The 138,087-nt window shown below is 39.1% G+C and overlaps 4 protein-coding genes, 1 long non-coding RNA gene and 1 other non-coding gene across 8 annotated transcripts; 4 read left to right on the plus strand and 2 right to left on the minus strand.

The window, feature by feature from the left end:
• The first annotated feature begins 238 nt into the window (after positions 1-238).
• LOC104595585 (UDP-Glycosyltransferase superfamily protein) lies at positions 239-54,640 on the plus strand. Of its 3 annotated transcripts, none has more exons than XM_010256365.3 (20): positions 239-710; positions 2,567-2,614; positions 2,695-2,728; positions 2,815-2,893; positions 3,025-3,153; positions 5,266-5,470; positions 10,315-10,449; positions 11,455-11,559; positions 11,728-11,826; positions 16,470-16,602; positions 18,130-18,180; positions 18,286-18,396; positions 27,939-28,048; positions 28,261-28,435; positions 46,077-46,163; positions 46,250-46,321; positions 53,172-53,285; positions 53,929-53,990; positions 54,139-54,235; positions 54,333-54,640. In XM_010256365.3, exons 1-20 carry the CDS (start codon positions 604-606, stop codon positions 54,450-54,452), a joined length of 2,073 nt encoding a protein of 690 aa, XP_010254667.1. In that variant the 5' UTR covers positions 239-603; the 3' UTR covers positions 54,453-54,640. The 3 variants fall into 3 exon arrangements, with proteins under 3 accessions (XP_010254667.1, XP_088743561.1, XP_088743560.1); XM_088887435.1 differs by having other exon boundaries at positions 291-1,226; XM_088887434.1 differs by lacking the exon at positions 239-710 and adding an exon at positions 1,397-1,513.
• A 10,292-nt stretch (positions 54,641-64,932) lies between these two features.
• Positions 64,933-65,015, minus strand: TRNAL-UAA (transfer RNA leucine (anticodon UAA)). Its single transcript has one exon. It is a non-coding gene; the product is annotated as a tRNA-Leu (tRNA).
• Positions 65,016-65,321: 306 nt separating this feature from the next.
• LOC104595586 (putative sphingolipid transporter spinster homolog 2) lies at positions 65,322-93,551 on the plus strand. Its single transcript, XM_010256369.3, has 16 exons — positions 65,322-65,601; positions 70,337-70,468; positions 70,618-70,719; positions 73,597-73,701; positions 73,801-73,876; positions 77,062-77,136; positions 77,286-77,388; positions 77,478-77,543; positions 78,855-78,936; positions 80,633-80,730; positions 81,568-81,644; positions 83,527-83,640; positions 84,788-84,907; positions 85,693-85,821; positions 88,624-88,702; positions 93,152-93,551. The coding sequence occupies exons 1-16, from the start codon at positions 65,468-65,470 to the stop codon at positions 93,283-93,285; spliced, it is 1,626 nt and encodes a 541-aa protein (XP_010254671.1). The 5' UTR covers positions 65,322-65,467; the 3' UTR covers positions 93,286-93,551.
• Positions 93,552-99,878: 6,327 nt separating this feature from the next.
• Positions 99,879-104,063, plus strand: LOC104595587 (thioredoxin H-type-like). The gene is made up of 3 exons (XM_010256370.3): positions 99,879-100,099; positions 103,532-103,654; positions 103,793-104,063. The coding sequence occupies exons 1-3, from the start codon at positions 100,013-100,015 to the stop codon at positions 103,925-103,927; spliced, it is 345 nt and encodes a 114-aa protein (XP_010254672.1). The 5' UTR covers positions 99,879-100,012; the 3' UTR covers positions 103,928-104,063.
• A 5,162-nt stretch (positions 104,064-109,225) lies between these two features.
• On the minus strand, positions 109,226-116,716 carry LOC104595588 (beta-galactosidase 3-like). The gene is made up of 19 exons (XM_010256371.3): positions 116,390-116,716; positions 116,144-116,239; positions 115,886-115,998; positions 115,611-115,677; positions 115,240-115,332; positions 114,862-115,005; positions 114,421-114,509; positions 114,226-114,331; positions 114,041-114,128; positions 113,816-113,934; positions 113,451-113,615; positions 113,050-113,228; positions 112,125-112,234; positions 111,886-111,995; positions 111,235-111,345; positions 111,038-111,151; positions 110,752-110,954; positions 110,266-110,602; positions 109,226-109,903 (listed from the first exon to the last, which is right to left on the minus strand). The coding sequence occupies exons 1-19, from the start codon at positions 116,555-116,557 to the stop codon at positions 109,754-109,756; spliced, it is 2,562 nt and encodes an 853-aa protein (XP_010254673.1). The 5' UTR covers positions 116,558-116,716; the 3' UTR covers positions 109,226-109,753.
• A 15,992-nt stretch (positions 116,717-132,708) lies between these two features.
• Positions 132,709-134,059, plus strand: LOC148791269 (uncharacterized). Its single transcript, XR_016076761.1, has 2 exons — positions 132,709-132,965; positions 133,713-134,059. It is a non-coding gene; the product is annotated as an uncharacterized LOC148791269 (long non-coding RNA).
• The last annotated feature ends 4,028 nt before the right edge of the window (positions 134,060-138,087 follow it).

Here is a 138,087-nt window from a genome sequence, read left to right on the forward strand (position 1 = left end):
AACGCATCCTTAAGTTTGAGTTAAAAGATAAAATGAATATTTCAACCGTTTAAGACTACTGAATTATCGAATAGCGTTTGTAAAGACAATTTTCAAATAGTAAGTAAGATACACTTAATTAATTCGCTTGATTATAAGGGTAGTTTAAGAAATTTACCTATCTTCTCTGGAGGTTGCACTCATTGCTCTGGTAAGTTGTACCTCGAGATTAGAAGAGCAATAGAATAGAGCATAACGTGTAACGTGTAACCAAAAGAGATTGAACTTTCTCGGTGTCGCACGGTGGCGACTGACGAGAGTGAGCAGCTGTCTCCTTCCGTGTTGTTTGATTGCTTCGTGTCCGAGTAAATCCATTGAAGCTCACGATTTACCTAAAGGGACGGTCACAAGTCCAGAAGAAGGGAAAAAGGGGAGGGAAGTACAATGAATGCCTTAAAGGTTCCGACTTCCGATCCCACTGTTTTAACCTAGGGACGACCATCAAGACTGTCTTCCTCAGGAAGTCTCAGTCACTCCTGCTTTAAAAATCATCGAGCTTGGCAGCATAGAAGCAGATTGAAGGGAAGCCGCCTTCTTCTTCTTCTTTAGCAAGTGTGTGTGTTAATGGGGACTCTTGTAAGTGCCGGTGTCTCAGTTTCATCTCTTCGTTCCCTTCAGTTCCGCACTGCAAAGATGCAGCCCATTAAATCGTGTGAAGTTCGTTGTTTGAGGTAAAGCTCCACGAACGGAATCTCCGTCCCCCCCGGGTCTTAGTTGTAAAAGCCGCTATCTGTATTTACATCCGTTGAACTGCGTTGCACGTGAATGAAAATTTTAACATTAGAGGTGTCAGGATCTGGTTGCTTTGCTACAATTTGGTATAGATATTGTGATTCGATCGTCCATTATTGAGTCGTACGAAGTGCACTAAGTATGGTAAGCTTGTAGTTTATGATATTAATCAAGGGGAGGAGGGAGTGAGTGAGGCGGTTGATCATTTTACTGTACTTGCAAGCTCTAACAGTGGAGTTAAATGCCCAGATTGTAAGCTTTCAGAACTTCACTATTATGTAAAAATTCGAATCATGTTTGCATTGGCAAAGGACTTGGTAAAATGGTGTAGTGGGTAAGAACTCCTCGCAATTAAAGAAAACCATCAGCTGCGTTATAGGGACCATGTTCCTGGTGTTGCCTAAACCTTGATGGACAAGGACTCAACCTTTCAGATACACAGGGACATGAAAATGGTAAGAACATCTGAAAGTAGTAATGCTTGTGTTTTGGACTCTCTTCAGATGCTTCTCCCGCAGAACCTTGGCACGGCACATATTCCACAGCTGATATACACAAAGCCTGAAGACGTCAATGGCATACAAATTCTTGTAATGCTGATTTTTTGACATTTGGAAGTAATTATTGCTAATTGTCTTTATTGAACAACTAGATAATGCTTTTCCCGCAGAACCTTGGCACGGCACATATTCCACAGCTGATATACACAAAGCCTGAAGACGTCAATGGCATACAAATTCTTGTAATGCTGATTTTTTGACATTTGGAAGTAATTATTACTAATTGTCTTTATTGAACAACTAGATATTCTCCTCCATAAAGAAAGTTGAGAAGGCAATTAGGTCATTTGATACATGACTGAGTTAAAGCTTTAGTGGCAGATGATTGTGTGGCAATAATTACTTAAGTGCTTAATGTTGAAATCCAAGAAATTCTTTACAATGGATGTCTAAAAGTAAATCTGCCTCTCAATTTGTTGTTCTCCACCACGGATTACCAAATGATGTTCATGGAGTTTTATGTAATGGAGATCTAAATCTGCATTATGTAAGTTACTCTGCCTAAAGAGTAAAGACAAAATTATCAATAGTGACAATCTTCCCAGGGTGAGCTGTGCACAGGAAGAATGAAACTCTGGAAGGTATGTGAGTAGACCATATCCAGCATGATGGAAGAGGATCAGTGCCCCTACTGGGAAAAGGCCACAAAACAAGACCTGACTGATAAGATATCTCTGGGATCCGGATTCCATATATTCCTATCTTTGCATACCAGTGATTTTATTGGGAGGCTCCCATATTCATCCTGAGAGCATGAATACTTGACACCTTGTGATTTTATTAGGAAGAAAACTTACAATACTTCTGGAAGACATGCTTTTGATGTTTTTTGTTTTATTTTTATGTTAACTACTATATTTTTTTTAAAAGAACTTGTTTCTTTTAATACAAAGAATGAACTTAAGAGTAAGTGCTTTTAATAAAAAATGCACCCACCAAAAATTGAACAAACCCATACAAAAGGATATGTCAAATATTTGTGTCATCTTATTATTTTTTCAGACAATTCAAGTTTGATTCTAACTAGCGAGTAGTGACTAATTCTTCTATCCGTTTACCATTTTGTGGAGTCTTATTTGTACAATTTCCTCATGTGCAAATTATGATTTTCATTTATTGATATTGCTGAAATCTTGATACTTCTCTTTCCGCTGCATCATATTGCCCAAAAAAAGAATATTCTTTATCCATTAAATTTTTGAGTACATCTTTAACAGCTTGGTCTTGTTTTCCAGGAAGAATGAAAATTCCAATGGCTTAATTTCAGGACCTTCACAGATGGAGTAGGTATTTTTTTATTGTTGTACAGTTTCCTCTTTGTCAGTGCTTAGTGACCAGATATATTTTTGTATGTGCATTCTAGGTTGGAGAACCATAATGACACAGAGATGTTTCAAGTATGTATGCTCTCTTGAATTTGATCTGTTTCTTACCTTCTATCCATATTTCTAATTTCACTTGGTAAATTTCAATTGGATTTCAGGAATCATTTCAGCCACCTGATAGAGAATTAGAAATGAAGAACAGTGATATTTGGAAACTTTTCAAAGATGCTCAGCGAAGTAAGTCCTTTTTGGTGGCCATTTGTGTATCTAGTTTACATCTAATACTTAACGTGCTTTAGTTACATCCATTTTCTGTGCACATGAATGTTCTTTATTCTATTCCTTAAATATTTATTGTCAATTTGCAGATATTCTGTACTTGAACAAGCAACGTCTTATGGCAATGGAGGAGCTTAACAAAACTCAAAGAGAGAAACAAATATTGATAGATAGGATAGAAAAGCTGGAGCTGGGAAAGCAGGCTAACATGCAACAAGGTGATAATACCCTGAGCATGATTGCACAATGTAATCTTCTGAAGCAACTAAGCTTTAGTTGTAAATTTGTAGTTTGGTTTTGTAGATCATTAGTAGTTAGGAATGCAAGTGGGGTTGCTTGACATGAAGAATTTCAAGTACATTTGATTCAGGCTTGGGTTCAGGGCCATAAGGCCATTGAAAATTTAACAAATCAGTGGACTTACCACTGTTGTGCTTGAGTCACCTTCTGCCTTGATATTAGAAATGTTTAAATATGCAGCTAACCTTAGTCCAAAATGTAGTTCAAAGAATCTCCGACTTGTAGTAGAGACCTGGGATCAAATCCTGCTGCCACCAGGATTTGATCAGTGGATGCAAGTGGGGTTGCTTGACATGAAGAATTTCAAGTACATTTGATTCAGGCTTGGGTTCAGGGCCATAAGGCCATTGAAAATTTAACAAATCAGTGGACTTACCACTGTTGTGCTTGAGTCACCTTCTGCCTTGATATTAGAAATGTTTAAATATGCAGCTAACCTTAGTCCAAAATGTAGTTCAAAGAATCTCCGACTCGTAGTAGAGACCTGGGATCAAATCCTGCTGCCACCAGGGTTGGGGATGGGCTACCCCCGTTGTGTAGCCCCATGAAACAAGAAAAAAAAAAAGAATCGCCTTTATCTATTGGGCCTGAATATAATGCCACTACCACCCATCTAGCTTCCCTTATCACCCTGCTAATGCCCACTTTCCTAGTACTTCCCATGCTGCTTCCATCAAAGTTCAATTTAAGTTGGTGATGACTAGGTGGATGCCACATATATGCTGTTAACTTGTCTTGTTGACATTGAGTCAGCTATATGGTGCCAACTCCTCACAATGTCTTCTAATGAAAAAAGGGGCAAAGTTTTAACCCAATGGACCACATGAACTATAATATTTTCCATTACTATCTCCTTTGACTGATTTCTCTGAGAAGATCCTTGCATTTCTTTCTTTCCAAACCATCCAAAGAGCTGCTGACCTTGCACATCTCCATGAAAATTTTCCTTTCCTTGCTGGTGCCTACAATGAGTCTTCAAACAACCTCCCCACATTGTCTGGAATTTGTTCGAAGTATTGATAGGATCGATAGTTTAGAAAGCTTTTATAGTTTGAAAAGTTAAAGTTGCAATTATGCCATTTTCCTTCACTCTCTTCAGGGCCAAACACACTTTTTTGATTTGCATGGCTTTTCTATCATTAATAGGTAGTTGTTATCTGTCATATAGGGCCAAGATCTTATAAATCCGAATTTGTATTGATCAAATTATAGTCTGTGATGGGGTTTGACATTTGGGTCTTTCTATCTTTTGGGGTTTCTTAGAATTATTTTGGTTTGTTTATTTGTAGTAGAATTGGTAATAAGTCATTAGGGTTGCTTTAGGAGTTAGCATCCTTATTACTTGAGTTCCCTTACAGGTTTTTTGTAGGTTTGCCTTAGTGTCAAAGCAAGTAGAAGTTATTTTGGGTCAGTTTCATTGTAAAATGGAGATTGGAGACTCGAGTCCTTGTATTGAGTTCATAAATAATCACTATAATTGAGTTTTGGAAGAGTTTATTCGACAAATAAAAGTTTGGTTTAGTGAACTCTAGTTGTAATACTTGTATAACTCTGTAAAACTGAAAAGAAAGTGTAGAACCAGTAAGCAGTAATATAGAGAGGATTAGAAGAGTAGTTACGGAGGAGAAAAGAACTTTATTGAGCAGTAGTTGACTGTCCTCTGTTATATGTGCTTTACGATAATGAATAAACATACTAGACTGTCCTCTATTAAGACATTCAAAAGACCCAAATACCCTCACCAATAAAAGGCACATATATCCACTAATAAAATATGGGAGAAGACACAAATACCCATTAGCGAAAAAAAACTACTTCAATCTCTGCAGTAGTCAGGTATTTTCCCCTTTTTTTGTTAGTTTTCTCTCTCTCTCATTCACTTTTTTCTTTTATATGACCTATTTCTTTTTACATCAAACTGATTGCATTTTGGAGGGAATGCCTTTGATTTCCCTATAGGGAATGAAGCATCTTTTGAATTTGTTGGCATCTATATTGATGATTTTCCTATTGTGGCTTTCCATCTACAGAGAAGCCTGCAATCTGCTCTGAGTTGCTGCTCCGAATAGATTCATTGGTCCTAACAGGCATGATTAGCAAAGGGGAAGCATCTAACTTCAGAAGGTTGGTCACAGAAAATAAAGTTGGTCTGCTTGATGCTTTTTCAGAGATCTGGCAGAAAAGAGATTCTGAGCTACTAGAAGAACTTCACCTTTTTTCTGATGAAAGCAAGCGGTATGCCACCTCATAGAGATCTTTTTAATATATGCATATAAACAATGAATAAGGATTTTATTAATGAGATGAGAAAGCAAACTCCTAATCTTCCAAAGACATTGGAAAGTGGGGGGACATGACAAACAGCCTCAAGGTCAGCATGTATTAAAGTGAAATAGAAGGAAGGATATATAAAATGTATAAAGGCAAACTGGCCCAAGAAGACAGAGCAAACAGTGGCAGCACAGAAAGAGGTTAAGTTGCCAACCCAAAACTCTATACATTATTAACATTTGTAGTCAAAAGCACTCAAACTCAAAGCTGGACTGACTACCAAATCCATCCAGCACCAATACACCTCCTTTCCTCTTCTTATACAAGGAAATAACTCCCTTCCCACCCCAACCCCACCCCAAGCATACCCACCTAGCAACAACTAAGAAGCCTTTAAAGTCTGCTGCCCATTTTTACCTTTACCTCTAATGCCTTTCAAAGTGCTTGTCTCCAACTTACTTTGACACCTATCTCTTGAGTAGCCCGGTTCCACATGGTTCAGTTGTTAAGATGCTGGATTTCCATAGCCATGTCTGTAAACTAAGTATTCTAGCATGCCAGAAGTTAGGACCATATCTAGTCTATCCCTCCCAAGATCCTAGATAACTGGGACCAACATTATGAACCATGATGACTTCTCTTCATCTTTCAATAATTCCATCTTTCTTCCAAATCCCTAATGTAGAAATGGTGAAATCTTGGGCTCCAAGGAAAAATAGCCCCAGCGATTTATCTACTTGGGTGCAGCTCTTTGCTATCACTTGTTTGGTGATTGCTTATTGATAATAGATGACTCATCCAGAAGTTCTGCCTGAACCCTTGCTTCCACTTCCATGGGATTCAGAAGCACTGCCTCTCTTTCATGAGAAGCAATAGGAAAAGTTTTTATTAGTTTTTTTTTTTTTTGTGTTGATAACTAGACCAAAGAGTTTCATTGATGTAACAAGAGAATTTGGTGAAAGTACAGAAGAGAGGAAAGCATAAAGTAAAGCATAACCTTTCTTGTGATCACTAGCTTTCCTTTTAGCTTATGCATTTAGCCCAGTTTAAGCCCACAGCTTAAACTGAGAATCTTCACTTATAATAGGAGAACAACCAGAGGCTCTTCTAATCCCTCTTAGCTTCAGTACCCAAAAAAATCCCTCTTAGCTCTTATTTTTCTTCCTCTCTTCAACAACCCTCTCTTTTTGACAAATAGACCAATAAAAGACAAAGGCCTCTCTATCTCATTGATGTGTCATCTGATTCAGAAGCTAAAGAGTCAATTATAACTTTCTGAAATTCTATGCATTTATGTATTTTTGTATAGTAGGGTATTTTTGTCATTTTGACCATTGTATGTGGATTTCAGCTTGTTAACTTGATTTGTCTAATTGTAGTTTAGCCATCTTTAAGTTTACAGAGTTATTAAGTAGTTCGAGAGTTATTTAGCTTTCTTTAAGCTGGGTTATGAGTGGCAGAGTTGCAACTTTTAATTTTCCTAGTCTAGGAAGGAGTTTGGCTGTTAAGTTGCAAAACATGGGCAATGAATTTTGGAGCTTATTTTCTTCTTGCATGACTTTGAGTTATTCCCAAGGCCCTAGAATGATTTCAGTAACTCTTAAAATGACTTTGAATTTTCTCTCTCTATTTCTCTCTAAATTGCAAAGTGCAAACATCCATTACAATTATAACAACTTTCAAATTCTTTACAAAAGGAGTTTGTTCAACATCATTAAAGGTCTAAAACTGATTCAGGTATGTTTTCTTTAAAGTTTCCATCAAAATCTCAAAACTTTGCCATTTTGGCAGTTCTCATCCTTTTTTTTTTGAAGAGTAAAGAAGAAATTTTATTAAAATAAAAAGAAAGATACAATCTGATTGGGTGTCAAGATAACACCCCACCATACAAACACTATGAAAACAGATTTACATTACATGTTGGGATCTCTAGAACACCCCAGAAGTTTTCCACTAGATCTACACTGTTAATATGCTCGTATTCTGGGAGAACCAAAAACCAGCTTGAAACAAGCTTTCCGACTGATGCCACCAAAGCTTCAATGGCACCACTCATCTCTAATCTCCATTAGCTTCCTGTAAGCAAACTGACGCCGAGAAAACCCCAACCAGCTCTCCTGTCTTCCTAAAAGCCCCAGGATCCCATAATACAACCATGTCCCCAGCCTGCCCTATTGCATCTTAAGTCAAAAACTTCTAATTTAGTTTCCTGTAATAAAACTACCTCAGATTGTGTTTTCTGTTCAAATTTCTAACCAGCCCTCTCCTCTCTTCCTTCAGGCCCTGGACATTCCAGGACAGCAACTTCATCCTCCCCCCCTCCTAACTCCCCAACCTCAGGCTCCTAACTCTCCTGTCTTCCTAAAAGCCCCAGGATCCCATAATACAACCATGTCCCCAGCCTGCCCTGTTGCATCTTAAGTCAAAAACTTCTAATTTAGTTTCCTGTAATAAAACTACCTCAGATTGTGTTTTCTGATCAAATTTCTAACCAGCCCTCTCCTCTCTTCCTTCAGGCCCTGGACATTCCAGGACAGCAACTTCATCCTCCCCCCCTCCTAACTCCCCAACCTCAGGCTCCTTACTCCTCCTCTATGAAGTGGTTCTCCTCACCCCTTCCTCATCCCAAAGTTTGTCCTGCCTGCTTTTCTCTCTCTTTCTGATTTTTTCTTCTCTTTTGTCCTTCTCAAACCGTTCGAAAGCAATTCTCAAAAGCCTTCCCTGCCCCAAAAATGAAGGCCTAGCGATTTCCAATCGCAACCTCCCTATCAACCAGTGTGTTCAGATCAATATCCACCATCTTGCCCAGATCAACTCTACTTTCAGAGAGCTTCCCTGGATCCTCTTTCCCTTCTTCCCCTTTCCCTCCCACTTTTCTTTCTCCCTCTGTTGTCTTGCCCTGTTCCACCCCTGTGACAACCCAGACACCCTTCTTCTATTATATACTTTGTTTTGAAAACAACCTGCTTCCTCCTCACACCCGTCACCTCTTCTTCCCCAGTCCCCTTCCTTCTAGACTCCTTTTTTCTAACTTCTCTTGTCTTGGGCAGAGAGGAAGGCGGAGAAAGAACAGGACTCACCTCTGTAGGGCTGCATTCCTCTATGACTTATCGCTGGGGACCTCTCCCCCCTCTCCACCCACCGATTCTAGTCTCGTCACCAAAAGACCAACCTGGTCAAGGTCTTGTTGGGCTTGGGATAGGCGTGCCGGGCTTGTTTCTTCTTGGCTTCTAAGATCAAAACCTGCCACTGGGGTCACTTCTTCCTCCGTAGGTTCTTTTCGTAGCAAGCTGGTGTCTTCTGATTCCTCTCGGATCACAGGTATATTAATATTTTCTTCCTGAATGTTGCAGGCACTGACGGCTTCTTTAGCTGTTCTTCTTCTTTTCTCTGTTACAAACTTATGACCCTTCTCAAACTTCATTGCCACCCACACCCATTCCTCCCCTTCATTTTTTTCCGCCTTTCTCAGCCTCTCTGCTTTTGAAGACTTTTTTCTAATCATCATTTTTTGCAAGGTATACTCTGAACCCCGCCCAAACTTGGTTGCCCCTTGCATCTATCTAGGAAAAATCTACACAAAATTTCATAAAATAAATCCAAACCTAAACCTATGTTCCCCAATTCAAAATTTTTCACAATTTTGGGACAAATATGTAATTCTTGCAATCAAGTCTTGAGACCTTTTTTAACCTAACCAATCCCTGTCTTTAGTCCTAATCAACCCTGAATCCATTCTTGTCCTCCTATACTCAATTACTCATTCCTTGGTTGTTCAAGTGGATTGCACCCTCTTTCCTAGTAACCTGTTATATGTCGGTCCCTTAGTTGCATTATTGTTGATAGACAAATATATCTGTCTTCTGCATTTTTTTTTTTTTTAAATTGATCAGAAGCTCCTCTCTATACTGTTGGCCTGCTGCATTAACATTTTATGCCTTTTGTTGCATAATGTTGATAGACTCTCTAGCAAGGCAAGGGGTTGTAAGGGAACAGGTTTTTTTGGGCTCAGCTGTTTTAAGGAAAAAATGTTAACCTGATACTGCGGGTAAGGGTTGGGCAGGAAATGATTGCATAGGACTTAATTGTTACACATGCTCTAAGGGGTACTCATTCCCTGGTTGTATCACTTTCTGTATATTATTGTCTATTTAGTGAAAATTTTCTGTTACCTATAAAAAAAAATCTAGCTTCCTTCATCAAGGTTTCATTTTTATGTTTTATATATTTTTTTATCAGTAACTCCCTTCTATACTGTTAGCATTTGCACAAGGAATGTGCAAATGTGAAGTATTGGTTGGCATGTGACATGATGCAATTTGAAGTTTTTTATCTTTCTAAAATATTGTTCCAATGGACAGATCTATCTCCCTTCTTAAAGTTATCCTTTAAATAAAAATAAAAGAGTAGAAGCAAGGTGTGGTTTTGGAATATTGCATTAGAACAAAGAGTGAACATTATTTATGTTTTTTTTTTCTAAAAAAATTTAAGGTAACCTTCTGGAGTAAATTTAGGGGTTAGGAAGTGGGATACTGTAGTGGAACAAGTCCATGTGATGAGAGTATAATCTGAATAGGTCATCTCAATTGTTTTCAAAATAATAGACGGATAATAAGGCTGTGGAAAAAATAAAGGGTATTGAGGATCAAAGAGGATTTCATGCATGAGTTGATTGTTTTTTCAAGGAAACTTATTCTTTCCCCTTCAAACCATGGGCTTTTCTACAAAGGTTATTTGTCACAATCATGTTAATTTGTATTTATTTCTGCAATTCTTGTAGTTATGCTCTTCTTTTGTCTTTATTGCAGAAAAGCTTTTCATGTCATCCACATTTGTACTGAAATGGCACCGGTGGTGTCAGTTGGGTCTTTGGGATCATATGTGACTGGCTTGTCTTGGGCACTGCAAAGAAAGGGCAATTTGGTGGAGATTATTTTACCCAAGTATGTTCAACCTTGTTCCCTGATTGAAACTCAATCACATAGTTGTGCTAATTTTAAGAATCAAATTGTATCAACCATCTTAAATGTGGAGGATTAGAAGGTATTTTATACTTTACCATTTTAGTATTATTTTAAACCATATCATTTGATTTAAATGGTCTTGTTTGGGGGGGTTTGATTATAAATTGATAGAACTTTGGAGAAACATTTGATGAATAATTGGTTAAAGCTATCCATTACATAAATGGATGTGGGTGCCTAAGTTATAATGAATCTGTCATAGTCCTCTCTCTAAAGAATTTTCTAAGATGTGATAAAGGGAGATGATGGGTGAATTGTAAAATGGGAGAATGATTTCTTATCTATTGAGAGGTTTAATGAACAAGTACGAAATTGGTCTTTATATTGCTCTGTCACTTTGTTTACTTTTTTTAGAATGATTTCTTATCTATAATAGTACTTGAGTTAATTATAAGAACTGTTGTGTTCTATTTTGTTTATGATTATTTAATTATTTTATAATTTCATATTTACAAAAATGTATTTTTTATTTTTAGAATTTAACTTCTATGCTTTTACATTTTAAAGTATGCAATGTATTTAAATATTAAACATAGTAGTTAATTATTTTATGTTCTTATCTACTAGCCCCTACATTTTAACTTGTATATCTTAAGCTTATTTCTTAATATATGGTTAATTTAAATTTTAATTGATATTACTAAATACACATGCTTTTTTATTACATGCCTTTTTACTCATCCAATAAGTTCACCTTTTGTTCTAGATTATAGGAGTGGATGGGGTTCTCTTGCCAATACTAACTGTTGACCTAAAACATGCCACATTCTTGACATACTGTTTTACCAAATTTCATTATGAACTTGTGAATGTATATCAGCTCCAAGAGTTGCAATTAAACTTCTTGTTTTTCCCTTGATATCTTGACACATGATTTAAGTTGAAAATGAAGTTTCTAGGTTACAATAGTTCTCTTTGAAACAGGTATACAAGCCTGGACCTAGATCAAGTTAAAGGACTACGCAAAGTTGAGGCAGAGTTCTATTCATATTTCAATGGTCAGTCGCATGGAAACAGAATCTGGACTGGGTGAGTACTAGTTCTCCTTTGTGCAATCTAAATGTGTGTGTGTGTGTGTATCTTCTCTTTCTAATTTTAGGGGAGAAAAAAAGATGGAAACTCTGTTCTTACTTGGATTATGCTTCATCACTATATTAATCATTGTGCTGATTTCACTTTTTCTTTTTTATTGCCCAGTGTTGTATATGGTATTGGGGTTACTTTAATTGAGCCAATATTCTATTTGGGGCTTTTTAACCGCGAGAAGATCTATGGTTACTCAGATGACTTTGAACGGTCAGTACATTTATCTCAATCTTTTAGTGACTAAATACCTATCATGTGGAGCATAATTTCATTTGTTTTATTTGAAAGGTAAGATAAAAGTTACCTTACCTTTTTCAAAAAAGAGAAAGGTAAGATAAAGCTTTATTAGAACCAACAAACAAATAGTACACAACAGCTCCCTAGCCACACTGAGATTGGCCAGGAAAGCTGAACAGATTACAGACTCCAAAAGGATTGGGATCTTAACAACTCGGTTACATTCAGATTTTTGAACTCAGCTTTCACATAGACCCAAGAAATCAGTTTGCTAACAACAGTGTATAAGGTCCTCTGAACTCTTCACTTTGTTACAGAAGATTCTATTGTTTCTTTCAGTCCAGATAGACCAAAGAACAACAGCAGGGACATACTTCCAAACAAGCTCTCCTTTTTTCTTCAGACCTTGAACATTCCAACAGCACAACAATTCCTTGACTGATTTCGGCATTACCCAACTTAACCCAGCAGCACTGAGAAAGTGATCCCACACCTTAGAAGTGACAACACAGTGAAGACTTAGGTGGTCTGTAGTTTCAGGTAATAGACCATAAGACTGATCCAGAATCTGCAGGCCCCTTCTCTCCAGATTTGATCTAGTGAGACACTTGTCTAAAGTCATTGCCCAAACCAGAAAGTTTTGAGGGGGGGGGGATTCCAGATCTGTTTCCAAGGGAAATCTGAAAGACCAGACCTGCTTAGCTTAGCTTTGAGACCAAGGATCAAACTGAGAAGCACTCATCGCCATTCCATTTCCAACACCACTCATCCTCCTTGCTTTAATCAATTTCCTGTCTCTGTAACAGGTTCAGCAACTCCAAAACTCCACCTAACTCCCAACCAAACAGATTTCTTCTGAAATGAGGAGCCCAAACAATTGAATATTCAGTAGAGATGTAGGAATCAGCCACTGAGGCATCTTGGTTGGCTGCACACTGGAAGAGGAGAGGGAAGACCTCAGCCAAGGAGCTGTCCAAACACCAAGGGTCTTTCCAAAACTTTAACCTGTCACCTTTCCCTATCTTAAAGCTAACCCCTTCATAAAAATAGGGAAAACATTTCATGATTCCATTCCAGATAGAGCAACCCCAGTTTGGAAGGGGATATTGAGAGCATCAATCACCCTGAACTTAGTTGCAATAAGGCTTCTCCACGAAGTGTCCCTTTCAGTGCCAAATATCCAAATCCACTTACTAAGGAGGGCTGTATTAAGCACCTTTAATTTTCTGATTCCCAGTCCCCCCCTTCTTCAATAGGAAGACAGACTTGCTCCCACTTAATGAGGTGGATTTTCTTTTCTTCTTCCCAACCTCTCCAAAGGAAATTTCTTTGTAAGAACTCTATCTTTTTGGCAATTTTAGCTGGGATCGGGAAGAGGGAAAGGAAATAAGTGGGAAGATTAGGTAAAGTGCTTTTTATGAGAGTCACTCTACCCCCACTAAAAGATATTTAACTTTCCAAGAAGAAAGCTTTCTCTCTAACCTTTCAATCACAGGGTCTCATAATGCAATCGATGTACACTTTGCCCCCAAAGGGAGACCCAAATACTTAACAGGGAGAGAATCCACTCTACAGGCCAGCACTCCAGCACACTCCTCCAAATTTGCAACTTGATCCATTGGGATGATCATATTCTTGCCCAGATTCACCTTTAGGCTTGAGACCACTTCAAACCAACAAAGAATTCCAAGTAACACCTCTAACTGCTCAGGATCAGCATCAAGGAAACAAAGAGTATCATCTGCAAACTGGGGAATATTAACTTTTTCCTTTCCCGGAGCAATTGCAAAACCTTCCCAAAGCCTGGCCTCAGCCATCCCTTCTAGCAAATTGGATAAGGACATCCATAAGGCAAATGAAAAGGAGAGGAGAGAGGGGGAAGAGATGCATACTTAAATCCAATTTCTCCACTTTTGATCAAAATTCATCTTTTCCAACACAAAGTCCAGAGTCCAGACACCTCTAATTCACATGTCATAAGCTTTTTCAATGTCCAACTTACAGATTAGGTCAGGGGAGTCTTCTCTTTTTTCTTGAGTCAATAAGTTCATTGGCAATGAGGACCAAATCAAGTATTTGCCTCCCCGGAACAAAGACACTCTTTTTTTTTTGAATTAAAAGTTGACGAACAAAAGCATTCTGATTTCTTGAAATCACACTACTCAAGACTCTATCTCTCAGCCAACACTTTTGCCAAGATTTTATAGAAACTATTCAAGAGGCTTATGGGCCTGAAATCTTTTATGTTTGTAGCCCCTTCTACCTTTGGAATAGAGTAGTAAAGGTAGCGTTTAGGCTCTTCTATTGTACTAAGGCAATAGAAGACCCAAATCTTTGCCCTTGGCCCTACCTCTTCAGCCCTGTCAATCTCTTCTATTGTACTAAGGCAAGCTCCTTTTTTTTTTCTTCAGTTTCCAAGGTCAGACTGTTTTCCACCTTCCAAATATTTGCCCTTTTCTTGACTGCTGCCAATTTCCTTGCAAGAACAAAGGAGCTGGTTCCATCCACATGCAAATCACACCAAACAAATTTCAGCATAGGGATGAAACCTTCATCTTGATACCATGCATTTTTCAAGTTTGAAGGGTGTCTTGACTTTCTCTCTACCATCATAGAGCAACTGGATGGGGATGTGGTCAGATAAAGTCTTGGGCAGTGCAATCTGTCTAAAATCCGGGAAAATTTCTTCCCAACTGGAGGACACAAGAAATCTATCCAGCCGTACTAAGGTAGGATTCTCTTGATTATTTGTCCAAGTGTATTTGGCTCTCACTAGGGGAAGATCCTTAAGGTCCAAAGTGCTTACAAATTCAGCAAACATGTTCATGGATCTTGTTCTTTTGGTCCTTGAATTTTTTTTTTTTTTTTTTGTTTTTTCATCTATAGAGAGTCACATTGAAGTCTCCCCCAATAACCCATGGATAAGTAAGGGAACCGCCCAAATCTGCTAACTCCTCCCAGAAAGAGGCCAATTCTACAACGTTGGGAAATATGAAATACATAATGGCCACTATCATGAGAAACACAATGGCTCCTAATGACTTTGAAAATTTTAATACAAACTAACTATAACTAGACAAAACAAACTACTAGGCCAGACCTACCAAATATGTAATTTACCAAATTAACCCTGCTATCTAAAAACACAAAAATACATAAAAATGTCAGAGAATTCCAATTTTGTTTTTTTTCCTCCTCCATTACCCAATTTCCAGGACCAATTTTGGACAATGGCCTTTCTTTACTAGAACCTAGTTGGTTCAAACATGGCAGAAATAACCTTCTTGGTGGCCTTTACTGGTGTTTATTATAAGAATCTAATTGGAGGCCACAAGGTAAGATTCAAGCCTTCAAGGTATCCTGTTTGAGAAAAAAGTACCTAGAGGTCACCTTGTATTGTTCCTCAATTGTGGTTATATCAACATGCCTTTTCGCAATTTGCTGGTTTTAGCTTCACTTTTTCCTTTTTCTTTATCCTTTTTTATTTGGAGGGGGATGTTGGAAGTGTGCAAAAGTTGTCATGATGTAATATGTAAAAGGCTAAAAGCAAAAGGGTATATGGAAATAGGATCTTTGTATAAGGGCTTTTTATGAATTACCCCATGAAGGGTAGTCATGTAATTCGCCTAAATGTAAGCTGGGTCGTCATGGGAAACTTTTCTGGAGAATGATTGTTCATGCTGGTATCTGGTGTATTTGGGGGGGGGGGGATGGAACAGGATAATTTTCAAAAGCCAACCTATCTCTTGGGAAGATCTCAAAAGGAAAGTTTTTCATCTTATTACTTCCTGGATGTTCACTTCCCCGCTTCTCCAAGGTGTTAATCTAAATCAGTTGAAATGCAATTTTTTTGAGATATTTTGTTCTCCAGATCCTGCCCACTGATTCCAGCTTCCCTCTGATCCAATGCCTTGTTCCGATGGACGTATGGGACCAGCTGGGATTGGGGGGAATATTTTCAGATGCTAGAGGAAACCTTGTGCGGGCCTTCAGTGGACCTGTTGTCTTTGCTGACTCCTCTGAAGCCAAGACTAGATCTCTCCTCATTGGTTTAAGGCTGGTCAAATCTCTTAATGCCAAACTTCTGCTGGTGGAAGGAGATTCAAGGAATGTGATTGGTTGGATCTCAAATTCTGACTGGGGCCCCTGGAGATTTAATCATTTTCTGAATGAAATCCGGGAACTCCCCCTTGAACTCTCTTGCACTTTTAGATCAAGACTGAGGGAACTGAACTCTCTAGCTTATGCTCTTTCTAAATCGGGGATAGATAGAAGTGAACTGTACTTTACCTTTGTAGTTGTTTTGTTGGGGTCTTTTTGTTTCTTATACATCTTTCTTTTTGAGTAGAAAGTTACCTTTTCTCAAAAAAGAGAAAAAAAGTGCTGAAGGATTCTCAACCCCAGTCTGAGTCTCCTCTCTTCTCTTTACACATTTTGCAAGGATTGGATTATATTTAGTTGTTTGATGTAACATTATGATTTACTTTAGAGTTGAGATTCTAATTTGTGCATTTCTGTGAAAGTATTATGTTGTTTTGTGGTTCTTTTTCATAAGTTGCAGGCATTAAATATTTCTTACTATATCTTCTAATTGGATATTTCTTAGATCCTTGCAGATTTACTTACTTCTCTCGTGCTTCCTTGGACTATCTTGTAAAATCAGGAAAGCAGCCCGATATTTTGCATATACACAATTGGGAAACTGCTATTATTGGGCCACTTTTTTGGGATATTTTTGTTAACAACCAGGTACAACTTGGTTCCCTCCTTTCTTTTGATCACCTATTGCCTCATTAAATATGACTGTGTAGCTATTGTGTGGAATTAAGACCTTCCTGCCTCAGCTATGCCTATAGATTGATATCTTGGTAAATTCATAGTGCTTCACCTAGTTAAGGTTCTACCTGTAGCCTTTTAAATCCATCCCCCGCCCCTTCTATTACTGTAAGTGTGTAACTTTATTACTTGAAGAATGTTTGGGCACGAAAGTTGGTGTTTGTGGTGAAACTGCGTTCTGTCAAAGTCATGGTCATGGATTTTGTTTTCTTTTCTTCAGTGCTAACAGAAAATAATAAAATAAACATAGGAGAAAAAAGGAAAGAAAGGCAGTACAACATGGTTAAAACACAAGGTCACAAGCTTGATCTGTAATGTAAACCATTTCTTACCCACTCAATTGATTTCAACTTAACTCAGCTTTAAACCCAACCATTTGAGGTCAGCTACATGAATCCTCTTTTACTGTTTTCCATCAAGAGCCATGTTTTCTGTCAAATTATAATTCCTTAAGGCTTCGTTTGGGAAGAGTGCAAATACAAATATGCACAGTTCATACACAATTACACATGGGCTCCTTTCGTATTTGCACTCTTGACTCTTCCCAAATGGAGCCTAAATCATTTTTTAGAACTTCAGACCACATCTTCTTCTGTTTTCCCTTGTGCTTTTAGAGCACTCTACTTGCACTAATTTACTTGTACTCACTGGTCAGTCACTGGCTGTTTGTGTACATGGTCAAACCATCTCAATTGATTCTTGTTCATCTTATCACTAATTGGAGCTACTCCTAAGTCTTCTCTAATGGGATCATTTCTGATTTTGTCCTTCACTAGTCTTGCAACTCTTCCACTCAACATCCTTATGTTAGCTAAACTCATTTTTTGGAATATTTCTTGATTGCCCAATGCCCAACACTCTGTCCCATATAGTAATGTTGGTCTTCTAAATGTATTGTAGAACCGTCTTTTTAGTTACATATATATGCCAATCATACAGCACATCAAGTCCGCCTCTCCACTTCAACCAATTGATTCTATGGCAACATCATCTGTAATTTTTCTCTCATTATGGATGATGATCCAAGGGACTGGAACTGGTTAGTTGTGAGCATCTCCTAATGTCAATCTTAATTGCACCACCTTGTTACTAATGTTTTTACTAAATCACAATCAATGTTTTAAAACGTGGAGGTGTGATGCGAGATGTTTCACTGCTTGGAGGCATGATGCATAGTTCAGAAATGTAAGAGGTGTAAACCTCCCAACCTCAAGGAGGCTTACACCTCCTTAAGAGGAGGGGGATAAGGAGGAAGGGGGAAGAGGAGGAGGAATGAGAAGAAGAAAGAGGATCTCTTTTTTTTGTTTTTTTACATGAAAGACGTATTGCATTAAGAAGAATATAACTATGGATAGAATTATGAATTTTACCATTTCATAAAATTTCTCACTTAGAAATGGGAGGGAAAAAATATGACTCAACATTTTTTCATCTCTACAGGGACTGGGAAGCACCAGAATATTGTTCACATGCCATGGCTTTGGTTCTCAGGCAAGCATTTTCTCTTTTTCTGGTTAATAGGCATCTCTCTGATCTTGTTATTAATCTTCTATCTACCTAATATATAGGTTGCTCATAGATTCCTTGATATTTTAGTGTCTAGAGAAACCAGATAAGCTAGCTCTGTGTGGTCTTGATCCTTCTAGACTCCATCGTGCTGACCGACTGCAAGATAACTCTAAGAGACATCTTGTCAATATTTTAAAGGTATGCATATCTACTTGCTTGTGAATTTTCCATTGTTATGAGAGAGGGAGGGGAAAAAGACTTCTGGTTAAAGTTCCTCTTTTTACTCATCCTTGTTTTTGCTTTTGTATTTGTTTCTCTATGCTGTTTGATACCTGGGCCTCTCTTTTTGTTGGGGTTGTCAGTGCTGTATTCTTCTTATCTTTGTTCTTCCATTTTCTCTTATTATTAGCTGGTAAAAAAAGTTGCCATTGGTGTTTTATTCTTTTAATTACCAATTGGTAAAAGAAATTGCCACAACTGTTTTGATCATAATATTGACATATGTCTGGTTCCTTCATTTTGTTTGTGATTGCTGGTGCTTGTATATTCTTCATACTCTTCCTAATATATCCTTCCTGTGTTATTGATCAATGAAAAGAAAGGTTTCTATACTGTCCTACTATTGGATGCTATACTATACTGATCTTCCTGGATGAAACCTTCATTTCCTCCATTCTTCTTATTCTTCAAAGAAAAAAGAAAAAGGAAAAGAAAAGCAGATATTTGTACCTCTCAAAAAGTTAAAACTTGAGATCATCTTAGTAGTAAGCAATGTGGTTAATGTACAAGTGATCTAATAAAAAAATGTGGTTAATGTACAGTATGGGATTAAGAGAGTTTTTTCTATTGATTGGTAACAAGCAGAATTTTATTGCTTTATGAGGAAAGAATTTTTGCAAGTATGGAACATGTGATCAGCACCGCTGGTTAGGCTTGTAATAACCACCTTGTCCATGAGGTTGGAATAATATTTGACATATGCTTGCAGTTTATTTAACTTTTTTCTTACCAAGTATATTATGTTATTTTGGCTCTTATTAATAAAAAATATTTTGATGATACATAAAGGTGAAGGTAATAACGAATCTTTAGGTAATTAACATCTATCCAAGAAAGCAGAACAAAACAAAAATTATAAAAGCATATTGCTTGCTCTTTATTTATTTTATACTCTTCTTGGTATTGTTTGTGCGTTGTCACCAGCCCAGTTCGTACAAGAGAAAACACAAGAGAACATAACAGAATTCTGGGGTGTCTAACTGAGTGGATCGACCCACACCCCAAAGAGTCCAAATATATATATACAATTACATAAAAACCCTTATAGGATTAAAGAAGAAAAACAAATAGTATACAACATACAAATGGGCTGTGATAATACAGTACAACATGAGGACTCTTGACACTCCCCCTCAAACTGATGCACATTCTTAAGCATCAGTTTGCTTACAAGAATTAAGGCCTTGTTTGGCATCAATTCTGAAAATTCTGATTCTCAGAATTCTCGTCTAGAGAATTTTGTAGATGCATTTGGCACATTCATCTAATTCTTGTTTCTTGGAAACAAGATCACACATTTTACTACACCTAGATCGGATCATCCTTAATTCAACCAAAAAGTGGAAACAACTCAAAAAGCAATCACTATTACAGAGTACAAATTTGAAACCCCCTTCCTTTTAGCAACTTCATTCATTAAACAAGATGAACCAAAACGTTTACAAGCAACTCTCTTTCACAAGTGCAAGTTAGAGTGTGTGGGGTAATTGGTTGTCTTACTAGTACCAGAACCCAATAAAGTTGTCCCACAAGAGAGCAACAATGGTGAACACAACTGGCAAAACAATTTGGCTTCTATAATTGGATAGAGAGATACATTCGTGCTCTTCTCTGGCAAAGATGTTGGCAATGGAAATGAACGGTGGCTTTCACGCTGCCATAGCAGAATCCCTTGCCATTGATGAAGTAGCATGTCTTGGTGAAATTGAGTGGAACGACATCCCTCATTGTGCTGGTGGTCCAATTGTGGATCGATCGTTTTCGTTGCAAGTTCATCTGGTTCTTGTTGTACACAAAACTGTGAACAGGGGAAGTGCAGGACTGGGTTAATTAATAATGAAATAGCTTGAATCAAAATCACTAATAAGCTGAAAGAAAAGGCCCAAAAAATATTGATTTTTCATGGATTTTTTTTTTTTTAAATTTGGAGAGCATAGATTTTCATGGGTGGGTAAATCGAGCTTGGACGGTTGAATTAAAAACCAAAGCTCTGTGGTGAGACAAAGAGAGCCTGAGTTGCAAGTTTCAACACGCTCTGATTCAAAACAGAATAGCATGAGACCTGACACCATGGAATTAAAACAAAATAGCAACATGTTGAATTAAAAAACCAGTGCTTGATGGTACTTGGTTTTGATTCAAAACAAAACAGCTCCAATACGTTGAATTAAAAAACCAGAGTTCGACAGTACTAGGTTTTGATTCAAAACGGAATAGCAAGACCTAGCGCCATGGAATTGCTTCCTTCTATCGCTTTAGCAATAATGCCATGGAATTGTTCTCGAAAAAATTAAATACTGAGTATCAAGCGAAGATATCCATTGAAAGCAAGAGGATGAAGGTGATTATTCGGTTTAGGGCTCTTTCACAAGAGCTTTTTTGTGTTTATGGTAAAATACTAAAATGCCCCTGATTTCACGTGCAAAAGCAGCACGTGATAGTTAATTTATAAAGGAAATGAGATTTTCTCATCCTTAGAAGTGAAAAAATATCACTTAAAAGAAACGTGCCTTCAAATGAAAAATTCCTTTGAAAAACATATCAATTCTCTGTTGTAGGTAAACGTAAACACATTCTACTTTGAAGAATCGCTAGAAACGGTTCTCCGGAGTGATGCCAAACAGGGTGTAAGTGTTCAGAGGCAGTTTGTTGTTTCTTGCATTTCTAGGAGATGATGGAATCACCCATGAAGACATAGACCGTCAATTGGAGAGGAGAGGACAAAGAGAACAGTCCTGTGATAAAGTACCACAAACATAGCAAATAATCCGGTGGACAACAATCAAATGAGGTTGACAAGAGGCAAAAGTAAATTGACTAACAACCTGAATTGCATGAGAAGTATCAAGACGAGTCATGGTGAGATATATAAGAGACCCTACAAGTTGTCGATAAATGGAAGCATTAGTGAGTAAGGGACCTTCTGACTTAGACAACTTAACATTTACATGGTTTAAAATGTCCCTTATTTCCCTAATATTTCCACGACATATTTCCATTTCCATGGGTAGCAATATGAAATTTACCGGAATCGACATTTTCCCAATGAAGACTGCCAACACTATGTGGAGTACTAGAGATAGTTTCCGATGACATATTTCCATTTCCATTTCCTGGGTAGCAACATGAAATTTTACTAGAGTTGACATATTCCCCAGTGAACACTACTAGTACTATGTGGAGTACAAGAGATAGAATTATAGCATAAGTTGGTGAGCACTACCGGTACTATGTGGAGTACAAGAGATAGTATTATAGATTATTTGGTTTTTGCTTGTGTAATAGATTATTTGGTTGATCTATTACAATCATTTACATTTTTTTATGAGTTTAAATTTTGTTTTAACTCATTCTACCATGAAGCTCTAAATCTTAAGCTTTACAAGGCAACTTCAAAACATATTTTTTGTCTACAACCTTAGTTTCTTAGCTTTGTTTAATGATTTGGAACAAGATAATAATTTAAAAAGCTGTGCCTATGCTTCTTTTATCATTTCATAAAATATTGTTCTATATTTTGCATATTTTACAATGTTTCCACCATATCTATAATTTTTACAATATTCCCGTACGATATTTCTGACATTCCCGACACGTTTCTCATATTTGGATGACCGACATTTCCACTAATATCGACATTTTAAACCTTGAACATTTAGCTCTAGGGGGTATCAACCTACTTATTATCAGTAAGGCCTGCTAGCTTGACAAGATCAGATGCATACTTGTGTTGGCAAACAAGGTATCTCCGATGACTCCTTTGGACTTCAAGTTCTAAGAAATAGGTAAGAGGACCCAAATCCGTCATGTGAAAGGAACTGTGAAGTAGTAATTTTAGTTCTTGAATTCCTCGAACATTTCCAGTCAATAATATGTCATCCACATATAAGAGAAGAATTGTGATACCTTGAGGCCTTTTTCGAACAGAGAGAGAATGATCAAAAGCACTCTGACTATATTTAGCATCAACAATGACATCTCAGAATTTTTCAAACTATGATTGAGGAGCTTGTTTCAGTCCATATAATGATTTCTTCAATTGGTAAACAAGAGAAAGATCATTACAGTACCCAGTTGGAGGTTTCATATACACTGTCTCCTTGAGATGCCCATGTAAAAATGCATTTTTCATGTCCAAATGATAGATAGACCAAGAGTGTGTAGCTGAGAGAGCTAAGAGAACTCGGATGGTAGTGATTTTAGCCACGAGAGCAAACGGCTCCTCATAATCAATACCATACTCCTATGTATGATTATAACCTTGAGCCACAAGACGAGCCTTATACTGATCTAGGGAGCCATCTGATTTCAACTTAATCGAGTAAACTCATCTACTCCCAATCATAGAAGCCATCTGAAGGAGCTGGTACTAAGTCCTAAGTGTCATTCTCATGCAGGGTCTGAATCTTTACGTCCATGGCATCTCCCCACTGAGGCCTACAACTGGCTTGCTGGTAAGAAAGAAGGATATCTGTGGAGGATAAGACAACACAAAAGGAGTTATGATTTGATGGGAAATCAATCGGTCAAGTGGTTGAGAAACACAGGTAGAACGACACAAAGGAGTAGAAGGAGCAATAGAGGAATAAAAAATGGGAGTATCACTTATAGGGGTAATGATAGTAGGGGTACTGAGACTGATTGAAGATCTAGACCGGGAGGAAGGGGGGTCGTAGGTGTAGGAGATGAACCACAGACTCGCTTTCGAGAGAAGACAAGATCTTTCACAACAGATGAAGATGGAGTATCCTGTGAATCAAAATCATACAAGATAGAAACAAATGGTGCAGATAGTTTGGCAACTCCAAAAAAGAAAGTAATATGCTCAAGGAAAACTAAATTCCAAGAAATACGAATACGACGAGTAGAAGGATTATAACAAAGAAACACTTTGTGATTAGGACTATATCCCACAAATGCACACATAACAGATTGGGGAGAAAATTTAGAACACTCACGAGAGGGGAGATGTACAGAGCATACACATTCAAAAACATGAAGATTAGACAAATTTGGAGGGAAACCAAATAATTTCTGATGAGGAGACATGTTAGAAAGAATAGAAGAAGGAACACAATTGATAAGAAACCCGACTGTATTGGCAGCCTCACAGCATTGAGAACATGTCCATTCTTACGTTCTGCCACATCATTTTGGTGAGGAGTGTTAGGATAGTTCCGTGGAAATTGTATTTCATGGTTCTTCATGTAGGACAAAAAATCTCCATCACAGTATGTGATTCTTGAGAGCATGCGATTCTTCTAGGAAAATGGTTGTGGAGATTGCCAATGGAGAGGGACAAGTTGTGGGCAAGGGTGATAGTTAGCATTCATGGTCTTGCGGTGGATGGCTGGGATTTTGGGATACAAGGGCTTCATCTTGGAAGTCCATCTATGATGTTCTACCCCTCTTTTTACCACACACCAGGTATTGTTCGGGAGATGGAAACCATGTTAAATTTTGGGATCATGTTTGGGTGGGCAGTGAATCACTAGGAACACAATCCCTTCTATTTATACCATTTCCAACCGTAGGTAGGAACCCATCTCTTGCTTTTTGGCCTTGCCTAATTCAATTGGGATTTGGGTTTAAGAAGAGGGTTACATGACAATGAAATGAACATTGTCAATGACCTCCTATAGAACTTGGAAGGGGTGTTTTTGGAAGGTAGTAAGAGGGATAGGAGAATCTGGACCCCCTCGCCCTTAGGTACTTTCTCTTGTGGTTCATTTTTTCAACCCTTATTCAATCAATTGAAAGCCAAAGGTCTTCCTTTCCATTCAAAGAAATTTGGTGTAATCCTATTCCTCCCAAGGTGGGTGGCTTGTGTTGGGAAATGTATTTGGAAAGAATTAATACTTGTGAGCTACTACAAAGAAAAGGACCCAATTGGTGCCTTTCCCCTCACTGGTGCTCCCTTTGCAAAATCAATGGTTAGAATTGCTATCACTTATTAATTTCCTGCCCTTTTCTTCTTCAATTTGGGAATGGTTCCTTTCTTTGTTTGGGTGCAGGTAGAATCAAGGTTTCAAATATCGTATCTTTAAAAGTCTGATATGAGATACATTGGAAAATCGGTGGTATCATCTTTTTTCCACCGTATCGGGGCATATCGATAGCGTAGCGACTAATACGCTACAAAAAAGATTCGGCCAAAAACTGAAAAAAAGGGGGGAAAGCAAGCTTCTTTACCTTGAAATAAGCCTTCTTTCACCCCCCAAATGACTCTAAAATTCCAAACCTCATTCTTAGAGTGCTAGATATGCAAAAATTTGCAAGAAACAAGCATGGATCATTAATCTTTTTCAAAGATTTTTCAAATTTTGAAAAAATATGGAAAAAATAAGTAAGTCTTTTCATTTTTTTATAATATCTTGTGATTTCTTTTTTTTCTTGAACGTTTAAATTTATGTTGATCTACATTTCTTGCATTCAAAATCACAATCCTTTTGTGTTATGAGCAAACCTATGGAAATTTCATGAAGATATTTTGGAAAAATATAAATTAACAAAAATTTTGAAAATGTAATTTTTTCTCTACCTATAAAGACTTAATATGTTTTAGATCTATGGATTAATTGAAAAATAAATAATAATTAATTATATTTTATCATTTGATCACAACGATTGAATATGTTATAATTCTATGGATGATCTCTCATATCCACAGAGCAGTTGAAAATCTTTAATAATTACTTTTTTTTATTTTTATATTTTTAGAATTTAAAATAAATAATAATTAATTAAATTTTATCATTTGATTATAATTCTATGGATGATCTATCATATTCACAAAGAAATTGAAATTTCTTCTTTAATAACTAATTTTTGAATATATTGTATAATGCTTCTTTATTTTTTATAATTTTTGAAAATAAAAAATAAATAATCATTATTTAAATAATAAATAATTATTAATTATATTTTCACTTAGAAGTTGTGCCAATGCATGCTTTATGGTTAGATAGGAGAGTTGGGTTTTTTCCCATCCCATAAAACTTAAGAATTTTAATTTATAAATTATGCTCCTAGACCATATGGTTTTACCATGGCTTTCTATGAAGAGTGTTAGCACATTATTAAAGAAGAATTGTTTGAGGTGTTTAGGGAGTTTGAAATCAACCATGTGATTAGTTGCGGAGTTAATGCCACTTTCTTAGCTCTCATCCCAAAGAGATCAGATGCCAAACACCCTAAATATTTCAGGCCGATTAGTTTGGTGACTAACATCTATAAGATTGTGGCAAAAGTGCTTTCTTTAAGGATTAAAAAGGTCCTTCCGTCTCTCATTACTCAAACCCAAGGTGTTTTTGTCCAAGATAGGCAAATTATAGATCTGATCCTTATAGCAAATGAATGTGTGGAGGAAATGAGGAGATCCAACAATCAAGGTTTTATTTGTAAGCTGGACATTGAGAAGGCCTATGACTCAGTGGATTGGGATTTTCTATTAGAAGTGCTAAGGAAATGTGGATTTGGGGATAAATGGTGTAAGGTGGGTGAGTGGATGCATAACATCTTGCCAATTTTCAGTTCTAGTTAATGGAGGGGTCAAGGATTTCTTCCCAACATGTAGAGGGCTTAGGCAAGGAGATTCTCTTTCCCTCTTTTTGTTCACACTTGTGGCAGATGTGCTCAGTAGAATGATTCTAAAGCAGATAGGGAAGGGTTAATAAGAGGTTGGAGGATAGGCGGGAATAATGGTCACGGTGACTCATCTTCAGTTTGTTGATGATATCATCATCTTTTGTGAAGGGTGAGACTTAGGGAGAGTGAGGAACCTAAAAGATCTTATTAAATTCTTTGAGTTTGCTTCAAACCTATCGATTAGCTTTGACAAAAGTTGTGTGGTGGGAATCAATTTGGAAGATTGGGAGGTAGAGGCTATAGCGGGTTCTCTAGAGTGTTCCATGTCTGATTGACCTTTAACCTACTTGGGCCTTCTGTTAGGAGCTAACCCAAAAGAAAGTCGGTTCTAGTATCCAATTGTGGAAAAGCTTGAAAAGAGGCTGGCTGCTTGGAAAAAAAAGTTGCATTTCGATAGAGGGTAGAGTGACCTTAGGGTGACACTTGCTAGTCTTTTGGTTTATTTTCTTTCTGTATTCAAGATACCCTCAAGGGAAGCCAAGAAGTTAGAAAAGGTGATGAGGGATTTCTTGTGGGAGCCAGGGGAAGAAAAGAAGGATCACTTGATTAGGTGGGAGATAGTCAGCAAGAGTAAGGAAGAAGGGGGATTAGGATTGGGAAATCTAGTTCTTAAGAATGAAGCTTTACTAGGGAAGTGGCTTTGGAGATGGCCATTAGAAAGAGAGAGGTTGTGGCACAAGGTTGTGAATAGTATTCATGGCTGTTTGCAGAACGGTTGGGATGCCGGGGTATCTCGACGTGCGACTCTTGCAACACCCTGGAAGGCCATTCATGGAATTCTACCCCATTTTCTCAATCTGGTCAGGTATGATGTTAATTCTGGACACAATGTTCTTTTGATATCTGATTTTTCTTGATATTTGGGAAGAAAAAATGTACTGAATTCCTTTTTAGGCATAAAAAACTACTTGAAAATTTCTGTAAAAATTCTTAAAAACCAGGTAATCCAAGAATGACATAGCTAATGGAGGTTGAATAAACACCTGCTAATTCTGAATTATAGTAAAATTCTAAAATGCCAAACAATATGCTAATGGAGGTTGAATAAGCAAGATGATAGAAATTCCAAAATGCCAAATAATAAACAAAAACTGAATGAAAGAGGAAATAGAATTATAGTGAAATCCGGATGGACCTAAAGTTGATTAACAAATCTGATTACTATCAACATCTTCATTGTTGTCCAAACCTTCTTCTTGTTTCTCTGGTGTCATGTTCTTGTGAATAATGAGAAAGGAGAAGATAGAAGAAAAAGAGGAGTATAGATCGTTGGTCTAACAAATACCACCTGGTAATTGTGTCTCTTTCTAATGAGATACCCTTTAAATTTATCCAAAATAACAAGAAAACCCCCCAATGAGGCTGATATTATTATTAAACCCCTGACTATATATTTTCCTGTTAAAATAACTCTTCCTCTTAACAAACTAAATATTCCAACAAGAATGGTTTACTCCATATGCTGGTAATGTTGGCTTACTTATGCATTAGTGCTAATTCTGATTAAACATAATGGGCTCAATGCATCATTTTTCTGTGGATTTGAGAGTACATTGTGTGGGATTGTTTTCTTGAAGTTTTTTGTTTAGGTTTTAGTGGCTTCCTTATTCTTGATATACTTACAGGTTTATCTCAATATACATATACACATATGTTCTAGAAGTGAAACTGGATGATCTTAAGTTCATGAATGTTGAATTGCAAAATTCTGAGAAAATGGAATTCCTATTGCTGTATCTGCTCTTAATACATGTATGTGCTAGAGTTAAGATGGTTGGCAATTTTGATATGAATTTCTGTTCATGAATTTGCAGGGTGGAATTGTGTACTCTAACAAAGTTGTGATGATGTCATCAATCCACTCCAAAAGCAGGATTATTCGAAGTCTGAGTCATGGGTTGGAGCCCACCTTATCCATCCACAAGTGAGCAACATGCTTATGATACTGTTCCTTTTCCAGTGTGAACTGGAAAGGAACATGGCTTCCTATATATGAAATACTTTAAGGCTCATGTGCTTGTGTTCTCATACTAATATATTATAGCTATTATAAAAAACAATCATTTTTATTATCAGTTATATGAGAAACAGTCATCAAATCCTTACTGGTTCCTTATCATTTACACGTTTTTTTAGGGAGAAATTGTTGCTTGCTCCTTATGGACTTGATGACACTGTATGGGATCCTTCTAAAGACAAACATCTTCCAGCAAAGTATTCAGCAGATGACACCAAGGGAAAAACTATTTGCAAAGTTGCATTGCTGCAGCAACTGGGCCTATCAAGACATGCTTCTAGTTCTACAACTGTTGTGAGTGTTTCACAGAAAATCGTCTTTACTGATAAATTCCACCCTTTGATCAACTAGTGAAAGTATAATACTTGGTTCAAGTCATGAAAAAGGAGTACGGAATAACAATAATAATTGTAGGAATGTTTTGACAATAAATCCTTTTGGAACCTACCTCTAGGATACCTGCTGTAATTTTATTTTTTCTACATGTTGCATTATTTTATGAACATTGACATCATTTTTTAACATAGGATCAGTGTTATCAAGGCACCATATTAGTCATTGATTAGTTAGTTCAGGGCCATACCTACTGCATCACTGAAAATAAAGTATACATGTATGATTCTTTTTTTAATTTTTTTAAAGGAAATGTACATTGTATTAACTGAAAATAAAGTATACATGTATGATTCTTTGTACAAAGAGTTTCTGTACATTTATCAACCATTAAGAACCCCCGAAAAAAATCTATATTAAAAAGGGGATGAGAAAGGAATGTGCTATCTGATGAAGGGAAATTTGGCCCGACCTCGCAATCGCCCGACACGTGGCAAAGGCAAGCAACTTGGGACAGTAGAGCGCCCGAAGCGAACATCGGAAGCAAGTCCGAGCTCCCTACTGGGAGCCCGAGCTCCCTATTAAGAGCGAGCTCCCTACTGAGTCCGAGCTCCCTATTAAGAGCGAGCTCCCTGTTAAGGGTCCGAGCTCCCTAAATAAGAACCCGAGCTCCCTACTGGGAGCCCGAGCTCCCTACTGGGAGCCCGAGCTCCCTATTAAGAGCGAGCTCCCTATTGAGTCCGAGCTCCCTATTAAGAGCGAGCTCCCTACTGGGAGTCCGAGCTCCCTATTAAGAGCGAGCTCCCTACTGAGAACCCGAGCTCCCTGCAAGGAGCACAAACTATACTGGGCCCCAAGCCTCACAAAGATGACCCGAGCTGGCCCACGGCAGCTCGGAACACTCCCCAAACCGAACTCAAGACACCTCGCTCGCCACTCTAACACTTCGCTTCCGAAACACCAGGCTGACCAAACGTACCCGACACCAAGGACGTCCGTATCCAAGGGTGACACACCTGACTGATTTGGGATCTGACGCCTGACAGCCGCACTTCAAACGGCCTCCTGCTACCGCCACCTGCAACCGTCGTCACTAGCCGCAGAGACGGCTCCGACAAAGGGAGCAGTGGCGGTTCTGTCCGGCCAGAGGAAATGACATCCGAACTGGCAGGGGTTCAGAAGTAATCATGCCTGATCTGACGGAAGCCTGGAAGTGAGTGCGCGAGGTGGTTATAAAAGGCTCCTACCTCCCAGGAACGAGGTATGCTAACTTTTGCGCTATCTGGTCTATCTTGCCTTTGAAAGACTCCAACTTGAGCTTCGGAGCCCTTACGTCGGGTTCTCCCTGGAGCTTCTCTTCTCCTTCCGTTTCAGGTCCCTGCCACTCAGTTCAGAGGCAAGATCGTTGACAGCTAAGATCGGTCGGATTGTGCATCATCAATTGGCGCCGTCTGTGGGAACGCTTCAAAAGGCCTCCCTCCAAAACTTTCATACCCCTTTCTTCTTCTTTGAAAAACTCAATACTCATGGCCTCCTCCAGCAACGCCGGACGCGGCACAGAGACAAACACCACCGGGGAACAGCCTCAAGTTCCCGTGGTGTGTGTTGGACAGTTCACCATCCCCCTCTCGGTGGACGGAATTCCCAATCTGAATACGCCACAAGCAGTGGCGCCTGCAAACCTACCTGCCACAAACATCCCCTTTCCTCTCCCCATCGAAACTACCCTCACTGAACCAACCGCCGTCCCCCTGGCAACTAGCCAAAATCGGTTGGACGACCTAATGCAGTGCATGCGGGCAATGCAAGCCCAGATGCAACAATTCTAGCAACACCAGCTTCACCAGCACCAAGTGTTGCACAACCTCTCCCAGTATCACTATCAACAGCAGTTCCCCCAACTGCCACCGAACCAACCATTGCTCCCACCTCGCCACCCTGCTCCGAAGCCGGTCAAGGCCTCTCCGCAGGATGGACGCCTCCACCAAGGAAAGGCCTCCAGGCCCCAGATTCCCCCAAACAGCCAGGCCTCGTCCCTAGGCCGGGGAGAGAGAAAAGTCATCCCCGCCTCGCAGCTCGCAGGCAGGTCGGGAACCTCGCCCGCGAGATCGGCACCTCGGGGCTCCAAACCAGAGTTCCCACTCGTGGAAAACCAATTCGGCGCACTGGCAGCAGCGGACTACCAGCACTCTGGGCCCATCGAGCTCGGCAACACGGAGGCCAGCAGCGCCAGTACAAGGCCCACTCAGCAGCGAAGGCGCCGCCGAGGTCGACGAACCACCACCCGCGTCTTGTCAGAGCTCAGAGGCAAAGGCGAGACGAGCTCGGACGAGGTAGGAGTTGCCCCGATTCTCTCAGTTCCTTCCCCCCTCGCGTCAGAACTCCTGGCAGTCCCCCTGCCCAGAGATTTCAAGCTCCCGCCTCTAGACAAGTATGACGGGTCCTTCGACCCCAACGACCACGTTGACGCTTTCCAGTCCCAAATGCACCTCGCCAGAGCCAGCGAATCATGCATGTGCGTGGCTTTCACCACCACCCTCAAGGGGGTAGCCCGCACTTGGTACAGGAACCTGGCCCCCGGCTCGATAAAGTGTTGGGCTCAGTTCGTGCGGTCTTCACTGCACACTTTGTCACCAGCAAACGGTGCCCTAGAGCAGAGGAAAGCATCTTCGGGGTAGTCCAAAGGGAAGGAGAACCCATACGGGGCTACATCAAACGATTCAATGAAGCATGCTTACAGATACCGCGGTTAGACCCCGCGGTGCAGCTCGCCGCAGCGAAAAGAGGGGTGACGCACAAGGAGTTCAAATGGCACATGGTAGCCAACCAGCCCGCGACCGTGGCCGAGTTCCTCAAGCTCGCGGACAAGTTCATGAGGACGGAGGAGGAAATCAACCAGCGAACCGAGGGCGGGAACGAGAAAAGAAAGAGGGATGGCGAGCCCTCTAACTCCGCCGACCGAAAAAACCCGGCCCGGGACCCAAAACCGAACCAGTCGTTCCGAGCTCCCCTGCCAGTTCGGACGGATTACACGCCACTGAACACGAGGCGGACCGAGATCTTAATGACGATTAAGGACGCCCCATACATGAAATGGCCACCTCGCCTAAAGGGAAATCCGAACGAAAGAAACAAGAATTTGTATTGTAGTTTCCATAGGGACCATGTCACAGTACCGAGCAGTGCAATAACCTCCGAGACGAAATAGAGGGGCTCATCCGTCGCGGATACTTAAGGAACTTTGTACAGCACAACAATAATAGCAATAAAGCGGATCGGCCAGGCGAGCACGAAAAGGACGCCCCCGAGACTAGCAGCAGGCCTGCCGAACCGATACAGCGACAGCCTCCGGCAGAGAGGCCAATTCGGGGAACCATCCACGTAATTGTGGGAGGTTCGGTGGTAGCGGGGTGCACATCGGTGGCAGCCCGGACTTCAGTTCGTGAAGCAATCCTCGAGGAGCGGAACCCTCCGAAAAGGCCAAAGACCGAAGAGCCAATCCTCTTCACAGAAGACGACGCGCGAGGAGTTCGCTACCCTCACGATGACGCGCTTGTCATTAAACTAAGGATCAGCGACTTCGAGGTTAGGCGCGTACTCGTAGATTCGGGCAGCTCGGCGGACATCCTCTTCAAATCGGCGTTTGATCGGCTACAGCTGCCAAGGAGCGAACTAAAGCCCGCAAGCACTCCCCTGGTGGGCTTCAGCGGAGAGGAAGTCAGGCCCCTTGGAAAAATAACGGTGCCCGTGGAAGTCGGCACGTGGCCTTGTGCGGTCAGACTCAACCACGACTTCCTGGTGGTCGCGACCCCCTCCCCATACAATGCCATAATAGGGCGGCCAATCACGCATATCCTGCGGGCGGTGGTGTCCACCTACTATTTGGCCATGAAGTTCCCTACGGACTTCGGTGTGGGGGTAGCGCAGGGCGACCAGCTCGAGTCCCGCAAGTGCTACGTTGCCGCCCTAAAGGGAAAGACCAAGGCGGCCGGCGACCTCGATCTGGAGCGGCCCGCGGAGCAAGGTGAAGAATGAGCCTCGCCCACAGAAGAAACAGTCGCGATCCCGACCTCGCCTACGGACCCAGCTCGCGCACTCCAGATTGGTGCTTCTGTCAAAGAACCCCTACGGACCGAACTGGTAAGTTTTTTACTCCAAAATTTAGATATTTTTGCATGGTCCGCGGCCGATATGCCCGGTATTGACCCTGGTCTTATAACTCACAAACTTAACACTGACCCTTTAGTCAGACCCGTTGGACAGAAGAAACGGAACTTAGCCCCAGAGCGCTGGAAAGCAGTCGACGAGGAAGTCGAGAAGCTCCTCGCAGCAGACTTCATAAGGGAAGTCCATTACCCGAGCTGGGTGGCCAACCCTGTGCTGGTGAAAAAGGCGAACGGCAAGTGGCGCATGTGCGTCGACTACACCGACCTGAACCGAGCTTGCCCGAAAGACTGCTTCCCCCTTCCTAGGATCGACCGCCTAGTGGACGCGACCTCGGGACATGAATTGCTAAGCTTCCTGGATGCCTACTCAGGCTACAACCAAATCCGGATGGACCAATCCGACGAGGAAAAAACCAGCTTCATAACCGAGTTCGGTCTATACTGTTACAAGGTCATGCCCTTCGGGTTAAAAAACGCCGGGGCGACCTTCCAAAGACTTGTAAATAGGCTGTTTCGGCCCCTGATCGGCACAAAGATAGAGTGCTATGTAGACGACATGGTCGTCAAAACACAGTTTTCACAAGAATTAATACAAGACTTAGATTTTGTCTTCCAAATCCTGCGTCAGTATAGCATGAAATTGAACCCCAACAAATGTGTCTTTGGCGTCACCTCGGGCAAATTCCTAGGCTACGTTGTCAATCAACGCGGTATCGAGGCCAACCTGGACAAGATAAAAGCCATCCTAGATATGAGACCACCTCGGAAAATAAAAGAAGTCCAGAGGCTAAACAGCCGCATAGCCGCTCTAAGCCGCTTCATGTCCAAGTCGGCAGATCGCTGCCTACCCTTCTTCAAAGCAATCAAAGGCAAAGGGTTCGAATGGACCCAAGACTGTCAGCTTGCGTTTGACGAGCTAAAAGGCTACCTCGCCAGTGTGCCAACCTTCACTCGGCCCGAGGAAGGCGAAGTCTTAGAACTGTACCTCTCGGCTAGCGACAAGGTGGTCAGTTCGGTACTAGTAAAGGAAGCAGACCGGGTCCAACGACCCATATATTATGTTAGTAAAATCTTGCAGGGAGCAGAGACAAGGTACCCGCAGATAGAAAAGCTAGCGTATGCACTGGTGGTAGCAGCACGGAAACTCCGCCCGTACTTCCAGGCTCACACCGTCATCGTCCTGACCGACAAACCTCTGAGACAAGTTTTACTCAAACCCGAGGTTTCCGGCCGACTGACGAAGTGGGCCAATGAACTCAGCGAGTACGATCTCCAGTACAAGCCAAGAACTGCCATTAAGGCCCAAGCCTTGGCAGATTTTATCGCAGAATGCACGTTTAGCCTCGAATTCCCTGAGCCGGTCAAGCCCGAGATCCCCAGTTCGGGCGAGCTCGGAGCTCCCAAGCCAAACGAGTCTGAACCCCGTGAAGTAGCAGCCAGTGTAGCATCCCTCCTAGTTAGACCAAGCGCGAACTGGGATGAGGAGCCTTGGATCCTTCATGTAGATGGCTCCTCAAACCAACAAGGCAGCGGGGCTGGAATAGTGCTACGCGGCCCGAGCGGAACAAAGCTGGAATACGCACTACGCTTTGAGTTCGCGGCATCCAACAACGAGGCGGAGTACGAGGCACTGATAGCCGGGCTAAACCTAGCGCACAAGGTCGGAGCAAAGCACATGGTTGTCTGCAGTGATTCTCAGCTCGTGGTCAACCAAGTTACAGGCGAATACGAAGTGCGCGAGCTCACAATGACTGCATATTTGGCAAAAGTAAAGGAGGCTCTGCTCAACTTCCAGTCACACTTCAAGCAAATCCCGAGGTCAGAGAACGCTGAGGCCGACGCCCTGTCTCGACTGGCTAGCACGAGCCACAACGCCAGGAGAACCGTGTACGTAGAGGACTTACCTCGGCCCAACATTCTCGGTGGGGCAGAAGAGGTCGCTCCCGTCACCGAAGCAGAGCCGAGCTGGATCGACCCACTCGCGAGCTTCCTGTTAGACGGAACCCTTCCCGCGGACCGCAACGCAGCCAAGAGGGTGCAGCGCCAGGCAGCCAAATATGTCATGATAGACGAACGGTTGTACCGACGATCCTACACTTTCCCCTATTTGCGATGCTTGCGCCCAGCCGAAGCCAAGCTGGTACTCCGCGACATCCATGAAGGCTTGTGCGGCGGACACCTGGGGGGCAGAGCCCTCGCCCAAAAGGCACTTCGACAAGGATACTACTGGCCGACAATGAAGACAGAGGCAATCGAGCTCGTCAGAAAATGCGACAAGTGTCAGAAGCATGCTAGCATCCACCATCAGCCCGCTGCCGACCTCAAATACCTCACCAGCCCATGGCCCTTCGCCCAATGGGGCATCGACCTCCTGGGGCCATTCCCACCAGCGACAGGCGGGAGAAAATTCCTAGTGGTGGCAGTAGATTACTTCACAAAGTGGATAGAAGCTGAACCCCTGGCAATAGTTACAGCCCGAAACATACAACTTTTGGAAGAACATTGTATGTCGCTTCGGGCTACCTCGGGTACTGATCTCCGACAACGGCAAACAGTTCGAAGATATCAAGTTCCAAGAATGGTGCCAAAGTATGGGAATTAGTCAGAACTTCACGTCGGTCGCACACCCGCAGGCAAATGGCCAAACAGAAGTAATGAACAGAGCCATCCTCCGTGGACTGAAAGCACGATTAGACCGAGCCAAAGGTTTGTGGGCAGACGAACTACCAAGTGTTCTATGGGCTCACCGAACCACGGAAAAAACCGCCACAGGAGAGACCCCCTTTAACCTCACCTACGGCATTGAGGCGGTGATCCCGGCGGAAATCGAAGTGCCTACGTTGCGACTAGAAGCGTACGACGAATAGACAAACGAGGGCGAGTTACGCACCAACCTCGACTTACTGGACGAAGTGAGAGACCTCGTGCACATCCGAACTGCGGCCTACCAACAAAAGGTAGCTCGGTATTATAACGGGCGAGTAAAGAAGTTCCGTGTCGGCGACCTGGTTCTCCGTAAGGTCATGGTGCCCAAACCCGGCGTAGGGAAACTTGGACCAAACTGGGAAGGACCCTACAGAGTAATGAAAGCACTCGGTGGGGGAGCATACGAGCTCGGAACCCTAGAAGGAAAACAAGTACCCCGAGCATGGAACGTCGTCAACTTAAGAAGATACTACCTATAAACCACTAAGGCAAGCACCCCGAAGCCTAGGTAGAAAACGAACTGAAGGACCGAAATGGTCAGTTCGGCAAAAAACGCAGCTCGAAGACGACCAGAAAAACAGCCATTTCATCAAATAAAGGTGTCAGAAAACGAACTGAAGGACCGAAATGGTCAGTTCGGCAAAAAACGCAGCTCGAAGACAACCAGCACTTGAACAAAAAGCCATTTCATTTCAGATAGATATGTACACTCAAAAAAAAAAAAAAAGCCATTACAAGCCAGGGGCTACTTCATCATTATCAGAAGCCACTTCGACAACACCCGAAGGACCTGCCTCCCCCTCGGAGTCCGGTTCGGCATCCACAGCATTAGCCATCTCTTGAGTAATGCGCGAAGTGGATATGGCGCTGGTATCGAGGTCGGGGTACGTATTCCGGATCATCCACCGGCTTAGCTTGAAACCCCTCCTGTAGGAGTCCACCATCAGATCATCGAAATCCGGCGAAGCAATATAATCACTGACAGCTTTCTTCTTTGCGTCTTCGATGCCTTGAGAGAAGATCTGAGTCCTCTCCCTGATATCCTCCTGAAGATACTCGACCTGGTGCTCTAGGTCCAGCTTTAATTCCGCCATATGCTTCACCACCACTCCCATGGCCTCGGCATCTCTCTGAGACCTCGCCTGCCTAGACCGCGCGAGGCGAGCAGCAGCCTCAGCAGCACGAGCATTCTCCTCGACAGTTTGAGCAGCCTCCTCGGCAGCTCGCGCCTGCCTCAAGCATCTCTCCACCTGGTTCGCCAAGGCGTGAATGGAAGAGTTCACCTATCAAAGGAAAACGGGATCAAAGGAACGAATAGAAGAATAAAAGCCGAACTCTAAAGAAGGGAGCACTTACCACCATGGCATGAGTAATAGCACGGCAGACCACTTGGTGCAGAGGGAGCTCGGTCCACGCCGCAACTTCCTCGGGAAACATCGCCTCCTTACTCCGTTGAAGAGCATGAACAGGCGACAGCACGCTCCTGAAGTCCCCCGGGGCCTCGGAGCCCGACGGCCCAGTTCGCGTATGGGCAGACTTGGAGTAAGCGGGAGCCCCCGTGTGTGTGGTTTCGGCATAAGGAGCCCCCGCCAGCTCCTGCATAGGAGGAACCATCTCGGGCTCCTCTGCCGGATAATCCGGCGCCTCGGGCTCCGCACCCTGGGATGGCTCGGCGCGAGCTCGCTTAGCCACCCGTTTTCTCCTCTTCATGCCCTGGAACAAGTGCCCACCTTGGGTCCCTCGAGAGTCCATCGTACCTGCGAAAAGGAGTTCGGCATCAGTAGGACGTAAAAGAAGAGCAAGACAGGATCACTAGGGAAAGAACCTACCCGAACTCAGGCCCGCAGCAATAAGCTTGGCCTCCGTCAGATACCGTTGACAATCCAGCCCAAGCCGCGCCCATTGCCGGAGGCCCTTCGCCGTCTCCTTATCAAGTGTGACGCCGGAATCGGGAGCGGCCATCCCCCAGCCGGTCTGAAACGGCCACCCCAGCGCACTTCGCACCCCGAAATAGTCCTGCTTCCACGCCGGGACCTTATTAGGGAGTCCGTGTAAGAGCTTGAAGCCCGGGCGAGGACACAGGTAGTATGCCCGCCTACGCCCAGGAAGGGGACCCGCTTGTTTTTTCAGCATTAAAATAGAGGAGAAAATCTCCAGATCCAAAGGAAAGTTCTCGTCACAAAATAAGGAGATCGTCCCCACTAAATTTCTAATGGAGTTCGGGTGAAGCTGGCCGACCGTCACACCGAAGTGGTTTAGAACCTCGACGAAAAGAGGATGAAAGGGCAGTCGCAGCCCCGCAGCAAGCTGTTCCCAGAAAATCACGATCTCATTAGGACCGTGTTCCCAAGGGAAGCTACCCGTAGGGATGAAGTAACCGTGCTCCCCGGGCAAGTCGTAGTAGTCTCTGAGGGATTGAAGTCCCTCAGGCGTCATAGTCGAAGGGCCGAACTGATCTACAACTCGGCCACGACGGGAGGTGGACGCCGACCTACCCGAAGCACCTCGGGCTGTAGGCCCGACCCCTTCCTCAGGACCTACATCGGGCTCACTTGAACTACCGGGGGACGCAAACTAGTTCGTAGAACCTACATCAGACCCGCTTGAACAGTCTGAACCCTCCGAACTAGACATCGGGAAATGGAACGGGATTCCAAAAGCACTTACCCGGGAAGAAGACTGAAGTAGACCACGAAAGCTCGAACAAGCAAGGAACCTGGGACGCGAGCTGAAAAGCCTGGACGCGAACTGAAACTTAGGCGCGAGCTCAAGAGGTACAACGGTAGCAAGGACGCCCCCCCCCCCCCCCCCCCCGCGTGCTATTTATATCCACAGCGGCCGGAAAGCGACGGCCCAGATCGAAGCCAATCCAACGGCCCACAGCCGTGCTAAACCGCACGTCTTCCGAGGCCAATCAGCGCATGTCTTTCCGAAACTGACGGAGCGTCGCGCACGTCCTGTCAGAGGACGGGTGTCAGCACGCACCTTCTCGAAACTGACGGGGTGTCGGTGCACGTCTCCTCGCAATAAAAGCGTCTGCAGCCCAACTCTCGAACAACTGCCGTCACGCGCGCCCTTTTTTGAAAATCAAATTAAATCGAGCGCCTTCAGCACGGACCAAAACCCTCCTGCTACCTTACGAACTCCCCGTGCCAAGACAGGACCCCTGTCGCAGGGAGTGGGGGGCAATTGATGAAGGGAAATTTGGCCCGACCTCGCAATCGCCCGACACGTGGCAAAGGCAAGCAACTCGGGACAGTAGAGCGCCCGAAGCGAACATCGGAAGCAAGTCCGAGCTCCCTACTGGGAGCTCGAGCTCCCTATTAAGAGCGAGCTCCCTACTGAGTCCGAGCTCCCTATTAAGAGCGAGCTCCCTGTTAAGGGTCCGAGCTCCCTAAATAAGAACCTGAGCTCCCTACTGGGAGCCCGAGCTCCCTACTGAGTCCGAGCTCCCTATTAAGAGCGAGCTCCCTACTGGGAGTCCGAGCTCCCTATTAAGAGCGATCTCCCTACTGAGAACCCGAGCTCCCTGCAAGGAGCACAAACTATACTGGGCCCCAAGCCTCACAAAGATGACCCGAGCTGGCCCACGGCAGCTCGGAACACTCCCCAAACCGAACTCAAGACACCTCGCTCGCCACTCTAACACTTCGCTTCCGAAACACCAGGCTGACCAAACGTACCCGACACCAAGGACGTCCGTATCCAAGGGCGACGCACCTGACTGATTTGGGATTTGACGCCTAACAGCTGCACTTCAAACGGCCTCCTGCTACCGCCACCTGCAACTGTCGTCACTAGCTGCAGAGACGGCTCCGACAAAGGGAGCAGTGGCGGTTCTGTCCGGCCAGAGGAAATGACATCCGAACTGGCAGGGGTTCAGAAGTAATCATGCCCGATCTGACGGAAGCCTGGAAGTGAGTGCGCGAGGTGGTTATAAAAGGCTCCTACCCCCCAGGAACGAGGTATGCTAACTTTTGCGCTATCTGGTCTATCTTGCCTTTGAAAGACTCTAACTTGAGCTTCGGAGCCCTTACGCCGGGTTCTCCCCAGAGCTTCTCTTCTCCTTCCGTTTCAGGTCCCTGCCACTCAGTTCAGAGGCAAGATCGTTGACAGCTAAGATCGGTCGGATTGTGCATCATCACTATCCAGTCCATTCCTATCAAACTGAGGAAAATATGCCAAAGTTTTCTTGTTTCAATACAGTGAAGCGACAGGTGTTGAGACATTATTTAAGAACATGTTACATGCCTGGACAGCTATCATAGGAAAGATAGTTACTATTGATGTCCTAAGAAGGAAGGGAATGTGCATCATTAACTGATTAAAAATCAGAGGAACAGGGGGGTTGAAAATGGAGGAAGGGAGGTTTCAGCAGACTGAGGTTTGAAGAAGATCTCTAAGGGTGGAAGCAAAGCAGTTCCTATTTGAAAATTACAGGGTGAAAGGGAAGAAAGCTTTAAAAATCAGAGAAATTAATACGACCATGGTGTTGCTGGTAGGGGAAGAAGCATTGGTGTGGTTTCAGACTTTCATGGAAGATGCTGTTCAGGTGAGTAGGAAGTCTGAATACAAAGATTCAATTGAGATTAATGACAGGACGTATATAGCAGAAAGAAGGGAGAATCCTAAAGGAAGGTACGTGGTGCTTATGGAATTCTTTGGGGAAGGAAAAAAGCAGATGGTCTGCTTCCCTGAAGGTAAGAAGTGGAATGGCTGGGAAGAAGTTTCAGGGATTTTGAAGGACTTCATTACATGGGAGGAAGCTAGAGAAGAAAGTAGAAGGGAGCTAGTAGAAGAAACACGGGGTTTATGGAGACTCTACAGTGAGGGAGCAGAAGAGTGTAAGGCCCTTCTAGAGTTAGTAGAAGAGAAAATGGAACTCCAGGCTATGTGTTGTCAATTGGAGTCAGCCTCTGTGACTGTTTCAAAATGGACTCATCATTCTAACTCTAAGGGTCTGCACGCGAGGGACAAAGTAATTGTTCGAATCTTGGTTTCACCTATGAATTTCAGATGTTTTTGTCTTGATAGCAAATCTGTGCAAAGCAAGGTTAGAGGGCTTTTTTGTTAAAGACCTCCATTCATCTGAAGTATGTTTGAGTAATGTAAACTTGGAAGATATCCCACGTTCAGTAAAGGTACTGGTTGATGGAATCTTTTATTCAGGCTGGGTAGTTATAGCCATTGAAGCTGAGCTATGGAGGGAAGAAGGGAAGAAGGTGAGAAGTAGAAGAAGAATGGTTATGTGGAAGAAATTAAGTGGATGCAGGAAAGGAGAAATGAAATTACACTGAATTGGCAAAGCAAAATCTGGGGAGAGGAAAAGGTGAACTAAAAGAGGAAGAAGTTTATAAGGCAAGGAAAGAAAGGGATGAGATACACGGCTGGTCTTATGTTGAGGCTCTGACCAATGGACCTCGACATGTGAAACAATCCCAAATTCAAATTTCAAATTTCAAAAGGGGTGGGTCAGCCAGCTGGTGTACCAGACTTGAACAGAACTGAGTTATTAGGGTCAAAGGTTATAACCCATCACGTGGCACTTTAAGTAATAGTGTGATGGGTAATAAGAAAAATGGGCCTGGGCTTTTAACACAGGGGCTGGGTACCTTCAAACATACTTTGGGCCCAGCTGTTGGGCGTCAAAGGGCAGCAGCACGACATACTTAAAGGGCACGTGAGTCCTAAGGACAGCCCATTGATGGACGATAATTTTGGTCCATCTTCTTCCTCTTTGATCAAGTCAGTTACAAAAGGAAACCGAAAATATCAGAGGCAGTGTTCGTCGATGATCTGGGTACAGAGTAAAGGGAAAACTCTAGTTTCTCCTGAAAAGTGAAACCCAAAATTTAATAGATGCGATGGTAAAGGTAAGGAGAAGGTGCAAGACCCAGATTCAGAGTTTGAAGAGACTTCCAGCGAGGGCGACTCAGACTCGAGTGAATACTCAATCTTGGGCTGCATAGATCAAACAGTGTGGATTGGTATGAATGAAGCAGAGTTTCAACACTGAAGAATTGTTCTTGGGAGAAGAAAGGGAAAAGTTGATCAATACAAAAGAAACAAAGGAATCTAGGTGGGCAGTACATGTAGTCGAAGTTGAGCAGATGACACCCTCCCCTGGCTTTAGAGAGATTACCTCCAGTGTTCCAGCAAGAACAGGATGCACAGGAAGTGAGTCAAGAGGAGACTTTGAAGATGAGTATGGAGGCAATAGAGAAGGGTGTACTTGAAAAGGTTATTGGCGCAACCAGAATTGTTAATAATTCCATTCCCACTCAACACAGGCAAATTTCAGGGGTTGATTCTGATATGCTGGGCTTCAAACAGGACTTCCCAACCACACTTGTCTTCGATCCTCATCCAATGTCTCCAAGTAAGCGTGTCCTTTCAGTTTTGGCTACTGATATGTGTGCTCTGCCTGAAACAAGTACACCAGCTACCCAGCCTGATTGGTTAAGGAGGGAGGGTGGAGATGGAATTGTGAGATTAGAAGAGGGAGAGGTAGAAGATAGGAGGGGGAGGGAAGAGGAGGTGGAAAGGATTTGGGGCCTAATCAGTGAGTTTCTTGATGATTGTAAAAAGAGGAAGAGATAAGTCAGGAGGGTGTGCAAGAAAAGGATGACCCAATCATAAGGGAGAATACACAAGATCAAGGAATTCAGAAGATGAAGATGTATTCTAGAAAGAGTGAAGAAAAAAAAAGCAGAAGAAGAAAAAGACAGAAATAGAAAGGCTGATCTCTGATGTAGAGGGTGATATCGAATTTAGTGGGAGAGGAGATAGACGGAAACAACCAAAGTAGGGAGGGAAGAATAAAAAGAGGGTTCAAATTAAAAGGTGAAAACATGAAATTAATTAGTTGGAATGTAAGAGGTTTGGGGAGTGCAAGGAAAAGGAGTGTGATAAAAGACCTAATGAAAAGAGAGGATCCTAATGTGGTAATGCTGCAAGAGACCAAATTAACAAAACTGGATAGAAGGTTGATCAGTAGCATGTGGAGATCGAGAGGAATAAGATGGGTTGAGGCTCCATACTAGGGGGCTTCAGGGGGTATAGTGATATTGTGGAAGGATGAAGTGCTCGAAGCAATGGAAGAATTGATAGGTAGGTATATCATATCATTAAAATTCAAGAGCATGGAGGATGGATTTAATTGGGTGTGAACTAATGTCTATGGACCAAATAGTTATAGAGAGAAGTGATATGTGGGAGGAACTGTATGCAATTTGGGGTTTGTGGGAAGGTGCTTGGTGTTTGGGAGGAAACTTAAATGTGATAAAATTTTCCAATGAAACTTCTAATCCCAATCAATCTATCACCACTAGTATGAGGAAACTTAATGAATTCATAGACATGTGTGAATTGAAAGAGATCCCCTTGTTGCAAACCAATTTCACTTGGTCCAATTTTCACGAAAACTCGTTATGCTCAAAACTGGATAGATTTCTGTTCAATATAGGGTGGGAAAATCATTGGGAAGGTTTGGTTTCCAAAGCATTGCCTAGAGTCACTTCAGATCACCACCCCATTAGATTAGGAACAGAAATGTTTTTACATGACCCTACTCCTTTCAAATTTGAAAACATGTGGTTGATGCATCCGGATTTTATTCGGAAAGTGGAGGAATGGTGGAAGGAGGAATTAAGGGGAATAATGTGGGAAGGAATCAAATTCCATAAGAAATTGCAAAGATTAAGATCTAAAATAAAGGAGTGGAATAGGGATCATTTTGGAAGGTTAGAAGAAAGGAAACTGACTCTAATTTCCCATATTGAAGAGTTGGACAATGTGGAAAGTGAGAGATACCTCCATGCGGAAGAGAGGGACTTAAGATGGAAATCAAAGAAAAAATTGGAAGAAGTCCTTAAGAGAGAGGAAATATCTTGGAGACAAAAGTCAAGACAAAAATGGATAAAGGAAGGGGATGGGAATACAAAATTCTTTCATGCTATTGCCAATGGAAGAAGGCACAAAAACTTTGTGGCTAGGTTGGAAATCAATGGAGAGCTGATCTCAAATCAAGATGAAATTGCTAGAATCTTTGTGGACCACTTTAAATCCCTTTACAGGAGACCTTTGGAGGATAGGTTGAGTTTAGAAGGATTAGAGTGGTCTTTACTAGATGAGGAGGCAGCAAATTGGCTAGAAAGAGATTTTGAGGAGGAAGAAATAAGAAGGCAGTGTTCTCCTTGAATAGGTCTAAAGCACTGAGCCCAGATGTATTCACAATGGCTTTCTATCAAGATTGTTGGGAAGTGTTGAAAGATGATTTACTTGAAGTCTTTAAGGAATTCTCAAATACACATATTGTTAGCCTTGGAGTTGATGCAACTTTCTTGGCCTTGATTCCAAAAAAAGGTGATGCTAGCCATCCAAAGGATTTCCGACCCATTAGTCTAGTGACCAGCGTCTACAAGATAATTGTTGAAGTCTTATCATTGAGGATCAAAGTAATTCTTGTTTCTCCCCTCCCTCATCAGTCAGTATCAAGGAGCTTTTGCTCAAGGGAGACAAATAGTTGATCAAATTCTAATAGCCAATGAATGTGTAGAGGAGATGAAGAGATCTAGGAAGGAAGGTTTTGTGTGCAAATTGGACTTAGAAAAGGCCTATGACATGATGGATTGAGGTTTTTTGAAAAAAGTTTTGCATCAACGGGGGTTTGGGGAGAGATGATGCAATTGGATGCTTGGGTCTGTACGATCTTGTCATTTTTCTGTCCTTGTTAATGGAGTAGTAAAAGACTTCTTTCCTGCTTGCAGAGGGTTAAGGCAAGGTGATCCCCTTTCACCCTTTTTACTTTAGTGGCAGATGTCTTTAGTGGACTCCTCTCTAAGGTAGACAGAAAAGATGACTTTAGGGGTTGGATAGTGGGTAGAGACAACATTCCAATTTCTTATCTCCAATTTGTAGATGATATCATTATTTTTTGTGAAGGGGGAGACATCAGGAAAGTCGGGAGATTGAAAAATCTAATCAAGAAGTTTGAAAAAGTGTCAAATCTGAAATTCAATTTGGACAAGAGTTGCATAGCAGGGATTAATTCAAAGAACAGGTTTCATTTCTAAATACATTATGGACAGACAACCAGGTCTTTAATAACCCTACTGATGCATTAATCACTACTGCTTCTGAAGCCAGCTTCTGCTAAAAAATTCTGCAGTTCTTTTCCAGCCAGATGACCCACAAAACTGCAGCCGGGATAGAGGATCAACAAACCTTCCCTTTTTTAGATATACCCTGGATTTTCCATCCTTTTAACAGATCCTTCACCGACCCAGGAACACACCAGTCCAAGTTTATAGCATCAACAAAGTGGTTCCAAATTGAAGCACTGAAGCTACAGTGCTGGAATAAGTGGCTTGATGCCTCCACCTCCCGGTTACAGAAGACACATAGCACTCAGGGTCATTAAACCCATTCTTCACCAGCATGGCCTTAGTCAAGCATTTGTCTAAATCCGCCACCCAGAGGAAGAGTTTCACTTTAGAAGGGGCTGATGTTCTCCATATAGATTTGCTCGGGAAAGGCTCTCTTGCCTCTCCTACAAGACCCGAATAAAAGGACTTGACAGAGAACTCTCCAGAGCTTGTCCACTTCCAGCATCTTGTGTCTTGGACTTACAAATTCAGCTGCTGATTTTGTAGGATTTTGAAAGACAGGCCACCAGATCCACCTTCCAATCATTAAAACCTCTCCTAAAGGAAGGTGTCCATGAAATATTTTCCACCACAAAAGTCTGCCACTAAGGCTGACCTGTCCACAGCCACGAAAAAGAGAGCCAGGAAGGCATCTTTTAGAGCACTATCCCCACACCAAGGGTCCATCCAACAGCGCAACCTCCTCCCATCCCTCACTTTGAGCTTTAAGCCTTCAGTAAACTTATCAAAAGCTCTACAAATGCCTTTTTACACTGCACACCCATAAGAAAGATTGAAAACCTCCAGATTGTAGTTGATTGCTGATTGTGCAGCAGAGCTAACAAGCCAATCACTTGTTGCAATTTCCAGTCATAAAAACTCCTTCTAAAGGAATGATTCCAAGTATAGAATGTTCTTTCTACCTGATTAAGCATCAACTTAGTTAGCTAATTAACCACATAGTTGTCAAGCTATAATACCTGGATTCTTGAATATGCCTAGAGTAGAGTACCAATATCGGATACAATACCTGATACTGCATGGATACTTTAGATGTACTTCATAGCATTAACACTTTTAAAATATGTAGTGTGTTTTAACAAATTATACTATAAAAATATCTGTGCATGTTAGAAATTTGATTGAATTTGTCACAAGTCTTGAGAAATGGCACTAGGCTTCAAAAACTAGATATGAATACATGATATAAGCAATATTATATGGGATACCTCGGCCTGTATATATGTCCAGAACTTTAGAAAATGGAGAATCATATCCCTATTACCCATGTCCTTATCTGTATTTGGGTTTTGGCCTGTGAGAACATAAAACACCATTGTAACCATATTCATCCTGTTACTTCATTTCATGTTTCTTTATATCATTACCACTTTTTTGCACTATTCCATTTGATACTGGTGCATTGGAGGGTCTAGAGTTTTCTGCATTCCAATGTGTCATCATATTGTTGCACATAAACCTGTTGATATTTTTTCTATTTAATGAACTTTATTAATGGAATGCAATAAACTCTTACTCTTACTGATAGAGGGAAAAGAATTCTGACAGAATGATGTGTATCAGGTTGGATGTATCTATTCAAACTTCACTGATGTTGACATAGAGAATCTGAAGTCAGCTTTCCGGCTTGCATCTAGAAGGGGGGCTCAGGTTTTCACATTTACCATGGTTGCAATTAAAGTATTAATTTAGAAATTCTGTAGTGGATGTAATTGTTTGGCTTGTTCCTTTTACAGTTCATCTTTATGGGAACTAGTAAAGTAGAAAGTGTAAACACAGCATTGGAGTTATTTAAGAAAGAGATCAAGGTAAACACTTTGCTGTATTTTGGTTATAATTCATAGTTCTTATTCTCTTGTTCTCCATGCATTCATGGCAATTCTGTTAAAAATATCCCAACTATAATGGGTTTACACTTTCATCCTAATTATTATTATGCACATAGTAAGATCATCATCATCATCATCCATGCCTTATCCCAATTATAATGGGTCAGCTACATGAATCCTGTTTTGTGAATCCGTTCTATTTAAAGCCTGTGCACTTGGTAAGGTGAAATTAATAATTTACCTGTTTAATACTTTCAGTATGGTACATACAACAGTAGAACACTTAACTAAGTTAAGAAGAGCATTATCTTGTCACAGAGAAAAAGAAGAAGAATTAGTAAAGTCAACTAAGCTTTATCATAACTGTTTTAGGTCGGCCCTTCTCAATCAGATCCTTTTAAGAAACTAAACAGACAACCTAGCAACAACTTCCCAAGTTCCAAGATATTGTGACTAGCTGTTCCTTCATGTGTGACCTTTATGGTATGGACAGCAGTGCTGGAGAAATGCCTAACAGTTGACAAACTCAAAAGAAGGGTATGAGGTTGGATGGAAATGTTGTCTTACGGTTTGTAGAGCCTGAAATAGCAAATCACCTATTCCTGCATTGATGAGGCAAAAAAACAAAAAGAAAAAAATGTGTGAATGTATTCTGTTTTGCATTTTTTTGTTGTGGGATCTCAAATAGTTGCCTTTGGGTAGCTTTGTTGACAGTTTGGGACCAGGGGTATTTTCGTCATTTTATAAGTCAGATTTTTTGTCAGGGGCAGTTGGGTGCATTTCTGTTGAGTTTTGGTCTCTTGGGTCTTTTGTAACAAAAGTTATCTTTTAGGTGTTCATTTGAAGTTAGTTTTGTTCCTAAGGAGTTGTTGGTGAGAGGGAAACATTCTAGGAGTTATGTGTAAATATTTTAACTAGCTTGTCCAGCAAGCCAGTGAGTCTTATAAAAGAGAAGGGAGCTGTTTCTGTAGGGGTCTTTTTGGTTCTTTCTCTCTTGTTTGAGCTGTAGCTCAGCCCCAGCTAGGGTTTTCAAGTATTGGGAGCTTTGGTTTTGAGGAGTTGACCCATTTTGGCACTTTCCAATCCCTCCATCACTGCGTGTCCATGTGGGAGGCCAGCTTGCTGCCATTGTTACTGTAGCGGAACTGTTCCAGGAGGAGTTTTACTTCAGGTTCAGGTCTGAAATCCCTAAAAATCCAACTTATTTTGCTGTTTTCAGCTTGGTATTTCTTGTGCTTATTGCTGTATACTTGAGGTACTGCATGTAATTTGTCTTTCTGTCCACATCATGCATTGTTTCTCTAAAAGGTTCATATGGGAAATGATTTTAAGCAAGGTTCAAAATATTGATATGCCCGATATGCCTCTACCGGCGTATTGATAGTTTTAGTTTGTATTTTCAAATCCAGTTCAGAGGGGCCGGTTTAAGGTCCGTCCATCCCCTGAACCGGCCAAAACCCTGATACACCCTCTGTAGGGGCGTATCGGGAAGCTCCTGATACGATACTTATCAGCCGATACGTATCGATATTTTGAACCTTGATTTTAAGCACTTCTGGTTGGAGTGGATGCTTTCTAGTCACAATTGAAAATTCTCTTAAAGGCTGGCATCTGCATGGATCAAATAAGAAAGGAAGAGTATTATGGGAGATAATGCGTTCTGCAGATTTATAGTGTATCTGGGCTGAAACAAATGCCTGTATTTTTTACAACAAATCAAGTGCAAAGGAGACTCTGAAATATAGTCAAAGGACCATTGCGCTCATGGCTGTTTCTGCACAAACTCATTAGGAAATTCCTGATAGTTTGTATTTTGAACAGAAAAGTAGAAAACATTGTTTATGACACATATGCATACTGAATTACACTTTTTTATATTTCCATTGGACAGTTACTTGGTTTATGTGGGTGCTGATGTAATATAATCACTTTTTTATCTAATACATACCTTTTTCAAAAAATAATTTATAGAAGTGCAAAAGAGCTAAAACGTAAAATGGACAGAAGGATGTAAATTTGATTCAAATTTTGGAAGCAAATATGTAATTGATGCTGTTGCAGACAGAGAAGGTGAGCTTGAAGGACTGGAAGAAAGAGCTAGGGTTTTCTATAAGGGGCATATTATGGATCTTGGAGAGAGAAAGGGAGTTTAAATGTCTAACTTCTTCGCAATTTTGATTGAGCTAGGAAATTAAACAATGAGATTATTGTACCTCCTAACAATGTAGGACTTTTTCCATGAGGACAATCTCTCAGTCGATCTCTCAACAACAGAATCCTATAACTGTAATTTTGAACTTTCAAACTCGTTATTTATTTATATTATAAAAAAAAAAAACAGAGTCCTTAAACTTAGAAAAGCTAGAACTACCACCAAGCTCCAACTCATTCAGTTACTCTTCCTCAAATAAGACCACATCCCTACCTTTTTTTGTTAAGTTTTACCTTAAGCATGGAGACACAGTAAAAGCATTTGACAATATCCCTGATATTAACAGACAAGACTTGGTTCATAAAAGGGGTATACGGAGTTCCTCATTCTCCTCCCTACCTGCCTACCTTGGACCTTCTAATCAGATTGGCCTTTTGGCTTCAGGCATCGACCTACTAAAAAATGTTTCCAGAATGATGAAAAGAAAAGGGGAAACCAGATCTCCCTGTCTTAGTTAAAAAAAAAATAACCCAATGCTGGTCCCACCTATATGGGGTCTTGGGAGGGTGGACTAGATAGAGACCTAACCTTTTGCATTTTGGCACAAAGTGGCCCTTTTTCATTCTCACACTTGTCAGCCTGAGATTTGACTGTAACACCAATCTATGGCCCTTATCCCCTTCCCCTTATCTTAGTTCCCATTGATAATAATGGGAAAATGGCGGACTTGAGGCATCTGCAAATCAGTTTCTCTATGAAAGCCTGCATTCTTCCTATCCAAAACATGATCAATACCATAATTGCTTTATGTAGCTTCTTTAGAAAACAAATTTTAGATAGTCATCTTTTTTCCATATTTAATCCCATCAGCACATAGTTGAAAATTACACCTACAGTAATTCAGATCATGCAAGAAAAGAAGAAAAGAGAGAAAGAGAAAGAAGAAGAAATAAGTTTCAGCAATAGGTTGTGGAAGAAGAAAAGAAGAATTCAAACCTCTCTCTTTAGCCCCCTTTCACCACTTCTATTAATAATTCTAAGTCTGAGTACAATTACTTGGATGCCCTTAATGGGGTAGCTAGCACTAAAGAAATAATTAAAGAAAATAAAAGAAGGCCCATAACTAAGAAACATAACTTTTAAATACTAAAAAGAAATAAATAACACTAAGGCCCATTCTCACTACACACACTAATTTGCAATCAAGATCATCATCATCATTTAAGCCTTGTTCCAACCATGTGGGGTCAGATACATGAATCTTGTCTATCCATTCCATTCCATTCAATGCCATATCCATTGTTCTACCCTTTTTAGAGGCTCCTCAAAAAGAAGAAGTTTCTTAAGTCTGTCTGAAGGCATCATAGCAAGAATCATATGCACATATGGAACCAAGCTGATGGGATTGAAATCACTTGGAGACGACACCTTCATGTATTATCCATTTAGTCCTGGTGTTGTTAGACAGATAAGTAGTTTGGATGCTGTTTCAAATTCTATAGTGAATAGTCATATATTCTTGTTTTGTAAAGAAAGCTTTCTCAAAGAAAGTAAACCAATAATTTACTTGTTCAAGCTTCAGAAATATTATCTACAGCCAAAAGATAATTAATTTCTTGAAGTTTGCTTCAGCTGAAATCCAACTAATACACATTATTTTCTTTACTATCTGAAGCTTATAACATTATAGGGATATTCTCCAATGTGATTTCTTTTTCTGATCAGCAAAAATGAGAATTTTATTCAATTAAGAGTAATAAAACGGAATTACAGCAGATAAAACAAAGACATTTAAATAGAGAAATTTTACAACAAAGCCCAAAAAAGCTGTTGCCTTTGAACTCCCTGTTTAGCTAGAGAATCAGCCATTCCATTTGTGGTTCTCCTAACCCATGTAAATGAAGCATTAAGTTCCCTTGCTATGGTCACTATCTCCCTTAACTGATGTCTATAGTACAAGGAACATTACTGTTTGAATTGGTCCAAGATATCACTGTTTTTGAGTCCCCTTGGAGTGATTTTACCCAATGTGCAACTCTTATCTTTATGGGCTCCACAATGGCCTCTTTTGGCTTATGCTTTTCATTGAAAATTCATGCATTCCTTTCCTCCCATATTGTCCACACCACTGCTTCCCTTGCTGATTTCCGCATCACCCTCCCTCTTTTTGTTGGCTGCTTAGAAAGTTTGGATCAAAGAGGTTTATTACATTCTGGGGAGCACTCCACCTGCAACTAGAGAGAGAGCAAAGAGATTCACAAACAAACAAAACAAAGGAGCAATGAATTAGGGATTCACCATCTGCAAGGCAAGGAGAGCACATGTGAGGGGAAAGGCATTTATTTGGCCTCTTTTTTTGAAGCATGTCACAAGTATTTACCTTCCCTAAAAACACCTCCCAACACAGAACTTGAATTTTTGGTGGAATGGGCTTGCTCTAAATCTCTTTCACTGGGAAATTATCACCCCCAACAGTAGTTTGAACAAGGGTATTAAAGAAAGAAGCACAGGTAAAGGTGCCATTGGAAGAAGCAGACCAAACTCTAGTCTCCTCCAAGGATTGAACAAAGAAAGCTGACTTGAGAGCATCAAGCAAGCGTATAAGAGATCCTGGGTTTTAGAAGGGCACTTAGAGATCCTGAATTGGAACCCATTTCGAATTTGCTTAAGATCCTGGATGAGGTAGTCCTTGAGCCTTCAATTGGGGACTCTAGGGTATGGTCTCTTGTCCCTTCGGGTATCTTTTCGTGCTCCTCCTTTTTCAAAGCACTAACACAGCCTAGTCCGGTTCTGGGGTTTTCTTTTCCAGTCCGAGAAATCTGGGGTAATCCAATCCCTCCTAGGGTAGGCGCTTTTTGCTGGGAAGCATGCCTAGAAAAGTGTAACACTTGTGACCTACTTCAAAAGAAAAGGCCTAATTGGTGTTTATCCCCGCACTGGTGCATCTTATGTAAGAAAAATGGTGAAAGCTGTTATCACTTGTTTGTTTCTTGCCCTTTTGTTTCAGATATCTGGTGTTGGTTTTTTTCTCTATTTGGTTGCAGGTGGACCTCTCCTTCTAATGTGCAAAGCTTGTTTAGCTCAACAATAGTGAGGGGATTAAAAAAGAGAGGGAAAATAGTGGAGTTGTGCTAGAGCTGTTGTTTTTTGGACGGTTTGGGAAGAAAGAAATCAAAGAGTTTTTCATGATAAAAAAAAAAGTAAGGAAGCCATCATAGAACTTATTTATGTTAGGGTGGCTCTTTGGGTGAAGCCTTTGAAGCTCTTTGAAGATTATTCTGTAGGAGACATCATTAGGAAGTGGGATGAAGTGGCTCGGTCAGCTCCCATGTCCACAGCTCTTAGATCTGTTTGGACTCCACCAGATCCGGGTTTCATCAAATTGAACTTCGACGGTAGCAGCGAAGGAAATCCAGGCCATTCTGGTATAGGTGGTTTCTTCAGGGATGAAGAAGGTAGAATCATTGCTATGTTCTCAGGACCTATAGGCTGGGGGGACTCATTGAGAGCTGAAATCTTGGCAGCTCTAGAAGGATTTGAAAGAGCTAAACAACTGAATATTAGTAAGTTGTTGGTGGAAGGAGATTCTCAGTTGACTATTAAATGGTTGCAGAAGGAAGTGTCCAGCTTGTGGAAGTTCTCTAATGAAAGAAAGAAAATTACTCAGTTAACTCAGAATATGTCTGTAAGGGTTCAATGGGCCAAGAGGTGCACTAACTCCATGGCCGATACCTTGGCCAAACAGGGGGTGGGAAGAACAAATCTTTTTTAGGCTATATTGTAATATGTTTTTTCAGTTTGTTAGGGAGGGTTAAGTCTTTTTACCCCTCCCTCCTGGTTGTAATTTCTATCTCTCTTTTTATAAAATTTCTGTTATTGATAAAAAAAAGCAAGCGTATAAGAGACTCACACTCATTATCCCTCAAACCTCTTCTGAAACCAAAATCCCAATTCAATCTAGATTGAGAAAAAGTGACAAAATTTTGAGATGTGTTTTAACTTGTAGTTAGAGACTGAATATAGATCAGTGAAAATGAAGCAGAGTGGGGTTTCGCCCAGCCAAAGATCTTCCTAAAAGAGCACTCTAAAGCCACAACCCACATCAAATCTGATGAGATTAAGAAAGATAAGATATGCCTCTTGTATTGCTTTCCACAGAGAGTTCGAGGAAGATGTGGGGTTTAACTTTGCATCCCAGCCATTGTTCATCAGCCATTCTCCAATGTGAATTGTTGCGAGTTCCAAAAACATATCAAAACCATCTGGTTTGAAAACCAAACTGAGACAAAAGGCACGATCTTGAATTTCTGGTTTGAAGAACATGTTTTCATTTGGTGATTTATTATCATGTTTCATAAGTCATATGATATCTGTACTCCAAATTTAGTTTTTGTTTTAAAAACCATTATTTTGATGGTTTCAGAGACATGAGTTGTTTTTTTAAATAAAACTTTTTTTTTTTTTGCATTTCAAAACAGAACTGATAAAAGAACATATGCAATTTTTTTTTGCTGATGTGGCAATTCTGAGAATAAGGACATTCATGTTTTAGAACATACCCTAATTCGAGATTAAAAAAAAAACATTGTCTTCTACATAAATTGTTTTGCAGGTATCCCCTATTATGCATGTCATTTGTGTCCTAAAAGAATGACTTTTTGTCTGTTATATTTCCAGGATGAAAATGCAAGATTTATAAACAAGTACGACGAAGCATTATTACACTTAATGTTTGCAGGCTCTGATATCATGTTATGCTCATCTTTCCTTGATCCAGTACTTCAAGTGCCGGTATGTGAAGCACGAAGTGTTCTTATGAGTATTGATTACTAACAAATTTAAGATTTACTTGCAATACTTGTCTGGTTCAAGGATGGCTTACCAGGAATATCAGTTAATATATTATGACATTCATGCTCATCACATACTCATTAAGGCTCCTATGAGACAAATATAGTCTTGAAGTAACCAAATAGATGGTCAAAAAATCCAAGCTATCTTGTTTGTTGTTAGTGGGTCATTGGTTAAAAAGATCTAGGAAACTTCCATTTTGCAACTTAATTTAGGGTTCAATAGTAGTCCTTTTTTCCTTCTCCCCACCTTTTATTGATTTCAAACCCAAAAGATCTAGCTTTTTTCCAAAATAAGTCATTTTTAATTGCAAACTTTTTGCTTAAAAGATTAAAGTTTGAATGGCTATTATCAATTTGGCATGTTGGATATGGGAGTGACATGGACTAGGGGATTAAAACATGGCTAATCTTGAGGTTCTCTTATCTGATGGATGATCTTGATTAGCTGTAGGATTCCTCCATGTCACAGAATCATAGGGAAGCTCCCTACTTGACCAATCAAGGAACCTTTTTTCATATATACATGTCAGAACTTCATTCTGTAAATTTCTTTCGTTTTTTGTTGTGAAATTGAAATGCAGCTCAAAGCTATCAAATATGGAGCTGCTCCAGTTGATATAACCTTGAACAGTAACAGGATCAGGTAAGCCTCTCTCTCTTCCCCCCCCCCCCCAAAGATCAGGTAAGAATCATTCATTAGAGAATCAGCAGTAACTAAAAAGAGCAGTTACTTTATATTTTTCATCCAGAAAAATAAAAGAAGCTATTTCTTGTTGGCATTCTTGTACCAGGCATTCCATGGATCATGACCTTGAGAGTACAAGGTCCTCACAGTACATCATGACTACATTTGCAAATATGTCATTAAGCGAAGCCCTTGATCAGATTGTGCGTCTTCTTTTACATGTGCACATATTTTATTCATTTCTAGAGATACTTCATCTGGAGTCGAGAAATAATTATTTTGTTTTCTTCTGTTATGCAGCAAAGTGATCCATCTCGGTGGGATTGGAAGATAAAAGAAGGAATGTCTAAAGACTTCTCATGGGAAGCGGAATGCTATGATGTACATTTAGGTGCTTATACATCTATAATGAACGTGTGAAGTAGAGAATGTGCACATACAGATGTATTCATCATGTTTGTATGTGTGTAAACTATTTGTATTAATGTGCAGATGTACCCATATATATGTATTTGTTTATAGATCCGTATGTATATAAACGTGCAAGGAACAGAGGTTAGCTTTTGGGATCTGTTTAATAAATTGTGCCTTGGAAAGATTTTACGTCACTCTTCATTGTCATGGATTTGCAACATCAAGAGGAAACTGAAGTAGAGAAATAAAAAGAAATAGTTGTTCTGTTCTTTGTTCCATCAATTGAAAAGATTTTTAGGTGGTAACAGCGAATGTCAAATTGTCGCTTGCATAGTTGCACTACAGCCTTCGCATGCTGGAAAGGCCTCCACCAAGGTTCAAAGTATTGACACGTATCGGCTGTATCGTTCTGAGACCTCTTTGATATGCCCCTACAGTGAGTGTATCGGGGTTCTGACCGATTCAGGGGGTGGAGGAGCATTAAATCGGCTTCCTGAACCGGTTTTGAAAAAAAATAAAAAAATATATATAAAAAACAGTATCAATATTGCCCGATATGCCGCCCCTACAGTGGGTGTATTGGGGTTCTGACTGGTTCAGGGGGTGGAGCCTTAAACCGGCCTCTGAACCGGTTTCAAAAAAAATAATAAATAAAAAAAGTATAAAAAACAGTATCGATATTGCCCGATATGCCTGTAGGGGCGTATCGGACGTACCAATATTTTGAACCTTGGCCTCCACCTTTCTCACCTGTCCTTTCAGGTCACCTATCCTTTCAGGTCCACACGCCATGAGCCCATGACCCACTTTCTTTTGTTAAACCTTTAGTATATTACTTTAAATCATAAATCTCTCTAAATATCCCTTTCTTTCTATAGAGGTTTATGCTCTATATAACGTCCTTTTAGATGCCCCATATTGGAATTTCATCGTTCCCTTGTCAGTTCAAATTATGACTGCAATTTGATCTGTTAATAGTCTGATTCAAATTGAATCCTTATGTATTGGATTCAAAATAAATCTTAATTAAAGGGTATGTGCCATCAAAGAGAGTAGAGGTTAAGATACTTCCCAAGTAGGTGAAATTATTTCAATGCAGAAATCCAGCTTGTATTGTAGAAGCCAAAGGGAAAAAACTATTACTTTAGATGCTGCACATACCAAGTTGGTATATATTTTAAGTGTTTAGGAATTCCTCTATTTTTTTGGTCCAAGAACAAGGTATCATTTTATACTAGATTGAATGAACAGAAAGCATCATGCCTCTTTCAAGCTGGCTGACAGATTCTTATTAAGCTTTTTTTTTTTTTACTTGGTATGGTTATATATGTTTTGGGTACCTGAAATGCATTACTATGTTAGTCTCTTGTTGAAACTTTTTATGTTTTACTTACATATACGGGTAGAAATATGGATATTTTAGAAATATGAAAGAAGAAAAATTAAAATTACAGATTTTCTTTCCTATATAACCATACGGTGGATCCATGTATGATCCATTAAATCGGTGGGTCTATCCAAATTTATACAAAAAATTGGACTTTCTAAAATTGAGTTATTTGTAGAAATAAAAATAAATAAAAGACATAAAATAATTCAGTAATTAAAATCTGTTCATTGTACTTGTACACGATTTGTGTCTTGCAAATATTTTTAGTTTTAATTCTTAAATTTATCATTTATTGATTGACTATGCTCATGGATCCAATGTATTTTTTACATTAAGGCTCAGTTTGGAAAGAGTACTAATGCAAATATGTACAGTGCAAATACATACAAAATAATAGAAAATACAAGGTTTTGCACTCTCCATATTTGCATTTGTACTCCTTCCAAATTGAGCTCAAGCTACAAATGCATTTTTGTATCTATTTACCAATAAGCTAATTTAAAATAAAGTAATATATTAAAAATTAAATCTATGTAGTAACTTGTTAAGCTTACAGTCATTAGCCATAACAATTAAGTTGACTTTAATTTTTGGCTTCCAATAGCCTATGAATTAAGTTCTTATGTATATAAATAGAAAATAATGTATTAATTAAGCCTCGTGTATATATTAGGGCAAGTTACAAGCTGCCACCTTTTAATCACTACACACTAAATACAAGGTGGGTAGTGATTCTTAACCCCTCAAACTTTTATTTGTGACAAAACCCATCTTAATTTTTCAAATTCAACACTTTGCCCCTAGCCATCTTATACTTAGTAGGCCTGGAAACGGATCAAATTCAAATCGAGATTCGAAATTGAAACCGATTATGAAAAACAACATTGGAATTTGATTCGATATCTGATATTGATTGCTTAAATTTGGTTTCAAATTTGATTATTAAGTCGAATATTCGTTTCGATTCGAATTCAACTGGTATGAGGCCTAGAATCTTAAATTACCGAGTTTGCAAAGAAAACAAGCGGTTATCTTGAGAAAAACGATAGGAGATTGACGGTGGTAGTTGCGGGTTCCCGGCGGTGGGCCAAGTCTGTGACAGCGGTAGTCGTGGGTTCCTGGCGGTGCAAATGCAATGGTAGTGAGTGGTGTTGGCTAGTGATGATGGACTGTTGTAACACAATAGCTGGTGATATTAGACGGTTGAGGGTCTTGAGGCGTTGAGCTTGAGCTTGAACAGCGGCGAAGGAGATGGTAGTGGCCGGTGATCGATACTCGACTGCTACCACTGATGTTGTCGTAGGTGATCACAACTTCCAAAGATTGGGACTAAAAAAGATAGAGGGAGAGGAAGAGAAGAGGAGGAAGAAGAAATTAAAAACGAGAGAGGAAACTGGTTTGGATCTCTGGTTTATATCAAAAATAAAATAAAAGTGGAAGAGAAAAGGACGACTGGACGAGAGAGAGAAAGAGGAGGTAGGAGTTATCGAGAATGACAAATGACAATAGGTGGGTGATATAATTGCAGAAATAAAATAAAATGAAAGTGGGAGAGTAAAGGACGACCGAACAAGAGAGAGAGGAGGAGGAGAGGGGTTATCGAGAATGACAGCATGGTGATATTGTCAGCTTTTTTATGATGGACTCGACATGACCCCTCTTTAACATTAACCTTTATATTTTATTATATTACCCCTCTTTAACTTTAACCTTTATATTTTATTATATTTATTAATATATTAAATGTATATAATTAATCAATTCAAATTTTTATCGAATCGGATCAATATGAATTCGAATTTGAATTCGATATATTAATCCGTAAAATGTATAAATTCGAATTCAACCATTTAATTTATCGAACCATTCGAATTCGACCATTTAATTTATCGAACCATTCGAATTCAATTCAATTAGGTTGGATATCAAATTTGGAATCGAATAATCGAATACCGTTTACTCCCCTAATACTTGGGCCTTGTTCGTTTACTAGTATCTTCTAGGGTTGGTCAATAGGGTAATTGACCAAATTACCTACTATTTATGAGTCGCAAGGAAAATGATTTTTTTCATAGAGTATTGGTTACCCCCAGGGTGGATAAATTGTTTACCAGTTCGATGAAAAGTTACCTGGGCAACTTTTCCTCAAGGACCACTTGCTCAAGGAAGCATGTTACTTGGGCACCGAAAAACGAACAAGGCCTTAGTGGGTTGTCATTAGCATTTTCCTTAGTTAACTTCAAAAGATTCTCATGCGACTTTCATGTGCATGTTTAAATATTTCTAAAAGCCAGACTGACCTTACATAATTTTATAAGAACATTTTGTAAGAAATTGATAAAGTACAACAAAAAAATAAAAATATAGGAAAGTAAGTGTCAACAAACCCAAAGAAGAACACAAAATTCTGGGGTAAAGAAATGGATACATTGACCCTACCCCAAGGGTCCTTTATATTGAAAAAAATAAATAAATAATTTACAGAGAAGCCCTTGTAGGGCAACATATATTAGAGAATTTATGGAGAGGCCCTTGTAGAGTTGAAGAGAAAATAATAAAATAACCATAGTAATATGGCACATCAGATGGTTTCTTCACACTCCCCCTCAAATTGATATAGAGGCATGAGCATCAGTTTACTTACGATAAATAATTGTCTGAACCTTGACATGGCCTTTGTGAAGATGTCAGAAACTTGTATATCAAAGGCAACATGAGGGAGAGAAATAGAGTTTGCAAGAAATAGGTCGTGGATAAAGTGACAGTCCACCTCAATATGCTTTGTCCTTTCATGGAAGACAGGATTAGAGGCAATCTTAATAGCACTAGTGTTGTCCACATAGAGAGAAATGAGTGTAGGAGATGAATGACCCAACTCCTACAATAAAGATTGAAACCAAGCAACTTCACTATAAATAGATGGCATTGCCCTATACTCTGCTTCTTCCATAGAGGACTTGGAAATAGTCTATTGTTACTACATTTTCATGATATTAGAGAGTCACCCATGAAGACACACCAGTCGGTAGTGGAATGGCATGTGTCGGGGCATCCAGCCCAATTTGCATCAGCATAGGCCCTCAATTGGATAGAAGAGGATGAAGAGAAGAAAATACCCTATGATAAAGAGCGTCAAGCATAGTGAATGATTCAATGCACTGTAGTCAAATGAGGTTGACGAGGGGCAGAGGCAAATTGACTAACAACTTGAACTGCATGTGAGATGTCAGGACGAGTCATGGTGAGATAAATGAGAGACCCTACAAGTTGCCAATAGAGAAAAGCATCAAGAAGTAGGGGAGCCTTCTGATTTGGATAATTTGACATTCAACTCCAAGGGAGTATCAACTTGTTTATCATCAATAAGGTTGGCCAACTTAACAAGATCAGAGGCATACTTGTGTTGGCAAATAAAATAATCCTAGGAGCTTTGTTGAACTTCAAGCCACAAGAAATAGTTAGGAGGGTCGTGATCTTTTGTGTGAAAAGAACTGTGGAAAAGAGACTTGAGGTCCTGAGTTTTTTCTATATCATCTCCAATCAACAATATGTCATCCACATATAGTAAGAGAATGGTAAGGCCCTATGGTCTTTTCCGAACAAAAATACAGTAGTCCGACGCACTTTTGTTATACCTAACTTGCACGACAACATCTCTAAATTTTTCAAACCAAGCTCAAGGGGCTTGCTTTAACCCATAGAGGGATTTCTTTAGCCGACAGACGAGGGAGGGATCACTACAGTACCCGGGAGGAGGTTTCATATAATGTCTCCTTTAGATGCCCATGTAAAAAGGCATTTTTCATTACCAATTGAAAGATAGTCCAAGAGTGTGTAGCAGAGAGGGATAAAAGAACACAGACTGTAGTAATCTTGGTCACTGGAGCAAATGTCTCCTATTATTTAGTGCCATACTCCTGCGTGTATCCCTGTGCCACAAGCCTAGCTTTGTAATGGTCCATAGACCCATCAGATTTCAACTTGATGGAATAGACCCATTTGTTCCCAATAATAGAGCCATCTGAAGGTGTTGGGACAAGGTCCCAGGTGTCATTCTTGTGCAAAACTTGAATCTCTGCATCCATGGAATCTTGCTACCAAGGGCTGCTACTTGCTTGTTGGTAAGAACGAGGAATATATATAGAGGGAAAAACAATAGAGAATGAGCTATGGTTCGAAGGAAAACCATAGCGGTCAGGTGGTCTAGAGAAACGAGTAGAATGACACAAAGGTATAAGAGGAATAACTGAGAAATCTAAAACTGGAGCGTTACTTACAAGGTTGTTTGTGATGGGAAAAGGATTTGGACCAAGAGGAAGAAGGGGTCATAGGTGTAGGAGCTGGACCACAAACCCGTGGGAGTATCCTGTGATTCAAAATCATGCAAAATCAAAACAAATGGTACAGATAACTTGGAAATTCCTAAAAAATGGGATATACTCAAGAAAAATCACATTTCGAGAAATATGAATACGATGTGCCGAATGATCATAACAAAGGAATCCCTTGTGGTTAGGGCTATATTCCATAAAAGCGCACATGACATATTGAGCTGAAAGTTTTGAATGTTCACAAGGGGGAAGATGAGCAAAGCATAGACACCTAAATAATGAAGATGGGAAAGATCTAGGGGGGGGGGGGATCTAAACATCTTTTGATGAGGAAATATGTTAGCAAGAATAGAAGATGGGATGCAATTGATCAGATGCACTATCATGCTAGCGACCTCTACCCATAATGTGGGAGACGCATGTGATTCTTGTAGAAGAGTCCTTACAACACTAAGAATGTGGTCATTCTTTCTTTTTACCACACCATTTTGCTGAAGAGTGTCTAGACAACATCGTTGGACCTGTATACTATGATGTTTCAAATAAACCAAAAATTCTCCATCACTTTATTCTCCCCTTGAGGCTGAGCCTAAGGTCTGCACATTCGCTTGAAACCAAACTCGAACCATATTATGAAACAATCGAAAGGTTGAAAAAACTTCTAACTTGTGTTTGAGAAAGTATAACCAAGTGTACTTGGCATAGTCATAAATGAATAGCACAAAATACTTGTATCCCATTCAAGAAACAATAGATGAAGTCCAAACATTGCTATGAATAAAACTTTAAAAGATGAAATAGCATGTTCAACTCGGTAAGTGAATGGTAAAATACGACCCTTACTCAAACAACAAGAAACACGATATGTATAAAATGATTTCATAAATGGAATTTTAGTTTTAATAAAACCATGTTCAAATAAATATGTAAGTTTCTCAATATTTGAGTGACCCAAACGTTTGTGCCATAAGTCCTAGACATATATTCTCTAACTCAAAACAGGACTCAATGTAGAAGAGTTCAAGTAAATGATCATGCTGATTGTGATTTCTCAAACTCCAACGCAAACAAGCGGCCCATATTATGCCCCTTCCCTTTCACCCTTCGCAGTGCATTGGTCCTGAATCAAGCAACCATCAAAGGAAAAGGGTCAGAATGTGACCTTCATTAACTAGTTGGCCCACTGAAATAAAGTTAACAACAAGTTTAGGAACAAGGAAAGTTTTAGCAAGGGACAAGGAATTTGAGGGGGAAAGTTTGATACACAAATCATCACTCCCAATGATATCAAGTTTCTCACTATTAGCAATGACAATATGTCTATGGTTGGTCTCAGACAAATTGTTTGAGGGTTTTGGATAGGCACTGATTATATGATTTGTGGCACCATAATCAATTGTCCAAATGTGAGAAGGAATAGAGCAATAACTGGAGAACTCACCAAATAGGTCGATAGCAAAAAAGGCAGAAGAGGATACCATTTGTTGAATCTCTTCCTTTTTCAAGGAACCAGAGGATTCTCCCTTGGCAATAGAGGTATCGGACACTTGTCCCTCAAACGCTTGATAAGCTTGTGGCTTATTCTTTTTCATGGGATCATTGGGTGGACGAATTGGGCACTCTAGAATGATATGTCTGTATTGTTTGCAATAAATGTAGGTATTCTTCTTTTTTGTAGTAGGGGTGGATTTGAGTCGAGCCAAGCTGAATACTTGGCTATTCGAGCTTGGTTCGTTGAAATTGTGTTAAGCTCAGCTCAGTTCAAAGCTCGCAAATTCGAGCTCGACTGTGAGCCAAGTTTTGTTCTAAAAAATAAAAAATATACATATAAAAATATTTTTATTTTACATACAAAAAATTAAGAATTATAAAAATTATTTACTATTATACATAAAATATAAAAATATCATTATATCAAATAAAAATTATTTATATATACATGTATATGTAGGTATGTATGTATGTATATAATAAAAAAATATTTATTTATTATACTAGGCTTGCGAGCCTCACAAGCTGAGCTTCACTAGGCTCAAGCTCGGCTCGATTAGCAAACGAGCCTATATATCAAACTCGAGCTCAGCTCAAAGCTTGGTTTAAATCGAGCCGAGCCGACCTGTGGCCACCCCTAATGAAAAGCTATATGTCCATATCCTTTACATTCATAGCATTGAGTTTTAGAAGGGTCTTTTCCACCAAATTTCTTATTCCCTCGTGCAAGAAAAACAATATCAATCCCTGAATCAAGATGTTTCCCTTATATGTTTGTAGTAATAGTTAGGAGTCTAGTTTCTTCCCTCAATAACTTTTCCATCATAGAGTTTAAGTTTGGAAGAGTTCATCTACTCAAAATATTTGACTTGATTATTTCATACTCAGGTCTTAGCCCCATAAGAAACAGGTTCACTTTTCTATTTTCAAAATGCTTCTACAAATACTTGACACACTCAACGGAATTTGACGGTTCAACATGAACTAGTTCATGTTTAGCCGAGAGATCAATAAAGCCTACATATTACTCTTGTATCTTTTTGTATCCTAGTAATAGACAAAGATTTCAGATTTAATCTAGTACTGTCGTGACATATTGGGCTAATGATAAACCTTTTTCAAATAGGAGTGCATTTCATAGGCAGTCCTTAGTTTTCTCATGGGAGCACTAATATGAGGCACAATGGAGCTCAAAATCTAGGAGACTAACTTTCCGTTGCCTAGCTTCCATTGTGTATAGAATTTACTACCAGCCTCATCAGGTTTACATACAGTCCCATTCAAGTAACCTTCAAGTCCCTTTCCCTCAACATAGAAATCAAAATGGAACTTCCACATATTTCATTTATTTCCATCAAATTTTACAAGAAAAAAGTCAATCTTTTCAGCCATCATAAATAAGCAAAATCAACCTAAGGAAAAGGATAGCAACACTAATGTTTGCAATGTTAATTAGGGCGCTTAAATTAGTAATGAACTAGGTAGTGAATTGCTTCATCCGAACACATTATTACTTAAAAGAAAATAATTAATATCAGGTTTGGAGCATGAAATGTAGACAACACCATTCCAGAGCAACTTCATTAAGAAAACTTTATAGATGAATCAAAATCCTCCAATAAATAACCCATAACAACACAGAGCTAGGACAATGCAAATTAGGGTTCCAAGGACTGATAATAGTTGATTAAGACAATAGCGAGATACACCAACCCAAAATGAAAAGTTTTCCAAAGTATTTGAAGAGAAGACCTTATGTCTATTGAAGTTCCTCAGTCTAAAGCATAAGACCCCCCCCCCCCAAAAAAAAAAAAAAAAAAAAAAGGAAAGGTTTAAAAAACCGGTGCTGATGAAGGATAAAGAAGCCAGGCTATTGTCGCCCTAGAGGAACCAGTTCACAGTAGGAGAAAGAAGGTTGTTGCTGCCTAGAAGAGAAGGTCATAACTCCCCAAGACTTTTTTCAGATCCCACAGATTTTTTGAGTGAGAAAAAAAAAAAGAATCTGGGGACAACCCTAACACCAGACAGAAAGCTCCACAAAGAACTAGGATTATGGTTGAAGAGCACAACCTTAACACCAATCAAAACACCCATAAAACAATACCCCTAATATGGCTAACAAGAGAGCAAAGAAAGAACATAAATTAAAGAGTAGCTTGCTTTGATGCCATGTCAACAAACCCAAGGAAGAATACAGAATTCTGGGGTGAAGAAATGGATACATTGACCCTACCCCAAGGGTCCTTTATATAGAAAATGAAATTAAAGAATTTATAGACAGGCCCTTGCAAGGCTGAAGAGAAAATAATAAAATAAGAGATAAAATACAATAGGAATTATAGTAATATGGTACATCATATAATTTCTTCATAGTAAGAAAATGTACAAAATATAAGAAATACAATGACAAAACGAAGAAAAAAGAAGAAAATAAAACAAATTACCCAAAAAAAGAAAGTATACAAATAAAGTGGAAATATAAAAATAAAAACAAACTACAAAAAGGGAATTGAAAAATACATAAATTGCATACAAATAAAAGAGGAAAGTACAAAATGATAGGGTAAATATATAAGAACGTAGAACTTAATAGGGGTGTAAACGGGTCGAATTCGAATCAGATCAGGCAATATCCGAATTCAAATCCAATTAGAAAATCCAATATCCAATTTTGATTCGATATCCGACGGATATTAAAAATTAATATCCGAATTCGAATCTGATTAAATATTCAAATATTTGATTTGATTTGAATTCAATTAATTAATTATTTTAGATAATTAATAAATATATAAAATAAATATTTTATTGATATAAAGTATATAAATGTAAAAATTATTTAATTGGTCAAATTTGGATATTTATCGAATCGAATAAGGTCATATCCGAATTCGAACCCGACTAACTATTCAGTATAAATAGGATATTCAAATTTGACCGATTAGATATTCGAATTATCCAAATTCGATTATGTCGAATATCAAATTCAAAATCGGATTTTCGAATACCGCTAACATGGCAAGGGTTAAAATGTTAGAATCTGAAAGTTAGAAGAGTTAAGATAATCAGATATACTACCAACCAAACGCTGCCAAGTCCCAACAGGTCCAAACTCCTCGAATCCATTCAGAAGATGTTCCTAGAAAAAAAAAAAAAAAGAAAAAAGAAAAAAAATCAGATGTTCCCAATGATGTGCGGCTGACGGATGTGTACAAAGCATTTGAAGCGTTTTGTTAGAGTATTTAAACAGCTTAAAAGTGAATGTGTATTTAATTGCTGGCTATGGGGTTCGAACCCATGCGCACTTATGTGCAGAAGATCTTAAGTCTTCCCCCTTAACCTCTCGGGCAAACCAGCAACTGTGTTGACATGAGTATAAAATATTCTAATTAAACAAATTCCTTTTCGATATTATCCTCCGGGCCCCCCATTACCTGACTTGTATGATGTATGTCTGACCACGGATAACGATGAAAATTGCAATCGAAGGGTCCGGATTCCCAAATCAACACGGAAGATAACGATGCAATCAGATCCCAACTGACAAGTCGAAATATCCTATTACCTACCACCACCGTATGTATTTACTCCGATTTTATCGCCGGAGTCCGCCGGCGCCGTAAATAAGAACCCCGGTAAAGAGAAGTAGTGAAAACTCGTAAGTCGTAACACTAAAAAAATAAAGTGACAAACGCGAACCGATACGAAACGTGGGAGAGCGACAGCTCCCCAACAACCATTCCAGGCAAAACAGGAGGACTTCTAGAAAGCCTCCTTATACCGGAAGTAAAGCCTTCATTAATACTATTATGGGAGAAGAACCGTCCAAGCCCTCTGAAGAAAATCCTAGCATTTCTTCGGTGGTTGCTCCTCTCGACACAGAAATGGCCGGATCCCAGCTTGTCGAATCGACTCCGAAGCCTTCGTGGTTCACTCCTAAGAGGTAGTGCTGTTTATTCAGTAAGCTTGTCGTTTTTTGTAGAGGACTCAAAGCCCTAATTGTCAACAACGAGCGGCTTCTCTTGTTTTCTTTTCTTGTTGTTCTCGTTTGCTAACTGCCTTGGAGGTTTTACAAGTTTAGACAATTGATTTTGCCGTAGTTGGTTTGCTCGAAGTGATTGAATTTGGTTTTCGGTAGTTTATGGTTTGGCGTTGGGAGCTCAGGGAACTGCATACAGGCATTAATAGATGATTGTCCTATTTTTCTGCATTAATTTTATAGATATAGTAACAATGGTGGTTCAATTAAGATTCATGATCGGGAGATGCTCCAAACTGTCCATTTGTGGTGGCTTAGATCAATCATCCATTATGCAGGGGAAATTAAAGAGAATGTTGCGATGGATGAGTGACAAGACTAAAAAGACATAATCAGAATGAATGCATTGGAGAGAGCTTAGGACTTAGGAGTAGTTCCAATTAGTGTTAACATGAGGGAAAGTCAACCAAAATGGTTTTGTCATGTTATAGACGAACCATGACTACACAAGTGAGAAAGAATGAATTGGTGCAACTAGAAGGTTCTAAGAAAGGAGAGACCAAAGAAGATGTGGTCTGAACCGGTAAAAAATTATATTTGATAGAAAGCATGGCTCTTTATAGAGCAAAATGGTAGGACAGGATTTATGTACTGGAACACAAATAACTGGGATTAAGGTTGATTTGTTTGTATATCCTGTCATTTCCACCTTTTGCTCTTTTACTTTCATCAGTTATCATCTCCATACATGCAAAAAAAAAAAAAAAAAAAGAAAAGAAAAAAAGGAAGATAAAAGGTCATGCACCCTATTAAGAAGGGTATCTGTTTTATCTGTTCTTGAATTACTTTTTCTTTTTTACCATCATTTGGGATACTTTCTTTAATGTTTCTAGAATGTGATACAGGATTAACTTCCCTTGTTTTGGGAATGGAAATGACCAGCCTGCAAGATTCCTCTTTTCTTGGTGTGAAGTCTCTGTATGAATTCCACATCAAGAAAACAAATGAATTTTTGTCTTACTATCAAAAATTCACATTGAAATTTCATCTTATTTTCCTCTCAATTCTAACTATGTGCCTTCCTGTTTTCATTTTCTATTTTTTATGATGAATAATAATCAGTTTATTGATTCAAAAGCAACTTTAGAGTGAGTTCATACATCATCCCAACGAGAGGCACGAGCTGCAGCCCCTCCTTGAGTCTTACAAGTAAACTAGGAAAGAAAAACAATAATCACAACTGAGCCCAAAATAATTCTTCCCTATTTACCCCTTGCTTAGCTAACACATCTGACAAAGTATTTGCTGATCTCCCCACCCATTGTACAGTGACCAACATATTCCTTGTCAACCAACTAAATTTCTTCATTTCATTCTTGTATCGCCACATAGCCTCTTCAAAATTTTTTAACCAACCCACCACCACTTTGGAATCCCCCTCGATTATTAGGTGTTGTACCCCTAGCTGGTTTGCAAATTGCACCCCTTGTACAACAGCTAAGAGTTCTGCCCTGATGGGGTTCCCAATTCCCAAGGGACCTGAGTAGAGCAACAAAATCTCTCCTTTCTCATTTCTCAAAGCACCCCCACTCCGGATAATCCTGGATTACCCATGCTGCTTCCATCAAAGTTCAACTTTATTGAGCCTTCGGGTGGAGGAGACCAGCTTGTAATTGATTTGTCCTTTAAAGATGAGCACCTTGCTACTGCTGACCAATTTCTCCAAAGGTCATTAAAGGAGATTGATGGAAGATTTCCAAGGTCTTCAGCCAATGTATTGCCCTGTTTAACACACAGTCTTTCAAATCTTGGTTGTTCCTTTCCTTGTCTTGAAAAATTATGAGATTCCTTTCTTCTCAAAGAGTCCAAGTCAAAGCAGCACGAGCACATCTCTACATAATTCTCCCTATTTTTGTAGGCCAATAAAAGGTAGAATGGTTGAAGAGCATGTGAACTTCTGTTGGTAGACTCCAACTACCCCCAAACAACGAAAGTATCCAAGCCCAAAGGTCTGTAGAAAAGGTACAAGATACTAGTAGATGGTAACAATCCTCACCGTGAGCTCTACAGAGGATACACCAATTAGGAGAAATACAGAGAGGAGGTCTTCTCTTTTGTAGGTTGTTTAAAGTGTTTACTTTCCCATGGAATACTTCCCAACAAAAAGCCATAATTTTTGGGGGGACTGGCCTGCACCAAATTTTTTTAGACGGAAAGAGTTGGTGAGAAGAAAGTTGAGAGATGGACTTGAAGAAAGAAGCACAAGAGAAGGTTCCAATGGGTCTAGGAGTCCAAACTCTCTTATCTGGCTTGGAGGGATCCAAACAAACCTGATTAAGACAACCAAGCAAAATAGAAAGAGACTCAATTTCAGCATCCCTAAGTCCTCTACGAAACCCAAAATCCCAAGTAGGATCTAAGGGTGTTCCCAAAGGTGAAACAAATTTTGAGACCACCTCTTTTTTGTACAAAGAAATAGAAAAAAGCGAAGGGAACAAGTCCTTTAATGGTGAGTCTCCTACCCAAATATCCTCCCAAAAAAGAACAGAGTTGCCAGAACAAACTTCATACCTGATAAAATTGAGGAATTGAGGAAGGGTGTTGTGAATAGCCTTCCACGGTGCTGCTAGGTTAGCTTGCCTCGATACACCAGCATCCCATCCGTTCTCTGACCTCCCATGAATGCTTCCCACCACCTCATGCCATAATCTCTCTCTTTCCAAAGGCCATCTCCACAGCCATTTCCCTAACAGAGCTTGATTCTTTCTAATTACCCTCCCAATTCCCAAGCCCCCATCTTCTTTACTTCTACACACAATTTCCTAATTAACCAAGTGATCCTTTTTTTCTTGTCCCGGCTCCCATAAGAAATCTCTCATCAACTTCTCCAGTTTCCTGGCTTCCCTAACTGGTATCCTAAAGACAGACAAATAATAGGTAGGTAAGTTAGCCAAGGTAGCTCTTATTAGGGTAATTCTCCCTCCTAAAGAGATATAGTTCTTCCATGAGGCTAATCTCTTCTCAAACTTTTCTATCACTGGGGTCTAAAATCTACTCTCCCTAGGATTTGCCCCTAAAGGAAGCCCTAAATATGACATAGGCCAAGCAGAGGTGGAACACTCAAGACACTCCGCAATAGCCTCGACCTCCCCTACCTCCAAATTTATACCCGCTATGCAGCTCTTTTCAAGATTTATTCTCAAATTAGAGACACTTTCAAATCCTTTTATTATCTCCTTTAGGTTTGCTACCTTTTCACTAATACTTCCTTCACAAAAAATCATTAGGCCATCTGCAAACTAAAGGTGGGTGACAGGGACTTGGTGTCTCCCTATTCTTCAACCCCTGATGGCATCTTCGCTGTTAGCCTTAGTAATGATCCTACTAATCCCATCAGCTACTAAGGTAAAAAGGAAGGGTGAAAGTGGATCCCCTTGCCTGACACCCCTGCAAGCTGGAAAAAAGTCTCTCACCGTACCATTTACCAGAATAGAGTAATGACAAGTACTGGTACACCCAAAGATCCAACTACACCACTTGTCCCCAAGTTCACAGTTTTGCATAACCTCCAATAGAAACTTCTAGTCCACCAAATCATAGGCCTTTTCAAGATCCAATTTACAAATGAATCCTCTCTTACTAGACCTTTTCATTTCCTCCACACACATTCGCAATTAAGATCTGATCTGTTATTTGTCGCCCTTGAATGAAAACCCCCTGGGTTTCACTAATGATGGTAGGGAGGACTGTTTTGATTCTCAATGAGAGCACTTTAGCCAGAATTTTATAGATGCTTGTCACCAGACTAATAGGCCTATAATCTTTTGGGTGGTTGGCATCATTCTTCTTAGGTATCAAGGCCAAAAAGGTGGCATTAATTCCAGGGCTTATAGTGTGATTGTCTGCAAATTCCTTGAAGACTTCAGCTAGATCCTCTTTCAACACCTCCCAACAGTCTTGATAAAAACCCATTGTAAAGCCATCTGGACCCGGAGCCTTGGATCTATCCATTATAAAGACAACTTTCTTAATATCTTCTTCCTCGAAATCCCTTTCCAGCCACCTTGCCACTCCTTCATCAATTCTTGGCCAATCCACCCTTTCCATGACTGTCCTCTCTCTCAAAGGCCTTCTATAAATCGATTTGAAGTGGTCCACAAATTTTCTGGCTATGTCATCCTGGTTGGTAAACACCTCCTCTCCTATCTCTAGCTTGGTCACAAAATTCTTTCTTCGTCTCCCATTTGCCAAATCATGGAAGAATCTAGTGTTCCCATTGCCTTCCTTAATCCACTTGTGTCTCCAACTGATTTCTTCCCTCAATAACACCTCTTCCAAATCCTTTTTTAATGGTCTCCTTAACACTCTGTCCTAATTTTCATTTTCTATTTACTTATTAGTTATTAATTATCAAGCAATGTTGTCTATTCATTATCATCACCATCATCTAAACCTTGCACCAACTATATGGGGCGGCTACATGAATCCTGTTTTGCCATTCCATCCTGTTAGGCATTAAAGACAATTCAGAATCCTTGACCATAAGAGTTTGGCAAAAGTTTTAATGCTGGCTTCTAACCTGAAAAACATCCTCCTTTATCTAGGCTTGGGACCAGTGGTGTAAGATAAGCTCACACAGGCAGAGTTAAGTAATGTTGTCTATTGATGGAAGATGAATTTCTTAATGTTCTGTTTGCAGGTTACTTATAATCTTTTGTGTGATTAACATGCTAAATTATGTTGATCGTGGAGCAATAGCAAGCAATGGTGTAAATGGAAGTAAACGGACATGCACAGAGAGTGGTATATGCACTTCGGGTAGCGGAATCCAGTAAGATATATTTTGAGGTTTATTTGGTGTTGCAATTTTCCTGATTCTTTTACTTTTGATGTGATGGGAACTTCTGTTGGGTTTTCATTTGCATTCATCTATATTGAGGTTATTTATATTGCTCAGAATGGTCTAATGGTTGCTTGCAGAGGTGATTTTGATTTGAACTATTTTGAAGATGGTGTTCTATCATCTGCTTTCATGGTTGGACTTCTAGTGGCGTCTCCAATATTTGCATCCTTAGCAAAGAGGTAGTACCTTGTAAATATTTTATTGATAACCTTAAAAACTTTATATTAAAAGTTTAAATAGAGGAGAGAGAAGGAAGACAGTACAATTGTTTAGACCTTAGAATCCAAATGAGCCAGTCAAAATCTTTAGCATCCATTAGAACAAAGTTAGAAAAAAAATGGATATATAGGATACAAATCGTATGTGTTAGCTTCTTCCCTAGCTGGAGAGGTAGCTGATCTCACAACTAATATATGAATGCAGTGTTCATGGTAGATGCCTATGACTTCATTTCCTTAATAAAGTGAATGTATGCCTAAGGTAGACTTTTATCCCCTTATCCACCCAATCAGTTCCAGTCCTTGTAATAAGGATACCGTTTCCAATAGGGTTGGAATATAGAGTCAAGACTTCACCCTTGTTATCCCAGAATATTCCTTTACATTATCAAGTGGGGGAGAAGCCAAAGATGGAGAGTTGGCTGTCTTCTACTTGATGAAAAAGCCACATTTGGCCACCCTTCTATGGATGTCATCCATGCTAAGACCTCTTAATAATTCTTTCCAGTCCTTGTAATAAGGATACCGTTTCCAATAGGGTTGGAATATAGAGTCAAGACTTCACCCTCGTTATCCCAGAATATTCCTTTACCTGAAACACTAGGATTTCCAAGACTACAACCACCAAAGGTAAGCTTTACATTATCAAGTGGGGGAGAAGCCAAAGATGGAGAGTTGGCTGTCTTCTACTTGATGAAATAGCCACATTTGGCCACCCTTCTAAGGATGTCATCCATGCTAAGACCTCTTAATAATTCTTGTATTTGCATTTTATGAATCATTAACTATTATAAAGCTTGACCACAACTGCTTCAGTCCAAAATTATATTCAAAAGTTCTAGAATTTCTTTCTTCCTCCCTATCAAAAAAAAAAAAAAAGAAAAGAAAAGAGTTTCTTTCTTCCTGCTACGACCATAAGACTGTAGCATACTGTGGTCCTTTTCTTAATAGGCAAAAGGGCACATATGACCACCTCAAAGGACTTTTTAGATGGATATTAAATATCTTTCTTGTTTAGGAAAAACTTAATACCTAGAAAAGGCTATGATAAGGCCCAGTCACAGTATGAATGTCTCGGCTCAAGGTAGATCCAATAAGTCTCAAGCCCATACCCAGGCGGGCAGCCCCAGAACCATTAACTTGGTGTCTCCACTCAGATATGTCTATACTAGAAGGCATGTCAGCCTTAGTTTGTTTTGAGATTTAACTATCACATGAAGTTGATGTAAAAGGGTATATAAGCCCACTATATGAGTCATGAATGAAGGGAAAATTCCACTTTAGTACCCTGAACTTTGGAGGTAGTGTCAAGTTAGTACCCAAAGTTCCAAACGTGTCACTGCAGTACCTAAACTTTCAAAAAGTGTCAAGTTGGTCCCAGCTGTTAACTGACTGTCAGTTATCTGTTGACACATTTGAAAGTTTGGGTACTAACTTGACACTACCCCCAAAGTTCAGGGTTCTAAAGTGGAATTTTCCCTTGAATGAAAGACTATCAATTGTTTAATTGGTAACTTTCCTCTAGTAATGGTAAAAAATGTAATATTTACAATGATTTTTTTGGTAATAAAATAAAATTATTAAAAGGAAAAAAGAAAGTACAAAGGAGAGTGACAAAAGAAAAAACAAACTTCAACCCCCAAACAAGAACTCCAACCCAAACACACCTTAGCATAAGACCAGCAGAAACCCAAAAGGCCAACAATCCACCTAAAACAAACCCACTTCAAACCTGACAAAAACAACACCCTCTCTCAACAAGACTAGGAAGAAAACCACCCTAAAAAATTGCGACCTTTAAACCAATAAACCACTAAAATCTTCTTGAGGCTTTCTTGATCTTCAATTACTTATCGCTTGGCTTAATTTCAAAGAGATTTCCTTTTAGTCTGCCAAAAACCTTTGAAACCAAAACATCTCAATGCTTTGTTTGTTTTATAAGTCTTCTCATTGATCCTTTCCAGTTCCAGAATTGTGTTTTTCTCAAAGAACTGGACATCAACCATCGCTGCATCTTTTTCAATATTAGCTTCTTGCGGTCTAGTTGTACTCAAGTCATTGTGGCCCTCATCAAACTATGGTGGATACTCTTGAAGATCTCCAACATTCTTTCTTACAGGCATCTTGTAGCTTTCCTCCAACTCTTGAAACATCTCAGGATTTAGCCGGCATTTTCCCTTTATTTCTTCTCCTTTCTTTATCTCCATCTGCTTCTACAGATTGAGGAACAATTGTAACAGGGTGGAGCCCCTTCTCTGACTGTTCCTCTATCCTTTCCAAGTTTGAAGAGTTTTTCAGGATCACCCTAGAAATCTGAGAATTGTTTGGCTGGTCTCCTCTTTCTAAGTCCACCACTTTATCCAACTCCAGATCCTCCCCCCCCCCCTATCTTTCCTCTCCTTTCTTTATCTCCACCTCCTTTAGCAATTTTAGAGTCAATCGAAATCACTGCACCCTAACATCTGAGAGTTTCTCTGACTCCTTAGCTAAACAAGGGAAAATGAGGCAACAATTGTTTTGGGCATCCATGTAATTTGGGGATTGCAAGTAGGGTTTGATACTATGGTTAAAAAGTTGTACTAATCATTTCTTTATTCCAAATATTTTAATAAAGTCACCTTTCTACTGATAAAAAAAAAGACTTGGGGTAGATTTGCCGTATTTGAGCAAGGAGTAAGCATCTTGTTTTTATCATATTGTCACCACAATAGGGCTATGTGTGTTAGAATTGAAAATGTAATATTTGTAGCTCTGGTTTAAGAATCCATTAGATAGATGCGAGTTTGTCTATAGTCAGTCCAAAATTTCTCTGCAAACTTACATGTATTGTCTTTGCAGCCACAACCCATTCAGGCTTATTGGAGTTGGATTAACAGTTTGGACCTTAGCTGCAGCTGGTTGTGGTTTTTCTTTTGACTTTTGGTCTATTACCATATGTCGCATGTAAGTGCACCTGTGATAGCATGTTAAAAATTGAAGGTTTTGTAGACCTTGAAAGCACGACTTTCTTATGCCAGCACTGGTATTCTTCTGTCCATTTAGGTTGGTTGGTGTTGGTGAGGCTTCATTCATTAGTCTTGCAGCTCCATTTATTGATGACAATGCCCCAGTTGCTGAGGTTTGGTTCCCAACTGTTTTGTAACATTGTATGACTGTACTTCATCACTTGTATTCTACTTTGAGATCATCATTCGTGTCATAGACTAAACTTTTTTTTGATAAGTAATAGCAATTTTATTAATTAAAAATTAATTAAAATCAAAGGATACATAGAACAAAATCTCCACGACGAGGTGCGAGGTGTAGCCTCTAAACCATACCACAAAGCTTACAATTGAGCCCAAAAAAGCTGATTCCTATGTACCCCTTGTTCGGATAGAAAATCTGCCAATCCATTTTCCGATCTTCTTTCCCATTGAACTTCTCAAGGCCCCTCTATAGGACCAGACAACAGTCTCCGGATCTTTCAGCCCACCCAAACCAATTGTGAAGATATAGCTTGATGTACACTATTAGAGTAGTCCTTGTTGTACAGTATCGTATTCTTATTATTTTATTTGTTCTTTTTATCTTTCAGCCCTGTAAGGGCATTCATGTAAATGTACATATCTTTTTATCTCTTTAATATAAAAGAGACTCTTTGGGGTGGGAGTCGACTATTCTGGACACCCCTAGATCTGTTTTCTTCTTGCTCTGAATTCAGTTCACACCAATAACCAGTTTAGAGCCACCTTGAATTATCAGATGTTCCCCAGCCAATTCCTTCCCAATCTCTGCTCCTTGTAGCATGGCTTGGACTTCTGCATTAACTGAGTTTCCCACACCAATAGGACCAGAAAATAAAGCACAATCTGGCCCTCAGCATTTCTGAACAGTCCCCCAATTCCAGATGGCCCTGAGTTACCTAGACTACTACCATCAAAATTTAGTTTAACAACACCTTCTTCAGGGGGCCTCCACTCCACCACAGATTTATTTCTAGCAACAGAACTTTTGGCAACTTGCTTCTAATTTCTCCAAATGTCATCAAAGGAGAAAGGTAAGTAGAGGTCCAAAGACTTTACCTAGTTTATGGCTAAACTTGTGTAGTAATTTATATCCCTTATATGCTGATAGGGCATATTAAAATGGGAGTTCCTTTCTGTTTTTTTAGTTGTTTTTTTTTTTATATTTTGTACATTAATAAGTGGTAGAGAATGAGAAGATAAATAGTCGAATACAAAGGAGTCAACCAAAAGTAGAAGACAGGGGCTGAAAACCAAAGCAACAACCAATAGCACATAATCCATTAGAAATAATATCCATTGAAGATTGAACTTGTATTGCCTCTAGTTTCAAGCTTCATTGAGTCCATTGGTAACACAATTCAAATTCAAACCTTGTTTCAAGCATGTAGTTTATGGATTAAAGAAAAAGAAAACAATACAACAAGGTGACAAGATAGCACCCACACAAAATTCAACACCAAAACCTCAGAACCCTCCAGCCCTTTGATAACAATGTTTTTTATTTTATTTTCTTTTATTTTATTTCCAACCCTTAAACAAACTACAACCTCACTACCAAGACCTAGAGCATTCAGATCCCAAAAAAATTCTTCTCCCTATACCATTGATCCAGGAACATCCCTCATATAATCCCTTTGCGATTGAGATCTCCTCTTTAGTGTTTTCAGCTTGCTTACTTGGACTTCAGTTTCAACTACCCTTTCCAGGTCCACCTGTTTTTCTATTTTTCTTATTTTATTGATAACTATCCTCTTCCCCCTCTTTTTATTCTCATCTTCTAATTCTTCCTCGTCCTCCAACACTTCCTTCCTTTTTAACATTACATTTTCTTTTTGAGCATCGAGACAAGGCCCCATTTTCTGTTTCTCTGCCTCTTTCTCTGCTCCAATGTGCCACCTTATTATATCAATCAATTCCTCTGGGGTTTGTATTTTATTTGAGAAGATTCTAGCATTTCACTATTCTCATGTTGTCCATAGAATTTCTACTCTTGCACATCTCTATAAAATCATCCCCCTCATTAAGAGGGGTGAAATAGGCTAGAATGTCCACTTGGAACCAGATAAGGAAGTTATTCTAAATACTAATAAGAGAAGTGGGGATTAGTAAATGATAAAGGTTTTGACACCTTGCTTTGCATAAAAGTACATCTGGGGTTTGTGGTACCAAGAAGGTCTTCTTTTCTAAAGGGCCTCAGACGTGCTAATTAGGGGTGTTCACGGGTCGGGTTGGGTCGGTTTCTTGAGATTTTCCCAACCGACCCGACCTGGTCGGGTTAGCTAAGGTGGGAACCGAAACCGACCCACTGACAGGCCAAACTGACCTGGTCGGGTTGGGTCGGTTTCGGTTTTGCTCCTGTACAAAGCCAAATAAAATCTGATTTAGTTGATAATTTGATATTCAAGAGTCCAAGATAAATCTAAATTTAATTCAGGTAAAGAATAAAATCAATAAATTCTTCATGTAAAAATAAGTGTCAATAATGGGCCTTCTAGAGTAAAAAACTAGGTAAATTTAGGTAGGTAAATCAATAAAATAAAAATTTAGAAACCTTCTAAATTCTAATCTAGGTAAAAAACTAAAAAAGGACACCTAATTGAATTCTAATTGTAATTGCCTAATGGGCGTTCTAGAGTTCTAGTTCTAGTAGAAGATTATTAGGAATTAGGAAACTATTCAAACTAGGAAGTAGGAACTACCAAACTAGTAGAATACTAGTTCGGTTCGGGTCGGGTTGATTTCGGTTTTCACGCAAGAAAACCGAAACCGACCCGAGATTTCGGTTTATGTATGTGCCCAACCCGAAACCGACCGGTACGAATGAAAACCCGGCCGACTCGGGTTGGGTCGGTCCGGGTTGGGCATTCTTATGAACAGCCCTAGTGCTAATCTGCAAGAGTTTAACCTTCCAACAGAAGACTCTAATCTTAAAGGGTGTTGGACCCAACCATGTGCATTATTGAAAATTGTATCTTGCACATTAATTGGCAACTGTATTTTCATGTCCACATGGTGGCTTTGGCATAGTAGCCAAGTAGCTTAGTATTTGCTTGTCTCCCTTTTATGTGAATCTAATTGTTATGGTTAATATATATGATGAGTAGCAATTGTAGATTAGTATTGCTAACTTATTCCTTTTTTCCCTTGTTAGTTATTGTTATCAGAAAATTTTGTTTGCTTAGCATTTAAGGGAGCTGCATAGCAGTAAAAAGTTGTTTTAGTTTCATTTGATCATTGACTGAATGTTTTATCTTATTAACTTCTGTTTCTTATTTTTTCCTTGTTATTGTGTCAGAAAACAGCATGGCTTGCAACCTTTTACATGTGTATACCCACTGGAATTGCACTTGGCTATGTTTATGGTGGATTTGTAAGTTCATCTTCTTGGACTATGGTTTTTAATGGCTTCTTTTCTTTTTCTCTCTTTTCTTCTTGGTTTAATATACTCTAATAAATTGTAACTAATAGGTTCAACCTAAAGTTCTTGATGTCATTTACTTTTCTTTCTCTGATTTTCAGGTTGGAAATCATTTTAGTTGGCGATATGCATTCTGGGGAGAGGCAATTTTGATGTTTCCCTTTGTCATTCTAGGTTTTGTTATGAAACCTTTGCAGTTAAAAGGTGCAAACTTTATTATGCATTCATACCATTGGTTTGGTTTTATATGATCTTGTGGGAACCTTAAGATGTTCAACAATTTGAAACTACAGGTTTTGCTCCTGCTGAATCAAAAAAAGCACTGGAGTCTATAGATACAGTTGCTATAGAAGTTGAAGGTGAAATATTTTTTTGATTCCTTTTGTTTAATTAGTCTAATGTTGAGTGGTTTTATATAGTCGATACACATGTTACTCTCTTATGTTGAAGCTTCTTCTTCACCTCGCATACATTTTGTAGTGAAGTTTGGGCACAAGGTGATCTAGGAGTTCTGTCATTTTTTATGTACAAGGTGCCCCTAATCCCTTCAGGATATGCAGCATAGGCCCTTAACCCTTTTGCTTGGTATTAAGTATATCAGATTACAATTGGGCCCAATACAGTTCACCCCTATTGAACGCTTGCTTGGCTAGCATTTCTATTTAAATGTTTCCTGAATCAATGATGGAATATCATGTCAGAATTGAAATCATCCATGGATAATGGGGGTTGATTGATACTTTTTTTTCCAAAGGTGAATAAAAGTTCAGTTTGTATTTTCTACCACCTGCATGCTGGGCTGTTCCCAGCTTACAGGTTTCTGCCATTATCTACTTTTGATAGCTGGGCTGGGCAGAGCTTCCTGATATAAGGTATTCTTGGTTTCTACCAATTTAGTTCAGCAGGAAAATAAACTCCAAGTTTCCAAAAATTCTTTTGAAAACTGGTAAGAATAATGTTTTCAAATTCCTTTGAAAATTGTCCAAACAAGTGATTCTAATTGGATATTTGGTTGGGGCTTTTGGCAACAACAAGGGAAAGTCGAGGAGTTTGTTGCATTTCCACCACTATGTCTCTTTGACCAAATTCAATATCATGTGGCAACTTGAAACCATCCATAACCACTCAAATATCATTGTCATGGTGTTACCAAATAAAAATATACAAGATACAGCTTGATATTTCTCTAAAATTGGATAATTATTGAAAATATCGCATGATAATGAAGTCCTTTGTTTCACAGGATTTCAGGCTCACTCAACTGCTAACTAGTAATGGATTTGAATATGAACTTTTTTCTACAATTCTTTACGTGTTTTTGGTTGATGGGAAATCATTTCATGGAGTATCCAGAGTTCTACTGTTAGCCAAAGTTATGGCCTGATTTGTAATGTAGATAATCAAGAAAGAGAAAAAAGAATATAAGGACAGAAGAGGTATATAGACATATTCATGAATATTTTATGTCTGAACTCTTAATATTCTCCCAAAAAACTTCCATGTCTCTGGATGTATTGTAAGGTTTATACTGTTTGATTCTTTTTGTGATTTTTTAATAAATAACAGAAACTTTTCAATAAACATGACCACCACACTGCACACCATATTGTTTGATTCTTTTTGTTAAATCAATTTCTATCACTTTAGTAATGACTAGCTGTTAATTGCAGATTCAGGGGTTTCAAATAATAGAGATGGTTTAGTTGCTGTAAATGAGAAACTCAATGAGTGCAAGTCAAGGAAATCTTCACTGTGAGTGGCTCCCTCGTCAAGCTTTTATAACATATGCCCGCCTGTGTATGGTTGTGTGTGCATTCATACTGCATATAAAAAATTGCATAGTGAAACTGTTAATATCAACAAAGTTTTTGTTATCTACCAAATTACTGTTATAATATAATTAGCTACTAATATATTACTGTTATTCTTTTTTTTTTGATAAATGTTAATATATTACTACTTAACCTTTTAACATCTCAGTTATCAATAAACCCATGAAAAACAAATAGTCGATTTATGGCACCACTGGATCCAATCTACAATTATCTAGGAGATTTAAAGTCTCTTTTATAATCAATAATGAAAAATTTATTATCCAAGAAGATGAAATGCCAAGAGTGGGTCCTTGTAAGGGAGCTCGTAATACAACCTAAATAACAGAAAACAGAAAATATAAATGCAATAATACCATGAATATAAAACATGATCTCTGTAGAATATAATGACCTGAGGAGAAAAGCCTGCCAACTATGTTCTTTGCTTAACTCTGAATAGGAAGCTATTCTCTTTGGAGGCATAAACGCTTCTATAATATGATGTCACAATGACCAAAAACCTATATAGCAGCACTTTGTTCCAGAAGTGGTGGGGTTAGGAGGTCCAGAGAGGGTTAAGTTGTTATCCCCAATTTAGAGGCTTCAGTTACCAGCCTCCAGAGGGTTTGTGAGTCTCAACATGGCAAAGAAATAGGGAGGATACACTATTCTTTGCTCCTGGTTACCTTTGTGTATATATTTGGGTAGCTATGTCATCCCATCCATAATTGTTTTGTCACCTAGGTAGCATGTAGGCACCTGCATTGGTGATGCCTTAGCAATTATATGTCAAAGTATGGTTGTATGGCATCTCTTGGGTCATTTGGAGAATGAACTATTAGCTTAGAAGCATGGACTGCAGCGCTTGAAAGATGCTTAATTATAGACTAGCTGATAAGAAGAGGGATGCCTCTGCTTAGCACTCTATGTTCTTTATGTAATGATTCCCCGGGTCCTCAAATCATTTCTTCATCCGTTGCAGCTTTTCTAACCAGCTGTGGACAATGACATTGTCCTGTTTTGGTGTTCACTTTTGCACACCAGGATCAGTTCTTCAGATACTGCAAGGATGGAGAATTAAGGGTCTGAACAGTAGAGGTAAATTGTTATGGAAGACTTTACTGGCGGCCATTTTGTGTACATTATGGAAGAAAATAAATCATTATATATTTGATAACAAATATAATGATTTGGATAAAGTTAAGAGTAATCTTATAGGTTTGTTGTGTTCTTGGTTGGGTGTACAAAGGATATTTCATGGTGTCCAACTTGGTCTTTTTTTGCAAGCTGGACCTTTCTTTGGGTGACTTCTCATGTTTTTGTATATTCCAATATACAAGTTCTCATTGTACATGGGCTGATGTACTTGGTTTTTTGCTTTTCCTGTCCTTGTGTTTATATTGTACTAGCAAAACTTTTGCTCATTCATGCGCTGTCCAGTTATGACTGGTTTGTATTTCTTCAGATTCTGTACTGAAATTCTACCATTTTTATGATTGGTGAAAAATGAGTTTACTATTGCTAAGTTTCTATTACTTCCCAGTTTTTTTTTATCAGCAGCTATTACTTCTCAGTTGATGTACAAAATTTGATTACATATCTGACACATTCTTGAAATATTTCACTTGTGGCAGATCTAAGGGTGTATTGAAGACTTTGAATCATTTTGAAAGATTTGGGAGAGATATGAAAGTGCTTTTGCTTAATAAGGTTTATGTTGTAAATGTTCTAGGTATTGTTTTATCATCTTTAGCCCTACAGATTTTTGTGTACTGCATATGTTTGAAGGATGAGATAAGAAATTGCAAAATGTTTATTCATAAATTTCCCATGCTCTTGATATTATTTTAGCTATTTTTGGTTACTTAATGTGTTGTTAGATTTGATGAGGGTCATCAATTTTCAAGAACCTAGTCCCAGCTATTTGTCATATGGGCTACTTGTTATAACTTCATTTGGACCAAGCTGGATTAGCTTTTAGACATTTTACTGATTTTCAAGGGGAAAATTTTCTAAGAGATGAGAGTGATGTAACCCATGGGGGGCTGCATGGTGCATCAGCCTAACTCCAACCCCAAGGTGGGAACTCCTAAGAGCTAGCCCTTGAAGTTGATAAATTCAATGTGCCTGCTGTATTTGTTCTTCTAACCATCCACGGAATCATGGATAGGGGAGTGCATTCTTTCCTTTAGGAAGAGGGAGAAAGGGAGAGATGGTATGGCTTGATAATTCCCTTTCACCCATTGAACAATGTTCCCTGTAATAGGCATAAACTTTGCAATTGTAATGTTCAGTATGCCTCCTGGGATAGCCACTTACTAGTGACTTCTTTCATCTAGCTATTTTTACTGTTTGCTTCCCCTTTTGGGAATTTATTTTATCTACTTAAGCTTTGGGCTTAGATGTAATCATATTTTTAATTCCCATAAACATGGAAGTGGCCATGATGTCCTTGAGAGTGTACACAGATTTTGTTGTGTAACATTTTCAAGAGGCTATTGAGAAGAACTTGACTATATTTCATTGTCATTCCTATCTTATCTGCTGCTGATGAAAGTGTTGTCTTTAGGTTATATATCCTACAACTTTGTCATAGGAGCTTATTCATATTGGGGGCCAAAGGCTGGTTATAATATTTATCATATGGTAAGCTATCTAAAATTTCCATGTCTTGATTGTACGACACATTTTTAGTTCAGTCTTTGATCTCATTTTCTGTTTAAGTGGTTACTCATGAGAGATGATCAAATCACCCTTTAATCCCAAAGAAACAATATGGTGACTGAAGATTATGACAACATGCAATCGTACCATTAGGATATAATTTTGTGTATGATTTATTTGATTGGTAAAAAAAGGATTTTGTTAATGAAGTGGAAAGAGAGAATATATAACAAGCAAAAAACTTCCTTCCCCTTGGCTTAGGTGCAATATGCATCTCTGTGTTGTCTCTCTCTTTTTTTAATATATATATTCGTTGGTTTTGCTAAAAATGCTGTGATTATTCTAGCTTTTTGGGGTTGGCATGTATGGATGAGCATTGGGCCAGGACATGGCAGGCCAAGGCCAAGTGCCCAATGCACAATTCAAAAGAGCAAAAATGAGAGAATGTCAAAAACAAAAATACCTTGGATCCTATATCATATAGAGAGTATATGTCCACAGTAAAAAATATATTTATATTTATGCATGTATAGGCATATGTATCTAGTGTCATGTGTGTATTATTTATTTGTGAATTGTAGAAGAAGCTTGCCACATTAATATAGTAAAAGATACTTAAAAATATTAATACATTCATGGGTGATGGGGGTACTTTTTCCTTTACCCTTTACATAACTGAAGGGTTTTTTTTTTGAAAAATGTTTAAAGGTTTCTATTGATAAAAGGGGGAGAGTTTTCCTCCAAAAACAAACATATACAACCAGGCTCCTCAAGGCAGAACCCAAAACTGTGAACAGAAATACATCAGTCATGACAAAATAGAAAAATTATCATCCCATAAGATCTTCTGCCAGTGGTTTTCAATCCTAAAAACTCCTTGTGAATCTTGCCCGGTGGAAGAGTGATCTCTCCATTCACAATTCACCCAATAACATCTTCTAACTAGGATCCTTTTGCCTTAAAGACCTTCTCATTGTACTCATGCCAAATTAGCCAGCAAATGATTATAAGAATTAGCTTCTACAAAACAGTTGCTAAAAGCTTTGCATTGCCAGGCTGAGATCCTTTGGGGGTGCCAACCTCATTCCAAACAGCTTAAAGAAATGCATCCACATGCTATAAGAGAATTGGCAGTGGGTCAATTAAGTGTGTCATTGACTCCTCCCTGATTGCACAGCTTGCATTGGTTGACTAAAGCCACTCCTTTGGAATTCAAATGGTTAACTTGGGGATCCTGTCCATAGGAAAAATATAGATTTGGATGAGTTTGCTGCTCGCTCAGTTTGCTGAAAAAATATTTAACAGAGAAAGAACCCGCTTTGGGCTCTAACCACCACAGCGGGTCTTCAGAGTTCAGAATTTGGCTGGATTTTACCTGGCCTTCAGTTTTCTTTTACATTGTTTATGGGACTTAATGACCAATCCATAACAGATTGTTTATTCTTTCTGTGTTTTTTGTGCCTTTATGATCCTTCTGCTGGAGAAACTTCCTGGAGTAATAGTTTGATGTTGTCCATTTATTTATTTTTATGTAGATTAGTAACAGAAGTTTTGTTAATAGAAAAAGTAGTGCAATCATCATGCCCTGAAAAGAGAATGGTAAGACAAAGAGAAAAACCTCCTAAGAGGCAAACCAAAAAAGCACTATAACAAAATCAAAATACACACTATGAAGGGCTCAATTTATCACTTTCATAATGCTTTGCAAATCTCTACTCATGGACCATATGTTATTCAGTCTAAGAAGTTGTGTGGTGCCTTACCTGTTCATATTGATGCAGCTTTGGATTTATTACCAGTGTCAACGAGTTTTCCTTGTTTTATTTATTGTAATTGTATACTGAGTAAGTTATCTCCTTGGCAGAAAAGTGCAGATTTGACATTTGGAGGGATTACAATTGTATGTGGAATTTTTGGAACACTAGCTGGAGGACTTATTCTTGACCGTATAAATTCCACAATCTCCAATTCTTTTAAGGTAAAAGTTGTTGCATTGACACGTCTTGAATGAAGTGTGCACTTTTCCAGCTAGTCTGGAAATTTCTTCCAGGTTCTACCATGATGAGCCTCCTCTTTCCTTTCATTGTAAATATAACATTGTTGAGAAATGATCTCCCTTGCTCTAAAACCTTGAACTCCACCTATCTCTAATCCCCCTCAAATGCTTCTTCCTTCTTGTGTTTTTTTTTTCCCGAGTTCTAATGGGTAGTGTGTTGATTTATTAAGAATGTGAAAATGGTAAAAGGCACCCAATACTTTCTATTGCCAAAACATTATTCCAATTAAACATGCAATACTTTCTATTGAGAGGGCCAATTTTCTAGAGTTAAGGATTTCATAGGAGACTACTAGCATCAGCACAAAGATAGCTTAAGATTTTTCTTTTGAAAACTTTATGGTTCCACTTTCATGTGCTCCAGCAAATAGCATAATACAAGGGGCCAGACCCCTGAGAATTACACAGGTGGAATTTTATCACAATACAAGGTCTCCAGAATGACACCTAATTTTGTTAATCCATCTGCAATGGCATTTAGCTCCCTTGGAATCCAGTACAGAGAAACATTCGTAGAAGCCAATAGGTCCCTTGCCTCTGTTAAGAAGTGACCAAGTCTCCATGGTCCAGCCTCCCGTAGTCCTAACCATTTTATAGTATTTGCTGAGTCACCTTCGATGGAGAAGTTCTGAATACCCAGTTTGCTGACTAGGCGAATCCCTGTAAGAGCTGCTACACAAATATATAGTATAAGAACTTTAGACATTTTACCACATTATAATTTTCTTATTGTCTTAAGATTGTAAGACATCTTTGCTATGATCCATGCATTTACTATTTAGTAGTCCACCTCCAAAAATTGTCCAAAAGCAAGAGATATGTCCATCTAAGATTGAACCATTGATATTACAATCGCCTGGAGTATATTATCTTAGAAATTTTTTCCCATTTCATTCTTTATCGGGGCTCCCATAATATGGCAGAATGGACAATATTCTGAAGAGTCCACCCACTTTTGCTCTTTATCAGTTCCATTATTAAGGAAACATTGTCTTTTCTGTCATTAAACAGCAAAATGCTTCTCTCCTTTTTTCCTACCATTTGATTAATCTTAGGAATTTTGTTGCAGCTGCTTTTTGGGGCAACATTTATGGGAGCAATATTTTGCTTTGCTGCCTTTTGTTTCAAGGACTTGTATGTTTTCATAGCTCTCTTCTCGATTGGTGAATTGTTTGTCTTTGCCACTCAGGTACTTTTTTTTTGAACAAGGTTAAGTAGTTCTCTGTATTAATCCAAAAATAAAAAAAAACTTCCAATCACCCAGGTTACATATTTTAACTAGTCAACATATATAGCACTACTGTTGTGGCATGCATGTCCTTTATCAGCTACTATTGTTTACATCATGAATATTTATTTTATTTTATCTAATTAAGTGAAATTTGTTATAGGTGTCAAGGTTCATTAACCCTGTTTAGGTGGAACTGAAGTAAAATAACAAACTCCTCACCCCCAACCCAGAAATTGAAATAAAGCACCCAGCAAACGAAAGAATCTAAAACTACCACCACCAACCAGCTCAAAACCACCAAGAAACCAACATATAATCAGCCCAAATACCATCAATAAAAGAATCATCCCTTGTCAGACTCTGTGAACATTCAACTCTTAACAGCCATACCTTTTTATTCGCTCCCCACCTCATCTTCCCTTGCCTCTGCCCCCACCCCCTCGCCATTGGTTTTTGTTGATGCAATGAATCCAAAATTCCTTGATTTCTGATCAAAAGCCTATCATTTATCTGAGGTAGTCTTAAGCAACCTCCCTCCCTCCATTGCCCTTTCTTCCAGAGAAAACTAATTGCCTTGCAATGGCTTCCCATCCCTTCTCACGAGGAAAGAAATCAATTTTCCTAATTGTTATGAAAATGCTCTTTTTAATTTGATGTTATTTGAACTAAGCATCTGAATAACTTGAAAACTTGAATTTTGAAAATGTTTTATTAATGGGAACACATTAACCTTACATTTGCAGGGCCCTGTGAATTATGTGTGTCTCCATTCTGTTACACCTAACATGAGACCACTATCTATGGCTATGTCTACTGTTTCAATTCACATCTTTGGTGACGTTCCATCATCACCACTTGTCGGGGTTCTCCAGGTTTGCCCTTATGGTTTCTTTTTGTTTTGTAGTTATTACTTTTATGTAGTTAAGAACCTAGTGATATCACTTTCTACGATTTGTTGGAATGGAGTTGTCTATGCTGAGAATTCCTGCCTCATGAAATGATACAGTTTTTTTTTTTTCCTTTTTGATGATACTTTTCATTTAAGAACTCACTAAAAAAAGATCCATATATTCTGTTAGGATTGTCAATAGGTTGGGTTGACCTGACAGAACCGTTTGGAACCAATTGTATAGGGTCTGGGACTGCATTTTGTCCCAATTATATTTGGGCCAGAATCAGTTTTGGTTATTCTAATACCCGTTTTTCTCATGGTTGTTTGTAATATTATCATGTTATCACGCCCAGGCGTGTCAATTTAACAATTGAACAGGTTCATTGTCTAATTACAGGTGAAAAACACAGCTGTCAATTATAATCCTGTCTTATCAGGTTAGACCCAATGGTCCTGATTAATAATTGGGTTGGTTCTGGGTCTGTTATAAGTTATAACAGCCCCTATAAGGTCTGGTTTGGTATTGGTTCTGTACATTTATTTGTCAGTTTGGAACTGGGTCCACCCTGACCCTGGACCAGACCCAACCCATTGACAGCACTATATTGTGTACTTCAGTAAGAGATCTAAATTTAATGGATTTTCTACTATATTGTGTACTTCAGGGGCCATTGCTTGGTGTAAAGGTAAAAAATTGAGCTGACAAGTCTTAGAATACAGGTTTGGGAGTGGGAGCAAGCACTTTGTGTAATAAAATGCCAGAGGTTAGGTCTGTATCCAGTCCACCTGTTCCAAGACCCTGGATAGCTGGGACCAATGTTGGGCAATGGCCTTTTTCCAGGTGGAGGAGAAACCTAGGTTATCATTGGATGGATTAGAGAGGAGATGATGGTCCTTGGGCTTGCATAGTTGCATCACCAATCTGGGAAGGTTAAGTTGTAGGTCTCCACAGTGAAAACCTTGTTCAGATGAATACTATGATCTGCTTCCAACTTTGTAGCTGATGCTTCATGAAGGGGTGTGGTTTTTAGGGTGCAGTGATTGTTGTGCGCATGCAGCTTCTCTCTTGGGTGGGTGTGGGGTTCTAACTTCTAAGTTCCTTCTGTATCCCCTTTTTGTCATCCTTTTAATTTATACCTCCAATAAGCATGACCAGAAGAGGCTTCTGTGGTTTATACAAAGTTATTGAATTCATCACCTCAAGTAAACATGACTGAGTAGGGTTTTCATTTTCTTTGCCTCTCTTTTCTTTTTATTTGCTCCCACTATTCCTTTTTTTATCAGTAACTGATTATTTTATTTATTATGGAAAGTGGACATGATTAAGCACCCCTAATCAGTGCAAACCCGGCCCCATGCTTCCCAAACTTGTATTACTTTTCTTACAATGATTACAAGATTTCCACTTGGTTAATCATCCCCCCCCCCCACGCACACACACCCCAATAAAATTGATCTTGTTTTGCTCCTTGTATACCCAATATGACAGCCATACCATTGGATGATCTGTATGTCCAAGTAATTTTTGCTCGTGTCCACAAATAGTCTTTTTACCTCCCTCCCATCATTCTAGTCCCAATGGTTTGATCTGTCTTGAGTTTAGGGCTGTCAATGGGTTACGTCTAGGTTGCAACAGTGTAGATCTGGTCAGAAACCAATAAGAAAACCCAAACCCTATAGAATTTGTAAGTGATAGAACCAACACGGCAACACCTATCCTATTATAAATCTGGGTTATTGGGTCTGAACTTATTATAAATGAAGGGCCTTTAGCCTGGTAATTTGATAATAAACCTTTCAATTTTCATGCTCTCTCTTCTCAAAATATTTCAAGACTAAATTACTTATACCTCCCCTCAGGTTTACCTATTAACTTAAGGGTGAGTTACTTGTTCCACCCCTCAATTAAATTTTCATCAGTTTTAGTGATGGAAAGTGTTCATGTGACACTTAAAAGTTTTTGAAAGTCCATTTTATCCTTTTAAGACGCTTTTTTGTTTATTATATGGACAAGTTAACCTAATTTATGAGCTGATAAAAAAATAGCCTATTTTGCTTCTTGAAGGGACAAATTAGTGTTATGTGGAATGAAAAATTGAAAATAGGTTGAAGAAAAGTAAGGCAAAAGTTACCTTTTCTTAGGGATGTCTTGGTAAAATACTTGTTTTTGTCTTTAATTCTTTATCTTATCTTCATAGGCCACCCGAAGTTTTGTGGTCCAAGGAGGTCTTAGTATTTCATTGAAACCCTAGTGGAGGTGGTAATTTGCCCATATTTTAATATTCCTTCCATATAAAATGATTATTTTAGAGATTGTATATGAAATTATTTCAGATAAATCATGAGAAACATACATAAAATGTTGGGTGGTATCTTTGTCATATGTAATATGTATTTGCATAATAGGTTCAAGTTTTAATCGGGCCAGAATAGGTAAACACAGTCCAACCTCATTAATAGCTGACACAAAATACAGACCCAAGCTCTATGTAATAGGGTGGATCTTTTGGGTCTGTTGGGTTGCCCTGAACCACTGGCAGCCATACTTGAGTTTGGAATGATTAAGTTGATAGAATTGGTTTTCTTGGTTTTTTCATTCATCTGCTCAACCCTTCTCATAAATATTGTTTGATGCTGATTCAGACTCATAGTTTGAGTTCCCATTTTAGCTTTTGCAATGATGAGGTGATAACAAGATTATTGTTGCCTCACAAAATCTTTATATCCTATTATTATTTTTTTAAATCCTGTTAATGGTCTTATATTGGTAAACATCCTGCAGGATTATGTTAATAACTGGAGGGAGACTGCTCTTATTCTCACATCTATTCTGTTCCTAGCTGCAGGAATATGGTTTATGGGTAAGGCTCAATGAGTTGCTACTTTGTGCATTTCTTCCATTTATGCCCCAAGAGTACTCCATATTTTCTTGTACTATTATCTGAGCTTGGTATTTAGTGTCAAACTATTTTTTGTAGTAAAGAAAAACATTTTTAAGGGGTTCTGAACAAGGGGGGAGGAATTTCGAGAAAGGATCGTTGGCTACTTCAGATACCTCGCAAGACCCGAGTAGGCTTCATGCAAAAACCATTAAAGAAAAATGGTGGGGTAACAGGGGTGGGTCCGAACTTGGCGGAATTTTGGGTGCTTTTAGTAACTCGCTGGACCATCCTGGCGAGTCCTCTCTTAAAGGAATTAATAGAGTTTTATGGCCCCAAAATTCCTGACGGTGGTTTTAGCCTTTTTAGGGATATATCTCTCTTATCTTCCTCAGACCTGGTCATGGTTGGAGAAAATGGTGCTTCAGTAGTAGATCTCAGAGAAGGGAGGGTTCTCTCCAAGGTTGTTGAACAATCGAAGCCGGATAAGGATGGGTTTGAGTGGCGTATCACAAGATTCAGTAATGAGAAAGAGGAGAGATCAAAGAAAGACAACACGGCAGATAAAAAAGAAGGGGAAGGAAAAAACTGGAGGAGGGGGAGAGGGGGACAACAATCTGGCTGAGCCTGTTTTGGAAGGTGTCGGACACAAGAAAGTGGGTGAATCAGCAGAGAAGAAAGATGGGAAGAGTGGAAAAGGGGAAAATTCTATGTCAAAAGTTTACATAAGGAAACAAAAATATAGAACTAGACCTTTGCAAGATGATAAGGAAGCTGATGATGAGGATGGAGCAGCTTCGGCTTTAGAAAAGGAAGGGGTAATTATTGATGAGACTCGTGAAATTGAGACGGAAGTGGATATGGAAAAGGTGCTGAACAGGGAGGTGGAGGTTAGTAAAATTTTGGGTTTATTTTTACTTTTTTTTGGGGGGGGGGATTTTGCTAAGGAAACTTTTAGGGAGGTGAAGAAATGTCGAGATAGTTCGAAGGAGAAGGAGGAGAATTTAATTTCAAGCAATAAGGTGGCTGGTTCTGGTTCTTCATTGGTCAAGGTGAATGAGAGTCTGAAGACTGACGAAAATAGAGAGTTTGGGAATGACAAAAGAGAAGAGTTGAGTGCAATCCAATTTTTTGAAAAGAATGCGATCTTTGAATTAGAAAAGATCAATGCAGACAGGGAGGCTTTTTTAACCAAGGAGAAACCTCCTAATGCAGTAAGGAGATTTAGAAGACAGAAAACTAATCAAACAGTGCAAGTTTCAAAAGTTTTTGCCAGATTAAAGCTGAGAGTTTTTGGGGGTGGTTCCAAAGAAGGGGAAGAAGACGAAGAAAACCTTTCAGGTAAGTAAAAATAGTTTGGTTTAAGACATTGGAGGCAATGAAGAATTGGGTAAAGCATGGTGTTTAAGTCCCATCAAATAGGTTTCTGTGTTCAGGGTAGGTATTTTTGACTTTTTGTTTTAAGGTTGAGATAAAGGGTTAGGTGGGAGTTATCAGTTTTGCTTGCTTGTATGAGTGTCAATGGAAGAGGATGTTATGTTTTCTCGGGTTTTCAGCTTTGGTTGGGGTGGGTACCTCAAAACGTTAAGCTGATGTTGTTTTCCTGGGTTGGGTGATGTCTTATCACCCGTTTGTATCCTCCTTTTTTTGTTTCATTAATAAATTTTCTTCTTTATTTATCTCCAAAATAAATAAGAGACAAATTACTAGTTCCAGTGATAAGAAGTCATCGAAGTAGGAAAGAAAGAAGACAAAAATTGAAAACACCATCACCCCACATACACACCTCTTCTAAAACAGCACTCCCATCTCAAAACCTACAAATAATCCTACAAAGCATCCATTTGGAAAAGGAACTAAAATTCCCTCCTCCCCCAAGCAGTTTAAATCTAAATGAGACATGGATTCCTGTCGTATATTTCAAACCCAATTCCTGACCATCCACCCACAGTACTTTAATCAACTTCGATCAATCTCTCTCCATTCTCTCAATCAAAATTTCCACCGTACCCCTTACTGACCACTCAAGAAAGATATTAAGAACTTTTAATTCTTCCTTTCACCTCTAATTCCAAAAACGTTTTTCTGGCATATTCCTCCCTACCCAAAAAATGAAAAAATAGGCCCAATTTCTTTGTGACCTGAATTTCTTTTTCTATTGTCTTGCTTAGTCTGTTTTCTTATCAATATCAGTGTTTAGAAAACCAGACCAGACCAACCGGTTGGATTGGTTGAACCCTGAACAGGCCCCTGGCTGGTTTGTTCATGCCCCCAAAACCACATTGGGTAAAAACCGGCCAAAACTGGTGACCTGAATGGTCAAACCAGAAAACTGGTGGCCTGGTCCCGGTTTTAGAAAACTGGCCGGTTTTTGAAAATTCTTTTAGCACATAAATGCAAACTTCTAAAGGCCATAACTTTGTGTTCAGATGTCTGATTGTGGTGATTTGTTTTTTGATTTTGGGTAACTCCTGAGATGTACGTGACGTGTTCCCAAGGTGTCTTGGCACCTTGGTCAACTATTTTTGCTAAAACATCTTTTTGGCCTCAAATCTTAATTTTTAATATAAAAAAGTAATAGTAAAATAAAAATATATGTTATAGAAGAATACAATTATATATTTTGAATATATTGTAATTTATTATATAATTTATAATATATTATATTATATATAGTGCACACACAAAGACACACATACATACTCTCTTTTTCCGGGTTGATGCCAGTCCGGTTCTCTGAACATGGATCAATATTATAAACTTCATCCTTTTCTATTACATCTTAAAATTTCTTCAATAATTTTTCTTCTGATGATTTCTGCATTACATGCATCTCCAACATCTTATCCATGGGAACTTCTAATGACAAACAGACAAAGAAGTATCTGGTGTTGTCCTGACTTGATCATAATTAGGCTCCTCTTTCTTTCTGCTGAAGCACCTTTTTTATTTTTATCTACAATTAAACTTGAACCCACTGTTATCTTGCAACAAAATCAAATACTGTATCCACTTGAGTTTTCTCAACTTCTTTTTTCCTAAAAGAAACGTCCTTGGTACTCTTCCTCCTATAGACCCTTTTGAGCTTTTTTCATCTCTGACTACACATAACGACATTGTACCCTAGAGAATTTTTGGCCCCACATAACCACCTATATCTGATGTCAAACTGTAGCAATTGGACCAACCTTGTTGACTTAAAAAGTGGAAAAGAACAGGCCACAGAGTGCATCAATATCAAATGCTGAATTTAGTCTGCCCTGCCATGTAGGCTCTAGAGACTCCTTGACTCTGTATGGACCACACTAATATCATCCTTAGATTATCTCTTGCATTCCAGCATGCCTCACAGTAAATTGGCCATCTGAGAAAGCTCCATGTATACGGGAGCCAATGGGCCAGCCAGGTCCAAAGCCTGGACAACATACTCTAGAATACTTAATGACCAGTAGAGCATTTCAATTTTTGCACTTGCAAGTGTAAGGGTGCCGGGAAGGATAAGATGGCCTGGGCCTTTGAAAGTGGTGTCTTAGATGCGGGTTCAGGTTGGATGGAACTACAAGCCAGATGGACCCCCTGGCTCAAGCTGGGCACAAGTCCTTGGAACCTTGGAGGCCGGTTTCCGTAGTGATGGTATCCTGTTGGTGGTTGACTGGGGAAATCTCAGTCTGAAGAGCGGGTGCACCCTCTGCAACTGAAGGAAGATTTGGTACTGGGATGGGTGTCCTTCCTGATCCTATGTGTGTCTTAATCGTCTCAGGACAGGACCAATGTCAAATTGCAGATGTTTTCTGTCATCAGTTTTTTTTGTCAGACTTGCATTGCATTTGCACCTGGGGCTGGCTCCAATCACAGTTGCATTCGGTCTGTGGTTGCACCCAGGTCTGTCCTAGGTGTACTGGATCCTGAGGGTGCTCCTGTTTGGGGGTGGGGGGGGGGAGGGGGGGCTCTTACACCAAGTTCCTCTCTCAGCCTCTCAAACTCTACATCATGGGGTACTTTGGGTTTATTCTTATTGACTGAAAACTTGGATTTTGGTCTTTGAACTTTCCCTTTATGCTAATTCTTGTTGTTGAAGTTGTTTTTTGGCATCATTTGGTATTTGAACGATGGAGGGTTGGATGTGGTCTGAAAACTCTTAGTATGATTTCATCCTTGAGCAATGGAGGGTTGGATGGCTGCTGCATGCGTTATTCATTATCCCTTCTTTGCCTTTTGCTTGGATAACTAGGGTTAGGGGTGAGCAAATGGGTAGGTTCTACCCGGAACTGAATGGAACCAACCTTGAACCGACCTTACCCAGTGCAGGAAATATCAAATTGATGTTTCTTGAAAACTCTTAACACGGATTTCTATGTGGTATTTTAACTTTAGTTTTAAGTGATTAAGCAACTAGTTCCGCAGTTATCTGATTGTAAGCTGCATGTGCAGGTATCTTTTTACACAGTGTGGATAGATTCAATGAGGATGGTGAGCATCAAGTTTCCGGGGTGGAAAGGTCGAACCTCAGGCCATTGCTTGATGGCACGAAAACAGAAACCCAAGAGGAATCTGCAGAACTGTAAATCATGAGCACAATATCAAGTTTTTGTTTTCTTCCAGCTGGGCCCAACATGGAGTTCAGATGCATAATTGTTTCCAGAATGCCTTAATCATCTCAGTTTGGATTCAACTGTAACTATACGTGTTTATATTGTTTGACAGTTGACAGCTATGAAACACGGAATAGACCGACTGTGTAGGAGTTCAAGAACAAGTTTCTTTGCATATCACTTGCAAATGTACAGACATCTTAGGAATCATGTAAATAAATTTACAAGTTTTTTATTAATTCTGTAATTTGGTAATGTTGATCCGGCGATTCCCATGTTGGAACTGCTTTCAATCTCATTGGCAATTCGCGACCAAATAAGGGTTCATATCCATAATCAGAGATGGGGCATTTAGCGACACCCTTCAAACTGGGTTCATATCCAAGTATGTTGTATGCATGTCTTACCCAGATCCAGACCAGGTTCTGTGAAGAAGGTGCTGACTATGCCTGTTTGGCGTGTCTTTATGTGCAGTCTTTCGGTTGTTTACAAGCTGGGCAGACCGTGCTGTGGTTTTTTTCCATTTGGATCGTAACAGATCTAACCATCAAAAGTTGGTGTGTCGAAAAGATGTGAGAAGTCCATTTTGGGCTGATTTTGGAAAGCTCCAAATGAGGTTTTTCATGTCTTTCTCGCTTTATTCCCGTGCGAAAAGACAAAAAGACACATGAAAAGATGCGTGATAGTCAAATTAGCTTCGGGCTGTCCAAATTTTCATGTAAAAGCTCAATGCATCTTTTGACTCAGAGTTACCAGGAGATTTTCCAAAAAAACTTTCCTAACGGCCCCCGCCCCTAAATAAGGTTCTGCATCTGACTGTTTCTGGATGAAACACGCGGTATACAAGGTTAGATCATCAAAGGATTTGTACATATGAGGATTAGGGCATTAGCACTTTGTTGAATCGGATGTAATTATGACCTTAGGGATGTGATTATGAGTGCAGCCATCCTGATAGGTTTACTCTGATTCCATTATTCCTAATAAAAAATGCTAGAATGTCTCTCTCAATTACCTTAATTATGTAAAATTGTAAACTACCAAACTCTACCTATATCTTTCCACATGGAGGAATCCATGGTTGATCCATAGTGTCCATCAAAAAGATCGGCAGAGCTTGACTCCTCCAATGCGCAGTCCTTGTCCCTTATCCCAAATTCCCAACTCTCAAAGCATCCACTTGGGCCAAAAAGGGATTTAGTTTGTGTAAACTAGAAGTCTAGAAGGGATGAGAGCAACATGTAGGGGACCTTGCCCTTTCAAGCATTTTGTGGGGAGACTAGAATCTAAAAGGATCAAGGTGTTCCTGATGAGTGAAAATTCTTCAACGATTGCAGCCTTAAATTTAACAATAACATATTGTTCCTGCTGCGAAAGCGTATTATGTCACGCTTACTTCCTTGATTTTTTTTTTTTCTTTTGCAACTTTAATTTAATTGATTTTTGTGGTAATTATTGAACTACAGTATTTATCTAAACGGTTCAATTAGTATCTCAAGAATCAACTACTGGTCTGAATTTCGGAATTAGGACTATGGCCATTTGGTTGGAGTCTAAATTTGATAGAAGAATCTGGACCTGCTCCTAGACTTCCTATTCATTGACAACTCTACCCAAACCTACCCACATAACATCAGTCATGCATAGGAAACATTTCATCCTCTTACATGTTATTATACATGGGGAGATGTTTCCAATGCAACGAGGTAATGTTTTGTGGGTAACGTGGGTAGAATTCTTGTGGATAGGAGATTCGGAATCGTTCATAAGGAAATGTTCTCAACACATGGTGAAAAGGTGTGAGGTCGGTGTGAGGAGTGATCTATGAAGGGTAAATCCCTGTTTGATTTGCTATGCAACTGCTGTACATGGTCATAATCGTAGAATCAATTCATAAAACTCAAGAAGTTTTCTCTCTTTGGGAGGTTTCCTCTCTTGGTTTCCAGAGATTTACTCTCTCTCTCTCTCTCTCTTTCTCCATCCTTTTCCCCTTCTCCCTTTCCCTCACTCCTCTCTCTCCTCCGTTCCATTTCTCATTCACTCAATCGGTCTTCTCTCTTTTTTTTTTATCTTTTTTATCTTTTTGCAGGGATTTTGGTACAGGCGGCTGACTCTTCCTTAATGATTTTGGTGTTGGGCGGTGGCCGTCATCACTACTTTGGCTTTCACTGTGGATGGCTGTTTCCCAATTATATTTCACCGGCGTTCGCGGTTTCTAGTGGTTGCAATTCCAACGGTTTCTAGTGGTTCACAGTTCCGGCGATTACAATTCTGGCAGTTACGGTTCCAGATAGTTCCAATTCCTTGGTGGCCATTGCTTTTCACCTCTCATGCCTTTTCAGATTCTCTATCTTTACCTTTGTGAGGTACTACCATCTTTACCCCTCATTTAGAGTGGTTGGAGATGCGTTCACTTGTTTCTTCTATTGATGATTCTGCCTTACTTATGTTAGTTGCAATTCTACTTTTTTTTTCTCTTTTATCCATTGTATGTATTTCGTTCTTTGTAATGAATTGTATTTACAATTTCTTTTTTGGTATTATTTTCATTTCTCTGTATCCATACAAGTTTTATTGAATGAAATATGACATTGACGCGTTTTTCCTAAACGAGCGATCACACACTCATTGCATATATACAGCCACGGTGTGCTGTGTGCAGCACATTCACATCCGGAGTCAACCTTTTCTCATTTTATTCCCCCTTTACTTTTGTTCTCAGGAGAGTGATTGTGTCGGTTGGTCCCAACCAACTTTTAAAAAAGGGGACACGCTCCTATTTTATTAGCGATAAAGAATTATGGCAAAGGCCAAAAACAGTTACTTAAGACCTTCGTCTTTTCATTGCTAGCGTCATCAAATACGTAAGGTTATGATTTTTCTTTTTATTCGACTATGACACGGAAATGATATGATATTCTAATCAGTCGATGGTAGCCAGTGAAGTATTATTACTTATCAAAGTCAATACAAAGGATATACAAAGGATTGTACGGTCACAATTCATCTTGTATTATATGAAATGAACAATATTCCCACATTTTAGCATTTTCCTTTTAATAATATATAAAAGAGAATATCTTGAGAAGAATCAAACAGTTAGGGCTGTTTATCAAAAAAAAGAAAAAAAAAAAAGAGGGCTGTTGATGGGTCCTTTCTGCCCAAACTGAACCTAATAAATTATCTCGATTCTTGTTCTATGATTTTGTTCATCATATCAGTTCTACGGACGTGGCAAAAAGTTGACCCAGCCCGTGAACCCGATTCAACGCAACCCAAAAAACCAGATTAGGGTCTCATATTTAGTTACCTGAATGTGAGAATGACCTGACCCAACTCGACCCAAAAAAAACTGGATTGGGTTGGGTTGGGTCATGGATCAATCTGCTTACCCGATTGTCAAGTCTAATTGAGACTATTTATGCATTGTTAGAAGTTTACATTCTTTACTTTTTTCTATTTAATCTTTACTCTTTAAATTGTTAAATGTTCAAGTTTTTTTATTTTATATTTAGAATTTTAAGGTTAATTCCTTTAATTTTGACATCTTCATGTAGTTTTCTTTATTTTTTAAATTGTAGTTTTTTTTGGGGGGGGGATGACCTGAATTGACCTGACCCATGGATTAACTCTAACCCAAACATTTAAGGTTAGGGGTCTAGCATTTGATAACCCAACCCAAAATTCAACCCGACCCGAAATCAACCCAAAGTGTCTTGACCCAACCCAATTGCCAGGTCTCCGCTTCTTGTTTATCCTCAACCGATTAACAATTTACCTTATTATTTAAATAAATAAACAAAATTTTCAAATAATTGCATCCACCGGGACTATTAATTGAGACAGTTTTGATTTGAATCTATTATTTTATTACATTTAATAATCAAATCAATACTAATTCTACTTAAACCTAACCCATTAACACTACACATTTCGTTCCATCATAAAAGTGGGACCCGCTATATATAAGATGTGCGGGGTAAGGAAATAACATTCTGTGAGAGGAGAGGAACCAAATTCCAGAGTCTGCATGTGAAATACCTTGAGTTAAAAACTTAAAATACCCGTTATACTTGAAACAAAACAAAACACCATTGTCTGTGCTTGAATCCTATTTGGTGAAAAAACGTGTTTGTCATCTGTATCAGCACTGACACGGATTTTTATGCATTCGATATTTGAGGGGGAATTTTATTGTGATATTCCCCACATCAGACTAGCATTAATTACCGTTCCAGAACGGCATGTGTACCTATGGACCGTTACAAAACCCCGACAATGATTTGGTTTGGGCACAACTCCCCAGTTGTTAATATCTTATGGATTTGGACAATTGGACTCTTGGGTTTTGGCTTACAGCTTGTCATCCCACAAATTTTGTAATAGGGGAAATGGGCCCCTTTAGTTGTTAGAATTGGTCTTTTGTCTTCTCGTAAATGGCCCACTGGGCCTCAATCCGTGAAAACAGTACAAATGTAAATATGTACAGTATAAATACATAAAAAATAATATAAAGTATAAGGTTTTACACTTTATATATTTGTATTTATACTTTTTAAATTAAGTTTAATTAAAAAAATTAAGCAAGAATAAGGGAGATTAAATCAACCCCTCACAAGATTGCCCCCATAATGTCCCACAGCATTTCGGTCGTATATTAAGAACATCTCCTGATAATAATCTCAAAAATAATAATGTTATCATCCGGAGATGCTCTCAATATACGACAAGACGTTGTGGGGGACAATCTCGTGGGGGGCTGATTTAAACTCAGAATAAGGTTTTGATATTTTTTATTTTATGAAATTGTAAGTCCCTCTATCTGGGGCCTATTAATCACAATATTTTGATTCTTCACAAGTGGTGGGACCAACGAAAACATAGAAAAACAAAGAGTTGGATGAATTTGTTTTTATGGAGAAATAATAATTATATTCTACCAAAAAGGAGTTACATCTGTCCAGGTTCATTTGCAACAAAACATCTTCTCTTCAGAACCAAAGTGATGGGAATAATAAATAGTCATGCTACTACATTGGAATGACAATCTTGTCCTTGAAAATTTAGAAAATTATGATATACTAACCTAATTACTTTTTATATAAAGCAATTAGATAGGCATATAGTTGCGGGGCTGTCAATTGACCCTAACAATTCGATATCCAATCCCACATTTGATCTAATTATCTCATGTTAAAACCTAGTAATTGGATGAAAAAAGTGAATAAAAAGAAAAAAAGAAAATGAGTGCAATTGTGTGTATAAGATAATAAATAATTAATTAATTTTCATTTTTCTTTATTTAAATAACAATTAATGAGAGTCAAATCGAAATTCAAGTCGAGTCTGATATTTGGATTTGATGTAGCTGAATCCAACCATACATATATCAAGAGATTCAATTACTACACTAATAAATAATATAGTATTTAACTAGGATGCATTCACTAATATTAGTCTCATGTTAAATCCAAATCTAAACTGAATACATTAAAGTGTGCTTTATTTTTTCATTGGTTCATCTATTATAAAACTTACTTTCATATTCAACAATATCTACTTACCATCATCAAGTTCAGCCAATCACCATATTTGCTACACACTGTAGTTTGTAGATTTTGTCATTAATTTTTTAATTACCTTTCTTTACACTTTTTTATTATTTTTAAATTTTTAAATTTTATTTTACAAAACCTTGGCTTATGATACACATTTTCTTTTGATTTCTTTTGAAGGGCTACACAACAGGGATCTCTCCAACTAGGGGTGCAAATGGATCAGATCATAATCGGATAATCTAATCACCCCCTCCAATATGATATGTGTGTTATTTATTTATTTATAAACATGTTATTTATATTACATTTTTTAATTTTTTATATTATTTATAAAAATATATGTAAATATATGATGAAAAATATTTGTATTTTTTTATTTTTCTTTATTAAATATTACATTTTCTTTTCCTTTTAATAATTTATTTTTTTTTTAAAAAACCAGATCGGATCAAATTCAGGTATCCAACATTCTGATGAGATTCGAATTCCAATATGCAATCAAATCGAATTCGAATTCGATCTGATCCGTTTAAATCCCTAAGATAACCCATCCCCAAACCCATATTCCAAATTCTCCATGATGTTACTGTTACATGTAGTGACAAATTTGTTACGGGGAGGAGGAATAAAGCATTTACCCTAATATAATCAATCAAAACGGAATTCTGGAGATGGACAAATTCGTCTTTTCTTAATGAGGACGCAATTAATTGACTTTTGCAACTTTTCTTTTTACATTTATTCTTATTTTAGTGGTCCCTATCAACATTTTTTTTTTTTTGTTGCGTAGGCTACATGTTTTGTTTTGAAGTTCCAATTTTAGAATCTGCGAAGAGTCGTGCCCTAGAATCCGAACCCTCCATCTGGAGTGAAATGCCTAAACCTCCGTCCATCCGTCACCCTTCCTGGTGGCATTCCTGCAAATTACTTGAAAGAAGAATCTTCTTGGTGGATTTCAATTATTCAAATAATATAATTCGTCACTCACCGGCAATCACACTCCACTCGTAAATGCGTAAACCTTCTCTATATAAAGGAGGCGAGGCGATTCTCAGGCGGTGGTATACATCCACGATTTCTCGGTTTAGTTTTTTTTGGGTTTTCGGTCGCGTCGTACCTTATTTTCGAAAGGAGGGAAAGAAATGGCGGAAGAGGGACAAGTGATCAGTTGCCACACTGTTGAGGCCTGGAACGAACAGCTCCAGAAGGGAAACGAGTCCAAGAAATTGGTACCTCTTACAAATCTTTCATTCCATCCTTTTATGTTTATTTAATTATTTTGCATGATTTAGATGGGAATTTTATTCTTAGCATTTTAAGGCATGTAGGTTCTGGGTTGCATTTACTAAATGATTTCTCCGGTTTAGTTTTGTTTGGTCTCCATTTTTATATCGTGATTTGCTAGTTCTTTTTGGGCTCCAAAGGTTAAGCTGGATTTCGTTGATCATTGATGGGTTTGGTTTGGTGTGCTTTATCTGACTTAATCTGTTCTGATTTTGGGTGCTCAAGGAGTTGTTACAGTGCTATTAATATGGGCTTCAGATGATGGATTTAATTTTTTGTTTGACGGATTTATCTCTGTTTCTCTGTCCGATTGTTATTATCTTGGGGCTTAACGAGTTATTCTCAGAGTTTTTTATACATGCCTTCTTCCACTTGGTCGGATTTTTTTATCCCTAATTTGTTTTCTACGGTTTGGGTTTTAATGTTCTAGTTTATGTGATTTCTGCTGATTGTTTTATTCTATTTTATTTATAGAAAAGCCTGCGAGATGAAAGGGGTATAGCCAAGCTTGTTTCGGTTTTCATAAAAGGATTAGTTGCCGATTGTATGATCTTTTTTGTTTTCCTTCCAAAGTATGATATTTGACTGACTTCTCTACTTTACAAAGTGTGTTGGTCCAATGAAAGGGGTAATTTATATTTTCATATGGGAAAATACTTAAAACCCTAACTTATATTCCTTACTTTTTCAAAGAAAATTTCAAAATGGCAAGTGAGTGACATACATATATAAGAGAAGAGATGGCTAAAAGACTAAAAGAGGGATAAAGTACCTAAATAAGTCTCTTAGTCTTATTTGAAATATGCAATTATATTTGTTTCAACAATTCGTGAAATTTCATTAACAAATTTCATTTTTTAATAAGTTTCTCTGATTTTTTTAGAGATCAAATATCTTAGTGGAATTTCCCCGAAATTGTCCTAATTCCGCCGGGCAAAATGTCCATTGGCGTCAGAATCGTGAATAGGAGTAATCATTTCTAACCCTGGTTGGCCTGGGCCCAGTCCGGCCTATATGTGTGTGTTATACTTTATAATATTATATTATATAGAAAAATATTATAATATGGCACATACAATATATTTTATATATAAAGACATAGGACCAAAGCCCAGCCCGGCCCATGATCGTCCCTGATTGTGAACCATGCTTGCAACCTGACCACATGTTCAGATTTATTTTGGTTTTCTCTTGGCTTCGGTATTTTACCCACAGTGTAGTATGCCATGCCTACCTCTCATATCATGTGCCATGGGTGTGGGCTACTGGGCTGTTGATTGAATATCTATAAATTATGTTATTTGGTGACTGTATATCATGGAGGGATCAGAAAACAGAAAGTTAATTGCTTGATCATCTGTTCCTAGAAGTTTCATATTTGAACCTAAACTACCCAGTTACTACAAGGACATTGTTGGACAAAGTGTAGGACATGAAATTTAGAATGAAAATTGAAGTGTTCAAAACTACATGGCAGAACTTTACAGGTATTTGGGTATCAAATGTTTAAACTTTCTCTAGTTGTAAATCTGGTGTAGGTGTCTGACTCTTGATCCAGATATGTAGCTCAACTCCCTGTCTGGTCTTGGCCACACAGGTGGTTGTAAAGGTTTTTGGAGCTTCCATATCATAAGCAGTAGTTTACTTTTGGTGGTGAACCTCTTATAAATTGTCGTGTGTGTTATTGTGGGACTCATCTATTGATTATCAATTTCATAGGTATGGTCTAATTCCAAATACTCCTGGACTACCATCTCAGAAGAATTACAAGGTTTAGGCTTTAATTTTGGAGTTAGCAATCCATTAATAACCTAATGCTTTAGCATTTATTCTGGGAGACCTGGATGGTGTGGTTGATTTAGATGCATTTTGGTTGGGTTGCTTTAAAATTTGAATGCAAGTGAATGATGTTCACTTTAGATGGTTAAGTTTCACCTAACATAAATATGGTAATGATACCTAATTACCTATCTGTTTCAAATTTTGCTTCCTGAGGAACATTAGAAGGAAAGGAATTATTTGTCTTTATCTGATATGGTTGTTGTCAAGGTTGTTTGTTTTAAGGAACTATGGCTGTGTAGAAATTCAAAGTTATTGTCCAATAATTATTACTTATTTATTGCATCCCTTTCCGTACCTCATGGTTTTGCTTGATTATTTATCGTATCTGCCATGGCTGATTGCATATTTGGACCTTGGATGCTGCCATAATGCGGCTTTACATTTTTTTTTTCCTTTTTCCTTGGAAGTTGGAATCATATTGCCTTATTTACTACCGCCAAGAAGTTTCTTACCAACTAAGCATCTATAGACCTGCTTCATGTGACTTTATCTTTGCAGCATTTCTCTTTTGAAATGCTTTGGTGATTTTGTCATAGATTCTTAAAAAAAAAAATTACATTCTTAAAATAAGTTGCAAGTTTTGGTGATTTTGTCAAGCTATGTTTGCATTTATATCTATCTGATGTAGCCATAGATTCATAGCAACAACCAACGTGATTCATTTTCTTATAGGTATTATATGTTTTATTTAATCCTGGCAAAATGGAAGGAGCATGCCATCATGTTTTACAGTGCTGTTCTTTAAGTATATGTTAAGAGTTCAATGTTTCTAGGAACTAGGGAATAGGGAGGCTGATAGATCAAATTTTAGGGCTTCCTTCAGGTTATATGGTATTGTTTTCTGGCTGATGATGGTTAAAAAAATGAATTGATTGCTTGCATTTTGATTTTCAAGAATAGAAGATAACCCAAGTTTGGCTCGCTTCTGTATGACCGGTTTGTCTAAATTTAACTCTAAATTATCGATCCTTGTCAGATTTTGGATCACAGAAGATTTAAAACTGGGAGAAGTTACCATGTTTGGATTTACTCTTTCTGATTTGCTTAGTGTGAGTTGAGAGAAAATTAGTTTCTATGAGGAAACAAGAATCCGTGCTTTATAGCCCCATTGGGTTTGGTGTGCTTTTTAGTTTTTATCTGCCCTTCGAGTTACTGCTTGATTGCTTTTAAGCTAAATTCCACTTTGTAGTTTGCACTGCTGCAATTTTTTTCCCAGGGAAGCAGGAATTCGAACGCTCCAAGCTCTCCACCACCTACACTGATAATGTATTTAATAATTTGACTTCAGCTGCCAATCAAAATGAGATAAAGATATTTCTTTTAGAACCATGAATTCGCCACTTTTGGACTAAACTTGACTAAAGTCTTCCAACTTCCACCGCCTAAACTGATAATATATTTAATTTGACTTCTCAACATGACTATGAAGGTTTCGTCATAGGATGATTCTTAGATGAGGTCTTCTCACGGTCCCATCAATCAACTTAGTAGCTTGACATGGATGTTCAAATTCCTTGCTTGGTGACTCTTTGCAGGTCGTGGTTGATTTTACTGCTTCATGGTGTGGGCCATGCCGCTTCATGGCTCCAATCCTGGCAGAACTGGCAAAGAAGCTGCCTAATGTCATTTTCCTGAAGGTGGACGTTGATGAATTGAAGGTAAACAAATACATTCTCTTTGTCTCGTATCTGAATGAATACAATGTCTTCGACAATCAACCCTTCCTCTCAATGCAATACCTTGAAACACGTTGAGTATCTTACTTGTGATTGTTTATGGAAATTCACCATCTGCAGACTGTTGCGACTGATTGGGCTGTGGAGGCAATGCCAACCTTTATGTTCCTGAAAGAAGGGAAAATAGTTGACAAGATTGTGGGTGCAAGGAAAGAAGAGCTGCAGCAGAAGATTACAGCTCACATGGTTGCATAAATATATTTTCTAGTCCTGTGGAAAAATAGACCTTCGTATAAACTCTATCTTGACATCAGTTACTTGTTAATCCCGTAAACGGTGCTTTTATTTCTATTAATAATACCCGATGACATTTGCATAGTTTATTGTTGAATTCCAGTTTCCAGTGCTAGTATTACAACCCTGATGAAATAGAGATACATAGCGGTGAATGTCATTTTGTATTAGATTCCGGAACCTGGAATGGGTTCCTCCGGTTGTGAATGGTCTGGTGCTCTAGTAGTCGGTTTTGAGTGATATACATTAGGTTTCTTTCTTAATCCATTTACGCCGTGGCTATTTGAAATGGAATTAGGCTGCATTTGGGAGTGAGTGTGGGAGGTGAGAGCTTCTCTAACAAGTAACAGCCGGGCGGGCAAAATTTTGGGTCCATAGCATCTAATGATAAAACCCAAATTTTTAAATAATATAATAGACAAAAAGTATTACAAAAGGCCCAAGCTAGGCTGGACTTTGTTAGGCACTGAGCTCTTATTGAACGGAAAATAGGGTATGGGTAATGGGTAAAATGGGTCTGATTTAATTTGTTGGTTTGGTTTGTTTGGACTTTGAAGGCTTTTCATTGTTGAGCAATGTATATGAATATGATCACCCCAAATAACTAGGGAGGGCAATTTTTATTTTTTACCCTATCCGCTTGTATTCTTTGATGGGTTGGATTTTTTGTTTGGAGGACGGGTTTTGGTATTTTATAACTCAAATGGGTATTTGAAGGGTATGGTGATCATTTCTGATCCATGTATTGTTGAAGGATAGGGTCAAAGAGGGTTTGGCATTTTCATGTGTAGGAAGGGTTTGGATTTTTAAAACTACAGATACTGGGAGGTTTAGGGAAATAGGTAGGATTTATAAACCCTCTCTGAATCCATCCCATTGCCATCCCTACAAATAACTGGCCCTAATAAAAGATCAGCTTCAGTGTTCACACCGTTTGCACAGCCTTTTATAGCCGTGCGTTAGGAAAATTTTCATATTTGTATGCTTTTTTCTATGGAGAGATATTCCCAATCCAACAATTTAAGGAATTGGATTTCCCTGGATAGTGTTTCAACTTTAAGGCCCCGTTTGGCATCATTCCCCGGGAGTGATTTTATTGATTCTTTTGATTCTTGGGATGAGAATCATGCTTGGTTCAAGAATATAATCGATTCTCATTCGAAATGAAATGAAAAATTCCCTCCAGAATCGCAATTCCGCGGAGTTAGAAAAAAAAGACACTTCTGAATCGCGATTCTCATTCTAAGCAATTCTCGCCACGTTAAAATAGCAAACACATGTGAGTTGTGACAAAGTCCCATGTGAAAATAAGGGCATTATTGTAATTTCGATAAACACTGTTATCTTCTTCGATTTAACGATCCTTCGCCTCTGGTCTCTCTCCCCTCTTTTTCTTCTTCTTCCTCTCCTCCCTTTGTCAGCGTCATTCTCAAACTGCCTTCACTCCGTTCTCAGTTACAGAAAATATTTGCAATGGCGGAGCTTCCCCCGTCCTCACTTATCCTCACTTGAAGTTGTCATTACAGTAGGCTTCCGGATCACACGGTTTACGTTCTATCTGAATTAGTGCCCCTACAGCTCGTCGGATTTAACTAATCATAGTTACTATTTTTGTTCAACACCGTTAACTACCTCCACGGCCCCAAGCCCCCAACCCTCAAAAATAAATAAATAAATAAATAAAAAGAAGAAGAAAAAAGGGGGAAGACTGTAGAGAGAAAAATAATGAACAATTCCGAAGATGGTACAAGGATTTCAAGCATAGAAGTGATATTCCCTTAACTCGGTAAGTTGGTGATAATACAGATGACTAATCAACGTTGTGAAACCCTGGAAGAAGGGAAATGATAAATCCAACAACAATCATTTGGATCTCCTTTGCTATCCCCCACCAGTTGACACCATTCCCTGCACCAGGTTCTGGCCGATTCTCATTTTCAACTTGTTGCTTTTTGCATGAAATGCAAGTTTCATGGCAAGGATCGTACATTAACCACAAAATCATTTGTTATTTTATGTTAATAAAAAATAATATACATTTATTTTTAAAAACTTTCACTATGAATTAAAAAGAATAATATTCGAAATTAGTATTTTATAAATCAACAGAATAAATAATTTATAAAATTTACACACACACACACACATATATATATATATATATATATATATTAAAAATGAATTTTAATTTCAAAAATTTATACAAATAAAAATGAATTTATAAATTTGCATATAGTATATATATATATATATATATTATAAATTATTAATATTTTAATTTGCATTAAATAACAATGGATTTATTATTTACGAAAATAAAAGTACTGTGTACAAAGTAGTAATATAATTGAATCTGTCAAATCTATTAATCTACATTTTATATAATGTATATAATGGAATAATTATTTTAGTAATTAAAATTTATGAATTTTTATATGATGCATTTTTAAAATTTTAATAGATTTGATATATTTTAAGTTAAGATTACATATTTTTATAAATTGTTAATTGATATTTTAAGTTAAATTTTATAATAACATATTTATTATTTACAAAAAATATAAATATTATTTATCATACATTTAAGAATTAATTTTTTAGTTGAATTTTTTTGTTAATGTTAAAAATAAAAATAGAAAATAGAAAAAAATGATATAATGATTCAATTATAATAGTTGCATATGGTTTATGCCCTACGCTTTAATAGATAATAAAAAAATATTGGCATTTTGCATGTATTAATTTGTAAAAATCTATATAATATTTGCCTTGGACTCTTGATTGAAGCATTATTAATAAAGTTGTATAATATCTACATGTCTTGTTATATATATCATTTAAATATACAATTTTTATATATTTACATATTATTTATAGATGTTTTGACATTAAACTTAATGTTATTTATATATTTATAGAATTTGTGTGCATTTTCTTAGTGTATCAAAGCGTTTCTATGTTTTTTCGTTCGTATCCATATGTTTCTCAAGTGTATATGTATCCATATCCAAGTTGTCCGATATAATACTCGATACCAATACTTTAATGCTTCTTTCACGATGGACATAATTTGTTGATGAATGAATTTAGTGTTCAAACAAAAAATGCAAGTGTATATCTATTTCTCATAAACAAGAATAAGATAACCATTGGTTTATGGGAAGATTTGGGTGGGATGGGAAAGTGTAAAAATTTACACTTCCATTGTTTGGTTTGTATATGGGAAAATAATAAGAAAAACACTGTTACGAGTTGGTTCTTCGCCGGATTCATGTAAGATGAAGAACAGAGCTCCATGACTATAGTGGCGATCAAAGAAGGAGAGGGAAAATGAGGGAATGAAAGAGATAGGAATGCTGAGAAAGCAGATCATCTCTATCGAGAGTTGCAATGGCGATCAGAGAAAGGGAGGAAGATGGGAAGAATAGGAAGAAGAAGAAGAAGAAGATGAGGGAGAAGAGAGAAGAGGAAGATGGAGGGAGAGATCATCGTATCTGGTGAAGATCGCCACTGCCCCTCGCAGAAGAGAGAAGAGAAAGGGAGGAAGACAAGAAGAATAGGAAGAAGGTGAGGGAGAAGAGAGAAAAGGAAGATGGAGGGAGATCGCCACTGCCCCTCGCACTGGTTCCTTGCCAACATCTAGTGAAGAAGAAGGCCAGTAACAGTCAATTTGATGGTAACAACGGTTTCTCAAGTTTTTCCACCAAAGTCGCACAATTTTAGTGCGAAACCAATTTCATGATTTTGAGATCTGGCATCCCACATTTTTCTCATCCCATCCCTTTATTTCCCTCAAAAGAAATAAGAGATTTTTTTTTTTAATATATTCCACTCTTTTCATCCTCATCCTACAAACCAAACGGAGCCTTACCGATTCTGAGAATCCATCTTTTACTAAAAGGATTATGAAAATCCTCATAATTAATGAGGGAAAGCAGATAGCATACGCATTTTCCTGCGTCAATGCGAATGCGCTATCAAAATGCTCCCGCCCGCATATGGTTCATACAATACGGGACGGGATTGGGTGGGCCTAACAAGTCTGCTGAGACGTACATTCTAATTTTCAAGATAACGTAGTCCAGCTGGCAATATGCCTTGGGAGTTTGGATCTCTGACCACCATTTCTAAATTTGTGTAATTGGGTTATGCTAACAAACAAATAAACTAAGTCGGGATATTCCTGGGAAGTGGGAACAACGTACTTTGGATGCGGGAATGGGAAAGTCCAAAATGCGGATTTCATTTCATTTTCAACCCCAAAAATAAAATCTATAAATAAATAGAATGCGGACGAAGTTGCATTACTATTTACTACTCACTCGGTGAGATGGTAGCGGACCGTTTGGTTGGCGTCTTCTTTCTTTTCCTCACGGTTACAGGCGTACCTTAAAATATATATATACTACGCATCTCCCATGTTGCAGAGGGAGGACGATCTCTTTACTCTTTTTAGTGGGACCACTAAATTGTGGTTCTGCTTCACAGTCAACCATGAAATTTTAACTTACCCCCCAACCAGCCTGGTGCCTGGTGAGTCACGGGTTCACACCCTGTTTGTCCACCAATACGTACTACCATATACCACCCACCAGCCAAAAACAAAATAAACCAAAACAACAACGGATATGTTTTCTCTCAAAGCCTAAACGGAAGAAAATGTTTACTTCATATGAAACAAAGGACCCCCGGGATCTAATGGAACCCCAACTGCTTGCTTCTGTGAGATCATGGGTTCCCTTTCCCAATAATAATGACTCGGTAGAGCTGAGCTCTACTTAGACATTCAATATCAGTTTGAGAAAAAGAGACATTCATCCTGTCCTGATTCTTGTATCATCATCATCTCCCAGGCCCAGCTAATTGAACCCTGTTTAGTGTTTCTGTTCTGTTTATTGCCATCCCATTGTTAAAATGTGAAAGCATACTTTGTATGATAGTCTCTGGTAGGGTCATCCTCAAATCACCCATAGTTCCTGTTTTCAAGTTTTAACCAGCATTTTTTTCATGGCAATGTTATTTATATGCAGAAATCCTCACTTGCCAACTGAATGGTGACTCGGTTGTCATGTTAGCTGGGTAGTCCCAGATTTGAGTCCCGCTATTTCCACTTACGCTGAAAAGTTAGTGTTGTGTCAAATACCAAAAAATAAAAAATAAAAAATGAAATCCTCACCTGGCGTCATGTTATGGATCTTTAGGCTGAGAAAAAAAATCATAAAAGAACAAGACCTTTCAAGGCTTGAATAGCAAGGGACAGAAGGCAAAATGGCAAACACAATCTTGAATTTAATGAGAGAGAACATGACTCCCCACTTCTTTTTACCACAAAATTCACTTCAACCATCACTACTAGTCTTGTGACCAATTATTCATCACCATCAATACAATCAAATGACTCACCATCATTGAAGGAAATCATTTTTTTTCTTCATTTCCTAGTCCAACTTCCGGCTAAAAGTCCGGGGACTGGACTGGGCATTCATCATAGGGCCCATCATGCTGAGCTCTTGTGCTTGTCACCTTACAGTCCTACAACTCCTATTTTACAGATGTTAATTTATAAAGAGAAGAAAAAAAAAACACCTAGCATTAGAGACCCTAACTTCTCTACATAATTGATAACCGAGAATGTGGCGGCCCTCAAATCTAACTAAAAAGTTCTTCCAGGTACTCTTTTTTGTTTCTTTCTTCATCCTTGCTTCTGCCTTTGGTACTATGAACAGAAAATCAATCCATATGAACGCCTTATGAGAGAAAATTTTTGTTCCCCCTTTCTCTGCCCTGTCAACCCCTTGAATTGGGTTGAGCAGTTGTAGTAGCTGTAGGGCTACAAACAGCCTCTACTGATAATCGTTTCAAAACATTCGGGCAAGGATCTGCTCCAAAATTGCTGTTGGATATGGTTACTGCACATCTCTCCTGCCCTATGCACATCTGCGGCAAAGTAAACAAGAACCAAATGAGATATGAGAACCTAAGCCATACATTTGCATATGGATAGAACAAGGAAATCAAACATGACTAGCATGGGCAAATGGAAAACACAAGGCATTATGACACATGCAGAACCACTGTGCATGCAAGCACACACACACACACACACACACAAAAGCAAGCATAGAAACAGTCAAATATATATTTTCTCAAATTATTACTTTGCATATAGTGTGCATAAAGTTTTCTAGCATATAAATATGTTGTACAGCTAAAAAATACAAAGACAAAACAGTATATATTGTCAAGGGATGCTAGTTGACTAGAGAGGGAAAAAAAAAAGATAAAAGTTGTTCCTGTACCTTATCTAAAATGGAATATGAGGTTGGAGCATGACAAGTTCCCCGCTGAAAACTTCCACAAGTTCCCAGAGGGGTTCCAAAGCTTGCAAATTTTATGGCAGAGATGGACTGACCCGGAGCACAATGCAGGTGAACCTTGGGCCTGTGGAACTCTTCAGTTCTGTCATAGCTTTCAATTTGCCAACTCTTGATGTTTGGATGCCACTCAGAGACATCAGCACAAATAGTGGTTACCGATCTTTTAACAAGAGAAATTCGTGATGCATCTCCACCTATCTCCTCAAAAACTACCAACAAATTTTGGGTGGGCTTCAACCAAGATCTAGGCACATGATACCTGATGATCCAACATTAAGAGAATGAACACCAAGAAAAGGAGAGACACCTCCAATCCCAAGCTTATCTGGGTAGGTTATTATTAGAGAAAGCATAAAGAAAGGGGCATATGATGCAACATTGAAAGATTTCCATTCAAACACTCATTACCATCGTTGAGTTGGTTGGCCACAACCAGTTTGACACTTGGGAGGCCTGAATGTTCCAGTGTAACTACACCCATTGCAGTCACCACTCGCATGGATGGTCCAATATCTTCCAATGCTTTGACCATTGATCCATACTTGACCCTTCCCCATACTACCCATGTCTAAGGCCAATGGCTCATCTCCTTCAGGTGCATTGAAGTAAGCCTGCAAATTCCAATAAGAGTAAATTCCTAACAACAAAACTAGTATTCAACAGCTCAAAGTTGCATTAGCCCTTGTTTCCTTACCTTGTACCATGTCAATGGCTGCTGTTTCTGTACAGCTAATGATCCTCGTATCCAATCAACATTAGAAATTCTATTTGGAGACACAAGATCCATGGCTTCTCCTTTCAGGCCAACCTGTATATACATACAACATTGATAAGGCAAAAAATTCTGGATTCTATCTTGCACCACTAAAAAATGCAGAACAAAATATCCACCTGATAAGACCATTTCTGCCAAGTCAAGTCCCTTTTTCCCTCGTCAAGACCATGTAGCACAACAGGACCTAGGACTCCTGTGCTCCACATTTCATAATGTGTTCCAATATTCTTCAACCAAAACAATGAAGTAGGTCAGAACTAATTATAATTGTTTAATGATTTGATCAAGAAAGCTCAAAAGTCTTTGATAGCCTTCCAAGTTCAATTCTTGGAATGCCCAATAAAAAAGTTGCTGCTTTAACTCATCCTTGTGCTAGAAAAGGTTGCTATTTCCATCAAAATTGGGAATTTCATTCAGGCTGAACAAAATAAAATATTTCAACATTTTGAATATTTCACTGAAATTTATGTATTTTTTTATTTGTCATACATAATATATAATATACCAACATATAATAACTAATTACATTTATTCCATACACTTAGTTAGGACTTAAGTTTTATTTGTTTAATCATCTGTATTTTAAAAACCATTTTAATCATGTTTGAAATAAATGTATTTGGTGGTTTGAATTTTGTTTAGCTCAAACAAAATCAAAATTTTGTGAAGTTTCTTCAAGGTTATAAAGACCATGACATTAGCATATTCAGATACTGGGTCACTGTGCCTTGACCAAAGCAGGAAACTAATTAAAACAGGGCACCAACCGGCAATCCAACAGCTATACTGAGAAGTGCAATTCTATTGATTCCAGCACGCAGGTTGACCTTCCCTATAAATGTAAATCTTCTTTTCTCCCTTGTCCCAGAAGCAGATCCTATTATCAAGGTAAAGCAGAAACAACTTCATTTAACTTTTCAGATGAAAAAGGTAGAGAGCTTAAACCATCAAACCACAATCTTGTATAAGTGTCTAGTTCCATGAAATAAACATAAAACCAGTGTACCTGAAAGTTGTCCATTAACATAGACATGTAAAGCATGGCCAGCTGACTGCACTATGAGAGTTGGATTTTGGCCTCCACGCAAAAATGATTCTGACGAACTAATTTCAACACTGTAAACACCATATATTAAGTTATTATAACAGTATATACATGTAAGGAAATTGTTTGAATTTTTTATCTATTATTGTCCAAAAAGACTAAACTGTCAAATTTACTCTGCTGTAAATGTGTAGGCAGGGGCAAGCAGCTAAAGTTGATGGGAAGAATAAAGGAGATATCTAATGGCAGTATGATCTTCAAGTTAATCTTATCAATCCCATTTGTGCAGTTGTTTTGGAAGATAGAAACAGAATATGAGGAGCAGCTCAGTAAGGTCCCTTTATCGGATGAGCATGGCACCCCATCAGGTCATTAGTAGTATTAATCAAATTCACATCAATGCATAAAGAGAACAGATGATATAATTCTGATATAAAGGATAACCTAGCATCTCAGATTTCAAGACTTTCTATCACCATCCTTGAGAACAATATCAATATTGGCATATTGCCAAAATGCAGAGGGTCAGGACCCAACATGTTAATTTTCAGATTTAATTGATATACAGTGCAAAAGTATAATATGATAAGATCCATCCGTTACTACCCCCCCCCCCCCCAAAAAAAAAAGAGGGGAAAAAATCTTTACTGTATCCATTTGGTTATTGAGAATAAGAATATCTTATTGGAATTCCAGAAAAATCTAATGGCTCTGGCCAAATCATCTAATCATGCTGAATTTCTGTCCTTGCAATCTCATAGATCGGGTCCTTTCAGTGATTGTTACCAAGCCAAATCATCCATTAAAAACATTATATATGAAATAATTAAATCACTCAATGACACTCAGGGTGTAAGTATCTAAGTGTTTAATGTCTTTCACTCACCTAGTAATGTACCACAGATAGTCACTGTTATCACGGGTGACATTTATCTGCTCCAAGAGACCAACTGTGGTAATCATTGAATTGTCATCCAGTGAAGAAATATCTTCATCATATGTCTCCCAAGCGAGCAATTTAGAGTTGCTGGGTAGCATTTGCATCTGTGATGTCTGAACTCCAATCTGTGACAGAGGCATAACTAGTTATCACTTTAGCAAGTTTTCTATAGCCTTTAATTTATAAAGAACAATGAAATAATAAAAGAATAGCCATCTACATACTGTGTAAATATGTGATGTGACTCATTTAGTTTTTCGTTTGAAATAGATATCAATTAAACCAACCAGATTTTAAAGATTAGACAACTTAAGGTAAGCAAACGAGAAGCTAATGGATTTACTTACTTTTGCAGTGTTGAAGACCACATTTCTGCAGTCTGGAAGGATACTGATGGACCATGGTGGCAGGTTATAGTGCATGTTATTGAACATTACCCTTGCAGCAGAATTTGGGTTGTAGTTTGCAAGAAAAGCTGCACATCCTCCTGACCTAGAAGAGAACACATGAGCCTGGACAAAAGCCAATCATTCAATCAGGTCATAAATAAGTTCAGTTAATTATGCCAAAATCTATATTACCCAGATGCAACAAGGAGACGGTGGATACATTGCAGATTGGAGTTTAAACTAAAAATTGAAATAACCAAGAATAAAGATGTCAAATGACAGCTGAGGCAGAGAGATAATCCCGGAACAGTAAGATCACTGACCTGTTGATAGCTTCCTAAAGAGATAACAGTAGGGTCAGCTGAAACTATAGCTCGCTCACATAGCTTAATAGTTCTATGGAGCTCCTTCAGATGTCCATATTTTGGTTGCCTTATCAAACCTATCACATTTCAATGAAGTGATTAATTGGGCAGTAGCAAAACTGTCACAATCAAATAATCAATTGCATACTTGATCTGTGTTGAGAAAAACTTCAATTTTTTTACCGTATTCATCAATTGGAGCATCATAGTCATAGCTGGTAGTGATGAAAGGGCCTCCAGCAGTGCGTCCAAAGTTGGTTCCTCCATGGTACTGTTGTAAGCAGTTTCCATGGTTTAGTTATACCAAACTAGGATTTCATGTAGTAAAGGCTTGGGTTGAGGAACAAAAAGGCACAAATAAAACTAACCATATAGTAATTAACAAAGGAGCCTCCCTTTTGTATGAAGCGAGCAACTGCAAGTGCCAAGTCCTGAACTGGCCTTTGGTGAACTGTGCCACCAAATTCTGTAAACCTTTAAGTTTCATCAACAAGGGGAAAATGGTGAGTGGAGTAAATTTTAACTTCTTAGATAACAGATCTTAATGGAAGAAGTAATTTTACCAGCCACTCCAAGCCTCAGTCCACATTGCGGGCTTGTAAGGTTTGTTGGGAGAAAAGGCATCACAGTAAAAACCATTACATGCATTTATCTGTCATCATATTGGATAAGATTTAAACTCAGAACTTCTAATCTGATCAATTTAACAAACAACTGAAATGATGACTGTTATCGGGGTAGGCAATTATGTTTTTCTTTTCCCCTAAACAGAAAAAAAATGAAACATTGGTAAATAGGACAGTAAAACAAAATAACGAGGTTTTAGCCCAAGTTAAAACAACGGGTCAACTCAAGAACCAAAATCCATTAACAAATTGATGACAAAAGAACAAGGAAGTCTAACAACCTAAGATATCAAATGTGACACAAAATGTATTATATTCAAAGGAGAGATATTGCACAGCATGGGATAGATCTGTGGTAAACAGTGTAAAATCACTTACAACCGGATCTGGGGCATCATCTTGTTTGCACATGACCCATGGAACCCCAGTACCCAACTTGACGGCCATATTTGCAGCCCAGGTCATGTAAGAATAACCAGCAGACCCAAATGCTTTACTTTCTGGCCCGTACTCATTCTCAATCTGCATAAACAAAATCAGTATGGATTTGCATTATGAGCCACACCACAAATGATAAAATAGTCAACTGATGACATAAGAGCCTATATATTTCTGTGTGATTTGCTTATGAACCTTCCTGTGCATTTACCCATTAAAGAGAAGAGCGGGGGGGAGCAACTGTACAGTGCTGATATCCAAGAACTTGATATCATAAAACACTAAAATTTTCACATGCCGATGACCCAAAACCAATACCTGAGAAAGAATGATTGGGCCACCCTGGGACTCAAACAGCCTTTCGCTTTTCATCATCTGTACAATCTTCTGGGTAAAACCTTGCATTGCCATCTGCATTAAAAGGAATCGATGAATTAACAACAAAAAACTTCATAATAAATAGTTCAAAAACTAGAAACTGGATTAACTACAGTGAACATACAGAATGCATATAATTTACTCTAGTTTCCAAATTTGCTAAAGTTGCTTCTCGCTCTACTTAGCTTTGGATTACAGTGAGAAAGTAGCAGGGGTATGGGCAAAACAAAGAAAGAAAAACAGTAAGAGAAAGAAAAAAAAAGGGGGGGGGGGGGGGGGGGGGGGATAGGGGCAGTGGAGAAAGCGGAGACCTTAAAAGGCTCGTTATCTGTTCTGAAACTGATGCCTGGAACATACTTCAACCAAACAGGAAATCCTCTGCAACAGAGAGAAAGACAAGAAAAGAAAAGAAAAATATTCAGATCAAGAAAACATAATATGTAGTGTAGAAGAGCAAACACTCATCTCTAATCAAAACAAACGATATAACCAAAGAAGAGAAAAGGCCCATCTGAAATCAAAATATTTCACTGTATGACAAAAAATGAAGATCTACAGGAGAAGAAAAAGGGAGAAATGTAAGTACCCAAAATTCCATTCTCCACAAATATAAGGCCCAATTCGGAGATGAACATATAGCCCTGCCTTCTGCACTGTCTTTATGAACCGAACCAGATCGTATCTCCCTTCGAAGTTGTACTGAAACCCCAACAGAAACCAGAAGGAAAGAAATACAGCAAGAACACTCAATGTAGGCTAAAATCAAAGATTGCGGAGAGAGAGAGAGCAGAGAGAACCACGAGAACCACATACAAAAATTAAAAATGAAGAGTAAGAAAGGTACATTGCCGGGAGACGGTTCGTGCACATTCCAGAAAACGTATGTCTGTATAACATCCAACCCGCCCTCTTTAGCCTTCTGTATAAGATCTCCCCACATCTACAGAAACCCATTTCAACCAAACAACAAAGTTTCAGGAAAAATACATAAAACCAACTGCATTCAGCATTCTCCGGAAAGAGAAAATCATGAAAGGAACTTTAGAAATGGAGCCAAGAAAAAAAAAAAAAAAAGGAAAAAGGTAACTACTTCAGGGGTGCTTCTGGGGTAATGTATGGATCCGGAGAAGAGGATTCTCCTCTGCCCATTAATGATAATAGCTTTCCTATCGTAAGTCACACTGCACTCGATCCATTGCAAACCCAGAGACAGAACCAAGAAGAACAAGAACAACTTGGAAACTGAGGTGGTTTCCATTTTCACTTCGTTTACAGAAGTGAGAGTCTGTCAGAAATCTACACTTGAATGAGAGGGAAGAAATCACATTAAAGAAGGAGAACAGAGAAGGAACGTTTCTCGGTTACCACTCTGCAACAACAATAACAGGGTCCATTCTTCCCGGAGTCCCCTCACCCATCATTTTACTATTATATATACAGTCTCAGATGTAAAAGCCTGCATGTCCACTTAACAGTAAAAATCTGTAAAATTTATGGGCTTTTAAAAAAAAAAGTAAAATTAATGGACTTTCCCAGCATTTAGAAAAATGGAAATTATTAAAAAAAAACTCCCTGAATTTTCCATCCTTTTTTCTCAGTAATCCATAACCCCTCCCACCCTAATTCATGACACTATTGACAGAAGATTTGAGTATACGAGTCCTCAATTCTCTTCTTATAACTTCAACACGTAAAAGAGTAAAGGTATTTACACATTTTTTTCAAAATGTTAGAATAGATTTTTTGTCTGAATAAAAAAACATAAGGGAGGTATATAAGATTATCAGAAAACCCAAAAGTGGTTTATGTAATTTTCTCTTAAAAATATATTAATTATAATAAACCCCTTTTTTCTTTTAGTTTTCTCTTATTTTAAATATCTTTTAGTCTACCTACCCACAAGCTAGATAAACTGTTTTTGTGTACCATTGTGGGAAAAATAGGAAAGGTGTACAAGCTAACTACTATGTTCTGTAAGTGGAAAATAAATCATATGAAGAAATAGTCCATGGAGACATGGGGTTTCAGTTAGACATTTACTTTGAAAACGGTTACTTTGCCCGAGTAAAGTGATCAACCAACTTCGGCAGGGACTGAGAGAATCGTAGACCAGAACCATCATCTATAAACTTGGTCTCTGTTACCTTCTTATTTCTTAGTCTCCTTCATTTTATTCATTTATTTATTTTGGCGAGGGCTTAATGAATACTTCTGTCCTTTGCATGTGCTCTACCTGTACTCTATTGTCCTTTATTTACTCCAAAGGAAGGCTTATTTGTCTTGCAAAGTGCATTAGTTACTAATTTATTATTAAAATAACCAACATAAAACAGAGCCTAGCTATGATATTAGAGTAATAATAAAAGAATAGTGAAAATTGCAGGATTATGATATTAGATGCTTCAATAATGACCACAAATAGATTGGGTGCTTCATTTGCTGCTTTTGTCTCGGGGGATTGCCTTTTGGGAAAAAAAAAAAAACATGAAATGATGTGAGAGTGAGAGTTAGACTTCTAGATTCCCCCTCCCCAATAAAAATAAACACCAACCCCCTCCCCTCTTCCTTTATAATTGAGATATGCTCCTCACATAACGCGTTTCATACCAATCTCACAATCACATCCCACCGTGTATTGAGAACATCTTCTCATGAATAATAATTTCTGATGTATAACTAGAACATGCTGTGAGATCAGTGTGAGGCTCACTCGTGAGAAACAGATCCAATCTCCTTCCTTTATTCTTCCTCAAAGCCTTGCCTTTCTCTTTCTCTTTCTCTTGTATATTATTAATCTATCTCCCATGTTTTGTGTTTACATGTAACTATCTAACCATCAAAACTCCAAAAACGTAGCTGTCAAAGTCACAGGATTCATTTGCCTTGAAGCTTCTTCAAGGAAACCAAATTATTTTTCTTTTCTTTTTTTTTTTTTTTTTTTTTGTATGGTGGTGTGTGGTACACAAACATACCATGATGCTGGAAGCCTTGAATGAAGTACATGGTTTATAAGCAGAGGAATCAGGTCTCACCGTGCATTGGGAACATCTATCATACTTATCATGGGGATATATTCTCAATACATGGGTAGGTGGTGCTGTGGGGGGTCAATGTGATCTCATCTAGATGGACCATGATTGGATCATGGGTTGTCTTCTATTCGTAAGAATCAAGATAGATAGGGACCAGGGAGTGAAGGGTCTTGTGAGGGGCATCAATTGGATGCCTAGGATCCCTTCCCTTTTCTGCGCCTACTTTGGTGGGCATCTTGATCTTTTCTCCATGTAAACCCTGATACAATTAATAGCACCCAACCCTTACAATACACAAGCACTTGAAACATATTCATATGTAAGCATCTGATCTGATGTAGTATTAGTGGTTGATGGAGAGCCAGATTAGTAGCACTACAGATTGGTATGATAGTACCACTGTTTGGCTCACATGGTGTAGTGTGGGTTGATATGTAAATTATAAAGAAAATCTGTTTTAGCTTTTGGTTTGTTGACTGCTCATTTGTTTCTTTTGGTCTTCAAGGGCGGGAAGGACGGGTGATGGGGAGACGAGTCGAGAGAATCGAGAGAGTCGAGACCCTAAACAATGGGCCCGGTTCTGGCTCCATAAATTCTGACATTGGTCAGCCACATGGCTAGACCGGGGAGCAACGACTTAACGATCAAGTGTGTCTTTACTCTTTAGTCTCACTCTCTGGTTATATATATATTATTTATATAAAATTAATTAATAGGAGAGAGTGATTGACCATGGTTAGTTTTATTATTAAGAAAATAATAATAATGACGCATGTGAACCACTTATTTTATCATCACTAATGTTGACTTCATGAGAGGTATACATGTTATTAATAAAACTATTTGGCAAGGGATCTTCAGAGGTTTTCAAAAAAATTGGATAAATTTAAGAGACTGTCAGAAATTTGAAGAGGAATTTCAGATAATAACCCTTAATTTGAATAATGCACCTTCCTATAATCCTATTGGAAGGCATTTTGGCAGACAACAAATAGTTTAAAAGGAATTGGAACCCTAAAAAACAGTTCTGGTAATGGATCGATCCTGCATGCTCCCTCGCCATCCACAGGGTTGCAAAGAGAGAGAGAGAAAAGATATGGACTTGATTATAGATTAAGGAATCTCATGAGTAGATCTGTTCATGGGCCAAGTTTTGGGCCTAACTTTTCATTATATCGGGTTTGGGTTTTGGGTTAGATCTATTTAAATTGACAAAAGTCAAGCCCGAGCTTAACCCATGAGTTGTCAGAATGATGGATCGGGGACAAAAATAAATAAATAAAAATTCCTTTTTTTTATAGTAATTACATATTTACACATTTAGAACTTAGAAGAGGATTAAGGGGTCCAGAGAGAGTAGGATATATGTGAGGTCTATTGAATTTTAATTATACTTACACTAGTGAGGATTCGTGTGATGTACGAGTTTTGTTATGAGAAATTAAACTAGAAGGACCCTTACGATATTTTCAATTTGGCAAGTCAATTTTATTTTTAATTTTTTATTGAATACTTTTAAAACTTTATTCATGTAATTATTTTTCAATGGATATTAAATAATAAACATCTCAACTACACTAAAGAAAAAACTCACTTGTTGAAGGAATCATACTTAGTACTATAACTGCAAGGTTCAGACTGTCAATACAGCCCAATATGTTACAAGGGGTGTATCGACTTTGAACATGGCATTTTTTTTTATTATTTTGAAATTTCAAAGGGGTTGAAAAAAATGTATTTAACATTTAAAATAAAAACATCATATCAATGACCTGTTGGATGTTGATACAATATGTATCAATACAATGTGATAATATAGGGCAATATGTTGCAAAATTTTGATCCTAATCCGAACCCACCAAGAAAATTATTCATGAAGCTGTGTTTGGTTTGAAGAAAAAAGTAGAAAAATCTTTACAAACCTTGTAATTTTTTTTTCATTTCCCTACCTTTTTCTTCAAACCAAACATAACCTAAAAAAAAGAAACTAATATAAATGGTGTATTAGCGCTTACGTATAGGATCTGCTAACTAGGTATATATTTCATAATTTTTGTAGGCAGTTCCACAAGTCCGAGTGTGCGACGCAATTAGTCTATGTTGGTTATCAAATATCTGACACAAGTAAACAACTGGATCGTGGATACCAAACCCCATTTCGGAGGACCATTAATCAAACAAAGCTTTAGGAAAGATCCATTCCTTCTTTTATTATTATTATTTTTTTTTTTACTTGAAAGCTGTGATTACAATTCTTATCTTTTCCAACATTTTCTATAGTTTTTTATTTTATTTTATTGTTTGCGTGTTGTCGGAGCCAGAGCCATTACTTGTGACTTGTGTGTCGGGGACCATACATTGAACAAATGAACGCATCCAAATCCCCGCATTTAAAATTCCGTCCTCCATTTCTAATTCCTCCTGATCATCAACTCCCACGATCTGAAATCTGAATGCTCGCGATGAATTCGTAAGGTGGGCCACGGGCCGCGTGGGTGTTCAATGGACTCTGATCTCAAGAAAAAGTTTGTCATGTGGAAGATCCGTTATCAAGTCACAATATAAAGTGGATAGGAGAGGCCTAACAGATATATAGTGGTAGTTGTTAATGGGGGCCCATGAAAAAGCGCGTCGGTGCACATGTGATGTGCCATGCATGACCTCCACGAAGTCTCTTTCACATTAATTATTGAGACCGTTGCAACTCTTCTTTCTCTTCGATTCGCAGAGTCCACCCTAGATATTTGATAGTGAGAGAAAGTAAGAAGAAGAAATTATAGACCAGTCGGAAGAGAGATAGACTGTAAATTAATATCAGTTAAATGGCAGGAAAAAAGGATAAAACTAAAAAAATAAAAAAAACAGAAAAAACGGAGAAAAAGGAGATAGACCATTTTCACTTGTGAATTGAATTTTACATTTTTTTTTAAAGAAATATTAAAAAATATAGTGAAAATCATAGTACAGATACGCCATAAGCTATTGCTTCCCACTACTCAGTCGCTTACTCTGTGTGCAAGATATGTGTATTGATGGTTGCAGATTTATCAATATTGTTTCAGATGGCTCTACAAGCACTGTAGCAATGAAGTACTACCACTCGGGGAATTATTATAAATGAAACACATACCATATGTGGCACATTTAAAAAATAGGTGGGTCCACTAAATGGACCCAAGATTAGGGATGCTCATGGTTTGGTTAACCAACCCATGGACCAATATTTGAGACCGAACCAATTTTATGTTTTTTTTTTTAAATATCAAATAGAAGCTGAATCAAATCAATTAGCTAAGGTTTTTGAAACTCAATTGCACAACGAACCGTTTAGGGGTCTGGTTTTGGGGTTGAATGGTCCGACCGTTCAAACCAAATGGATAGCCGATTTAAAAAAAAAAATAATAAAAAACAGCTAAATCGTTGAATGGTTCGAATGACTTGACCACCCGGGTCAGCGGTTTGCTGACCAAACCAACGTTTTTTGATGAAATATCATCTCTAAGGTAAAACGGAACCGGTCACCTGACCTCTTTCCGGTTTTTTCAGTTGATCGGTTTGATTTTCTCGGGGTTTTTTTGTTTTTAAATTTATGTATATATAATATTATAAAAGATGAAGGTTAGGGATGTGGAAATAGCTTGTGATAACAGATCCGAACCCTCTAATGTATGGGATATTCTTAAATAATAAACAAATAACTCACTAGTGATGTATGGTGAGTCACTTGCCTTTAGTTGAATTTTTTTTTTTTTCTTTTTAACATCAGACAAAGAACATTTGGAGGACCTATGAAATGTGTCCCTAATGATAAGTGACGTTTTTGGATAGGATTGTAGATAGAGGTGATTACTGTTAGCCCAACCTGGCCCAGAATTATATATTTTTTAAATATATATAAAAATAAAAAGATCAAAACATTATATTTATTATATAAAATGATTTAGAAATGACTTGGGTGTCACATATAATAATTAAAATAAACTAAAATAAATTCCGTGAAGCTGGAACTTATGAACCTTATAAAACTATTGTATTTTCTCGAGAGTCATTTTGAGAGTGGAAAACCATGAATAGTTATATAGGCATGAAATTTTCATGTAGGATTTTTCCTATTTTCTTTACTGTTTTTAGATTCCAAGAAAAAAAAAGAAAAAGAAAAGAGGGGTAAGAAGAGGTGAATAGGTCAACCAATACAAAAAGTAATGGGAAGATATGCATATGTCACTTTTTTTTCTGATAATTAAATAAACACTTTATATTTGGATATGTGGATAGTGATACTTTATAGACGGAACTTTTAAATGTGTTAATTTAGTATTTGAATTTTTAGAAATATACATTTAAGTCCAATTTACAGTAAATTAAAGTAATGGTGAGTAGACTTATTCATGGGGTGGGCTCGGGCTTAGCTTTTGTCAAAATTCCAATGGATCCGGCTCAAAGCCTGACTTATGAACAGGTATAATGGTGAGGGGTAAAATTATGAAAATGGGTCTTGATTATCTTTTTTTCACTATTTCTTCTACCTTTGGACTTGGAGCGCAAACCAGCAGTGGTAAAATAAATTCACCCCAATTAGGGATTGTTTACATTGTTGTCATTGTTTGCATCCAAAGAAAGGTTTTAAAAATCGATCGGGAAATGGAACCACTTTGGCCATTGGTTTTCGTGTTAATGGTTTGACCGTTCGGTTTGAACGGATGGCCCATTCAAACTTAAAAAATATAAAAATAATAATAATTAACTAAAATATGACCAAAAAACAGTTGCCTAGGTCGAATTGGCAGACGATTTGGTCAATCGGGTCAACAAGTTGTTGACCAATGATTAGGTTAAGGGTGAAACGAAACCAGTTGCCTTGATGGTTTATAGACCGAATGGTTCAACCGTCCAAGTCAACAACAGTTTGAAAACACTAATTCAAAGTTTAAAGGTAGAAGAAAAATGAACAAAAAAATAAAAAGAGTAAAAAGCATGAACATTTTCATAATTTTATCCCACATCGTAAGATCAATTTAATTGAGTGGGATGTAAATGCATATCTTTGGAAGTTTAGGTATTAAAGTGATACATTTGAAAGTTTAAACCCTAAAATGAAAGCACCCCATAAAACAGGGTACCTATTTGTAATTTACCCATTATATTTTAATTTAATATTAACATTAAACTTGGTCATATTGGTAGTTGAAAGTTTTAATATATTAAAACTTGTTCAAATAGAGGAATTTATTCTCACCATGTGTGCAAAGTTTAGTGGGCTCATAACCAAATAATAGAGAATCGAATAGTGAGAAACTGAAAATGGGAGAATTCCTTGAGACTATGTTTGATTTGAAAGAAAATAAGAGGGAAGCAGAAATTTGAGGAAAATTCTTAACAAAATTTGTGAAATTCCTTAAAATTTTTTCCCAATTCTCTGTTTCTCTTTTTCTTTATATTAAACCAAATACAGGACAATTTACATATCTTAAAATTAGCATATTAAGAACAAAATATGTTTTCTATGAATGGTAACATCGAATTTGTCCGACTCTTGACTTCGTTGCATTAGACTTTACAATGTGGGGCCACTGAAATTAAAAGAATAGTGGAGGACAAAAAAGAGTGTCAAACTCTAGAATTCTTGGACTTACAGACATTGTGGAACCCATGAAATGAATACTACTAGAAAGACGACAGAACATGTCTTTTATGGGTCTGCCTGTAGGCCGAAGAAAACAAAGAGTTATATTGCTTTTGATTTATCAAAAAAAAAGAGTCATATTAACACCTTGTTTAATTACTAGCTCATTTAAATATAGCATTTTAATTACATATTTAATTATTAAAATTAAATAAGCACCTTTGCCACTGGTTAGGAATTGAGTGGTAATAAAATATCAGCTCAAATTGTTATCTCACAACTTATCAATCATACTAATTATTGCATAATTAGAAACAATCATCTGTATAAGAAGGGCCAGAGTTGCCCTAATTAGGTTGAAGTTGTGGGGTCGTAAAGTTGATATAAACTGAGGCATTTGTATCTCAGTGATTGGATTGATGAATCAGAGACTCAGAGGCTCAGAGGTTAATAGGAATACAAGGAGTCCGGATCTGTATCTGTTCCTTACAAGGACCTTCCCACATTGATCTTATAGTATGTCTTGGCCACACAACGGGAATATCTTTGATAAATGTATTTTTTTATAGATGAAGAGATGTTCTCTATACATAGTGGGATGTGATTATAAGGTCTGTGTGAGAAGTAGATCCCAATTCGAATAGTGATGTGGGTTAGCCTGGCTCAGTCCACATAGGGCTAGAAGGCCCAGCCCACTAACACCTGCTAACGTCAGACACGGTAGGTGAGAACCCTGTTGTCTTTATACGGAGCCAATCACATAACTATCTGGCGTACCGCCAAGGCTTACAGTCTGACCTTGTCCCGCTCTCACCAAGGCGTTCATCTTCACCTACCACCAGCACGCTCAAGTATAAATAAGAGGTAACTGCCCCTTGAAAAGAGGTTGGAACGGAGTAATTCCAACACTACTCGCTCATTTACTTCCTGCACCAACATTGTCTACCTAGCATTAATTCAGGGAGATCTAGTGCATCTGAGGACTCTCTCCAGGAGCACTTTTGCACTCTCCCCTACTTCACACCTCTTACTAACTTGAGCGCCGGAGCCTCCGCATCGGGTATCCACCCCGAGGTCTCTGACACTTCCTATCTTGCAACATCTCAGGTCACCAGGGACCCCGCCTCGGCTACCATAGTCCTCGGAAGGAGTACTTCACTTCGGCTTTCCATCCTCGTCTTTGGTCAACCTCTTTCGAGGCCTCGAGGTCCTTGGCTAATGCTCGGAGCTTGAAGGGTGAATTTACCTTGTTGCCCTCGACCAACCCGTGCGGAAACTATTGGCGTCGTTAGTGGGAACTTGGTTGCTAAGACGACCCCCACTTCAGGATAAACAATAATAACACTCTAAGATCCAAAATCCCTTTAAGCTCGGAAGCCATGGTCAGGAGAGCCAGGAACAATCTGAACCTGGTTACCTACAAACAGTTTCAGGTCGTCCTCGATCGCTTGGACCACCTCACCCAACGAATGGAAGAAGTCTGCCCCCGAGTAGAAGGTCCCTCTCAAGGCGGCTGCCCCGCTGGGGTGTCAGAGGATCAGGGAACATCAATGTACCGGCCCTCATCCACGGTAATCCGTTGGCCGAACCGTCATAATCGAGCAATAATCGCCTCCCCGACTCACCTTGAAGGAATGTCTGTCCTCCTAGCCAAAGGGAGAGTGTGCCTGCTCAATCCAAAGACAGTCATCAACCTTCGGACTAGCACCACCGCCGCCATAGGGAAGCCTTCGAGGACGATGATGGGCAGTCCGGCCACCCTGGAGTTCGCTCCTGAGGCGAGAGCCGACACCACCCCACTCCACCTCTCGTCTCAGACCTCAAGGACGTTTTTAATGATCGTCGTGCCCACAGAAGAGTGCACGACCCTGTCTCGGAGTATTCGGGAGTTTGAGCCGACACCCTTTGAGCCCGCGAAGACAGGAGCAGGGCCCATGCCCGTGCTGACCCAGGGATTGCCGAGTTGCGAGTCGAGATTGGGGCCATCAAGGACGAGCTCTGCCAAGTCAAGGAGAGTTGAGTTGACGCCTCAACCAATCATGGCGACTCCGTTGGTCACATGGACACATTCACCCATGAAATCATCTCGGAGCCGCTCCCCCTACACTTCAAGGCTCTCACACTAGAGACATACGACAGAAGCACTGACCCCGATGACCACCTGGAGGGTTTTAGGGCGCTCGTGATACTATACGGCTATTCTGACGCCTTGACGTGCCGGACCTTCCAGGCTACCTTCAGGGGGGGCGCTCACCCCTGGTTCTCCAACCTTCCTCCTCGATCAATCAGCTCGTGGGAGCAATTTACAACTCTGTTCCTCACCCGCTTCATCAATGGCAGACGATGCCAGAAGAGCGTAGTTTCTCTGATGTCGTTCAAATAGGAGTCGGGTGAAAGCTTGCGGTCTTACATCGACCACTTCAAGAAAGGAGATCTCAAAGTGTGAAACCTCGACCCCATGGTCTCCATGCACGCGGCCATCTCCAAGACCCAGTCGAAGACTAGACTCGAATTACTCAAAAAGGCCCAAAAATACAATATGGTCGAAGAGCCTTCGATCGGGGACGAAAAAGAAAGGGCAGCCGAATGCCACGACGGGTCCCTGGAGAATAACAAGAAAGGTGGAACCAGCACCACCCTGGCAACAATGGCGGCAAAGACAACAAGAAGCCCACCACCCTGGCCTTCAGGGACTACACGCCACTCAACTCCACCCGCACCCAGATTCTGATGCAGATAGGCAAAGAGAAGTTTGTGAAGTGGCCAACAAAACTGAAGCAAAACCCCAAGAAGGGGAACCCTACGAAGTATTGCAAGTACTGCTGTGGCATCGGGCACGACACCGAGGACTGTTACGACCTAAAGAATGAAATAGAGTCCCTCATTTGCCGAGGACACCTCAAGCAGTTCGTCGGAGGAGAGGCCGACACCTTGTCATCCCAGCAGCAGCAGCACCAGCAAGTGGCAAGCATCATCGACGTCATCACCGGGGGCATGGCCTCGGGTGGAGCCTCGGCCTCAACTCGAAAAGCCTACGCCAGGCAACTCAACATCCAGGAGCTTGCCCCAAAGAAGTAGACTGTATTTGCAAGCCCACTCCATAGTGGTCCTGAAAAATTGGCCCCTTAGGGCCGTCCTCGCCAAGCCAGAGACTTCAGGACGCCTGATTAAGTGGGCAATAGAACTATCAGAGTTTGACATACAGTATCAATCGAGGCCTGCGATCAAGGTGCAAGCCTTGGTTGACTTCGTAGCAAAAAGCACTTTTAGTAAACCCTTCGGTCAGCCTCGCGAAGATGAGCCAAAAGAAGAACGAACGACCGAGGAGGTCGCCCCCGCGTGGAGACCTTTTGTCAACGGTTCATCCAACGCCAAAGGGAGTGGAGCGGGCCTCATTCTCCTCACCCCCAACAATGTCGTCAAAGAATATGCGTTGAGATTTGAGTTCCATGCATCCAACAATGAAGCCGAGTACGAAGCCCTCTTGGCGGGGTTGCAACTCGCTTGAGAGCTCAGCTCCAAGCACGTTGAAGTCCTCAACGACTCGTAGCTGGTGGTGAATCAAGTCAATGGTGAGTATGAGGCCAGAGAACAAAGCACGTCAAAGTCCTCAGTTCCAAGCAATGCTTCTCTCTACAGCAAGTCTTGCGATCCGAGAACTCCCGAGTTGATGCCCTCTTCAAATTAGCAAGCACCTCGGATGCAGCCCTCGGCCGCACTATGCGCGTGGAAAGACTAGCCCGACCCTCCATAGAGGACATCGAAATCCTACTCATGGAGGCTGAACCATCTTGGATGAATCCTACCGTCGACTTCCTACTGACAGAAAGGCTACCCGATGATAGGAACAAGGCCCGAAAACTCCGACGACAGGCAGCACACTACACTTTGCTAGAAGGAAAATTGTATATGAGGTCCTTCACATTGCCTTACCTCCTATGCCTCCACAAGGAGGAGGGCGAGTATGTGCTCCAGGAAATTCACGAACGCATCTACGGCAATCACCTTAGTGGCCGGACCTAGCCCAAAAAACATTAAGGCAACGGTACTTCTGGCCGACACTTCACAAGGACGCGGTCGAACTGGTGTGGAAATGTGATCAGTGTCAGAGACATGCCAACATCCTCTGGGCGTACCGAACCACACCTCGGACAGCGACGGGAGAAACGCCCTCCATCCTACCTATGGCATGGATGTAGTGATCCCAGCTGAGATTGGCCAACCAACGCTTCGGATCCAAGGGTATACCAAGGATGAGAATGACGAGGCACTTAGAGCAAACTTAGACCTGCTAGAAGAAGCCTGAGAACAAGCACAGATTAGGATGACTACCAATCAGTAGCGAATGACCTGCTACAACTCTAGAGTGAAAGAAAAGCACTACAGAGAGGGAGACCTCGTCCTCGGGAAGGTCATGGTTCTTGAACCTGGACGTGGAACTCGGAGAACTTAGAAAACTTAGATGGAAGACCCGTTCCTCAGACGTGGAACTCGGAGAACCTCCAGATGTACTACCTCTATGTTGGCAAGCTTCCGCAAAGGCTTCTCCCTCGACGTGTCAGTGGTGGGTCTCTTCTTTCCCACCTCGGGCCCCTCCGTGGGTCTCTTCGGCGCCTCTTCTCGAGCGTGGAATAGTCTCAACATCAACTCCACGCCCCTGAGCCGAGCCCACACCATCATCGCCACGATGGTCCTGAGGGCGTTAGGTACAAGCTGGCTGATAGTGAAGTCGTACCACTTCAACAGCTTGGAGATCATGGTTGGAAGGGAAAACTTCAGGCCAGACTCTAAAAAATGCTAGTAGATGTAGATTTCTCCCTCCTCGGGGGTCCACAGCCTATTGCCCATGTCGGGGACCCTCAGGCTATAGGACCAAGGTATGTGGAACCTCTTCGCCAGGGATTTGACCTCGCACACGTCCAAGGAGCTGTCAAACTCCGAACGTGGGACGCCAGCATCAGCCACCCTTCGGGCAGCACTCCCCCTACTGGTCTAGCAACGAGTTATGCGGCATCACCCTCGGAGAGAGGAGATCTCTCAGGCTCTCTTGGCGACGCCGAGGCGGCGCTTTCATGGGGAGAGTCATTCCCCCGGTGACTACCCTCGGCACCCCTCGAGGTTAACCTCTCCCTCCAAACAGCCACCTCACGTCGATGGGGGACTATAGCTAAAGAACCTAGAGAAGACAAGGGAGAGGGGGTTGCAGGAGAGCTCCATCCTGAAATGTTCGGGAGTTCATGGCACTCGGGACCAGAGTCTGAAAATGACATTTTGAGATTACCTAAAAAGGATGGAATGTCCCGAAGAAAAAAAGAAGCAAAAGAGTTATGGACACTTGGGAGTTAGGGAGTTGTGTTCACTCGAGAGCAAGGGTGTTTAAGTCTAAATGGAGAAGAAAAGCACCGACAGGGCCCCTATTTAAAGGAAAATGAGCGGCTTGGATTTCTCTAAATCCAACGGCTGAAATCAATCTGCTCCCACCATCCAACTGCGATGTGCCACCTAGCGCAGGCCCTTGGAAGACGAAACGACGCCCAAAGCAACGGTTTAGATTGGTGCAGATCCAACGGACGAAGGAGCCCCCTAGCGCAAGCCCTCGGAAGACGAAACAACACCCAAAGCAACGGTTCAGAACGACACAGATCCAATGGATGTGGGAGCCCCCGGTCCTGTGAACCAGTCTCACCGCACCTCCTAGCGCATGCCCTCGGAAGGCGAAATGACGTTGGGTGAACCGCAAAGACCGCCTGCAGCAACCCACCGAGCAAACCGAAAGGCCCGCTCGTCACAGACCACCGGATGGACTGTTCAACCCGGTAAACGCAGGACTCCTGGGATGGTCGTCCCTTGCACGGTAGCCCTGCTAACGTGACTTGCCCGTGTGAGATATGGGACACCCTCGCCAGGCCGAGGCATCCACATCACTTGCGCTTCCGAATTGAAGAGTGACGGCATGAACAACGAAGACAACGCCACTACAGGGCATCCCTCGGTTGACGATTCTGAAGGCATAACGACCACTACTCCCAGTGACCGAAGCCGAAGCCTCACTTCGATTACCACCCTCATTATGGGCAAAAGCCGAGGCCTCACCTTGGTCTCGGGAGTGGGGGGCAAGTGATGTGGATTAGCTTGGCCCAACCCACATTGGGCTAGAAGGTCCAACCCACTAACGCATGCTAACGTCAGCCACAATAGGCTTTACCCTGCTACCTTCGTACGGAGCCAATTACATAACTATCTGGTGTGCCACCAGGGCTTGCAGTCTGACTTTGTACGGCTCTCATCCGAGGCGTTCATCTTCACCTACCACCAACACGGTCAAGTATAAATAAGAGGTAACTGCCCCTTGAAAAGGGGCTGGAACGGAGTAACTCCAACATTACTCACTCATTTACTTCATGCACCTACATTGTCTACCTAGCATTAATTCAGGGAGATCTGGTGCATTCGAGGACTCTCTCCAAGAGCACTCTTGCACTCTCCCCTACTTCACACCTCTTACTAACTTGAGCGTCGGAGCCTCCGCCTCGAGTATCCACCCCAAGGTCTCTGACACTTCCTGCCTTGCAGCATCTTAGGTCACCAGGGACCCCACCTTGGCTAGCAGTCCTCGGCTACCAAATCCTCGGAAGGAGTACTTCGCTTCAGCTTGCCACTCTCATCTTCGGTCAACCTCTTTCGAGGCCTCAAGGTCCTCGGCTAACACTCGGAGCTTAAAGGGTGAATTTACGTTGTTGCCCTTGGCCAACCTGCGCGACAACAAATACTAAGACCCTTTACAAATTTTGTATAAGTTTTCTTACATTTCCCTTCCTTTCCCTATTTTTTCCTTCAAACCAGACATAGTATAAGTGTGAAGGCAAGGCAAGGTGCCCATGAGGTCCATGGGCCATACTAAGACAACCTGCAATCTCCACTGTGCGAATGATGGCAGCAAGAGCAACCTTTCTGCTCGGAATTCTATGTTTCTTTTGTTGTAACTACGGATACGTAGCTGTGCAGCTTTTAGTATGCATGGTCGCTTCAGAACCCACCGGCTGTACACAAACAAGGCGAAGAGAAATCTAGGGCTCCCCTACGTTAACGTTAAATCCAATGGAAAAGTATCCATACCCATTTTTCGGCAAGGTCAACAGTCAACTTGCCATCTTGTTGTCCTTAGCTTGTGGGGTTCCCATTTAGTTCTTGTCCAAATCCTGTTCCAATCTGACCCAACTGCCGGTGGGGTCCGGTCCTTTTCCTACTTGGAACTTGGACCGCCTGAGCCGGTCTGGTTCTACACCAACCAATAAACTAAAATTTGCTTTCACGTCTCTTGATGCGTACACAGTAAAAAGGGCACGGACGAGGTTCTGAGAAAGGCAACAACGATTTTGTTTCAAATTTTCGACTTTCTCTACTTTCAAGGAGGAGAGGAGTGAAAATGGAAAACAAACAAGTTTGTTACTGTTTGCTTTAAGTAGAGTTTTTGCTTAAAAGAGATTAATGCTCAAAACATGGCTAGTTATCATTCAATAATGACGGCAATCCTTGCAACTTGCAAGCAAAAATTCTACACATACTGTACAATAATCTGGTCGCATATTGGGAATATCTCTCCATGAATTTAATATATTTATTGCCCACGCACAAAGTTCAGATCTTCTACCAATAAAACATGTTCCAACCCTCTACTAACTTGATCTAATACCGCACATCTCACCATGACATTGAGACCGTACATCTCATGCACCTGCCATGTGAGATTTCATATTGATAGAGGTTTGGAACGTATTTAGTTAACAGGTAATCCAGACTCGCATGCATATGCCATTGTCATTGTCATTAATAAACTTAAAAGATTAATAATAATAATAATAATAAACAAAGCTACACTATGACTTATGATACTAACATTAGTTGATGTGTCCTAATTCTATATTAAGTCCCCTCGTTGTTCATCAATCAACATCCCATAACAACCCAAGCCAGCCTTGTGATATGTAGAATATAGGCAGAGATGATGACTTATCAATGGTAAATCAAGGTTTTCTAGCCAAGTGTAGCAGAGATTTGGCGTCCAATCCCCCTCGCACCAGGGTTATGGGGGGTCCACTTGACACCCTTCAAATGGGAGGTGAGTCGTCAAACCCGTGGAACTGTAGGCTTTCTATGAATGAACTTCACATGCACCCTACTCTGTTCCCCACTGCCGATTCCCATGTCTTGTAATGATAATAACCTTACGAAAAAAATAATAGTATTGAAATAACTAAACTTGAGGCTAAAAGGTAAAGTGGGCCATTGGATGTAGGGGGTGTTGGAGAAGGTGGTTGGTTTTAATTGGAACTTTATCACTTATTAAGGTGGTTAGCTCAGCTTATCAGAAAAGTGGAGTAGGATTGGAGGTGGAATGGGGCAGCCTTATTGACTTGCAGCACAATAACAACGAGGAAGCTACCCCCCATTCAGTTTTTTTTTTTTTTTCTTCTATTCTAACTCCATAAAATCCTCATCTGTCACAACTCACAACAAGTTTTGATCTTCTGTTTGAACTACTTCTGGACTAGTCGATATCCGAGTTGGGCCCAATCATTCAACTGCCCAGTAACGTATTGGCCCATCAAGACCCAATCAATATATGTCCGACCGCATCTTTATGTCTTTTTATAAAAAAGCTTTGATTGATTGATCCATTGATCAAAGAGTTAAATGTGCCTCTGCTGTTAGATTGTAATGATCAAACCAGGCTGTCGAATGTAGACAGCCAAACTTTCTCTGGGCCTTCACCTTTTAAACATGGAATTTGTAAGTTATGGGAGCCCCCAGATATAGGATACAGTACTGACCTTGGATGATCCAAGGTGTTGGGGCGATCCCTCTGGTGAGTGGTGAATGGTGATGAGATTCTCTAGCCCGTTCAAACATGTGCATGTCCCAGGTTCATAGTCTAAAATCACGGGAATCCAGTTGAACATTGAGAAATTCATATGCTTTCATTCTATAACTTAGGCCTTGTTCATTAAACGGTAAGCCATTTGTCTAGTTAATTAGATGTGTTTATTCAGGTAGATGTTTCTTGAGAAATACTTGCCCAGATAAGTGTATTTATTAGTATTATTTTTATTTTTCACGTGAAGTTATATAATTACAACGACCATTTTATCCATAAAAATGTCATTATTGAATGTATAATATTGTTCCATCATATGTTAATTATTTTCCATGAGGACAGAAAAGTAATTTACACAAGTCTCATATTGGCAATTTGGGAGACTTAAAAAAAACTTTGCATTCAATTTGAAATATCAATTATTAGACCAGACTCTAAGGACCAAAGTGTATTTATCAGGTTAGTTGGGTTTTTATAAATTTTAGGTTTTAATTTTATTAGAATATTCAGTTATTCTCAGACTCCTCTCAAACCCAATCTGATGTTGGCCCTAGTAATTCTAAGGCACCAAGAAAGAAAATCAATTATATGTTTGGAAATATTCTACTATCATGGATGTAGCGGGAACTGGCATAAGAATAGTTTGCAATAAATGTAAAAGTGATTTTTGCTATCAAAGTAGTGTTGGCACAAACTATTTGAGAAGACATGTCTTAAAATATTAGATGTCGAATATAGAAAATTTTAATATTTTAGCCTATTGGAATGCACAAGAAAAATAATTATCCTATGTTTGCCGCTATGCCACGTGATCTACTAAGTAGCATTGAAATATTGTTTTAGTGCATGAAACAAGATGCTAATGAGAGGAGCCAAATGACAGGTGAAACATTTGAGATATGCATTTATATAAAAGATTGGTTGGATGCAGAAATATACCGCAAGATAAAGAACATAATACACGCCATCCAATGTATCACGCGAAGAAGAGGAAGGAGGGACTTGAAGAATATTTTTAGATTATTATAAATTTTGAGATTTTCAATTTTATTTAATCTTGTAAGTTATCTGTAATATTTTTCAATTCCATTGTGAATTTTTAATTTTAATTGTGTTATAGCATTTTTTCATTTTCATTGTATTTTTTTTTCAATTTTGTTTAATCATTTTATATTTTTATTGTATGAATCGATTATTCATATGGAACAAAATTTTAAGAATATTTTTTTTTTCAAATTATTGTTGCAATAATTGAATTTGTCATTTTTTTCATTAAATTTTTTCAGTTTTTGATTTTTTTAATGAAAAAAATAAATAAAATGAAATAATACGGGCTGACCCCCAGCCTAGGCTCATTCAAGTTGGACTAAGAACTCCCCTCTTGGGTGATGTCAACAGACATAGACCTCCCCTCTGTTAACAGTCCGTCAAGAACCATTTACACGTGACTTCACATGATGCTGATTTTTGTTGAAAATCTCAAATTTGCCCCTTGACGGACCTCTGGCCATGATTAATAGCTCAAAATGTTGGAAGAAACATTGTCTTTGTTTTCTTTTCTCACTTTAGGTCTTCTGTTCTCCATCTTCATAGCACTGTATAGTTTCGTACTCCTCTATTTTCTGTGGATTTTCCTAGGCCATGTTTTTTCTCCTGTCTTAATTGGAATTTTCTATCAACCTTGCTTGGATTATAGGAGCCGTTCAAAGTATTGAAGAAGGGAATACTTTTCTGACAGTTTTAAAAAAAAAACTCTGCTTCCACAAGACCTGAAGACGAAGATGAGAAATGGGTTGCAATACGAACACGGTCCAAAATGAAATTTTATTTTGTTCCTAAAAGTTTGTTTGGTAAGAAGATAAATTTGTCAGTGTATAATTAATCCAATTTTGTAATTTATACGAACCATTTTATATTCTACATATTTGCGTTTACATTTATTGGCATTGTTTCCAAACACATCCTAAAGTCCAAAGTTAGAAAGAAAGAAAAACAGCACAAAATAAATAAATAAATATCACAAAAATACCACTGGTTGGGGATGGACCCCACTCATTTAGGCTGCGTTTTAAATCAGTGTTAATGAATTTTTATACCGATGGAGTTATACACCTATTGGTTTAAAAGTGTTAAATGATATCTAGTATTATCGATGTATTTTTTTACATTGTTTTTATTGAAATTACATTTACACTGATAATGATGTAAAACTCAATATGTGTGGAGTTTTACCTTGATTTTCGATGTTTGATTACTCTCCATCCAAACAATTACAAAATCAGACCAGAATATAAAATAAGGTAAATTTCTTAAACTACCCTTATGGTTTAGCTAATTGATTAAAGTGGCGTTTGATTGTACTTTTCAGATCTGAAATTTTTAAACTCAGGCTTGTCACTTAACGCGTTTAGATCTCTCCGCCATATCTTCTACCAAAGCCACTGTAAAATTGCAACAGCGGTTCTCTCTCTCTCTCTCTCTCTCCGCCTTGTCTTCCCGCCATCGCCGCTGCAACTTGCAGCGGGAGAGGGAGAGATTTGAAAAAATCTCTTTGTTTTATTCTCTAGAACCCTCGGAATTTGATTTGGTTGCAGCCGAAACCAGAGGGAGTACACATCCCTCTTTGTTTTCTGTGAGAGTAATACATCTTCAATGTTTTTTGTTTTTTTTTTTTTGAAATGAAAAGGTGTTAGAAACAAGAGCAAGTATTATGAAAATCCAAGAGAATAAGAACAACTAGTTATACTGGGATCAACGGTAGCATGAAGAGAGAGGGTATTGTGTGATTCTTGGGTTTTTGCCGGAACTAAGGATGTTGGAACTAAGATCTCAGCCTTAGTATAGACCTTAGTTCCTGGGTTTTCGTCAGAACTGAGAATGTTGAAACTAAGATCTCTTTGCCGGAACTGAGATTGACATCTATGCCTCTGGCTTTTCGTTTGAAATAGATAAAGAAGTAATGAAGAAAAAGGGTGTTTTAGAATAGAAGTCAAAGGGTGTTTTTAAGAATGAATGTAAAAAGGGTATTTTAGGAATTTTTAATAAATAAATCAGTCACGTGATGTCACATGTAACAAAAAGTTAACGGATGTTAACAGTAAGGGTAGAGTTAGTCAATTATCCAAAACAGTAAGGATAGTATTAATCAATTTTCAAACAGTAAAGATATACTTAATCAATTAATTAAATCATAAGATAAAATAACACTGATTTAATATTTACACCACAAACAAACACAACCTAATACATTTCTCTTTACCCCCGCCATAGATGTAAAATACAAAGAAAGAGAAGAGAAGAATGAGGTGAATGAAAAGCAAGAAACTCGTCAAATGGGTATCAACAGATTGTTGTCACTTTACCACCTAGAATCTGACACAGGCGACTCGTCGGAGGGAGAATTCCTAGATCGATTTGTGAGATTCTCCCAAAAATATATTTCACATGGCACAAAAATGATAAATAGGGATTAATTGAGATGCCTCTAGATGCCAAGTGTAGTCCAGTTTTTCACGTTGAAGAGGACAGTCTGATTGAAATCGACATTTCTCCTATCGGAGCTTGAAGGAAATACTGATTTTTTTTCCCAGTTTGTGTCAAATTCAATTAACACAGGTTAATTAAATATAGAAATCCATATTTGAATTCCAACTTATTCAAAAATCAAGGGTAGATGAAGAAAGTATTCAAAATGGTGATTGACTACCTCAGTTTGTGAGGCATTGTTGATGTTATCTGTTGTTTTATTGGCAAAGGCAAATCCAAAAGCGGACGATCGGATACAACTCTTATATTGCCCATTTCAGCTCTGTGATGCGGTTCAATTTGCATAGTATTAGATCTGAACTTCACTTGATCTGCGGTAGTGGTCATCTCTACGTTAGAATGCTGCAAAGATACTACTTTGGCTCCTTGGCTCACTAAAACTGAATCTACTTGCTGCAAGTTCCCCATTTTGAAAATTTGAAAAATTAAAAGGGCAATAAAAACATTTTAATGATTTCATTATACGAAAATTCCCAATAGTTATCGTGTACTTTAGGTCGAGTGCTAATTTAGTACTCGAACTTTAAAATGCAACAATCTAGTATCTAAACTTTCGAAATGCAACAATCTAATACCTATCATTAATAGACTATCAATTATGTATATCACATGACCTCATGTGCGATTTAAGATTTTTAAAATATCAAAATTATTCTTAGAAATAAAACACATTATTCATTATCTTATTTCTCAAAAAAATGAAAATCCAGTGGTAACCCAAATTTCTTGATCCATCCACCACCGCTCACGTATTTGGCATCATCAGAGGCAAGGTACAGTGTGGCATTTGCAATGTCTTCAACTTCACAATTGGCCCCAACCAACTCTCTGGGACCCTAAACCATCTCCACATGGCGTTGTTCATCAACACCGGGAAACATCTTGACCATTAATTCCATCACAAACGAGGTCAGAATGGCGAATGATGAGATGCAATTAACCCGAATGCGATACTTGCACATCTCAGCTGCAACTATAAGTAAGAACTAAGAAGAAGCTTTCACTTCCAAGCCCAAAACCTCTTTTTTACATAATTGATCTGATCGTTGGGGTGATAAACCCTAGCCGGTATTATCGTCCTTGCACAAAACCTTACACTTGACCACATTACTGTAGACGTAGAATCCTAGTGCCACCATTATCCGGACCACAGCCAAAACCAGCTTCCGAGCTCTGTCTGCACCCATGTCCTCCATGTACACCCCATCGAACCTCATCCCCTTTATCCACCCAGAATATGGGCAAGCTTGGATGCACCAAACAAGCCAATAGATGAACCAACTAGACGTTCTTCGTCGCACCAAAGAATGCTTGCAGCAATGGCTCCGGCCATGCTCGGTTCCACTCCAACATCGCCACGATCTCGCTCATCTTTCGATCGCAAAACCGGCTGAACTCCTCGCTGAAGTGTTTGGTTCCTTTCTTCAACACCTCGTCCCAGGTGAGTCCCCTAAGAAGAGTGAAGGAAGCGTAGTTCGCTTCGCATTTTTGTATTGGGTTGAGGATTCGCTCGGACCCACTTTTCTGAAATCCGATGGATTCGAAGTCTTCGTAGAATGCTCGGTTCAGGAGTGCTTCCAGGTAGAACATGGTGCTTCTTAATAAAGGAAGTTAGATGACACTTTTGAAGAGTATTTGTGTCTTTTTTCTTAACACTTAAGAGCTAATTATTGTATTTAAAAAATTCGAATATTTAAATTGTCGTATTTTAA

This window comes from Nelumbo nucifera, chromosome 5 (genome assembly GCF_055504915.1).
Source record: "Nelumbo nucifera cultivar China Antique chromosome 5, China Antique-T2T, whole genome shotgun sequence".
In the NCBI taxonomy this organism is placed as follows: domain Eukaryota; kingdom Viridiplantae; phylum Streptophyta; class Magnoliopsida; order Proteales; family Nelumbonaceae; genus Nelumbo; species Nelumbo nucifera.

What these genes read in the sequence shown, in the direction of transcription:
- LOC104595586 (XM_010256369.3), top strand. Translation starts at nt 65,468, where the DNA reads ATGGGAGAAGAACCGTCCAAGCCCTCTGAAGAAAATCCTAGCATTTCT. An exon ending in TCGTGGTTCACTCCTAAGAG is followed by an intron (nt 65,602 to 70,336) that starts GTAGTGCTGTTT and finishes TTCTGTTTGCAG; the next exon opens with GTTACTTATAATCTTTTGTG. An exon ending in TGTTTGTCTTTGCCACTCAG is followed by an intron (nt 84,908 to 85,692) that starts GTACTTTTTTTT and finishes TTACATTTGCAG; the next exon opens with GGCCCTGTGAATTATGTGTG.
- LOC104595588 (XM_010256371.3), bottom strand. Translation starts at nt 116,557, where the DNA reads ATGGAAACCACCTCAGTTTCCAAGTTGTTCTTGTTCTTCTTGGTTCTG. An exon ending in ACGAACCGTCTCCCGGCAAT is followed by an intron (nt 115,999 to 116,143) that starts GTACCTTTCTTA and finishes TTGGGGTTTCAG; the next exon opens with TACAACTTCGAAGGGAGATA. An exon ending in GCCCAATCATTCTTTCTCAG is followed by an intron (nt 115,006 to 115,239) that starts GTATTGGTTTTG and finishes TTGTTTATGCAG; the next exon opens with ATTGAGAATGAGTACGGGCC.
- LOC104595587 (XM_010256370.3), top strand. Translation starts at nt 100,013, where the DNA reads ATGGCGGAAGAGGGACAAGTGATCAGTTGCCACACTGTTGAGGCCTGG. An exon ending in GAAACGAGTCCAAGAAATTG is followed by an intron (nt 100,100 to 103,531) that starts GTACCTCTTACA and finishes GACTCTTTGCAG; the next exon opens with GTCGTGGTTGATTTTACTGC. An exon ending in TGGACGTTGATGAATTGAAG is followed by an intron (nt 103,655 to 103,792) that starts GTAAACAAATAC and finishes CACCATCTGCAG; the next exon opens with ACTGTTGCGACTGATTGGGC.
- LOC104595585 (XM_010256365.3), top strand. Translation starts at nt 604, where the DNA reads ATGGGGACTCTTGTAAGTGCCGGTGTCTCAGTTTCATCTCTTCGTTCC. An exon ending in GTGGAGATTATTTTACCCAA is followed by an intron (nt 10,450 to 11,454) that starts GTATGTTCAACC and finishes TCTTTGAAACAG; the next exon opens with GTATACAAGCCTGGACCTAG. An exon ending in GCGAAGCCCTTGATCAGATT is followed by an intron (nt 54,236 to 54,332) that starts GTGCGTCTTCTT and finishes TCTGTTATGCAG; the next exon opens with CAAAGTGATCCATCTCGGTG.